At 37.6% G+C, this 121,896-nt stretch overlaps 1 protein-coding gene across 1 annotated transcript; it reads right to left on the minus strand.

The window, feature by feature from the left end:
- Positions 1–30,337: 30,337 nt before the first annotated feature.
- Positions 30,338–120,875, minus strand: LOC150083143 (uncharacterized). The gene is made up of 6 exons (XM_090377070.1): positions 120,579–120,875; positions 97,943–98,014; positions 84,394–84,463; positions 74,538–74,670; positions 53,000–53,108; positions 30,338–30,451 (listed from the first exon to the last, which is right to left on the minus strand). Exons 1-6 carry the CDS (start codon positions 120,855–120,857, stop codon positions 30,344–30,346), a joined length of 771 nt encoding a protein of 256 aa, XP_090233196.1. The 5' UTR covers positions 120,858–120,875; the 3' UTR covers positions 30,338–30,343.
- Between the last annotated feature and the right edge of the window lie 1,021 nt (positions 120,876–121,896).

The following is a 121,896-nucleotide window of genomic DNA, read 5'->3' on the forward strand; positions in this document are numbered from 1 at the left end:
ATGTCTGTACAAGTGTAGGTGTGTTCACGGGTCGATTTGTGTGTTAAGCGCGCTTAAAAACCAGGAATAACTCTTAATATTAGGAAATTCGTACGGTATGAGAAAGCAAACCCTTTCTGCATAAGTCAAAAATAAATAATGAAACAGTAATAATTAAAACAAAGATGAATATTCCTACTGTTCCCATTCCCACAAGGCGATCATCCAATTGTGCTTTAATGACCACATTTAATGACCATTGGCTGACCACAGCCAAGACTGGAGAGGCCTTTCGAAATTCCTCCAGCTGATGGGATTAGAACTCTTCAAACAAGTGACAAGTGGTGAAACCGCTATACTGTCTTAAAGGATGACCAGCAGAGATCCCAATAATTCACAGAGCGGCTGGTTGTCTTAATGGGAGTATAGCTGTATAATCCTACAGTACCCATTTTCCCAAAAACCAAGCAAGCATTTTTAAATACAAAAAAAAAAAAAAATAACATCAATGGGCACAGTTCACATATGTTTTGAAGTTGTATCATTGTCAGGTAAAACTGGCTACAGCCAGTTTTACCTGACAATGATACAACTTCAAAATTTTCAAACAAAAATTACGGTGAGAATCATATGCTGTTGCTAAAATTTCGCTAAACGGTTCATTATACTTTACTAATTTTGGAATACTTTCCGTATGCAGACACGTGACTGACCCACGTGGTCCATCCGTATGCTGGATATCCATTTCACCATGAACTTACGCAACAAAAGAAATTATAATAGACTCCGGCATAATCTAATCCTCTCATTACTGCTTAAAACAATCACAAACTGCTCGCCTGAAAATGCATATCGAATGTATGTGTTATCAGGCTACCAAGAGCAAACTTCCTGGAGGGTCACGTTTCACGAATTTTCAGATTACCTGACAGCATATTACATAATTATGCAGAACACGTACCTCCATTTCATAAATATATATGGTTTAAGTTACAATCGCACTGTCCATTTCCACCCACAGGCTGAAAGCTCCTTCCTTTTTCTGACAGAACGAAAATTACTGGATGCGTCCACCACAACACTTCTAACGTTCCTTAATTATTCCCACTGATTCCTTTTGCTTCAAAGGCAGTACTGTATTAGTACAGATGTTCGCTCTAATATTATTTGTCAAATGCTTCATTTTAAAACAAATCTTAGCATTAGCAAAGGCACATGATGCAAGAAAGCAAGCTTATATAGCATCAGCCAAAAAAAAAAAAAAAAAAAAAAACAGAACACCCTTATTTCACCCATCCACTCGCTCCAAATGTTTGTCAAGTTCTGCCTCGAATCTATTTAAGCTATCAACGTCTACAGCGACAGATGTAAGTTTGTTCCAGCAATCAACCACCCGCTGACTAAAGGCAAACTTCCGCACATCTATCCTACAACCGTGTTTCCTCAATTTGAATTTATGCCCTCTCAGGTGATTATTCTGAGCAAGAGGAAGAATCCCATCAGCATTGAGCATGCTCAAACCATTCAAGGCTTTATACACCTCAGTCAGATCACCTCGCAAGTGCCTAGTCTCCAGACACTGTAATTTGCAAAACTTAAAGCTTTCTTTGTAAGAGCAACCCTTTGTTCCATTCAGTAATCTTGTTGCCCTTCTCTGTACTCGTTCCAACAGCTCTACATCTTTCTTAAAATGAGGCCTTCAGACCTGTATACAGTACTCAAGGTGTGGCCTGACCATTGCCTTATACAAGGGGATAATCACCTCCTTATCCCTACTAGAAAAGTTCCTGTATATCATTGACAAGACACCATGAGCTGCTCTTGCAGACCGTCTGTACTGCTCAGAAAACAAGATTGGTGCACAATTACCCCAGGTCCTTTTCATTCTCTACCACTGTCAGTGTGGTACCACAGAGTTGATACGTTACTCGGGGATTACTGCTTCCCATATGTAGTACTTTACATTTGTCAATGTTTAACTTAATTTGCCACCTCTCAGCACATCTGCTCAACTTTTCTAGATCCTGTTGCAGCAGTGTACTGTCATTAGTGTCATTAACAACCCTGCCAACCTTCGTATCGTCTGCAAACTTTGACATTAAGCAAACTTGGATATCTTCATTCTGAACTCTTCGACGTCCTTTCTTTGAAACCAGACATTCTCCAACCACCATTAGAAAAGGGTGAGATAATTTTCCTTAATTTTAATATCACAACTCCAGCTGGCTTCACTTTTCTAATTTCACGGACACAGCGCTTCGAGATGCTGAGGCTTTTGAAATTATTAATGACCACACCTGTTTGTTTATTTACCTACCAGAATACCTGACAAATCTAAGCATACACCCAACACTCTTGATCTTTTTTTCACAAACCCTGCAAAGCACACTGTCGATATTAGTGGTCCTCTAGAACCACAGATTACAACTTTGTGATGGTCTCTTCTCTAACAGAGTCACTCTCCCGTAATGGCAAACATGAGGCCGGCAAAACTCGGCCTCCTATTGTTTGCCATTACAAGAAAGCAAAATAGGATGATCGATATGATTTATGTTATTATTTTCCTTGAATTACTGTTTTAAATCTTCTGATCCCAATGTTTGCTCACATTGTTTCAGTGATGTTCTAGTAGGGCTGAAATCCTTTATTTTACATTCCACCTTAAAATTTCACCCTTTATCTAAATCTTCCCCTTTCTTTTCCTTTAAATGTGCAAAAGATGTTCAAGATAAGAATTTTGCATATCGCAATTAGCATCAAAATCTCTAGGTTCATTTTTTGTTTACATTGAAGCTCGCAACAATTTCAAAACCATTATTAATCAGACCAAACTATATTTCTAACAAGCTGAGTGCAAAACATATTTATTTTCCAAATGGTACTTGAGCATGTTAGTCTCTTGCCAAAGCTCTTCCACCTAGTGTGGGGGAAGTCGGTGATTATACCAATTGTTACTCATCGGAGCTCTCTCAGACCAGCTGCTAGGACAGCTCACAGGTAACGAGGCAATGCTTAGACCACATCTGCATACCAGTCAGGAAACTTTATTTGACAATGTTATTCTGTTGGATTGGGTGCAGAGAACAGAAACAATATTAGTGATGGGTACAAAAGGATGCTCTCTTACCAGAAAAGCCTTCAGTTCTGCAAATTCCAGGCTGGAGACTAGACACTTGCAAGATCTGATTAATGGGTGTTTAATGCTCTGAATTAGTTAAGCTAAATGCTCATGGAATCTTTCCTCCTTTCCCGACTACTCTTATGAAGAGGCATAAAATCAAATTGAGAATGACTAGTTGCAGGATAGATATGTGAAAATTTGTCTTCTGACAGTGTATTCGGTCGTCGGAACAACACTCCATCTGGTGTTGAACTGGACAGTTTGAATAAATTCAAGGAAGAACTAGACAAACTGTTATAGATGGGTGGGTGATGTTTGTTTTTTGTTTAAATTTTAAGGCCTTATGCTATATAAATTTCTTTCTTGGGTCAAATTATTTATACTATTAGTAACGAGATACACAACATGTAACAATTAATAGTAACTGAGAGGAAAACAATGAACAGAGTTGACACACAGAAAACATTGAAGTTTAACATTGACAAATGAAGAGTACTGCATATGTGTAGCAGAAACCCAAGAGAAACGTACTGTGTCGTACACTCAGGGAGTTGGAGAATGAAAAAGACCCCGGGATAATTGTGCAGTCAGATATGAAGTTCTCTGAGCAGTGCAGACGGACGGCCAGAGCAGGTCATGGAGTTTTGTCAATGATACACAGGAATTTTGCTAGCAGAGACAAGGTGATTATCCTTTTGTATAAGGCAACGGTCAGGCCACACCTTTGAGTACTGCGTACAGATCTGGAGGCCTCATTTTAGGAAGGATGTAGAGTTGCTAGAACGAGTAGAGAGAAGGGCAACAAGATTGGTGAGAGGAACAAAGAGGTACTCTTACCAAGAAAGACTTAAGTACTGCAAATTGCAGCGCCTGGAGAGTAGGCACCTGCAAGGTGATCTGATTGAGGTGTATAAGGCCTTGAATGGTTTGAGCAGGCTCAATGCTGATGGGATACTTCCACTTGCTTAGATTAAGAACCTGAGGGGGAACAAATTCCAATTGAGGAAAGATAGTTGTAGAATAGATGTAGGAAGTTTGCCTTTAGCCAGGTAGTTTTGAACAGATGGAACAGATTTCTATCTGTTGTTTTGGAAGCTGATAGTTGAAATAAATTTAAGGCTGAACTAGACAAAATTTGGAATGACCGGATGAGTGAAAGGTTCGTTTTTTTTAGGCTGAAGCTATATAAGCTTGCTTTTTTTGCATTATATGCCTTAACTAATGCTAATGCTAAAACATGGTGTAACTCGTGCAGCTTGCGATGAAGCGGGACAAAATTTGGTATGGTGGTGAACAATAGAATAACGATGAAGAGAAAAGACAAGAAGAAACTTTCGGCATGTGTAAGGGACATTTATAATGGTCATATTACAGAAGTCGGTACTAGATGCGTAAATATGGTAACATCAGTATGGTGTAATTTCCTCCAATGGTTAAACAGGCCTGACAGCAGAGAACCATGTCCCTCATAAGGGTCCTATAATATTCTGTGGCAACAAATCCCATTCTTCCACTAGGCAGACCTTAGTTCGCCAAGTGACCAAAGATTTGGCTTTCGGCATGCAATGTGACAGGCACCCAAGGGCATTCCACACATGTTCGATTGGATTTGTGTGTTCATGCTAGCCATAGCAGTCATTTTTCAGGGCTCCAAGTTCCAAGTTCATAGCACCAAATTAGACGAGCTCTGTGTTGGTTTGGAATTAATGGGATACAAACTACTGGCTTCCTTACATAGAGAGAATGCTGTGATGTGGTCAAAACCCATATTTTTATAGGCATGAATAATTTGCAAAATGTGCTGCTCTGTAAAGTTGTAGATCGATTTCTATTGGATACTCTGAATTTGCATGCCAGGATGCCTATTTTATGAAATATTTGCCTTCGGCGCCACTGTTCGCAATATTCATGAAAAAACAATTTGTTCTGTTAATATTGTCGAGTAGTCTATAATAATTGAAATGCAACAGTAAAATAAACCGCGTATGTGCGGGTAGCATATTACTATCAGCACAGTCCTCTCCACACTTGGAGGAAAAGGCCCGGGTTCGAATCCTGTCAATGATACGAGGAACTTTTATGGGCTTTTTTCACTCCGTGGTTGAGCTAGTAGTTCTCAGTCGTAGATAGCAAGACTTTTTCTGGAAAAACTGGAGGAAAAAACGTCTTTCTTCCAGCAAGGAAGGCAAAATGACCAGAGAACACACAACGTACACATAGGCAGTTGAAGGTAACTTTCTAGATTACCCTAATATAACAGTTTAGTAAAATATACCATTAAAATCATATGAACAAAAAAGAAGCGTACAGCAAGTTTAGTTACCGGTAGAAGAACTAATAGATTAAATAATTAAAAATAAACCACACCACAAAGGTTAAATGAGAATCAATTAAAGGTTAAATAGTTGAGAATTGTCAAAAAAGTCAATGAGACAGCATTTGCTGATCTAGTAATGCTGTTCAATGGACTGTTCAATATAGTCTGTATTGGCAGAGTCAAGGTGAAATAGCATAAGATTCCTGACGTGTCTAGGAGGAGCATGGAAGTTGATTTTGCTTCGGATATCAGTTGCTTTGTAGGTTCCAATGATTACTTTGGGAAGAAGGGTGATGTCATCAATAATTCTTCTGGTGCTTAAAGGTGGCAGATGAAAGTAATACTGCATTGATTTGTAGTATACTGAATGATATATATATATTTTTTTTCTTCTATTTAAAGAATTATAAACTCTAAGTATGTATAATGATTCCAGATGGGTGATCTAAATTCAAAGATTGAAACCACAACGGTTTCATCTAAGTTCACATCATATCTATAGTTTTTAGAACTTTTAGGTTTTTTATAGGCGAATGTGGGGGGCTAAAAAAATTAAACAATCCATCATAGAAATACCTGCAAACTGAAATTTATGCAACTTTTACCTCTATACACCCATCAGGTTACGGATTAAGAGTGCTTTACACTAGTCTGTACAGATTTTGACAATTCCAAAATTCATAATGTTTCTGGTGTAATTCTAAAATTCAAAACGGTTTTTATGTTCCAGGAGTATGCAATATGCGTTCTTCCTTTGTGAATGGCTCATTTTATGGAGATACCGCCCATAAAATAGGCTAAAAAAACGCGTGGAGAGCTTGCGATTGTGGTAAAAAGAAAGCCCTGACATTTGCAATCTGTGGAGGAAACCTCCATCATATTAATGACTGCTACTTGCTTCTGTAAATGTAACAGGTTATAATGCAAAGAATGGGCTGAGCACTAAGCCCCAATGTTACTTTAGCTGCAAGGTCAGCATTCGCACGCAGCTGAAATACCGATCAAATGTCGTTTCTCGTGAACAATAAGTCATCAGATACCGAATCTGACATTCATTATCTAAAGGATGATAGAAATTACTGTGAATGAAGAACTCTGGACTACAACTCTTTACACAAATCCAACAACGTTTTGAGAGATTTGAATCTACCCACAGGACCTGCAGAGCTTTTAGGACCAATATCAAAATTCAAGAATCTGCAGACCCCAGAAATCCACGGTACAGACACTACAAAAAAGAATTGGGTCCTCATTTTTCCGAAGTCTCACTGATATATTATTTTGCAACACTGCTCCAGAGCAGAGGTGATTTATTGAAACATTGTAGCAAACAGTGAGGTAATGTTCCTTGGTGATTTTAATGTTCACAACTCCAGCTGGCTTCCGTTTTCTAGTCACACCGACCCAGCTGCTCAAGAAGCTTTTGCAATTACTAATGACCTTGCACAGATTGTTCATTTACCTACAAGAATACCGGACAATCCTAATCATACAGCCAATATTCTTGATCTTTTTCTCACAAACAACCCTTATAAGTACAGGGTCGAAGTGAGAGGTCCTTTAGGCACTTCAGATCACAACTTGGTGATTGTCTCTTCTCCAATGGAACCTTTATCTCATGGCTATTCCCAACCTCGTGTTGTTTGACATTACAAGAATGCAAAATGGGATGACCTGCGAGATTTCTTTTCTTCTTTTTCTTTGTTGGATTACTGTTTCGAAACTTCTAATGTCAATGTTTGCTCAGATCGTGTCAGTGAAATTATTTTTGCAGGAATGGGAACCTTCATTCCACACTCCACTTTAAAATCTCGTCCTTTATCTAAACCTTGGTTTTCCAATAAACGTGCTAAGGCTGTTCAAGAGAAGAATGTTGCATATCGTAATTGGCGTGTTTCTAATTCTTCAGTTTCATTTTCTGCCTACACCAAAGCTCACAATTGTAAAGCAGTTATTAACCAGTCCAAACTAGAGTTTGAACAGGCTAAGAGTAGAAAAGTTGCTTCTTGCCCCTAATGGTTAGTTTGTTAGATTTTATTGGCACATTAGCAACTAAGGCTATAATGCGCACCCTAATGGTAGCCGGGCAGTCTGGTCTCTTGCCAAAGCTATTGGCTGCAACTTTTGCCCATCTCCGCTCCCACCTCTGTCGAAACCAGATGGTTCCGTTGTCACTTCAGCCAAGGATAAAGCTGACCTGCTAGCATTCCATTTTTCTTCCAACTCATGTATTAATGATCTTAGTAAAACACCTCCCACAATTCCCAACACGCTCCATTTAATGCCTCCTGTGGTCTTCCGTCAAAAGGACGTCAGAAAGATTTTAACGAATCTTGATGCTAAGAAAGCTCCAGGTCCCGATGGTATTTCTCCACTTGTTCTCAAAACCTGTGCTCCTGAACTTACTCCTATTCTTTGCCACCTTTTTCCACTTTCTTATTCCAAAGGTGTTTTTCCTTCTGCTTGGAAATTTGCTCATATTCAGCCAGTTCCTAAAAAGGGTGACAAATCCCTCCCGTCCAGTTATCGTCCCATTGCAATTACTTCTACTCTTTCTAAAGTAATGGAGAAATCAATTAACCGCCAACTCTTAAACTACCTAGAAACCTTCAGTCTGATCAACGATCGCTAGTATGGATTCCGTCAGTGTCGATTCACTGGTGATATTCTGGCTTATGTTACCCATTTATAGACTAATTGAATGGAAAGGTTCGGTGAAACACAAGTAGTTGCTCTTGATATTTCAAAGGCTTTCGATCGTATTTGGCATAAACGTCTTCTAAACAAGCTTCCATCTTATGGTTTACCAACTGTTCTTTGTAATTGGTTATTCAGTTTTCTCTTTGATCACTCACTGAGGGTGATGGTAGATGGCTCTGTCTTCTAACTTCTCCATTAATGCCGGTGTACCCCAAGGTCCAGTTCTTTCGCCCACTTTTCCTCTTGTATATTAATGACGTTCTTCCGTTGAGTGGAAATCCTATCCATAGTTTTACCGATGATAGGACATTGCATTCCACTTTCCATTTTGGGAAACTTTCTCCTGCTCAATCAGCTTCAACTTCTCGAAAATCTGCTTCCAATTCCTTAAATGCCGATCTTAATGTAATAATTCCAGTGGGGCAAAGACAACTTAAGTTGATTTCAACCCTTCTAAAACTCAGTCTTGTCTTATATCTCGCAAAAAGGATTCTTCTGCTCCTATGCTTATGATATGATATCCAAAATGATATATCTTTTGGGGATTACCCAGACTTCTAATCTCTCTTGGCACAAGCAGATTACAAATGTTTTCTCTGCATCTAAAAAACTTGGTTTTCTCTTTCACTCTCGGCGTTACTTTTCCTCCAAAGAGCTGTTCACTCTGTATAAATCGCAAATCTGCCCTGCCATGGAATATTGTTCCCATATCTGGGGTGGTGCCCCCAAAACATCTCTCAGGCTTCTTGATTCCATTCAGTTAGTTAGTTATTTCGTTTTTAGGAGCATTAGCAACTAAGGCCATATTGCTCCAGGATAAGCGTTGGTCATTCCCTGACCTTTCCGCATTCTCTGTATTTGCTGGTGACGGACTCAAACCCCGGTCTAATCAAGAAGCGTGTGCCGAGCACTGCTGATGCTCCTTCCCACCTGGCTACGGAGGCACCTGCCATTCAAAAGAGGGCAGTTAAGTTAATTAATGATTCACCTCTAACAGAGTCTCTCCACTCGCTTTCTGATAGACATACTGTTTCTGCTGCATGCCTCTTCTACAGATACTTCCATGGGCACTTGTTCTTCTGAATTGGCTTGTATAATTCCCGCTCTTTCAAAACAGTCCAAACACGTGCCGCCACCAGCCAACATCCATTTACTGCCCAACTTCAAACTCACAGAACCAACTTTTCATCTTCCTCGTTTATTCATTCAACTGCCGTTTTCTGGAACAACCTTGCTTCATACATATTTCCTGAAAATTACAATCTACAGAAGTTCAAGTCCAATGTCAACAAATATCTTCTTTCGTCTTCTCAACCTCCAACCCAAGCATGGTAGTAAGTACTATAGGTTCTAATACCTCTCGTGTTCGGGGTTTACATAAAAAAAAAAAAAAAAAAACTTGGATATACACCAATGCTTGGAGTTTGGTAAATAAATTAGATGAATTTGAGGTAATGTTCAAAACATCAAAGGCAGATATTGTTGAGAAATCAGAGACGTGGTGTCACACGTCTCTGATAAGGAATGCAGAACTGGAATTTGAGGAGTACAATGTGCCGACCAGGCTAGCCGGGTGGGTAAAGTACCTGCCTGGCAATCCAATGGTCGCGGGTTCGAATCCTGCCTCGGGCTTGGATCAAAGTACTGCAAAAACCTTGGGGGGTGCCTTATGGCCACAGAAGCCAATGCACCAACAAATACCAAAAAAAAAAAAAGTAGAATGTGTACAGACAGGATAGGAAGGGAGGAGGTGGTATGCTATTAGTTAATATATAATATCAGTGTTTAGATACACCATAGACATTCTGAAAAAAACTACAAAGTAGTTGTTGTGGGTATCATGTGCTCTTTCTCATATTGTGCTCTGCCTTCACGACGAATTGCCATGATACTGCACTACCTCAAATAAGTAACGCGTCACTAATAGAGAAGACTATTGTTACTTATTCTCAGTGAGTACCACCACCCAGACATGTTTCAAGGCTACTGGCCTATCATCAGTGGGTGGGCAGGTACCCTAGTATTGCAGACATGATGACCCAGTTGTGAAGTTAATTGCACAATATGAGAGATGCCAAAAGGTGTATAAAATAATATTTAAAATAATTAAATGCACATGGCATAATACTTTAAGAGTTTAGTATCTATATAATATCGGTGTTTAGATACACCATAGACACTCTTAAAAAAAAACTACAAAGTAGTTGTTGTGGGCATCATTTGCTCTTTCTCATATTGTGCTCTGCCTTCACGAGTTGCCATGATACTGCACTACCTCAAATAAGTAACGCTTCACTAATAGAGAAGACTATTGTTACTTATTCTCAGTGAGTACCACCACCCAGACATGTTTCAAGGCTATTTGTATATGTGTGGGATAATAGCTATACTATCCACTTGTCCCTATTAGACTTAGAAAGCAAAAAAGGTAGAGGGAAAGTAATAGTTCGAGTGGAAGAGGAAAAAGAAACATGTGGAAGAATGAAAGGGACTAACTCCTTCAACTCACACCACTCAAAAACTCAAACTCCTCGAATAGGTAACGCTTCCCCAGTAGAGAAGACTGTTGTTACCCATTCACGGAAACTCCGTGAATATCAGGCTCCCCAGACATGTTTCAAGGCTATTGGCCAATCATCAGTGGGTGGGCAGGTACCCTAGTATTGCAGACATGACGACCCAGTTGTGAAGTTAATCGCACAATATGAGAGATGCCAAAAGGTGTATATTGTGCGATTATCTCTCATATTGTGCGATTAACTTCACAACTGGGTCGTCATGTCTGCAATACTAGGGTACCTGCCCACCCACTGATGATAGGCCAATAGCCTTGAAACATGTCTGGGTGGTGGTACTCACTGAGAATAAGTAACAATAGTCTTCTCTATTAGTGAAGCGTTACTTATTTGAGGTAGTGCAGTATCTCATCGTGAAGGCAGAGCACAATATGAGAAAGAGCAAATGATGCCCACAACAACTACTTTTTAGTTTTTTTTAAGAGTGTCTATGGTGTATCTAAACATATTATATTATATTGATACTAAATAGATATTATATAGATACTAAACTCTTAAAGTATTATGCCATGTGCATTTAATTATTTTAAAAAAAGCTATTAGTTAAGAAACACATAAAATCCAAGGAAGTGAAGCCAGTCAACATCGCTGAACAGTGCAGTGTCGAGTCAGTTTGGTGTGAGATATGCATTGGGATATGAAAATTGAGTCGGAGTGTGTTATAGACCTAACGAATCTGATGAATATAATAAGAAACTGTACGGGGAAATAGAGTGGGCCAGTAAATCAGAGTCTCATAATGGGGAATTTCAATTTCACAGATATTGACTGGAAAATGTGTTTGGTCATTCACACACTAGCAAGCCTTTGTAGATTTATTGGATGATTGTTTTCTACATCAACATGTTCAGGAGGCAACTAGAGGGAATAATTCTCCTGATTTGATTATCAGTAGTGATCCTTCATGCATTAAGAATCTGAAGATAAAGGAACCACTAGGGAGCAGTGCTCACATTGTGCGGAAGTGGGATTTTCTCAGAGGTAACTACCATCAGGGGTAAAGGGAAGGGTTTTTGCTTTCGTAAAGGCGACCACAGTGGTCTGAGACAGTATTTAAATTCTATACGGTGGGACCAACTGATAATGTTATCAACAGCAAATTCAAAATGGGAAGCATTCAAAGAATTTATCTTGAACGTTACTAGGCTTTACATACCAACTAAGAAATACTGTTCAAGGTTTAGGCCAAATGGATGTCAGATGAACTAATAAGACATGTGGCAGAGAAGGAAAATGCATGGGATACATATAAATTAATTGGTGACATGGAAGCCTATGACAGATATAAGCTGGTCTGTAACCAAGTCACAAAGCAGATTAGGCAGGAAAAGGCATTTTATGAGAAATCTTTGGCAAAGGATGCAAAGAAAAACAGCAAAGTTCTTTGCCTATGTAAACACTAGAAGGAAAGGGATAAATCAGATTGGTCCACTGGATATTTATGGTTCAACTGTTGATGATCCTGCTCAGGTGGCTAACAAACTAAATGAGTATTTTGCTTCTACATTCACACAAGGAGTTATTCCGAGAGGGGAATTAAACTCTGGCAGCGAGTTAGATGATTTTGTAATAACTTAGAGGAAAGTGGAGGAGAAATTGTTGAAGACAAACATTTGTTATTTGGTTTTTTTTAGGAGCATTAGCAACTAAGGCCACATTGCTCCGGGGATATGCAGTGGTCATTCACTGACCTTTCCGCATCCTCCGTATTTGGTGGGCACGGGTTCGAACCCCGGTCTAATGAAGAAGCGTGTGCTACGCACTGCTGCTCCTGCCCACCTGGCTACAGATAAACATAAAAAAGGCACCCAAGGTGCATGGAATCTATACAGTTATATTAAAGGAGGCAGCAAAGGAAGTAAGCAAACCTTTAGCCATAATTATGAGAGCTTCTTTGGACTCAGGGGAGGTACCTATGGACTGGAGATGTGCAAATGTGACCCCAATTCACAAAGGAGGATCAAAGAACGACACAAGTAATTATAGACCTGTTAGTTTAACTTCTGTTCCAGGAAAATTAATGGAGGCGCTGGTTAAAGAAGCACTGGAGGATCATCTAGACAAGACTTCAGTTACAACTGGGACACAGCATGGTTTTGTTAAGAGAAAGTCTTGTCTGACCAATTTGATTGGATACTATGATGTGGTCACAAAGGAACTGGATTCAGGGAACAACTTTGATATCATATATTTGGATCTTAGAAAGGCTTTTGATACTGTTGCACATGGAAGACTGCTGAACAAATTGGAACAGTGTGGCACTGGAGGCAAATTGCTGCTATGGATAAAGGGATGATTGAATGGGAGAAGACAGAGTGGTAATCAACGGACACTGCTCATCGTGGACTAATGTTATTAGTGGAGTTCCTCAGGGTTCAGTGTTGGGTCCATTGTTGTTTTCTGTATTTATAAATGATATTGATGTGGTATATCAAGCTTAATGTCCAAGTTCGCAGACGATAAAGGTTGTTAATGATGCTAATGACAGTATGCTGCTGCAACAGGATCTAGAAAAGCTGAGCAGATGGGCTGAGATGTGGCAAATGAAGTTTAACATTGACAAATGTAAAGGACTACATATGGGAAGCAGTAACCCGAGTGACGTATCAACTGTGGTACTACCACTGACAGTGGTAGAGAATGAAAAGGACCTGGGGGTAATTGTACAGGCAGATATGAAGTTTCCTGAGAGTGCAGATGGTCTGCAAGAGTAGCTCATAGTGTCTTGTCAATGATATACAGGAATTTTTCTAGCAGAGATAAAGAAGTGATTATCCCCTTGTATAAGGCAATGGTCAGGCCACACCTTGAGTACAGTATACAGATCTGGAGACTTCATTTTAAGAAGGATGTACAGCTGTTGGAACAAGTACAGTGAAGGGCGCAACAAGATTAGTGAATGGAACAAAGGGTTGTACTTATGAAGAAAGGCTTATGTTTTGCAAAGTACAGTGTCTGGAGACTAGGCACCTGCAAGGTGATCTGATTGAGGTGTATAAAGCCTTGAATGATTTGAGCATGCTCAAGGCTGATGGGATTCTTCCTCTTACTCAGAATAATCACATGAGATGGCATTAATTCAAATTGAGGAAAGACGGTTGTAGGATAGATGTGCGGAAGTTTGCCTTTAGTCAGCAGGTAGTTGGTTGGTGGAACAGACTTCCATCCTTTGTTGTGGAAGTTGATAGCCTAAATAAATTTAAAGCTGAGCTGGACAGGTAATTGGAACGAATGCAGGGGTGAAGTGGGAGCGTTTTTTTTTTGGCTGATGCTGCATAAGCTTGCTTTCTTGCATCATATGCCTCTACTAATGCTAACTAAAGTTTATTGACAAGTGGCTATGAAGCCCCGTTGTGTCTTGTCTATGGTATATAGGTCTCTGCTAGGAGGGAGAACATCATTAATAATAAATCTGTCAACTACTCAATTGAAGAGTCCGTAGTCACAAATAGTCGTTAGTGTAATATCTCGTATAGAGAGCTTTATGGTAACTGAAAAAAGTTTCTAGTACCCTGGCTTGGCCTAAAACTGAGGAATTAATGAAAACGTTGTTCTCTGTTTGAGTCTCTCCAGTGGCTGTGTATGACAAGGGTGGGAGAAGCAACTGGCAGGTGAGGGCCATGCAAGACTCCGCCATCCCAACACTGGTTCTCTGAGTACCCCCTTTCCGGGACAACTCCAGCTTTGAAAACTGTTAAAAAATACTTCTTGTCACAAAATTTATAAATGACCTTTATAGAATTATTAACTAACTATTTAGCAACCTTTTTTTTGTCACCAAAAGAAGAGTTACTAGTAAAAAGAAGTGCGTTATCAAAGTGCAATAAAATTTTTTTTTTAATTTTAACACAAAGAAGTAGTAGTGGCATGTGATGCAAGAAAGCAAGTGTATGAGCTTATGCAGCATCAGCCAATAAAATAAAATAAAATAATAATAAAATAATAGTAAAAAATAAAAATTTACACAATTCCCTCTAAATATTTGTCCAGTTCCTCCTTAAATTTATTTAATCTATCAACTTCCAGAACGACAGATGGAACTTTGTTCTAGCAATTAACCACCCGCTGGTGAAAGAATTCCTTCAGAATTCAGCGTGCTCAACCCATTCAAGGATTTATAAACCTCAATCAGATCACCGCACAGGTGCCTAGTCTCCAGCCACTACAATTTGCAGAACTTAAGCCTCTCTTGGTAAGAGGATCCCTTCATTCCCCTCACCAACTTGTTGCCCTTCTCTGTACACTCAAGCAAATCTACATCCTTCCTAAAATGGGGACTCCAGACCTGTATGCAGTATTCAAGATGTGGCCTGACCATTGCCTTATACAGAGGGATATTAATCTCCTTTTCCCTGCTAGCAAAATTCCTATATATGATAGATTTCAATCGGAATAGTTTTCTCTTGATAAGCATTGAATAATCCATAGGTAATGTGATTTTTAAATTTTTAGCTCCATTAGCAGCGGAAATAGAGGGGGGAGACAAAAATCACATTTTCTTGTCTGGAACCACCATTTTAAATTTTCAAAATATTTTAAAATTATATTTTAAACATACTCGTTGAGCTCATTCCAACGGTGTTTAATAAGCTATAGGTTGTCGACATTTTTGTCTCCTCTCCACATTCCACCCTCATTTCTCATACAAATTTTTGTCAACAATGATCAATATGCCGTTGTTCGCCCACATGATGTACCATGCAAAATTTCATGATTAAGTGGTTCCAGAGATACATTACTGTGACGGACAGACATACAACCATGTGACATTATAAGGGTCCTCCGTTAGACAATGGACCCTAAAAATTATAACATCTCTAACACATTAGAAATACTTGTTTTGTGTAAAAAAAGAATATACTTGTCGTAATGAAATTTATTTGAAAATCACACTGCTTCACCAAAATATGCAGTGACTTTTGGGACACCTTGTATTTAGCAGTAACACGATGCAAGAAAAGTAGCTTATAAGGCATCAGAAAAAAAAACAAAAAAAAAACTTCCCACATTACCTGTCCATTCTATCCAATAATTTGAATTTATTCAAACTACCCAACTCTACAACAACAGATAGAAGTTTGTTCCAACAATCCACTTGCTGGCTGAAGGCAAACTTCCACACATCTATTCTGCAATCATCCTTCCTCAAATTGATTTATGATCTACATATGTAGTCAGAGAAAGAGAGGGAATGCCATCAGCACTGAGCTTGCTCAATCCAATCAAAGTCTTAAACTGCTCAATCAGATAACATTGCAGGTGCCTAGTCTCCAGATGCTGCAATTTTCAGAATCCTTCTTGTTAAGATCACCCTTTTGCTCCCTTCACCAATCTTATTGCCCTTCTCTGCACCCATTCCAGCAGTTCTACATCCTTCCTAAAATGAGGCTTCCAGACATGTATGAAGTACTCAAGATGTAGCCTAATCACTGCCCTGTACATCACTTCCTTACCACTGTTGGCAAAGTTCTTGTATATCATTGATAAAACCCCATGTTCTGTCATGGCAACCTGTGTGGCCTGCTCAGAGACCTTCATAATGACTGTACAATCTTTTCCACTTTCCATTACCCTGAGTAACGTACCAGATTAATCTGAGATTAATGGGCGACTCCGTAGCCAGGTGGGAAGAAGCAGCAGTGCATAGCACACGCTTCTTGAGTAGACCGGGGTTCGAGCCCGTCACCACCAAATACGGAGGATGCGGAAAGGTCAGGGAATGACCACCGCATATCCCGGAGCAATATGGCCTTAGTTGCTAATGCTCCTAAAAACCAAACAACACACACTGAGATTAATGTGCCACAGTTGGTACATTAATCTTGGATTATGGCTACTTATATGTGGGGCGCCTCCGTAGCCAGGTGGGCAGTGTGTAGCAGACGCTTCTTGATTAGACCGGATTCGAGCCCGTGACCACCAAATACGGAAAGGTCAGGGAATAACCACCGCATATCCCTGGAGCAATATGGCCTTAGTTGCTAATGCTCCTAAAAACCAAATAACAATAACTTATATGTGGTACCCTGCATTTGTCAGTGCTAAACTTTAAATGTCCTTTCTCAGCCCATTTGCCGAATTTTTCTAGACCTTGTTGCAGTAGCTTACTGTGATTACTGTCATTAACCACCTGCCAATCTTTGTATCAGCTGCAAACTTAGACATTATGCGTAAAATACCTTCATCAATATTATTAATAAATATAGAAAACAACAATGGACCCAGTACTGAACCTGGGGGACCCCACTGATAACATTAGTCTGCAAAGAGCAGTGTCCACCTAACAACTAGTATTCATAATTAATGTCAAGTATTATAAAGCAATCTTGAAAACCAAAGTAATATTTAACAAAACAATTAAATAACAAAAGCTTTTAAGCACTGTCATATGACATGTATTTGAGTTAGTTTCCATTATATGTCTACAAAAAAATAGCAAATGTTATCTGATACTAGAAATTGCCCTTTATATAAATTAAAAGAAACAACTGAATCATTTCTCACAACAGTACAGTCGAAACTTAGCTGACTATTTGAGAGTAAGCCTCTCTGCCAATGCCGATTATTCATTAAATTCAAAATAAAAATGCACATGATCAACAAGGTTATTAGAATGTTATGAAAAGCTTGTACATACTATGAAATAAAAAAATATATTTCACTGCACTTGCCAATTGTGAAGACAAGCTTAAAATTTTACTGTATTATATAATGACAATTCTGACTAAAACTTATTCAGAGATTTTTTTATATATATTTTTTTAACATTGCTCAATGGCTAAGAAACAAAGGTGTAAATTATCACCAGCCTTGTTCTGCTATGTTCGTGGAAATTATTGGTCTAAAGCAGGTGAAACAATGCTATTTGCTAACAAGTTTTGCAGAGGGAGTTTATTTTACAGGTGAACATTAGAGGGATGGTTTTGTGGCAGTCATAAGTGCACACCTTCTGCTATTCCTCAAATGTGGAGAGCCCAGAAACCATCATGACAACTACTTTTGTATGATGAATACATCAAAGTTTAAAAGTCTGTGGATCAAAATGTTGTAGCATATCTCAACATAATGTGCTTTATTGATCAAGTGCCAACAATGAAGACCTGCCAATTCCCAATCCACCTTCCAGAGAAGAATGTCTCTTTCTTCAGGATTTTATGAAGCATCAAGTGAGTGCATTTTTTAGGATCACACTTCAGACATCTGTACAAGTAAATCGCCATATTTTGCTCCATCTGATGTTGTGAAACTGGGCAGCGTGAATAAATTTAAGGAAGGATTAAAGAAATTACACTGGCTTAAAAAAAAAAAAACAAAAAAAAAAAAAAAAAAAACTACTTCTACAGCAAAAGATGCAGATTCTAAAGCAAATTGATCTGCTGATTCGAAATATACTGAAATTATGTCTCTATCATGTATATTGAGAGATATACTGAAACTTTAGCAATTTAATAATACTATGTGCATTCTATTTCTTTACAAACGTTTCCCACTTGGAGTTTTTCTTATACTCCAATTTGCTTTTCAGAAACCAGCAGTAATCTTACATCATGGCAATATCTCAGTGACACTGGTACTGCTTTTCTATCATGGATATGTCCTGATAAAAGTGTTCCCCTTGCTCATCACTTACATTTCTAGTATTTTGAGAGAAAAATAAGGCAGACAGATTACAAATAACAACCAGTTTCATTAGCTGCATTAACATTCTGTGTCACGATTTTGCAACAGAGCAACAAACAAATATCAAATCCTCAACTGTATTGTCACTGGAGATGGACGGGTATTTCAATATGACTGAGAGTGTCAGAGCATGCAACGGACTTAAAAATCATCACCAAGGTACAAAAAGTTTCATTTACAGAAGTCCGGTATCAAGACTATGTTGATCATATTTTTCAACAAACTGACAAACAAGTTGTGATTCATAAGGAATTTTTACCTGAAGGAGAAAGAGTCAATGTTGCATTCTAAGTACAGATGCCTCAAAGACTATTGAAGCAAGTTTCTTGGTTGAGGCTGCAATTTTGAGGGAAGGGTAGCTGGTTTCTGGTTGCACAACTATGACCCACCCACTCTGCACTTGTGAAGGCAATTCTGACAAAACATGGCAATGTACAGATCAACCATCCACCCTACTCTCCTAATCTAGCACCAGACTTCCTCTATCACAAGGTGAAAACTGCCCTCAGAAGTAAAAGGTTTCAGAGTGTTGTGGATATGTGGTATATGACTTTCATCAACCTGTGAAATACCACCACTTTGCTTATTGGAGGCTTGAAGTGGCGAAACCCATGTTTAGTCTCTAGAGCAAAGTTTCCGGCATCCCCCCCCCTCTCCCCATACTCCTCCTTCAACCCATGCACGGTACTAAGTACTATAGGTTTTGATACCTTTCGTGTTTGGGGTTCTCATAAAAAAAAAAAAAACTGAACATCTCTTTGGATGCCTTCACTGACTCTTTCCAGAAACTTAGAATGGCATAACAAGTGCATTTAATCAGGTGATGATTACTTTGAATAAAAATTACATTACTGTTTTTGAACTCCTTCACTTTGTGTTCTTTTTATTGCACCAGTCTAGGAATTTTGTTCCCACACCTCATATATGCCATTCATCAGGATGGTGTTCATTCCAGAGAATACTAATAACGTTACAGAAACATATACCACCATCCATAATGAAATATTTTGAAAACATCCCATAACATTTTAAATATATACTGTAATTTTAGTTCCTGCTTCAAGTAACTTCCATCTTTATAAAGAAATTCTCTTGCTCTTTGGATAAGTATAATTCTTAAACTAAGTTTTTCAATTCTTCTCGCTTAATTAAGAGCCCTCAAGGGCTCTTAATTAAGCCAGAAGAATTGAAAGCTTGAGGGCTTAATTAAGGGTCCTTGAGGTTGTCACAGACATTCTCTCAGATATGCCAGACAAGCTGTACTTGCTACCTGGGAGTCTAAAACGCTGATGGAACTGATATTCGGGTGACACTCAAGTCAAGTGGACCCAATTTCGGCGAAGTCCGGATGGTCTGTGACAGCCAAATCCTCTGCTTGCACCTTCACAATGGTGGGACTGTTAGTAATCCTGGGTATAACCCCCATGCACAAGTACATGGTGGGTGACCACCCAGGTGTGAACCAACGTAAGCAGGGGTCGAGGTGTGGCGCCCACACCACATGGAGGACCGCCGCCCCTCTATGTTACCAGGCAGTACTAGGTGGAAGATGACTCTCATCAACCGGTGAAATACCACCACTTTGCTTATTGGAGGCTTGAAGTGGTGGAACCCATGTTTAGTCTCTAGAGCTAAGTTCCGGTCAACCCTTCCCTATCTCTTCCATCATGCAGTATGAGTGATGACTTTTGAGGTTATGATGAACGTCGTGGCGAGATCCAATATTCCTTACATTTCGAGGGTACAGCTCTAAAACGGTTTTCGCAGGCCGGCCGCTAGTTAGTACACCGGACCGGACCTATTGGTAACTCTCTAGGAGGCTTCTGGATCAGCTAGTGTATAATCTTGCTACCTCTACTCTGCCAGATAGTGACTGGAGGGAGTCCGAGTAGTGTGTATGCGGGGAGCATTGTCGAGGCCACGTTATGTCAAGGATCTGGGTATATTCTTACCACATGTATGCCATATCCAAAAATTTCATTACTTCATATAGCATGTCCACCCACTTTCTTACTATTGAATACACCATGAATTGTCAAACTAATAGAGCAAGCTTATCTGCGAAAAGATCTAAACCTCCCAAGGACTTCCTAATTCATTTCACAAATATACGTGGTCTCAATTCTAATCTCAACGATGTCCATTTCCACTTGCAGTCTGCCAAACCTCATGTACTTTTTCTGACAGAATCTCAGTTATCGGTTGATTCAACTACTGCTCATCTCAGATGCCCAAATTATTCGCTGTGTGATTCCTCTCGCCTCAAAGGTGTACTTGTGTATATGTCCGTTCTGATATTCCCTGTCAGAGAGTTGGCAATTTGGAATCTCCTCTCTTTGATCTTCTCTGGCTTAAAATCTCTCTACCTCATTGTGTCAAATTCATCTGTTGTCTCTACCGTTCTCCCAACTCGACTAATCACTTGGAGCTCTTTGACTTTCTCTCTTTGCAACTTGACTTTCTCCAGTCCAACTCTCCTCACAGTGAGGTAATTTTCCTTGGTGATTTTAATGTTCACAACCCCAGTTGGCTTCCGTTTTCTAGTCACACCGACCCAGCAGGTCGAGATGCTGAGGCTTTTGCAATTACTAATGACCTAGCACAGATTGTTCATTTACCTACAAGAATACCGGACAATCCTAATCATACAGCCAATACGCTCGATCTTTTTCTCACAAACAACCCTTCTAAGTACACAGTCGAAGTGAGAGCTCCTTTAGGCACTTCAGATCACAACTTGGTGATTGTCTCTTCTCCAATGGAACCTTTATCTCATGGCTATTCCCAACCTTGTGTTGTTTGGCATTACAAGAATGCAAAATGGGATGACCTGCGAGACTTCTTTTCTTCTTTTCCTTGGTCGGATTACTGTTTCAAAAGTTCTGATGTCAACGTTTGCTCAGATCGTGTCAATGAAATTATTCTTGCAGGAATGGAATCCTTTATCCCACACTCCACTTTAAAATCTCGTCCTTTATCTAAACCTTGGTTTTCCAATAAATGTGCTAAGTCTGTCCAAGAGAAGAATGTTGCATATCGTAATTGGCTTGTTTCTAATTCTTCAGTTTCATTTTCTGCCTACACCAAAGCTCGCAACAATTGTAAAGCAGTTATTAATCAGTCCAAACTAGAGTTTGAACAGGCTAAGGGTAGAAAACTTGCTTCTTGCCCTAATGGTAGCCGAGCATTCTGGTCTCTTGCCAAAGCTATTGGCCGCAACTTTTGCCCATCTCTGCTCCTACCTCTGTCCAAACCAGATGGTTCTGTTGCCACATCAGCCAAGGATAAAGCTGACCTGCTAGCATCCCATTTTTCTTCCAGCTCATGTATTAATGATCTTGGTAAAACACCTCCCACCATTCCCAACACACTCCATTCAATGCCTCCTGTGGTCTTCCGTCAAAAGGATATCAGAAGGATTTTGATGAATCTCGATGCTAAGAAAGCTCCAGGTCCTGATGGTATTTCTCCACTTGTTCTCAAAACCTGTGCTCCTGAACTTACTCCTATTCTTCGCCGCCTTTTTTCACTTTCTTATTCTAAAGGTGTTTTTCCTTCTGCTTGGAAATTTTCTCATATCCAGCCAGTTCCTAAAAAGGGTGACAAATCCCTCCCATCCAATTATCGTCCCATTGCAATTACTTCTACTCTTTCTAAAGTAATGGAGAAATCAATTAACCGCCAACACTTAAACTACCTAGAAACCTTCAGTCTGATCAACGATCACCAGTATAGATTCCGTCAGTGTCGATCCACTGGTGATATTCTGACTTATGTTACACATTTATGGACTAATTCAATGGAAAGGTTCGGTGAATCACAAGTAGTTGCTCTTGACATCTCAAAGGCTTTTGATCGTGTTTGGCATAAAGATCTTCTAAACAAGCTTCCATCTTATGGTTTGCCAACTGTTTTTAGTAATTGGTTATCCAGTTTTCTCTCTGATCGCTCACTGAGGGTGATGGTAGATGGCTCTCTGTCTTCTAACTTCTCCACTAATGCCGGTGTCCCCCAAGGTTCAGTTCTTTCCCCCACTCTTTTCCTCTTGTATATCAATGACCTTCTTCCATTGACTGGAAATCCTATCCATAATTTTGCCGATGATAGCACATTGCATTCAACTTTCCATTTTGAGAAACCTTGTCCTGCTCAATCAGCTTCAACTTCTCGAAAATCTGCTACCAATTCCTTAAATGCCGATCTTCAGGTAATTCTCCAGTGGGGCAAAGACAACTTAGTTGATTTCAACCCTTCTAAAACTCAGTCTTGTCTTATATCTCGCAAAAAGGATTCTTCTGCTCCTATGCTTATCTTTAGTGACACTCCAATTTCTAGGCAAAAAGGATATATCTCTTTTGGGGATTACCCTGACTTCTAATCTCTCTTGGCACAAGCACATTACAAATATTGCTTCCTCTGCATCTAAAAAACTTGGTTTTCTCTTTCGCTCTCGGCGTTACTTTTCTTCCAAACAGCTGCTCACTCTGTATAAATCGCAAATCCACCCTGCCATCGAATATTGTTCCCACATCTGGGGTGGTGCCCCCAAAACCTCTCTCAGGCTTCTTGATTCCATTCAGAAGAGGGCAGTTAGGTTAATTAATGATTCATCTCTAACAGAGTCTCTCCACTCGCTGTCTCATAGACGCACTGTTTCTGCTGCATGCCTCTTCTACAGATACTTCCATGGGCACTGTTCTTCTGAATTGGCTTCTATAATTCCCACTCTCTCTTTCAAAACAGTCCGAACACGTGCCACCACCAGCCAACATCCGTTTACTGTCCAACTTCAAACCCACAGAACCAACTTTTCATCTTCCTCATTTATTCATTCAACTGCCGTTTTCTGGAACAACCTTCCTTCATACGTATTTCCTGAAAATTACAATCTACAGAAGTTCAAGTCCAATGTCAACAAATATCTTCTTTCGTCTTCTCAATCTCCAACCCAAGCACGGTACTAAGTACTATAGGTTCTAATACCTCTCGTGTTTGGGGTTCACATAAAAAAAAAAAAAAAAAAAAAAAGCAAGCAGTAAATTGTAATTTTCTAGTTGATAGTAAGCAAATCTGTTGAGGCGAATGATCCAACAAGTCTGTAACATAAGAATCCTTACTATGTTCATCACTGCTTTTCAATCCCATGATTTTGGGTATTGGCAGTTCTGAAATAAAGCCTGTTCATTATGAGCCTTATTTCAGAAGAAATGTTAGGCTTTCGTGTTTGCTTTCTTTTTCTGGACATCACTGATATTTCTATCATGCAGAAATAGCAATTATCAAGGTATCTGCATAGTTCTTGGCACGTGAGAGGGTGTGTTAAGGCATACTTTTGATATTCTCACTTTCAGATTTGTGGTGCAGGTAATACAGCACATATGTGGAGCCTAGGTTTTGTCTGGACCTTGCAACCAAAATACAAAGAGCATGCACATTAAGTAATACTGTAGGTTTTCTTCCTCTCAGATTTGTTGTAAATCATCCACACGTATAGCAAAAATTGTCAGGGTGAATCAGACACTTCATTTGCTTCTGCTTAAATATTTTAATATGATGCTAAGGAAAACACAGCAAAAATAAACAATATGTAACAGATATGCAAATAACCTACATAAGTAGAAATCGTGACGTGATGTGCAATTTTAAGAATTACTTTTGAAATCGACACATAAAAATTGATTGCAAACAGCAATATAACTTTACCTCTTTATAGAGGTAAAACTATGTTATTATTGAAGATGGAGAGGCAATGTAAGAAGTTTTCATTTTAAAAATGATGCTGTATATGCTTACTTCCTTTCATCATCTGTCACTAATGATAACAAATGGATGACCTAGTGAGGGACCTTGATCTGCCCAAATCTAATGCACAGTTTCTGACATCATGTTTAAAAGTGTAGAATCTACACTTTTAAACACGGGTCCCAGCTGTGAGACTTCCACTTGCATTTAAGTAGGTTTTTAAATCATTGAAGAACCTTTGTACTAAAAAGTTTGAATGCTGTGTTGCTTCACAATGGGAACACATGTTCATTGTTTCCTGTTGCACACTCTTTCCATATTAGAGAAGACTACACAAATATGCTAAAATATGTTAGAGAAAGGATCAGCAGAATCCACAGAAGAGATCTGTCTACCAGAAATAGGTTGTAGCCTTGTGCATACAGTGCAGTAAACAAACCTTCAGTTTCAAGAAACAGTGTTCCTCCATTTGCTCTGTATTAAGTTGAGACTGGTCAAACAAAAGATTTGTTAAAGCACTGGATTCTCATGGTGACAACTTGAAGTTATCATCATGAAAATGAACAGTATAATTCTAAAGCTGTCTGATGAAAAAGTGAAAGGTGGCATAATTATTGGTCCACAAGTTAAGTGGACATTTGCTTCGCAAAACCCAGAACAGAAAACAACTGATACTGAGTGATATGCCTGGTAGAATAAATAGAAGAAATAAAAAAAAAAAAAAAGCTGAAAAGATGACTGAAAATTTATGGTAAAATAGAATGCAGGAATGTCAGATTAAATGTGAGTATGTTAGTGAAAAGCACAGAGAATGATTCCACTAGGGCATACAGTCAATGGAGAAGTACAAAAGAAGGTGGAATGGAGTTATGATGGGTGCCTATATCTGCTTCTTCGTTTGGGATGATCACATTTCTCAGGGTATGTCTTCTGGGAGCAACAATTAATGATTGTCAGATTTTAAGGGGGGTAAAGGGAATATTATTATTCATGTAGTGACTACTGATATTAAGCACACACACAATCTGACAATTTGTTAGACATATAAATAGGACCATACTGAAGAAATGCCACAAGTTAGGTTACAATGTCTACATGTCTGCAATTCTGCCCAGACACGATAGGAGGGATTATATGCTGAAAGCCTTGTGGATTAACTCAAGACTCAAAGGGCTTTGCAAAGCTTTTGGGGAAAAATTTTTATCAGCTAAGCCCACGCTTGTAGATAGAAGAAATCTGCTTTGTAAAGACGGGATACATTTAAACAAAGGTGGTACAAGTGTTTTTGCCAGTATTATTGAGGATATCTTAAAGGTTCAGGGAAATTGCTAGTTTGGGGGGGGGACAAGAGTAATACAAATATGTGTTTATCTGATAATATTGGTCAAAGCAGTGCATGCACATATCTCAATTATTTGTTATTTGGTTTTTTTTTAGAAGCATTAGCAACTAAGGCCATACTGCTCCGGGATATGCGGTGGTCATTCCCTGACCTTTCCACATCCTCCGTATTTGGTGGTGACGGGCTCAAACTCCGGTCTAATCAAGAAGTGTGTGCTACGCACTGCTGCTCCTTCCCACCTGGCTACGGAGGTGCCCGCACATACCTCAAGAGTTCTTGTTTGTTACCACAACAGAACATATCAGCAAGATGTTCTGAGGGCAGATTTCAAATAAGCAGGTAGCTAATGCCAGGGAAGCAAGCTTAAATAACCTTAAAGGGTGTGTCAGGGCAGTTAACTATACAAGAAGACCAACTCTTAATTGTTTATACAGTAATGTCAGAAGTGTCAATAAAATGAGTGAATTCGAACTGCTCATTAGGACAAGTAATGCTGACATAATAGGGCTTACAGAAACTTGTTGTTATTGTGGGGGTTTCATGGTGCATAAGCTACTTTGGCTATAATGCACTTACAGAAACATGGTGCCACCCAGAAATAGGGGATGATGAGTTTCAGTATGGTATGTATGTTGTATTTAGGAAAGATAGGGCGGATAGAATGAGTGGTGGGACAATGCTTCTTATCAAAAGCAGCCTGAGCATGATGAAAGCTGTCCTGGATTCAGATGTTTCGCATGCTAGCATAGAATCTGTATGGTGTGAGATAGTTGGAAGCAAAAGTATGAGAGTGGGAGTAATCTACAGACCAGGTGATTTCAAAGATTATGATGACAGCATCTACATGCAAATGGCATGGGCAAGTAGGCATAAATGTGTTATTATGGGTGATTTTAATTTGCCTCTAACTGATTGGAGCAAATGAGAAGGAAACTCCACATGGGGACAAAATTTTTAAATCAACTAGTTAATTTTTATTTGTACCAACATGTCATAACATGACTGACAGCACAGGAACCAGTAGCAGGAAGTGATCACGGAGTTCTACAGTGGACAATGAAGAGAGAGAGAGAGAGAGAGAGAGAGAGAGAGAGAGGTGGCAGTAGTTGAAAGCAAAGAAAGGGTTATAATTTCAGAAAAGGAAATTACGATGCCTAAAGATGCTACATGACCTATATTAACTGAATAGATATTGCACAGAAGAACGAATGCAATTGAATTATGGTATACCTTTAAAACATTAATCACAGAAGCCTTGAATGCATATATACCTTTAAAAAATACACCACGAGGAGGATTGGAAGTTGGATGAATAATGAAGTTGCCAGATTACTTGAGCAGAAAAAGACAGCAGGGAAAAGTTAGAGCAATAAAAAGTACTGAAGCCTATAACAGCTACAAAGTAATTGGTAATAGTGCCACAGGAAAGGTTAGGCTGGCAAAGAGAAGTGATAAAGAATTCTCACATATACAGGGTGTCTCAAAAATACTGGTACAAGCATTTAGGGGAGGTAGGTAACATCTGAAGGAATGTGAATTGCATAGGAACCCATAACCGGAAACGTTACCATAAGTCGATACACGGTACTGTTCATCAGTTCGCAAGAGGGAAAATTTCTGGTTTACTCATTCAAGCAGTAGTCGCCACATGAAGAGCATGCATAGATATACGAACTGTGAGCTGGCAGACATGCACCTAGTGTATTGATTAGCAGAGGGGCCACACAGAGTGCGCCCCCATGCGGCACAACATCGCTTCTCAATAAATGTGTGGGCAGGTATGGTCGGTGACTGCTTAGTCGGCCCATACCTGTTACCATCCCGCATGAACTCCGCTAAATATCGGATCTTTCTTGAACAAGTTCTACCAGGGTTACTTGACGATGTTCCAGCAAATGTGAGATGCAACATTTGGTTTCAACATGACGGGGCACCTGCCCATTATGGAAGGTGTGTTCGTGACCATTTCAACAGGGGTTTTTGCCATCGATGGATTGGCCATGGTGGACCCGTTGCCTGGCTCCCATGCTCACCTGATTTATCGAGCCTTGATTTCTTTCTGTGGGGGCCCTCAAATCTATCGTGTACGAATCGCCTGTGGAGACTGAAATGGATCTCGTGGCGAGACTCGTCTGCGCTGCTGCTACTGTCAAAGAAACTCCAGGTGTGTTCGACCGTATCCGCAAATCCATGCTGCATCAGTGTCACGCATGCATCGCGTCTCATGGTGGAACCTTTGAGCATCTGTTGTAACATCATGAAATGCATCCATCTTGTACTCCATTGTTAATATTATGTCGAATAAATGTTTGACACTAATTACTGTCTTGTGTAATTTCTGCTTCTTGTGCCTCTGCTACTACTTTCCCGTGGCGTTTCCGGTTATGGGTTCCTATGCGATTCACATTCCTTTAGATGTTACCTACCTTGCCTAAACGTTTGTACCAATATTTTTGAGACACCCTGTATAATTGCAAAGAAGAGAAGGATAAACCCGATTGGGCCCTGATGTAATGGATGTGGGATATATTTAGATATGCCAGCTGATGTTGCAGATGAACGCAACAGTTACTTTGCATCTATATTTATGGAAGAAAAACCCTTTATGTCAAAGAGAAATTATGAGAGTGAAGTTGAAAACTTTCGAGCCTACAGGCCAGTAAAGCTCCTCCAGTTAATGGCATATACCCTATAATCTTAAGGGAGGTGGAAAGTGAGTGCATTGAAACATTGAGGCTAACTATTAGAGCATCACTGGACTCAGGAGTGATTCCGTTCGATTGGAAAAAGTGCCAATGTATCTCAAATACATAAGGGCATTTCTAAGAGAGAAGTGGGAAATTACCGACCTGTCAGCCTAACTTTAGTAGTAAGGAAAATCATGGAGGCAATGATCAAGGGTGGAATTCAGGTTCATTTAGATAGAAATGAAATTCTGAAGGATACTCAGCATGGTTTTGTAAAGGGAAATTCATATTTAACAAATATGGTTAGCTATTTTGACAGGGTCACTCATGAGCTGGATTTAGGGAATAATTTCAACATTGTTTATTTGGATTTCAGCAAAGCATTTCACCCAGTCCCACATAAGTGGTTACTTTATAAGCTGGAACTGGTTGAAATCACATGGAAAATCTTCAGATGGATAGCAGGATGGCTTCAGGGCAGGAGGCAGAGGGTTGTGATAAATGGTTATTCCTAAAATTGGGTTGATGTATGAAGTGAGGTTCCCCAAGGATCAGTACTGGTACCACTGTTGTTTCTGATTTTCTTAAATGATATCGATGAAGAGATAGAGGGTGTGATGTCTAAATTTGCAGATGATGTAAAGATTGGTAGAGTAGTTAATGATCACCGCCAAGCAGAGCTTCTTCAGAGTGACTTTGATAGACTTCAGGATGGTCAGAAAAATGGCAGCTATGCTTTAATCCAGCAGGGTGTAAGGTGTTACACCTAGGGAACAGTAATCCATCCCAAAATAACTTATACACTCGGTGGAGTTGAAATAAAGCCAGTAGTGGAGGAAAGGGATTTGGGTGTTACAATAAGGTCAGACACGAAGTTCTCCACGGGTGTAGACAGGTTGCAAGGAAGGTCTGTGGTGTCCCATCAATGATTTATCAAACATTTGCTAGTAGATATAAGGACTTCATAATCTCATTATATAAGACTATTGTTAGACCACACTTCAAATACAGTGTTCAAGTATGGAGACTGCACCTAAAGAAAGACATTGAGCTACTTGAAAGGATTCAAATTACGGGGGGGAGACGTTTAGATTAGATTGCAAAAAGTTCTATTTTAGCCAGTAAGTTATAAATTACTGGAATAAGTTACCTACATGGGTGGTAGAGGCTGACGGTTTGGGGAAATTCAAAGGTCAGCTGGATAGTTATCTATGGGAGGAGGGAAACACATAAGTTGTCTATTTCCTCTTCTTTTATTAATTATTTATTTTTTTAAATTTTCTTCTTATTATTATTTTTTTGGCTGGTGCAGCATAAGCTACAGGCTTCCTTGAACTATGTAGCCATTGCTAATACTAACCCAGGTTGTTCATTTTAATAGAGAATCCTTGAAAATGCAAATAATTTCCAGTAAGAGTATTACTGGGCAAGTAATATCACTATAACTATAACTGAGCAAGATAAAGCGCTTCTGAAAACACTGCCTGTAGTGCATAATTCAACATGCACACATGGACAAATATTTTCATATGCTTCCATAATGCAGAGTCTGATGGTGCCTTATGACATTGAAATTGCCTACAAAAATCGCATTGCAATAGTTTTAAATGTTTGTTTTGAGGTAAGGTTCCACACATGCACGTTCATAGTTTTACAGATTGTCAAGAGAGAGAAAACAAGAGAGGGATAACATGCACAGAATAATGTTACTTGTATATTTCACATCTCTAACACTCATCTATTCAAAGTTGTTTCCATTTTCACGGGTCCTCATTTAAAACTGTCATCCCATATTTTAAATGAATCGCAAACAGCATCAGACTGAGTCAGTCCATCACATATATGAAAAGCCAGGTTCAATGAATGTTATGTGTTGTTTCTGAAGCCAGTTAAAAAAAAAATGGAAAATTGAGATGTTAAAGTGTACAATTCTACTGTATTCTTTTCTAAAAGTACACAATTTCACACATTATCAGTAAAATGTCAGAAATAAGTGGCTTGGCCAAATCATAAATAAAACAAAGTCACATCCCTTTTTTTGTTTCTGGGGAAAAAAAGATTTCAAAGCGTAAAAATTAAATATTGATTAAGAATTTTGTTTAGCCAAACAAAATATTTAAAAATGTATCTGAATAAATTAAATGAGTTTAATATTATTGTATTATTCATTAATTTTTTTAAGATAAATGACTCCTTATTTTATTCAGATGAGGAAAGACTTTTCAAAACTGAGTGGAACGTCAACAGAAGATGAGTTCTATTCTTGAGTTCAGCAAGCTCTGCTTTTACATTATGAAGCACAGATTCCTATAAGTGCAGAAATTCAGAACATTTAATAATTTATAAACATATTTAAATAAAATTAGCCAAAAGTAAATTTCAAATGGGTTAGGTGGTTTTATCAAAAACTTAATGTTGTGAACTTACTTTTAAATGCCTTATACCATCAATATACTGAAGCCAAACTGGATTCTCAAAAATAGTGGCATACCCAGGTATTTTTTATGCTGGGGAAAATCCCAGGACATGTATGGGCTGTGCCTCTGAAAATCTACAGGAAACAGAATGTCTCTCTCCTCTCAGACTGTGGCTGGAGCAACTGCCCTACTATATCTACCACTGTTCAACACAATTATAAAACTGGCAAAATTATCATACAGTATAACCACTGGCATTCAAAATTTTCTTCTTCTTTTAATCTGTTAAAAAGATTTCATTTGTATCCCACAATGTTTTTTAAACTATAATTATAGTTAAAAACAATATTTTTTTCAAAATAGCTTAGCAAAGTTTCCGGCATTCCCCTCATACTTCTCTTTCAACCCATGCATGGTACTAAGTACTATAGGGTTTGATACCTTTCGTGTTTGGGGTTTCCATAAAAAAAAAAAAAAAAACAAAAAAAAAAAAAAAAAACAAAACCTAGCATGAAGCTTTCATCGTGCTATCATCATATTAAGCAATTGAATACATTTTCAATGAGTTACATGCCAAATCTGCTTATATGGGACTGCCCAGTAAAGCTCTTCTCATGTTGAGAAGAGCTTTACACATATTGATATCACCACAATAAGTTGCCTAGCATGGAAGTTGAATAAACAGCATCTCTTGAAAGAGAAACTTCCTGATGTTCAATAAAGGAGTAATATCATTACTCAGAACAATTAAAACACAGTTGTACAATGTCTATAGCAGCAAGTGTGTGTGGGAGTGGATATATCATTATCATCAGCAAATCTGATTACATCTGAAAGAAAAGTGATAATTTCCTTCATGATAAAACCACCTACCAGAAGGGCAGTAACAACTCATTGCCTAAAGAATATAAAATTACTGTATAAAATTACTTACAATAAAAAATAAAAAAAATCAATAAAACAAATCAATAAAATAAAAATAAACAAAATTAACAAGTTTAGCATTCTCATGAAATAATACTTTGCATCTATCCGTAACACTACATTCCTTTATAAAAATTAACTGCAAAACTTTTGTAACTGTACAAATGACATATTTTTACACTGTTATACATAACAATACGACACAAGCAATACTGTATCGTACTGAAGTTTTACACAATTAAAGTTTAATACAATACAATCAAAAGCCAATTTTTAAACATGGACAAACTGATACAGTCAATGTTGCTATAACACACATTTTCGCAAAGCAAATTTGCCCCAACACAACTGATCTATTATCGAGTATAATGTGATTTTTGCATTGGTTCACATGTGATTTCATTTGCGAGTAACACCAGGTCAGCGGTTCTCAAAATGTGGTAGGCGGACCCCTGAGAGTCACCAAGACACTTTCAGGGGTCCGCAAGGTCAAAATTATTTTCATAATAATACTAAGGTGTTATACTAAGACTAAGAATTTGAAGCCTTCAATAATTTTTAAGAGTGTAATAGGATCCTGAGACCAAAAAAGTTTGAGAACCGCTGAACCAGGTGAATGCAGAACCCGGCACCAAGCTGAACGTAGCAACCTGTGCAGTAATATATACAAGTTTACAAAGCTTAAAAAATGACAAACGTCAAATTTGTGACACTATATTTCCGATTTACTGTAGTTGTATTGGTCGGAGACACTGTTGTAATCCTTTGTATTCACAAGATAACAGGTGATATTGTAGGCCAACTCATGTTTTCAGGAGCTCACATTTTTCTGTTTGAAAAGAAATTTCGTGAGGCATGATAGCATGAGCAGATTTCTGAAGGTGACAACCACAAAACAAAACAATTTGCAGTTCCCGGTTTATTGGGTTTTTCTGTTAGTGCAATATAATTATAAATGGGTAGTAAACTCGATCTCATTGTATTTGTGATAATGCCAATAGCTGGAATTCTGAGGTTTTTTATGTTATTATGGTGAAATGTGTTTCCCCTTCCAAGAAATTTTCAATCATGTAAAAAACAAATTTTCAGAATCTTCTCTTCATTCCTATTTTTTTTAAGCTTCGTAAATTTGTCTCACTTGTGCAATTTATGCTTCCCATGTTCGTCGTTATTGATTGCTTATCTTTTTTACTGTGTTAAATTTTACAATCAAAAAGAAAGAAAATTAGCATTAGTAGAGGCATTTGATGCAAGAAAGCAAGCTTATGCAGCATCAGCCAAAAAAAAAAAAAAAACCACTTCCACTTCACCCCTCTGTTCGTTCAAAATACCTGTCCAGCTGAGCCTTAAACTTATTTAAGCTATCAACCTCCACTACAAGGGATCGAAGGCTGTTCCACCAACCAACCACCCGCTGGCTAAAGGCAAATTTCCGCACATCTATCCTACATCTGTCTTTCCTCAATTTGAATTTATGCCCTCTCAGGTGATTATTCTGAGCTAGAGGAAGAATCCCATCAGCATTGAGCATGCTCAAACCATTCAAGGCTTCATACACCTCTATCAGATCACCTCGCTGGTGACTAGTCTCCAGACACTGTAATTTGCAAAACTTAAGCCTTTCTTCGTAAGAGCACCCCTTTGTTCCATTCACTAATCTTGTTGCCCTTCTCTGTACTCGTTCCAGCAGCTCTACATCCTTCTTGAAATGAGGCCTCCAGACCTGTATACAGTACTCTAGGTGTGGCCTGACCATTGCCTTATACAAGGGAATAATCACCTCCTTATCCCTGCTGGAAAAATTCCTGTATATCATTGACAATACTCCATGAGCTACTCTTGCAGCCCGTCTGCACTGTCAGAGAACTTCATATCTGCCTGCACAACCACCCCCAAGTCCCTTTCATTCTCTACCACTGTCAGTGTAGTACCACAGAGTTGATACGTTGCTCTGGGGTTGCTGTTTACCATGTGTAGTACTTTACATTTGTCAATGTTAAACTTCATTTGCCACCTCTCAGCCCATCTGCTCAACCTTTCCAGATCCTGTTGCAGCAGCATAGTGTCAGTAGTGTCCTTGACAACCCTGCCAACCTTTGTATCGTTTGCAAACTTGGACATTAAGCTTGATATACCATCATCAATATCATTTATAAATACAGAAAACAATAATGGACCCAACACTGAGCCCTGAGGGACTCCACTAATAACGTTAGTCCACGATGAGCGGTGTCCATTGATTACCACTCTCTGTCTTCTCCCCCTCAACCACCCCTTTATCCATAGCAGCAATTTGCCTCCAATGTCACACTGCTCCAATTTGTGTAGCAGTCTTCCATGTGCAACAGTATCAAAAGCCTTTCTAAGATCCAAGTATATAATATCAAAGCTATTCCCTGCATCCAGTTCTTTTGTGACTGCATCATAATATCCAATCAAATTGGTCAGGCAAGACTTCCCCTTAACAAAACCATGCTGTGTCCGAGCTATAACTGAAGTCTTGTCTAAATGATCCTGCAGTGCTTCTTTAACCAGTGCCTCCATTAATTTTCCTGGAACAGAAGTTAAGCTCACAGGTCTATAATTACTTGTGTCAGCCTTTGATCCTCCTTTGTGAATTGGGGTCACATTTGCACATTTCCAGTCTATGGGTACCTCCCCCGAGTCCAAGGAAGCCCTCATAATTATGGCTAAGGGTTTGCTTACTTCCTTTGCTGCCTCCTTTAATATAACTGAATAGATCCCATCCACCCCAGGTGCCTTTCTTGTGTTTATCTTCAACAGTTTCTCCTCCACTTTACTCCCAGTTATTTCAAGATTCTGTAGCTTACTGCTAGAGTTGAATACACTTCTGGCATTCCCCTCGCTGAATAACTCCTCATGTGTGAATGTCAATGCAAAATATTCATTTAGTTTGTTAGCTACCTGAGCAGGGTCATCAACAGTTGACTCATCAATATCAAGTGGACCAATCTGATTCATCCCCTTCCTTCTAGAGTTTACATAAGTAAAGAACTCTTTGCTGTTTTTCTTTGCATCCCTTGCCAAGGATTTCTCGTAATCTGCCTTCGCCTGCCTAACCTCCTTTTTAACTTGGTTGCATATCAACTTGTATCTATTATAGGCTTCTGTGTCATGTGTTAATTTGTAAGTATCCCATGCATTTTTCTTCTCTGCCATATGCCTCATTAGTTCATCTGACATCCATTTTGGCCTAAACCTTGAACAATATTTCTTAGTTGGTATGTAAAGCCTAGTAGCTTCCAAGATTAATTCTTTGAATGCTTCCCATTTTGAATTTGCTGTTGGTAACATCATCAGTTGGTCCCACTGTATAGAATTTAAATACTGTCTCAGTCCATCGTAGTCGCCTTTACGGAAGCAATAACCCTTCCCTTTACCCCTAATGGTAGTTACCTCTTTGAGTAAATCCCACTTCAGCACACTGTGATCACTGCCACCTAGTGGTTCATTTATCTGCAGATTCTTAATGCATGAAGAATCACTGCTGATAATCAAATCAAGAGTATTACTCCCTCTAGTTGCCTCCCGAACATGCTGATGTAGAAAACAATCATCCAATAAATCCACAAAAGCCCTGCTAGTGTGTGAGTGACCAGCCCCCAAATTCCAGTCAATATCTGGGAAATTAAAATCTCCCATTATAAGACTCTCTGATTTACTGGCCCACTCTATTTCCCTGTACAGTTTCTTATTATACTCATCAGTCATTAGGCCTATAGCACACTCCTACTCTCAATTTTGATCTCCCAATGCTTATGTCACACCAAACTGACTCAACACTGCACTGTCCAGCGATGTCGACTGGCTTCACTTCCTTGGTTTTTATGTGTTTCTTAACTAATAGCATAACCCCTCCACCCCTTCCTATCCTGTCTATCCTTTCTGTAGACGTTGTACTCCCCAAATTCCAGTTCTGCATCCCTTATATCTGTGTGACACCATGTCTCTGATATCCCAACAATGTCTGCCTTTGATGTTTTGAGCAATACCTCAAATTCATCAAATTTATTTACTAAACTCCTAGCATTGGTGTACACGCAAGTATACCTGCACCTGTTTCTATTCTTAGCTGCCCTAACACAACCCATGTGTTTACTTGTACCGCAATGGCTCCCAGCAGTCTCTGAAATATCATGCATCTTGTTTTTCAGGCTTCTGCTCATTCCAAGTGAAGCAGTGTAAGAATCACTTTCACCTCTGCCAGTGGCTACTGTTAATCTATTAGTCCTTGTATTCCCCCAAGCTAGCAGTTTTCCAACCCACCTAATAGATGACTTGTGTGTCCATTATGTCTCACTTCCTGTTTCAAAACTTTAATTGGATAGAGGTCAGGTGAATTTGGAGGCAAATCAAGGTGGGTGATATCGTTACTGCGTTCTTTGAACCACTCATGCACAGTGTGGATCTGATGACATGGTGCATTATTGTCTTGGAAGGTCTAAGTTTCTGCCTTAGAATAAATGCAACATGGCAAGGTGCACTTGGACTCCTAAGAACTGCTGGTAGCTCACCAGTGAAATGTTGGTCCATATGCACCAGGGTTCCTAGTTCTTGCCAGTAAAACTTGCCTCATAATAAGCAACCACTGCCATTTTCCTGGATAGTGGGCACCATGCATTTGTGCTACACAAAAAGGTTTCAGCATGTTGTACCAGATATTTGGACTCATATTTCCAGCACACTTGTTCCCAGTACTCCAGTGTCCAGCCAGTGTTTCTGACATCGCAGCATTCACAGTTGACGATGATTAACAGTGAGGAGAGGGTGTCTCTCAGGTCGTCTGCTATGGACCCCATACATCTTAGTGTGCAGTGCATCGTCACTTGGGATATTGTTCAAGTATTATCCAAATTGTATCACAATGTCTTGTCACACAGTGACCTGCCATACAACACACTTCCCTCTTCGTTCAGCCTGTAGAATGCACTGAACCCTTGTGCACCTTAACCACAGTGGGCATTGAGCAATCAATAAGACGTGCCATTTCCAATAAGAAATACCCAATGAATGAGCTTCTACAATCATGCCCTTTTGAAACTCCTTGATAGTTTTACTCTATCTCATAACTGTGCTGCTTTATCACTTTGACTTGCAAGACAAAATGCAAATTACTACTGCTCTAGTGTAGGAAGTTGTTTAGCTTTCTATACTCCAAGCTATGTGACATAGTCCATTATGGATGGGGACGGTCATAATTCAGTGATCACTTAGTATATATATATCAAGGCCAAACTGTAGACCAGGGAATTTGTTTCACACTTCAAAGTAATCTGTCTAACTGTGCTGCTGTTTCAATGGCAGAACATAGAAATAGTCAGTGCTTTTTTTGGGACGGTACGCAACGGCACGGCGTACCGGCACCTTTATTAACAGCGACGTGTGACATTTGGATGCAATGCACTTCGAAATTTGTAGTATTCCGCAAATTTTTTTCACATATTTACCTACTATTCAAATAAGCTTAAAGTTATTTAACTAAATTTGCATTTAACTAAATTTGCTATATAAAACTATATAACCATTTTTATAATTCTAAATTACTCAGTCGGACCTCTGTTTAACGAAGTCCTCTTATAGCGAATTATTTTGAAATCCCCTTGGAAGTTAAAATTTAAAATGGTTTCCGTTGAGCGAAGAAAATTTTCATATAGCGAACGGATTAGGAGAGAATTAACTCATTATGCACTGTTCACATTTTTGGTCTTCAGGCAATTAGTGCTGCTGCACGAATTAAGAGCTAAAGGAATTACCATTCTACAACTTGGTGGTACCTTGTAAAACCTATCCAACCACCTGTCTCACAAACGGAGAAGTCGCACTGGTCAAGAGTGAGCAGTTCAAGGTGTATTCCCAATGGGCTCTGGCCCTCCTTCTACTGCAGTGGTGTCCAACCTTTTCTCGTACAGTGGCCATATTCAAAAAAATTCAAAATTAGATTTCTTTAGTGTGTTATATTTTCCATATCTTGTTGCATGTAAAAGTAAAATTGAAAATATTCTAAAACTTTTATTATTAAGTACAATACACAATTACATTTACTGAACAAAATATTTAATGAGAAATTTTTTTTGATAATTAACAAAATTTAAAATGCTGTTTCAGTTCACTTTTCTTGCGGACAGTAGGTTCAACACCTCTGTGAATCAACTGTAAGCACTCCGTTCAAGAATTAGAAAAGTGATTTTCTTTTACCCCGACAAATAATCATCTGTTGTTTCACGGAAGTGCATTATCCACATTTTTCAATAAAATTTTCCTATCTTTCTTTACACCGTCACAGTACCTGAATATCCGAATGACACCATCATTTTGGACAGTTTCAAATAAAAAAAAAAAAAAAAAGAAAAAAACTGAAATTTAAGAACTAGTGACAATTCGATGACGAGAGAAGGAAAACGAGGACAAGGAAGGTATTAATTCTTCTAAACATGAATTGTTGGCTTTTGGTAAAAATGAAGTTAGAAAATTGTCAAGTTAGGTATCCCTGAATTGCATTACAGTTAAATGCAATTCAGGGATACCTAATTGATAAGAAGGTTTCAGAAGAATTGAAGCATTTGATGAATGCTCTGAGTACGATACAAATTTCATCGAGTGAATGTGAATGAGGATTTTCACAAATGAATCGGATCATCAGATCAACCAGCACTTCGTTGATGACAAAAACAGTTTCTTAAAACTGTAGGCCCACTGCTAACCTGCTTCGATCCAGCAAAATATGTCAATTCATGGCTGCTTCGGAAACGTCATTCAGCAACACACACAAAGAGGAAGAAAAGAAGTAGGCACAGGGTGTCCGATGAGAACTTAATGAAACTCAGAATATTCTACAAAAACTTTATGAAATTATTTTTGCATATGTTATTATTTTTTACTTATTTTACTCACATTTTACTTATTTTTTTATATTAGTATTAGTAGAGGCATTTGATGCAAGAAAGCAAGCTTATGCAGCATCAGCCAAAAAAAAAAAAAAAAAAAACCACTTCCACTTCACCCCTCTGTTCGTTCAAAATACCTGTCCAGCTGAGCCTTAAACTTATTTAGGCTATCAACCTCCACCACAAGGGATGGAAGTCTGTTCCACCAACCAACCACCCGCTGGCTAAAGGCAAATTTCCGCACGTCTATCCTACATCTGTCTTTCCTCAATTTGAATTTATGCCCTCTCAGGTGATTATTCTGAGCTAGAGGAAGAATCCCATCAGCATTGAGCATGCTTAAACCATTCAAGGCTTTATACACCTCTATCAGATCACCTCGCTGGTGCCTAGTCTCCAGACACTGTAATTTGCAAAACTTAAGCCTTTCTTCGTAAGAGCACCCCTTTGTTCCATTCACTAATCTTGTTGCCCTTCTCTGTACTCGTTCCAGCAGCTCTACATCCTTCTTGAAATGAGGCCTCCAGACCTGTATACAGTACTCTAGGTGTGGCCTGACCATCGCCTTATACAATGGAATAATCACCTCCTTATCCCTGCTGGAAAAATTCCTGTATATCATTGACAATACTCCATGAGCTACTCTTGCAGCCCGTCTGCACTGCTCAGAGAACTTCATATCTGCCTGCACAACCACCCCCAAGTCCCTTTCATTCTCTACCACTGTCAGTGTTGTACCATAGAGTTGATACGTTGCTCTGGGGTTGCTGTTTCCCATGTGTAGTACTTTACATTTGTCAATGTTAAACTTCATTTGCCACCTCTCAGCCCATCTGCTCAACCTTTCCAGATCCTGTTGCAGAAGCATAGTGTCAGTAGTGTCCTTGACAACCCTGCCGACCTTTGTATCGTCTGCAAACTTGGACATTAATCCCGATATACCATCATCAATATCATTTATAAATACAGAAAACAATAATGGACCCAACACTGAGCCCTGAGGGACTCCACTAATAACATCAGTCCACGATGAGCAGTGTCCATTGATTACCACTCTGTCTTCTCCCCCTCAACCACCCCTTTATTAAATATATAAATTTTATTTTCACTTTACCGAGGCTCGAACCCATGTCGTTGCTACTGGTGGTCCGGTGCTTATCCCCACGGCTACCCTTTCAGTTATATACTTGAATAATAAATTTATGCTTAAATTTAGAGTACTTTTCATATCCTTTTAATTTTCAATTTTTCCTGAAAGCAAAAAATCAGTACCGGGCACATTTGTTTTTAAAAAAAAAGCACTGATAATAGTAATGGTGTCATGTGATGCAAGAAAGAAAGGGTATGAGCTTATGTAGCATCAGCCAAAAAAAAAAAAAAAAAAATTTTCACACATCCATTCCCTCTAAAAGTTTGTCCAGTACCACCTTGAATTGATTTTAAGCTATCAACTTCCACGACAGATGGAAGTTTGTTCCAGCAATTAACCACCCACTGGATAAAGGGAAATTTCTGCACATCTATTCTACAACTGTCTTTCCTCAATTTGAATTCATACCCCCTCAGGTTCATAATCTGAGCAAGTGAAAGAATCCCATCAGAATTCAGGGTGCTCAATTTATTCAAGGCCTTATACACCTCAATCAGATCACCTAGCAGGTGCCTAGTCTCCAGCTGCTGCAAGTTGCAGAATTTAAGCCATTCTTGGTAAGAGGACTCCTTCATTTTCCTTCTCTGTACACGTTCAAGCAACACTACATCCTTTCTAAAATGGGGCCTCCAGACCTGTACACAGTACTGAAGGCGTGACCTGACCATTGCCTTATACAAAGGCATGATCACCTCCTTTTCCCTACGAGTGAAATTCCTGTATATTATTGACAATTCCTCATGACCTGCTCTGGTAGCCTGTTTGCACTGCTCAGAAAACTTCATATCTGACTGCACAATTACTCCCAGGTCTTTTTCCTTTCTAACCATGTTGTAAAAGAAAAAGATGGTAATTAATTCAGTTATCAGAAAAAAAAAAAAAAACCGTGCAAGCTCTAATCCTTCAATAAAACTTCTTGCTTAACAACAGTAAGTTTGTCTTCATCACTATAAATTTCAGGTTCTTTTATATCTGCAACGAGCTCCTTGACTGCCGTGCATATCCTGAAATATGCAATATCTGCATTCACTTTGGCACAGTGTTCAAAACATGTTTCCCTCTAAGTTCAGTCGATGATGCACATCCTCCAAAATATTTCTTCACTAGTAACGAATGGGCCTGGTGTACTGGGGTCCATGGTTGAGAGAAAAATATAGATACGTATAATTATAACCCAGTTTAATGTAATAATAAAATATATAACAATAAGTAACACGCAGTAGTTTTCAAGACTAACGAGTCTCTTTTTCAACTCAATTCAAATGCAATGGATAAGTGCAATGAGCTGAGTGAGGCACGTTATTCATTTGCTATTGTTGTTGCACGGACGTGTGCTGTTTTACTCCACTAATCATCTAGCATTAAAACGGTTGTCTCTAGGATGGGGTGTAGATGTATGACTTTGTGGCGGTTTATCGCCTTTGGATTGTGTAATATGTTAAGTGACTCTAGCCATAGGCGGTGGCGAAAGTCTCGTGAGTGGTCTACTATTTCAAAGTCGCGTTTGGGATCAAGATCGTGGTTGGTGGCCCAAAAATGTTCAGCGACTGCGGACTGGTCAGTTTTAGCAAGCCGGATTGCTCTGTCATGTTCCGTAAGGCAATCTTGAAGACGCCTTGATGTTTCTCCTATGTAGCAGCTGTCACAGTCTCTACAGGTGATGCGATATACTACATTGCTGTGTAAGTGAGTTGCGACAGGGGTCTTCACACTGGAGAGAAGTGAACGTAGGTTCCTGCAGGGTAACTGCATGCATTTGATGTTGTAATTTCTAATAATCTTCGAGATCCATCCTGACACGCCTGGATAATAGGGAATGTAGACCACCGAACCAAGACGGTATACCATCTTGGATCGGTGGGATGTGAGTTCTTGTGCCTGTAATAGGCACCTGCTTAGCACATGGGATGGATAACCACATTTGGTTAGGTCCGCCTTCACACGGGAGAACTCGTTACGCCTAATTGCATCAGTGCTGGAATGGCTCCAAGCCCTGGAGAATAGGTGCGGGCAGTGCTATTGAGATGACTTGGTGCGTGGCCAGATCTGTAGTTAGTGAATTGTCTGCAACCACATAGGTTTGCGGTATACTGAAGTCTCTAGATGTGGGCCTACGCGATGCACTAAGACATCCAGGAACGGGAGCGCATCGTTGACCTCCAACTCTATAGTAAACTGGATGAAATTAGATAGGGAGTTGAGGTATTCCAGTAGTGCTGTTTCAGAGCCACGTGGTATTACAGTAAAAATATCGTCAACATATCTCCACCATGTTGTAATAGGTGCAGGTGGGTTCAGGTGTATCTGCTCCTCCAGATCTTCCATGGCGATGTTGGCTACTACGGAACTAACAGGGGCACCCATAGCAGTGCCATGTACGTGCTGGTAGACTGAATCCTCAAAAGTGAAGATGCTGCTTGAAAAGCATAGGTTGAGGGCGGTACAGATGCATCAGAGGATAGTGATGTCCTGGATTGGAGGCTTAAGTCGTTCTCGAGGAGTCTTCTGGTGCAGTGCACGGCTTGTTGGACGGGAATTGAGGTGAATAAAGAAATCACATCAAATGATGCAATGACGGTGTTGTCAGGGATTGAAAGGTCCTTAATGAGATGGATGAATTCACTGCTATTTTTAACGGTGTGTGAGGTATTTCCTACAAGAGGTGAGGAGAAGGCACGCGATATGCTTGGACAGTTCATATGTTGGGGCACTGCAGCACGACACTATTGGTCTGAGGGGAATACCCGGTTTGTGGATCTTTGGCAATCCATAGAATTGCAGTATTTGGCAGCCAGTAGCATGTAGAAGACGCTAAGTTGTAGTCGAGATCTTATCTTTAAATCATGTGTGGACAAGTTTATTGACATGTGTCTCTAGACGTTTCAAGACCTTAATGGGTGGATCAGATAGAGGTTCATATACGTTTGGGTCTAGTAGTAGGGCCAGGGCTTTCTCTCGGTAGGTTGATAGGTCTAATACAACAGTCTGGCGCCCTTTATCAGCAGGAAGTATGACGATGGAGTTGTCTTTTCTTATAGATAATAGGGCGGCATGTTGACGATGGTTAAGGTTTGAGTAAGTTTGCCGAGTGCTGCGGAGGATTGCGGCAGTCCTGAAACGGATCTCATTGGCAGTTTCTTCGGGAAGGTTGGTAATACTGGCTTCTATACCCATAGTGAGCTGTGTCAATGGAGGTTTTAATGGTATGACAGCGAATTTCATGCCGCTGGATAAGACATTCAGCTGTTAAATGGATAGTTGTTTGCTGCTTAGGTTCAAGACGAAGGAAGTTGCATCTCCAAATCAAGAGCGCTGACTACAAGTCCAGACTGTTACAACATCTGCAAGATAAGGTCTAGCCTATCATATTTACAAACCTTATACATACCATCTGTCATCGGGCTAATCACATCTCTGATACCTACCGTTTCCGCCAACAGCGCAAATTCATAAACTTAAGCATAGAAGCTAACTCCTTAAAGGCGAGCACACGTTCAAGTGATGCAACTTCCTTCGTCTTGAACCTAAGCAGCAAACTTATTCAAACCTTAACCATCGTCAACATGCCGCCCTATCATCTATAAGAAAAGACAACTCCATCGTTGTACTTCCTGCTGATAAAGGGCGCCAGACCGTTTCATTAGACCGATCAACCTACCGAGAGAAAGCCCTGGCCCTACTACTAGACCCAAATGTATATGAACCTCTATCTGATCCACCCATTAAGGTCTTGAAACATCTAGAGACACATATCAATAAACTCGTCCACACATGGTTTAAAGATAAGAAGATCTCGACTACAACTCAGCGTCTTCTACATGCTACTGGCTGCCAACTACTGCAATTCTATGGATTGCCAAAGATCCACAAACCGGGTATTCCCCTCAGACCAATAGTGTCGTGCTGCAGTGCCCCCAACGTATGAACTGTCCAAGCATATCGCGCACCTTCTCTCACCTCTTGTAGGAAATACCTCACACACCGTTAAAAATAGCAGTGAATTCATCCACCTCATTAAGGACCTTTCAATCCCTGACAACACCGTCATGGCATCATTTGATGTGATTTCTTTATTCACTTCAATTCCCGTCCAACAAGCCATGCACTGCACCAGAAGGCTCCTCGAGAACGACTTAAGCCTCCAATCCAGGACATCACTATCCTCTGATGACATCTGTACTGCCCTCAAGCAGCATCTTCACTTTTGATGATTCAGTCTACCAGCACGTACATGGCACTGCTATGGGTGCCCCTGTTAGTTCCGTAGTAGCCAACATCGCCACGGAAGATCTGGAGGAGCAGATACACCTGAACCCACCTGCACCTATTACAACATGGTGCAGATATGTTGATGATATTTTTACTGTAATACCACGTGGCTCTGAAACAGCACTACTGGAATACCTCAACTCCCTATCTAATTTCATCCAGTTTACTATAGAGTTGGAGGTCAACGATGCGTTCCCGTTCCTGGATGTCTTAGTGCATCGTGTAGGCCCACATCTAGAGACTTCGGTATACCGCAAACCTATGTGGTGCGGACAATTCACTAACTACAGATCCGGCCACGCACCAAGTCATCTCAATAGCACTGCCCGCACCCTATTCTCCAGGGCTTGGAGCCATTCCAGCACTGATGCAATTAAGCGTAACAAGATCTCCCGTGTGAAGGTGGACTTAACCAAATGTGGTTATCCATCCCATGTGTTAAGCAGGCGCCTATTACAGGCACAAGAACTCACATCCCACCCAAGACCACCGAACCAAGATGGTATACTGTCCACCTACATTCCCTATTATCCAGGCGTGTCAGGACGGATCTCGAAGATTCTTAGAAATTACAACATCAATTGCATGCAGTTACCCTGCAGGAACCTACGTTCACTTCTCTCCAGTGTGAAGACCCATGTCACACCTCTCTTACGCAGCAATGTAGTATATCGTATCACCTGTAGAGACTGTGACAACTGCTACATAGGAGAAACATCAAGGCATCTCCAAGATCGCCTTACGGAACATGACAGAGCAATCCGGCTTGCCGAAACCGACCAGTCCACAGTCGCTGAACATTTTTGGGCCACCAACCACGATCTTGATCCCAAACGTGACTTTGAAATAGTAGACCACTCATGAGACTTTCGCCACCGCCTATGTCTAGAGTCACTTAACATATTAAACAATCCAAAGTCAATAAACCACCACAAAAGCATACGTCTACACCCCATCCTAGAGACAACCGTTTTAATGCTAGATGATTAGTGGAGTAAAACAGCGCACGTCCGTGCAACAATAGCAAATGAATAACGTGCCTCACTCAGCTCATTGCATTTATCCGTTGCAGGGCTCCCACTCCTGGGTTTTTCCACCCAGATCTGGGTTTTTTGATTGTCATCTGGGTTGATAGGTTTTTTTCACAAAAATATCTCATTATCTGGGTTTTTTCGGTAATTTTTAATTTTAAGTCAAAAATTTATTTTTATTTCTTGTAAATCAATAAAATTTAATACATTTAATAACAGTTTACAATTTTCTTAATTTTATATTCTAACAATACCGATCATAATTTGTAATATCTCAAGTGCTTGTACAAAATACTACAAATGTAAAAGGATTTCAAAGTTTTCGCAGGGTTCTACACTATGAAATTACGCTTACATGTTCATACATGATCGTGTTACTAACATGTATGCGCAGCCTATTGAGCAGGCGGAAGGCGGTCTTTACTGCACAGTCTTTCTTGATCGTTCGTGGTATTATTGCATTATTTGGTGTGATTTTTACATTTATGCGTGTACTACATACAGTGATATAATAAATTTAAATTGTAGTGACTATTTCTATTTTATGTTAATGGATTAGTGATTTATTTTTTATTTTATAGAACATTTTAAATAAGATAACTGCTATTTAGCCATACCCACAAATTGCCCACAATGTCTGAAACTTGTTCCCCACAGAGAAAGATGAGTAAACGGTGGTATACTCAAAATTTTAGAAATGAATGGCTAGAAGATCCGGAATTAAAGGATTGGTTGAAAGAAGACAGTAATGAAAAAGGTGCGTCTTACTGTATTTGTTGTGAAATGAAATTAAAGAATGCCAATAAATCGATGTTACTAGCGCATAAAAATACAGTTAAACACAAAAAAAGTGCAAATATTGCTAAGACAAGTTCAACATTAGACACGTTCTTCACAAAACGTAAACTACGGAGAATGAAGAAGTAGCAAAGGCAGAGTTAACAATTGCTGCACTAATTTCTGAGCATAATATTCCATTTGCGCAATGTGATCACCTTATAGAAGCATGTAAGAAAGCATTTCATGATAGCAATATTGCAAAACAACTTCAGATGAAGGCGACTAAAGTCTTTTATCTTATACAAGATGGCATAGCCTATCATGAAAAATATACATTTCTAACATATGCAGAAACAACAAGTTTTCAATGATAATAGATGAAAGTACAGATTTATCTTTATCGCAAGTTCTAGCTGTTGTTGTTAGATATTTTGATATTCAAAAACTTGATGTTGTAGATGTGTTACTTGACACTGTGTGTCGAAAATGGCACTTCAGAAGGGCTTTATCAAGCTGTAAAAGATCTTTTCATAGAAAAAAAACATTCAAATAAGTAATCTCGTTGGCTTTGGAAGTGATAATTGTGCCACTATGATGGGTACTAAGAGTGGGTTCCAGTCATTGCTAAAAAAGGATGTACCATCAGTATTTATAATGGGATGTGTTTGCCATTCTTTTGCATTATGTGCTAGTCATTCAGTCAAGGTACTTCCATCATATCTAGAAACATTTATAAAAGATATCTCTTGTTATTTTTCCCGTAGTAGTAAAAGATTAAACAAGTTCAAAATGATTCAAGATGTTGTAGATACTGCTAAGCATAAAATCCCCAAATTAGCACAAACACGTTGGTTATCCCGTGGCAATGTAATAAAAATTATTATTGAGCAGTGGGATGCGTTAGTTCTTTATTTTCAGTCTCAATCAAAAATTGACAAAATCGATGGTGCAGTGAATATTTACAATACTATGATCACCAAAGGAACTAAGCATATGTTGTTGTTTTTAGGATATGTACTGGAGAAAATAAACTGCCTGAATATTGAATTTCAATCTGAGCATTTCAGATTGCACTTCCTTCATTCAATGGTTTCAATTGAGTATAAAAATATTCTTAGTTTTTTCATAAAAGAAGAAGTCATTACTTCGTGCAAGCTGGTTGAAATTGATCTAAGCAATGCAATAAATCATAAGCCTCTAAATAAAATATATTTGGGAGGCCGTTGTATGGCCTTATTTAAATTCAACACCACTTGGTGACAGTGAAAGCAGGTTTAAAAATGATTGTTTAAAATTTCTTGTTGAACTTTGTATGGAAATCAGAAAAAGATTTCCTCTAAATGATGATGGAATTATCGCTAGTCTCAATGTTCTTGACCCAGCAGTGATACATGATCATACCAATTCGCCATCCTCAATTTTCCATTTAGCAATGCAGTTCCCTCACCTCGTTTCTGAAGACAAACTAGATCTTCTAGATGATGAATGGAGATCATTTCGTTTAAATCAAGATTTAAATTTCTCTTACAAAACCATCCCTGAGTTTTGGTATCTGTTACGTAATGTAAAAGATGGCTTTAATAATTCTAAATATGAGATTTTATCTAACTTTATGACCAGTCTAACTATTTTACCTCACTCTTCGGCAAGCGTAGAAAGAATCTTCTCCCAAGTAAACCATATAAAAACAAAAGCCACAAACTCCCTTAAACCAGAAACTGTGAAAAATCGACTAATGGCAAAACAGGCGATAAATAGATCTAATCAAAATTGCTATACATGGAAACCTAAATCAGAATTGGTAAAAGAAGTCATACAAGGAACTTGTCATAAAAGATACGAAGAACGTTTGAAAAAAATGAAAGAACTTCAAAAAATAAATGTGGAGGGAACTGAATGGGATGAAAATTCTGATTACAATTAAATAAAAGATATTTTTGCATGGTAAGTTTTGTCTTATTTGTGTTGCTATACTATATGATGAAAACTAGGTTTTTTTTGGGTTTATTTAAGTTGCAATCTAAGTTTTTTTAAAATTTGTGAGTGGGAGCCCTGATCCGTTGTATTTGTATTTGAATTCAGTTGAAAAAGAGACTTGTTAGTCTTGAAAGCTACTGCCTGTTACTTATTGTTATATATTTTATTATTACATTAAACTGGGTTATAATTATACATATCTATATTTTTCTATTTCTTCACTATTATCAGAATGTTCTCTTTATGCTTAATAGAAGAAGCATGTAAAGATTCATTTGTTGCATCATTCAAGGCAACAAATGCAACTTCAAATTATTGAAGCAGTTGGCAATCACTGTATTGCCAACTTCATCCTATGATGAAACGTGATAGACTGCTTACATCACATCAATTTTGCACTGTTTTGCTTTTGAGAAAATTTTGTTTAATAGTGTTTCTTAAAGCAATGGAAACACCATTTTAAAGTGGCTGAAGAACTTATGTTAAGTGGCAGGTAATCAACAGTGATTGCATATAGGCATTCACTAAGCAATGAGGAATGCAGTTTTTCAATCAAGCCATTTCACCAACAAATGATGCCAAATGATGTGATCAAGACTTTTGATCACATCATGTTGGTTTGCTTGATACATAGTCAGCACTGTCGTCACACCTTTAAAGCATCAGGGTTTCTAGGCTTTTCCAAATGATTAAGAGAGGAATCTTGTCTGTGCCGGACATATTTGCCACTAGGAGAAGGCAATTTATTGTTTTGCTTTTTCTGCCACAACATTTCTCACTTTTACATGTAAGCATTTCATTTGGTAGTAACTTAAAAGAAAAAGTCCAGTTTCATCAGCTTTGAAGATGTCATTCTGGTTATATGTCAACTGAATAATCCTTAAATGATTCTCTTTCCATTCCTTCATAGTTTGCGTTGATGGCTGAACTTCTGCTACACTCCTTTTTGAAATGCTCATGATATATCTCAAACTTCTGGAACTATCCATTGAAACTATCCAAACTTGAAATCTTAAATATTTATCCAATGTGTAAATGATTCAGCCTTAATTTTTAAGAGATATCCATCATCATTAGACATCTTAAGAGTACCTTTTCAAGATCAAGATACTTCACCTTTCATGCTCTGATCCTACCCAGTGCAGCACATTTTTCTAAGCTTTCAACCTTTCAGAATGGTGACAAGTGTATTTATTCTAGGAATGTTGAGATGTTTAGTGATGTTGATCTTAGAATGCATGCCATTATCTACAACTTGTAAAATCTTAATTTTATCTGCAATTGACAAAGCCACCTGCATCCAGGAGCCCTATCAAAAAATCAGTCTATATATACCATATAACAAAATGAACTTCTAGTCAAAGTCAGCCTGCAATCTTGTTACTGGCCACAATAAATTAGCATTCTTTCATTCTGTTATGTGAATATTGTAATAGAAGAAGTAAAAAAGAAAACAGTGGTGGAAATTTTTGTGTTATACAGAATTTTTGTCTTTCAAGGTCATTATAACGAATGCAAATTAGCATTAAGTTTATGGGAAATCAGCCAGGATTCAATATAGTCATTATAAGATCACTGTAAAGAGCTTCAAACGTGTGTGTGTGTGTGTGTGTGTGTGTGTGTGTGTGTGTGTGTGTGTGTGTGTGTGTGTGTGTTGTGTGTGTGTGTGTGTGTGTGTGTGTGTGTGTGTTGTGTGTGTGTGTGTGTGTGTGTGTTGTGTGTGTGTGTGTGTGCCTCTATACTGGGGTCTCATTGTGGCATGAAACTAATTCTTAGTTTGGCATGTATCACATAACGAATATACCAAATACTGCAATTAGAGATTTAATTTTGTTTATATATTACATCACAAAATTACATTAAACAGAGCAAAGTGGAGGAGAAATTGTTGAAGTTAAACATAAGAGAGAGGCACCTGGGGTGGTTGGGATCTATCAAGTGATATTAAAGGAGGCAGCAAAGGAAGTAAGCAAACCCTTAGCCATAATTATGAGAGTATCACTGGACTCAGGGGAGGTCCCCACAGACTGGAGATGTGCAAATATATCTCCACTTCACGAAGTGTTAGTTTAACTTCTGTTCCAGGGAAAATAATGGAGTCACTGGTTAAAGAAGCATTAAAAATTATTCCTAATATAAAAAAGATATTATTGAGATCAGCAAGGATATCACTAAAATAAGGGACAATAATATTATTATAATATTTTTTTGTTAGGAGCATAATTGTGTATTGTGAATAAACAAAATATTATATGAGTAAAAATTCTATTATAAATAAAGATTGTAGTTAATAAACCCCCTTTTTCATTATTAATATTCCATATATTATAAACAAATAATACATGTTATAAATAAAAACAGAGTGATGTACTTGATAAAGTACATATTTATTATAAATATTATATTTATTATAATTAAACAATATGAGGGGTGGCCACAGAAATGAATGAAACTCAGAAAGAGGGCCACAAGCAAAAAAAGGATTCAGAACCACTGATCTATACAACACTGCAGTAATAATTCAGACACAGTATGGATTTTTAAGGGGGAAGTCTTGTCTCACCAATTTGATTGGATACTATCATGTGGTCACAAAGGAAGTGGATGCAAAAAATAATTTTGATATCATATACTTGAATCTTAGGAAGGCTTTTGATACTGTTGCACATGGAAGATTGCTGTACAAACTGGAGCAGTGTGGCATTGGTGGGCAAATTACTGCTATGGATAAAGGAATGGTTGAGTGGGAGAAGACAGCAAATGTTAATCAATGGACACTGCTCTTCATGGACTAATGTTGTTAGTGGAGTCCCCCAGGGTTCAGTGTTGGGTCCATTGTTGTTTTCTGTATTTATTAATGATATTGATGAAGGTATATCAGGCTTAATGTCTAAGCTTGCAGATGATACGATGGTTGGCAGGGTTGTTAATGACACTAACGACAGTATGCCATTGCAACAGGATCTAGAAAAGTTGAATAGATGGGCAAATGAAGTTTAACATTGACAAATATAAAGTACCGCATATGGGTAGCAGTAACCCCACAGTAACGTATCAACTGTGAGGTACTATACTCAGTGTGGTAGAGAATGAAAAGGACCTCGGGGTAATTGTACAGTTAGATATGAAGTTTTCTAAGCAGTGCAAATGATCTGCAAGAGTAGCTCATGGATATACAGGAATTTTTCGAGGAGGGACAAGGTGGTGATTATTCTCTTGTATAAGGCAATGGTCAGGTCACACCTTGAGTACTGTATGTGGTAGAGAATGAAAAGGACCTCGGGGTAATTGTACAGTTAGATATGAAGTTTTCTAAGCAGTGCAGATGATCTGCAAGAGCAGCTCATGGTGTCCTGTCAATGATATACAGGAATTTTTCGAGGAGGGACAAGGTGGTTATTATTCTCTTGTATAAGGCAATGATCAGGTCACACCTTGAGTACTGCATGCAGGTCTGGAAGACTCATTTTGGGAAGGATGTAGAGCTGAAGGAATGAGTACAGAGAAAGGCAACAAGATTCGTGAGTGGAACAAATGGTTGCTTTTATGAAGAAAGGCTTAAGTTTTGCAAATTACAGTGTCTGGAGAGTTGGACCTGTGGGGGTGATCTGATTGAGGTGTATAAGGCCTTGAATGGTTTGAGCAACTCAATGCTGATAGGATTCTTCCTTTTTGCCCAGATTACTCACCTGAGGAGACATAAATTCAAATTGAGAAAGACAGTTATAGAATAGATGTGCGGAAGTTTCCCTTTAACCAGCGGGTGGTTGATATCTGGAACAAACTTCCAGCTGTCATTGTAGAAGTGGACAGTTTAAATAAATTCAAGGCAGAACTAGATAAACATTTGGAGTAAATGGATGGGTGAAATGGGAATTTTTTTTTTTTTTTTTGCTGATGCTGTATAAGCTTGGCTTGCTTTCTTGAATAATATGCCTCTACTAATGCCAGTGCTAACATGGATGGAAGACTACCCTACAAATTGGAGCAATATGGTATTAAGGGCAAGTTGCTACAATGGATAAAAGGATGGTTGAATGGAAGAAGACAGAGAGTGGTAATCATTGGACACTGCTCTTCATGGACTAATATTATTAGTGATGTTCCCAAGGTTTGGTGTTGAGCCCATTGTTTGTTTGTATATTTATCACTGATATTGTTGAAGTTATATCAAGCCTAATGTTGAAGTTTGCAGTGATACAAAGGTTGTCAGGGTTCGTAATGACAGTATGTTACTGCAACAGGATCCAGAAAAGTTGGGCAGATGGGCTGAGAAGCAGAAATTAAATTTTAACATTAAGTAACCCCAGAGAAATGTACCATGCAGTGTTACACTCAGGGTGGTGCAGAATGAAAGAGACCTGGGGGATAATTGTGCAGTCAGATATGAAGTTTTCTGAGCAGTGCAGACAGACTGCCAGGGCAGGTCATGGGGTCTAGTTAATGATATACAGGAATTTTGCTAGCAGAGATAAGAAGATGATTATCCCCTTATATAAGGAAATGGTCAAGCCACACCTTGAGTACTGCGCACAAGTCTGGAAGCCTTATTGTAGGAAGGATGTAGAGTTGCTAGAATGAGTACAGAGAAGTGAATGAAACTGGTTAGGGGAAAAAAAGGGGTGCTCTTACAAAGAAAGAGCTTACGTTAAATTGCAGCTTCTGGAGACTAGGCACCTGCGAGGTGATCTGATTGAGGTGTAAAAGGCCTTGAATTGATTGAGCAGGCTCAATGCTGATGGGATTCTTCCTCTTGCTCAGATTACAAACCTGAGGGGGCATAAACTAAAATTGAGGAAAGGTTGTTGTTGAATAGATGTGCGGAAAGTTTCCTTTAGCCAGCGGGTAGTTGATTGCTGGAACAAACTTCCATCTGTCGCTGTGGAAGTCAATAGTTTAAATAAATTCAAGGAAGAAGTGGACAAACTTTTGGAATTAATGGGTGGGTGAAATGGGATTTTTTTTTTTTTTTTTGGCTGATACTGTATACGCTTGCTTTCTTGCATCATATGCATCTACTAATGCTAATCACTCAAAATACTATTTATGGTAGTAGTGTTTATACATTAAAAATTTACTATATAATAATGTTGTATTTATACCATAATTTACCCATTTACCCAAAAATTTGAACTACGTATGTAGAGTAAAGGCATCATTTTAATTGTATCCTATATCGTGGCTGCCTTCACAACGAGATAGCCGGCAGCCACAATATGAGATAACATTAAAACGATGCCTTTACATTACATAGGTAGTTCAAATTTATGGGTAAATTATGATGTATCTACACCAATATTATATAGTTAATTACCTAAACCCATATGAAATTATGCCTTGTGTATTTCATTTTCTAACATATTACAAATTTAAACATAACTTTTTGAAATAAAAAAACTCACCAGATTTAAATCAGATAAGTCCATATTACCATTACACAGCATGTTCTCTAAATTTTGATGAACTGAATTGAGCAGGGGAATAATCAATTGAAAAAACTGAAAAACGTATCTGAAAAAAAAATAATAATAAAAATTGTTTAAACTAGGAATTAACTAGTATAAATCAGAGCTGTACTACTCAATATGTTCTACATTGATAATTATATTAGTAAAATAATAAGAGGAGTTTACCTCAAAATCGCTTTGAATATTTTCGTTAGATTCTTTTAATTACGTTAATTTGATTTTTAATTGTTTTAAATTGATTTGAATTGTGTTAAATTGATTATTTAATTATTTATATTTTACTCTGATGTACCGGTAAGTTGTCGATTTTTTTCGTTTTTTCCGTTTTAATTTCTGGAGGGTATCATACGGAAGTGTTCTACGCCCTATACTGAGGTAAACTCCTCTTATTATTTTACTAGTAATTAACATATACTGAATGATTCAGGATTGCATATCAAATTCTACAGTAGGCTCCTAGCAATAAAAGGAACTGAAAATGTTCTTGGGAGTATTTTCAAAAATGGCATAGTTTAAAAAACAATGTTAAAGTTACATGGCATCACTTCCAGTATAAGAGAAATGGTACCAAATGACATAATTATGGTGGAATACAATAAGTAACATAAAATGCACTTGTGACAATCAACACGAATTCAAAAAATAAAATTTATATATATATATAAAAAAAAAAAAAAGATATGTCTGTTGCTAAACAAATGTTAAAACAATGAAAGCATACAGAGTCCCCCCTTCCCCCAAAAAAGGCAAAGGTGCAACCAACTGCTGGAAAGGTGATGCTGTCAACTTTTTGGGATTAGCACAATGTAATACAAACAGATTACCTTTAAAAGGGCCTTATAAAATTACGCGCTGTTATAAAAGAAAAAAGATGGGGAAAGCTCAAAAGGTGTGCTCCTATTCCATGATAATGCCCTGCATTCCTCACATGCTGTAGCTAGGTGTGCCTATGACCATGGGTTTGAAATACTGCTGCACTCTGTTTATTCCCTTGACCTTGCACCCTCGGATTTCTTCCTCTTTCCTGCTCTGAAGTCCTTTTTTTGTGGAAAACATTTTGCTACTGATAAGGTGATTTCTGTTGCCGAGTTGTGGTTTGAAGGACAGTCAGAGGACTTCTACAAAACTGGCCTGTGGACATGTACTGAGAGCTGGCAAAAATGTGTCATCTGGTGACTGTGTTGAAAAAGTGGTGTTTGTTTCAACTTTCTATCACAACTACAGTCAGTCCTCATATAGCACACGATAGTTGTGTTCCTAGAAACCCTCGTGCAATATATGAGGGAGTTTTGATAGGCTTCCAGCCTCAGAAAGAAAACATGGCACCAGTGGCAAATGAATGTCATTTTATTCAACGTAGTTCCCTTCCAGGTTGATACACTTGCCACAACGTTCCTGCAGCAAATGTATTCCATGGTAATAGAAGTCTCTGTCTGCAAACCACCCCTCTACTGCTGATATAATGTCTCTTGTGTCCCTAAATATAGTACCTTTGAGGTGCATTTTGAGGTTGGGAAACAGATAATAGTCCTAGGGGGCAAGGTCTGAGAATAAGGAGGATGTTCAATGATTTCATACCGCAAGTCATGAATTTTCTCCATTGCAATTCTGGCCTTGTGGCAGGGAGCATTGTCTTGGAGGAAAAGGTTGCATTTTGACAACTTTCCCCGCCTCTTTTCCTTCAAAGTGGCATGTAATTTGTCCAACATACCACTAACATTCAGCATTCAAGGTGGTGCCTTTTCCAGGTATTCGCTGAGTATTATCCCCTCAATCCCAAAATATCACACCCATCACTTTCCCTGCAGATTTCTGTCTGCGGAATTTTTTGGGTCGTGGTGATCCATCAAGACACCATTGCATGGATTAATTTTTGGTTTCAGGATCATACATGTACAATGGTGTTTCATCAACTGTCACTATTCATTGAATAACATTGCTTGCACTACTTGAAAAATGGTCCAAAAGTACCTTCGGACAGTCCCTTCTTTTCCTCCTGTCATCAGCTGTCAAGAGTTTGGGAACCCACTTGACAGACAGTTTTCTCATACACAATTCTTCATGCACAATGTAATGCACCCGCTCCAAACTGATGCCTAGGGTGTCTGCTACACATTGCAGACCCGTCCTCCTGTCTGCAAGAATAAGGTCGTGGACACTATCGACAATTTCCACAGTCACTACGGTCCTGGGTCTTCCTGGTCTTTCCTCATCTTCTGTGCTTGTTCTCCCCCATCTGAAATCTGCCACCTACGATTTCACTGTGCTGTATGAAGGGCACTCCTTGGCCATTGTTTGTTTCAATTTGTCATAAATTTCTTTGGCTCCCATTTTTTTGGAGAAGAGGTACTTGATGACAGCTCTCTTCTCAACTTTGGAAAAACTCACACTGCATTGCCATGGTCAGTTCAGACCTGTAAAAAAAAATTACTCCTATCAGGAAATTAATGAAATTTTGCACAACATATTATGAGACACTGGGTAACAACATACTAAAAGGATTTTCATCTATTCAAATTTTTTCCTTGTCAGGCTGGAAACTTATCAAAACCACCTCATAAATAACAGGCCCTATGGGAAAAATAGAGTTAGGTGCCGACCACTCAAGATTGAACACACATTTGTAACCAAAACATTACCAAACACAATAAATAATCTTAATAAAATACTTAGGTATTTTATTACGACTATTACATAATAAAATATTGCTAATGCTTTTGCTTCTATTGTAAGCAAACTTGTTCTTTGTTTGATCTTCTATCCAAACAGATGTTCCATCTCTTCCAATTCTTTGTGTCTTTTCATATTTTTCTCTATCTACAGAGGCGGACTGGCCATAAGCCTTACCGGGGAAACCCCGGTGGGCCAGAGGCCAGTGTGATTTTGGCTATAAACGCTAGTATGAGGCCGCTACAAATTTTATCGGGTAAGAATTTTTGACCCAGTCCGCCTCTGTCTATCGATATTGCTTTTCCTTTTCTCTCTGAATCTGTAGTGTCTTCACTAGGACACACCTTTTAAATATTTTACTCATTTTTAGGGAATAAAGCAAAATAACAAAATGAGGAGGCAGACTTGATACACATAAACTAAGCTGCGCGTGTGTAGCAAACACCGTAAAGCACACGTGTAAACAACACCGTAAAGGCAGAGAGACACTATTAACACCTCACTAGCTAACATTTTACTAAAGCACATTTCTGGGGGTTACTACCATAAAACAATAAAAACAATTTCCAGTTGCATTCCTGCTAGTGGAATCTGTTATAAACAGGTAGTAAACTCGATCTAATTGCATTTGCGATAATACCGATAGCTGTAATTGTGTGGGTTTTTACATTATTATGGTGAAATGTGTTTCCCCTTCACTGATATAAAAAAACAAATATATTTTCAGAATCTTCTCTTCATTCCTATAGTATTGCGTTCAGTTGGGATAATTCCGCGTTTGACTGCCATTTCTTGTAAACACACAGGCGAATCATGCATAAGCGAATTCGGTTTGTGTTATATACGATATCATTCCCCTATTTATAAATCATGTATGATTGAATTTGTGTAATGTAAACACGTGTTATATGAGAGCTGACTGTACTTCTGTGCATACAGAAATCTTTTTTGAACCTCCTTCAATAGTATAATTTTTTTTTTCTAATTTGCAAATGCTTCCTCTGCTGCATTCCAATATGAATAATAATTGCATTATCACAGAGCACAAGTTTTTGCTGACCTGCAAAATCACACTACAGTAAATGAATTTTGGAAAATATTTTCCAAATTATGGCTGCCATGCATTATGCATGAAAATATCTAAACTGTTGCTAACCTGAGAGGTAGACAATTCTTTCAGTTTACTGGAGATTACATAAAATTGGTAGAGTGAAGCCCTATTGTGTAGGTACCAGTGCATAACAAGATCTACAGAATTTGGACTTGACAGAAAAAATAATGGACACCACCGACTATGACTCAAGCATAAGGGCAGTACTAGCATGTGGAAACACCACTTTTTTCATGTGGAAGACCACGAGATGCATTCCAATCATATTCAAATCATATTCTATGGTCTTTCTGCCATGAAGAGCCCTACTATAGATGACTATTATAGAAGTCTCCAGAGGATCCTATGTTCCTTACCAAGAAACAGTGGAATGATAAGAATGACTGGGGAATTTTACAAGAAATGAATTCCACAACCTTAACATACATTGGAGAAGTAAAACCCAGATTATCACGCTTATCAGATACCACCAAAAGCATTGAATTACACTATGTAAAAAAATATTATTAAAATGCATGGCCATAACTGAATACAGTACCTAATTCTGTTTTTACACGATAGATACGTTCCTGAAAAATACGTGTAAAAAAAATTCGTGTAAAAAAAGACATTGTATTTATGGAAGAAAAGAAGATTGGTTCCGGATCTAAAAAAATCAGTAAAAATAATTAAAAAAAAAAACACATAAAAATATTCGTTTTAAGCTTATTATTTTATTTAAACAAAATACACATGTAATAATATGTAATTAAAATGTATTAAAATAAATTTGTATGCATATGAAATGAAAAAAAATTCTTCATGAACAAAAAAAATCTGTTTTACACATAACAAGATTTTATTCATTTTCACTTTCTGATAATAAACGGCGCATATGTTTGCGTACGACTGGAATATCACTGCCATCACTAGAAATGTTGTGGACATCGTCTTCTTCCTCTATTAATGAAATTCTGTCTGTGATCTCTTGAGCAAAATCAGCACGAGTCTCCTCTGGTGCTGATGTTTCACCGGTTTTACGAACGAATTCAGTTATTAATCGTTGTGTTCGTGTTTTGGTTAGGCCGTTATATAATTCTCTGTAAGAGGCTGTCAACAACTTCAGTTCACGTTGAAACTTCCCAGCGCGTTCCTCATTAGGGTCATTTTTGACAAAATGATTACCTAATTTTCTGGCCAGTTCCAGACCTTCTTTTATTAAATCTGCATTTAGAACAGGATCATTTTCTTCATTATCACTACGTTCTGTGGGATAAGGAGTCCCAAGGACAACCTCTAATATTTCATCTTCGCTTAGGGCTTTGTCGGTTAACAATTCATCAATATCTTCAAACGATAGATCATCGAATCCTTCTCCACCAATTTTGTGTGCCATTGTAATGATGTTGGGAAATTCGGTCGTATTAGGGATGATGGGATCTTTGCTTTTTACACATTGTGGCCAAACCGCTTTCCAACACGCATTTAAAGTTGCTGGTTTTAATTCAGTTAACGCTAATCCAACTTGATTGATACAATCCACAATTGAGAATTTCTTCCACACATCAATGATTGTTAGTGTTTCATCATTCAGTTTGTCCAAAACGTGTTGGAATGTTCGTTTTACGTAGTATGTTTTAATTGTCGCAATTATACCTTGGTCTAGCGGTTGTATCAAAGATGTAGTATTAGGTGGCAGAAATAAAATTTGACCGTTTGGGTGTTCCAAGACAGGATGGCCGGGTGCATTGTCAAGAATCAGAAGAACTTTAAATTCGAGACCTTTCAAATTCATATAACGTCTGACTTCTGGGACGAAACATTTGTTGAACCATTCTGTAAAAATAGTAGTGGTCACCCAGGCCTTCTTGTTTGCCATCCAGTGAACAGGCAGTTTATTGATATCTACACCTTTCATTGAACGTGGGTTTAGGGCTCGATTTACCAGCAGTGGTTTCAACATACGATCTCCTGAAGCGTTGGAGGAAAATAATAAGGTCACGCGATCCTTAGCTACCTTAAAACCACCAGCAGTTTTCTGCGATTTGGCTACATACGTTCTGTTGCATTCGTTTCCAGAAGAAACCAGTTTCATCTGCATTCCACACTTGATCAGGAGTGTATCCTCCATCTTCAATAATTTTTGCAAGTTCCTGCTGGAATACTTTAGCAGCCGATTCATCTGCAGATGCAGTTTCACCTTTAATTTTTATATTATGAAGAGCATTCCTTTTAAGAAACCCTGTCATCCAACCTGTACTCGCAGAAAATTCATACTTTCTGTTTAACTGAGATGAAATGCTTGGCTCCTTTTCTTTAATCTGTCTGTAAATTCTTAGTGCTGTTTGCTTGATGGCATTTCCATCTACTGGTACTCTTTTTTGTGACTGATCTTCTATCCATATTACCAGAGCCTTTTCCATTTTTTCCTTGACAATATCTCTTGTATATGATGATGAATTAACACTTACTTTTGTTCCAGAACATACCGACTTCCTAATTGCAGCTTCATTTTTCTTAATAGTTCTTACGATAGCTTCATGTACACCAAAATGCTTTCCTAGAGACGTAGCCACTTGTCCAGTTGCAAGACGATCTAAAATTTGAATTTTAAGTTCCAAAGAAATCGTTTTCCTTTTCATTTTGGTAATAGGCGAATTATTCGACATTATATAAGGGCTACCGAAAAATATCTCAGTTATAATTAATAAAAAAAAGGTATGAAAAATTTGTAAACTTACAATTTATTGACTATTGGCAAAATTAATAAATTTATATGTGCACAAATTTCACTAAAGATTCTTTCACTTTGAAATAGAGCTTACTACTACATGTCTTCCGAAGGTACAATGCACGAATACCGTAAATGTGCACCAAATTCAATAAAAACGTTGATGATTCATAGATACCTAGACGTACACATTGGTAAGCAAAAGCACGCGTTTCAAAACGCACACACTAGCTGTTATCCAATCTATTGGTGCGTGTAATATAGAAATGATACTAATATGCCACAAATAAAAAAAAAATTCTTACAATTTAGGCAAAAAAAAATTCATAGAAATCGTGTTAAATCAAAATGACTCGTGTAAAAAGAGAATGAAATATTTATTTTGAATTCGTGTTAAATCAAATTCGTGTAAAAAAAAGTTTGTGCAAAAACAGAATTAGGTGTATTCTGAAAGTGGATACATTGTTGTTGCCTATGCTACAATACATTGTAAATTCCAAATCTAAAACTGTTATGAAATTCTAATTATTACTTAATTGAACTTTCCTGATAATTTCCAGAATTTACAATACATCAAAAATTATATTAAAATACACTTTAAAACTGCCTTTTTCTTTTTTTCTTCTTCTCTTTTTTTTTTTTTTTTTTTTTTTTTTTTACTAGAAAGGTCCTCTGTATTTACACTGTGAAGTACATTCAAGCCAAGAAATAAAATCATACACATGATCATGACACAGTTCCAAAAGTTTCGTACAACTTAAAAAGCATTCAGGAAGAAAATTAGAGAAAGAATAGAGAGTTCCTTGGGTGAGAAAGGAACCGAAACTTTATCAGAGATTAAGTTAAAGCATAACATTTGTTTGTGAATAATGTTAGAAAGTGTTTCTAAAAGTTGGTTAAGATTTTTTTTTTTTTAAAACAGTCATGAAGTTTCCTGTGGCGTTTGGTGGGTATTTTGGAAGAGGGAACTCACTAAATACTGTCAAGGCAAACAGCAACATGACTGAAGTTTAAATTTGTCATAAATTAAGATAAGGAAAATATGTAATGAGCCAGATAACTTCATTCAATTTTGCAGAATAGATCCCTTCTAGTTACAAGAAAGGATAAAGATCAACACAACAATTTTTCATGGAGAATAAAGTACACAAACAAAGGCCAGAATGAACAATGTGGTAAGCCTATTTTAACACCCCCCCATAAATTAAATGCAAATGGCAGAAGCAAAGTGGCAAATAAAGGATGAGTAACTGCATGTCTAAAAGTTAGAAAATTGGCCAAGAAGAGTCAGTTTAATTTTATGGTCTCAAACAAGCACACGTTCAATAGCAGAGAATCTAACCCAGGGATCTCCCAACAAAATACATCGGATCCCGCTTTAAATGATATGTGAAAATCGGAAGAATATTTCCAGTTAGCAAAATAAAAATAAATTTATGTTGCTTACATACACAGCTTAATATGTACTGTAATATGTACATATTAATTGATATTTCTGTTCACTGACTTTTTTTTTGGTTGTAAAATTTAAAAAAGTAAAAATAAGTAATTAATAACAAAGAATCCGGCACACACAAGTGAGATACAGAGTAATGAGTTTCTGAAAATTTATTTTTGTTTTTTATATGATTGAATATTTCATGGAAGGGGAAACACATTTCACCATAATAATGTGAAAACCCATAGAATTCCAGTTATCGGAATATGCAATCTTCTTGCAAATGCAAGAAGATTGCATATTCTACCCATTTATAATTGATTACGCTAACAGAAAAGATCAATAAACCGGAAACTGCAAATGGTTTTTATTGTTTTGTGGTAGTGACCTCCAGAAATGTGCTTTAGTAAAATATCATGAAGGCAATAAACAACTAGCGAGTCAACAGCAGGGTTTCACAAAAAGGGATGGAAACATTGAAAATTACATCTAACATAATAGCAGGGCTTTCCCAGCACAATAGCTCAAAAATACCATGTTATGTGAGATTTCCCGCAATTCTCAAACTGTGTTAGAATGAAACTTGTTATATATGTACCGTGTTGTGCGAGGATTGCTGCAATTTATCAGTCATGTTAGAGCAAAACAGTGTTGCAGAAGTACTGTGTTATATGGGGGGGTTGCCCATAGTGGGAATTGCCTATGGAATGAGCTGCATGTAACTAATGGATATGGCAAGTATAGTGAATGTTTATATGTTTGAAGCAGTTGTCTCAGCATGGGACAATGACTGTGAACCATGGTGGATAAAGTTATTCTGCTTCTTGGTAGATATTGTTAAGATGGACATTCCAGTTATTCATTGGATCTTGTAGTCTGATTCCAGTGGGTTTATTTTCATTAGGTTTGGTCTTGTAAAACTGCATCAGCAGTGGGTCAAACAGGAATTTCAGAACTGGGTGTTAGAGCAGACTCTAGATTGTTGCCACAAAATTTAGCAGTAGCCTTTTCCTCTTGAGATAGAATAGAGGTTCATTTGCTTCTATATATAGACTGGAACTGGAAGAAAAGGGTTCTGAGCTGGAAGGCTCCCAAGGAAATTCTTAAAGTGCTGTGTTGGATGATATTCAATTTTTTTGAGAATGCTTTTATTAGCAGAATCATAAATAGGAGCTCCATAGTCTAAAACAGAATTTACTTTAAATAGTTTAAATGATGTTAAATTTTTTTGGACATTGAGTACTCATATGTGCACAAAGATTGTAATTAGAATTCGGTGAGATTTCAAACATAGTTCAGGTTCTGGGTGCATACGACACTTTTTGGAGAAATGAATAACCATAGATTTCTGCTCAGTGAGGCAATAGCCATTTTGTTCCATCCAAAAACTTACTTTGTTTATTGTGGTTTGAAGTTGATCCTTGCAGAACACCTTTCTCTTCAACATAAGAACAAGGTAGTACATTTCTGTAGTATACTTAGAAACTTACACAAAGTAAAAAGCTTTGTATAAGGAGAGGTAGTTGTCCTAATGAACGAAAGTCGCTAAAGAGTCCATATCTCCAATGGTGTTGAAAGTTTTTACTACATCGAGACTTACCATAACTAAATGCTCGTCTGATACAGATGTTTGCCTCATATCCAGGACACATCTGTTTTTTGGCAGAAGCTGTGATAATTGTCATTGATAAGGTGTTTCATTTCCAGTAACCATGTAAGTCGCTTATGAACCATCTTTTCTAATAATTTGCTTAAGCATCTGGTAGGTGATATTAGTCAGTAGTTATGTAGAACTGACTAGTTGTTTCCAAGTTTAGGGAAAGCTAAGGCAAAAGAATGGCTCCAGGATTATGGATATGAATTTTCCTGTACAATTCTATTATAAAAGATCAATAGTCTTCTAAATGCTCTAACATAATGTTCTATATATTCCATCTGGTCCTGAAGCACTGTTATCCAACAGTGTTTCAGGACCAGTTTTAAAGATTTGAGTTCAATTATTGTGCAGGTTTGATTATAATCATGTGAGAAGTTGATGTTAAAATTTATTTTATATCTTTTGGCTGATATTTTGATACTCTGGAAAGACTGATCATAAGCTGCTACTGCTATTACATTACAAACAGTTTTTGAAAAGGCAAAAATTTCTTGAAGTGATGATATGTCCCTCATATTCCTATTGAAGATGGGGAAGGATGTTGGTGGGTATCTGCCATTCATTTGTTTGATATCAGTGTCTGTAGTAATTGTTGAGGAAAAGTGCATCCGAGTCCTTTTTCCTGTTCCTTTTTTTTCTTGCTTTAATCTTTAGTATTTTTGTAATTAATAAGATTTACTGCTGGGGGGCACCTGAAAAATAAGCTCCATGCTTTATCCCTTTCTTCTTTAGCTCTACTGCATGCTGTTGTTTGTTTGTTATCTGGTTTTTAGGAGCATTAGCAACTAAGGCCATATTGCTCCGTGAATATGTGGTGGTCATTCCCTGACCTTTCCGCATGATCTGTATTTGGTGGTGAAGGGCTCGAACCCCGGTCTAATCAAGAAGCGTGTGCTACGCACAGCTGCTCCTTCCCACCTGGCTACGGAGGCACCTACTGCATGCATCGTTCCACCAACGGTTAACACAGTTGCATTTTCCATTATGTATTGATTTGGTTGCTGCTGCTAGTATTTGCTTTGTTATGTGTTCTAATAACAATATTTATGGATTGAGTTTGGATAATTAGCATTAGCATTTGGCACTAGTAGAGGCATTTGATGCAAGAAACCAAGCTTATGCAGCATCAGCCATAAAAAAAAAAAAAAAAAAAAAAAAAAAACACTTCCACTTCACCCCTCTGTTCGTTCGAAATGCATGTCCAGCTGAGCCTTAAATTTATTTAGGCTATCGACTTCCACGACAAGGGATGGAGTCTGTTCCACCAACCAACTACCCGCTGGCTAAAGGGAAATTTCCGCACGTCTATCCTATGTCTGTTTTTCTCAATTTGAATTTATGCCCTCTCAGGTAATTATTCTGAGCAAGAGGAAGAATCCCATCACCATTGAGCATGCTCAAACCATTCAAGGCTTTATATACCTCTATCAGATCACCTCACTGGTGCTTAGTCTCCAGACACTGTAATTCGCAAAACTTAAGCCTTTCTTCGTAAGAGGACCACTTTGTTCCATTCACTAATCTTGTTGCCCTTCTCTGTACTCGTTCCAGCAGCTCTACATCCTTCTTGAAATGAGGCCTCCAGACCTGTATACAGTACTCTAGGTGTGGCCTGACCATTGCCTTATACAAGGGAATAATCACCTCCTTATCCATGCTAGAAAAATTCCTATATATCATTGACAATACACCATGAGCTACTCTTGTAGCCCGTCTGCACTGTCAGAGAACTTCATATCTGCCTGCACAATTACCCCCAGGTCCTTTTCATTCTCTACCACTGTCAGTGTAGTACCACAGAGCTGATATGTTGCTCTGGGGTTGCTGTTTCCCATTGGTAGTACTTTACATTTGTCAATGTTAAACTTCATTTGTCACCTCTCAGCCCATCTGCTCAACCTTTCCAGATCCTGTTGCAGCCGCATAGTGCCAGTAGTGTCCTTGACAACCCTGCCAACCTTTGTATCATCTGCAAACTTGGACATTAAGCTTGATATACCATCATCAATATCATTTATAAATACAGAAAACAATAATGGACCCAACACTGAACCCTGAAGGACTCCACTAATAACATTAGTCCACGATGAGCAGTGTCCATTGATTACCACTCTCTGTCTTCTCCCCCTCAACCACCCCTTTATCCATAGCAGCAATTTGCCTCCAATGCCACACTGCTCTGATTTGTGCAGCAGTATCAAAAGCCTTTCTATGATCCAAGTATATAATATCAAAGTTATTCCCTGCATCCAGTTCTTTTGTGACTGCATCATAGTATCCAATCAAATTGGTCAAGCAAGACTTCTCCCCCTTAACAAAACCATGCTGTGTTCGAGCTGTAACTGAAGTCTTGTCTAGATGATCCTGCAGTGCTTCTTTAACCAGTGCCTCCATTAATTTTCCTGGAACAGAAGTTAAACTCACAGGTCTATAATTACTTGTGTCAGCCTTTGATCCTCCTTTGTGAATTGGGTTCACATTTGCACATCTCCAGTCTGTGGGTACTTCCCCTGAGTCCAAGGAAGCTCTCATAATTATGGCTAAGGGTTTGCTTACTTCCTTTGCTACCTCCTTTAATATAACTGGATAGATCCATCCATCCCAGGTGCTTTTCTTGTGTTTATCTTCAACAATTTCTCCTCCTCTTTACTCTCAGTTATTACAAGATTCTCTAGCTTACTGCCAGAGCTGAATACACCTCTGGCATTCCCCTCGCTGAATAACTCCTCATGTGTGAATGTTGATGCAAAATATTCATTTAGTTTGTTAGCTACCTGAGCAGGATCATCTACAGTTGACCCATCGATATCAGGTGGACCAATCTGATTCATCCCCTTACTTCTAGAGTTTACATAAGTAAAGAATTCTTTGCTGTTTTTCTTTGCATCCTTGCCAAAGAATTCTCGTAATTTGCCTTCACCTGCCTAACCTCCTTTGTAACTTGGTTACAGATCAACTTGTATCTATCATAGGCCTTCTGTGTCACGTGTTAATTTGTATGTATTCCATGCATTTTTCTTCTCTACTATATGTCTCATTAGTTCATCTGACATCCATTTAGGCCTAATCCTTGAACAATATTTCTTAGTTGGTATGTAAAGCCTAGTAGCTTCTAAGATAAGTTCTTTGAATGCTTCCCATTTTGAATTTTCAGTTGGTAAAATCTTCAGCTGGTCCCACTGTATAGAATTTAAGTACTGTCTCAGACCATCGTAGTTGCCTTTACGAAAGCAATAACCCTTCCCTTTACCTCTAATGGTAGTTACCTCTTTGAGTAAGTCCCACTTCAGCACACTGTGATTACTGCCACCTAGTGGTTCATTTATCTGCAGATTCTTGATGCATGAAGAATCACCACTGATAATCAGATCAAGAGTATTACTCCCTCTAGTTGCCTCCCGAACATGCTGATGTAGAAAACAATCATCCAATAAATCCATAAAAGCCTTGCTAGTGTGTGAGTGACCAGCCCACAAATTCCAGTCAATATCTGGGAAATTAAAATCCCCCATTATAAGACTCTCTGATGTACTGGCCCACTCTATTTCCCTGTACAGTTTCTTATTATACTCATTACAGTCATTAGGCCTATAGCACACTCCTACTCTCAATTTTGATCTCCCAATGCTCATGTCACACCAAACTGACTCGACACTGCACTGTCCAGCGATATCAACTGGCTTCACTTCCTTGGATTTTATGTGTTTCTTAACTAATAGCATAACCCCTCCTCCCTTCCTATCCTGTCTATCCTTTCTGTAGTCATTGTACTCCCCAAATTCCAGTTCTGCATTCCTTATGTCTGTGTGACCCCCACGTCTCTGATATCCCTACAATATCTGCCTTTGATGTTTTGAGCAATACCTCAAATTCATCAAATTTATTTACTAAACTCCTAGTATTGGTGTACACGCAAGTATACATGCACCTGTTTCTATTCTTAGCTACCCTAACACAACCCATGTGTTTACTTGTACTGCAATGACTCCCAGCAGTCTCTGAAATATCCTGCATCTTGTTTTTCAGGCTTCTGCTCATTCCAATAGAAGCAGTGCAAGAATCACTTTCACCTCTGCCAATGGCTACTGTTAATCTATTAGTCTTTGTATCCCCCCACGCTAGCAGTTTTCCGTCCCACTTAACACTGCCTCGATAGCATCAGCAAATATTCTTGCACCCTTTCTAATCTGACTGTTAAGAGAAAGTATTCAGGTCAGCTTTGGAGAATTTCCAGTGTTATTCAGTTTTTACTGTGCAATGATATCAATGTTTGCCTCTCAGTAAATCACCTGACTGGAGACTTTTGACCATTTTTGATAACCTGCTGCATTCTCTAGACATCTCTGTATGATGAAAGGAGAAAGTTTTCTCACTGGCTGAGTTGACAAAGAATGTATTATCGGGAATGCTGGTGGCACTCTTGTTTCTTCAAGTCAGTTTTAAGTCTCTTTTGGAAAGAGAATTCATAGTCAATTTCATGGATGTATCCAAATTGGGAGCTCTTCCACTCCAATTTACAAGTGAATAGTGGATATTCACTTGTATCTTGTGTTTGCCCCTTTAGCCCTGGGGGGGGGGGTCTTACCACCAAAGTTCCTGGTCTCACCACAGGGAGGCAGGAGTGATGCCAACCAGTGACCAAGCAGCTGGGAAATGTTACTTTGGTTAGTTTTTAATAAAAAAAAAGGAAAAAGAACAGAAAGGGTAATTTCCCCCTCTGGCTCTACTGCTTGTAGATCTAAAAGCCATTAAAGAAATGAGTATTAAACAAAAAAAAAGTAAATATATATATATATATATATATATATATATATATATTTGATGGCATGAACCAGAGCTATACTGCTCAATATGTTCTACATTGATATCAATATCTGTAAAAGAATAAGAGAAGTTTACCTCAATATGATATGTAGAACACTTCCATATGATACTCTCCAGAAATTAAAACAAAAACAATTAAAAAAATGCAAAAATTAAATTTTTACTCAATTTTTAATTGTGTTCATTTGATTTTTAATATTGTTAATTATTTCTTACTGTAATGTAAGATACGATTTTTTTAATTTCTGGAGAGTATCATATGGAAGTTTTTTTTTTTTTTTTTTTTTGTTAGTTGTTGGTGCATCAGCTTCTGTGGCCATAATGCACCTCCCAAGTTTTTTGTACTACTCTGATCCAAGCCTGAGGTGGGATTCGAACCGACGACTTTTGTCATATGGAAGTGTTCTACATATCACATTGAAGTAAACTTCTCTTATTCTTTTACAAATATATATATATATATACACATACAGTAGGCCCTCGTTATAAATCGATTCGCTCTATGCTGGCTGATATACTATACTGTTTTTCTGATATGATATACTGTTTTTATACTATAACCCATATCTCACTCTAATGCTGTCACAACTCACTATAATGTTCTTTTATCAGCATACAGATTGAATTTTTGACATGTTTAACGAAAAAGTTTCATCTGATGTAGTCGATAGCTTGCAAATGAATAGCAAAGTTTCCCATGCTCAGTGAAATTTTCTACCATGCTAATTTAATTGCACTATGGTGACTTGTTATGATCAACATTTTAAAAAATGATCAAGTATATTGATCATTTCTTAAAAGCTTGTAATATTTGCGTTATATGCATTTATCCGAAGTCTAGTCATCACTTGGTACAGTGTTAGACATCGTTCGTAACAGACAGTTTACTTAAACGTTGTATCATAATTAATGCAACGCAGTTACATTTTCGAAGATTAATAATGGCAGATAAGAATTAAAAAGGAACAATGTCTGGATGCAGTACGAAGCCTACTAAGGTAAGAAAAATACTGAATTTGAAAATTAGATTATACGTTTTGAAGCGAATCGATTCTGTTCAAAGGCAAGTGGATGTGTGCAATAATCTAGGACTGGCAGGTTCAAATGTAAGAACAATTATAAAAAATAAATTAAGAATTAATTTTAGCAGTGGGAAAGACATCTGTTCCACTGCTAGCAACTAGGCCAGCTATTATAATTGAAATGGAGAGACTTCTAAATAATTTTATTGAAGATAATATCCAATGCACGATTCCATTAAGTTAAATATTATTAAAGAAACAGTGATTAGCCTATATGATGATCTGAAGAAAGCTCACCTTTAAAAAAAAAAAAAAATATGGAACCATTTAAAGCTAGCAAGGGCTGGTAAAATAGATTTAAAATCCAGGGAGAAGCTGCAAGTGCAGATCAAGAAGGAGCCGAAACTTTCAAATAGAACTCCTAAAAATTATTGAAGAGTGGTGTTAAACTTCTCAAGATGTTTTTAACATAGATGAAATAGGATTTTTTTGGAAACAAATGCCTAAAAGAAGTTTCATATCGAAAGAAGAAAAAAAAAAAAACACGCCAGGCTTCAAAGTGGCAAAGGATCGGTTGACTTTATTGCTGGGTGGTAATGCTGTGGGGATTTTAAAGTAAAACCCCTTTTAGTTTACTAGGAAGATGGCCAAAGTACAACCCAAAATCGACCAAAGTTACGAAAACTCAACAGCCCAGGACCATCGGATTAATAAATTCATGATTTTAAGTTTAATTTTGATTACGTAATAGTAGTAGTAGCAGTGGCATTTGATGCAAGAAAGCAAGTATATGAGCTTATGCAGCATCAGCCAAAAAAAAAAAAAAATCACACCATTCCCTCCAAATGCCTGTCCAGTTCCTTCTTAAATTTATTCAACCTATCAACTTCCACAATGACAGATGGAAGTTTGTTCCAGCAATTAACCACCTGCTGGCTAAAGGCAAATTTCCGCACATCTAATCTACATCTGTCTTTTCTTAATTTGAATTTATGCCCCCTTAGGTTCGTAATCTGAACAAGTGGAAGGATCCCATCAGAATTCAGCATGCTCAACCCATTCAAGGCTAATGTAGCTACTTACCACATAATTATATACATATGTAATGGAGAATATTTTATATGTACAAATTTTTAATATTAAATATTTTCACCGACATTTGTGCGTCTTTACTCTACCGTTTATTATTGATTAGGAAATATCCTATGGCATAGACCGCAACTCACAAATACATATGTTACATTACAAGAATAAGGCATTCGCTTAGCACTGATTCACTTAGCGCTCTGTTTTTTGGAAACGAATTATCAGCGTTAAGCGGCGGTCACCTGTGTGTGTGTGTGTATATGTGTATATATATATCTTTTAAATAGAAAGATACTATACAGATCGATTGAAATCACTTGTTCAGTGAGTTGCCCAGTACACGGGGCCTGTTCACAATAGACTTACTCTCAAACCAGAGCACTTCCTAAAGGCAGAAGTGCTCTGGTTTAAGCTTATAGGTGTTCTCAGTTCATGAGTCGTATAATGAATTCACAAGTCACAGCTGAGCTCTAATCTGTGCTGAGAAACCTGTGCTGAGTTAGAATGTTTCTTCTGAGATAATATGGATTTCTTGAAGATATGGGTTTCTTTCTTGCAATGAGTGTCCTATCCATCAGGATGTTTAGAAGACCCACAATGTATTTCAGCAATTATTCTGGTCAAGTAAAGGCAAGCTGATGAACTATTTATTGTTCCAAAAGAAAAGATGTTCAGGATAAGTTTAACTACATATCTTGGATTAGCATCTCATCATCAACAGAAACATCAATAACAGTACAAAAATGGAACAGCTATCTTTCTAAGCAGATAAGATCCAATACTCGCATTTCCATTCTTTTTTATCTAGGATCGCTGAAATGGCACATATAATCAGACAACAAAGGGCTTCTATTTATTATGCCAATTCAAAGACCTTAAAAGCAAATTTTAAGAAACCTCATAGAAGAGTCTATTCCTGAAGCCCTACTTACTGTATTAGTTGTAGATGTATATACATTGGAGTAATCTTATAGAAGGCTTTATATGGGCATCCAGGAATATTTCAAGGGTGTTCAGTTTGGGACAGTGAATAAATTTAATATGGTTTTCCACTCTATCCAGTATGGATGTATGCGGGATTTTAAAACTACAAAAAGTCTTAAAAACAGATCACTCTTACTATCGACATGTGTTCAAGGAGTCCTCCTTCATAAGATGTGGTACGAATTTCAATCTGTAAAACCTGAGCTTGTTCAAAGAATAGACTGACTTTCTTAAAATTTGTGTCATCTAGATCGTTTGCCTTTGCACAGCTAGAATAGCCACCGACAAAGAGGACTGCAGATCTTTGATACACCCAAAAGAATAGGCCACTAATTACAGACGCTTCAAGAAACAATCTAATTTGGCCCAGATTAAAGATCAAGTGTGATAATTTATCTGATTCATGAGTTGATTGTCACCATTGGTTTAATTTCATTCCCAGATGTGCTTTGGTTCGAGAGTAGACCTACTACAACCAGCAAAGAAAATGCTCTCCAATTAACGAGGTAAGATTTTGCTTTAACTCCAAAATTTAAGTAAAGACAAATTAAGTAAATTAAGTAACGTACTTTTAATTTAAAAGTATGTTTACCTCCTATACATCTTAAAATCATCAAAAATTGTATTAGTTGTTGCAGAACTATTTTAAGATCAACTTAAGTAATTTTAGCTTTCAATTAAAGTTAATGTAAGGAACTCTTTCCTGAACCAGTCAGAATTCCATAGATAAATTCAAAAATATCAGCATACTAGTTTATTCAGGTAATGCACAGGATTTCAAAATGTGTTAAAAAAAAAAGGAAAGCTTAACTGTTCCAATCACCCATAATTTTGTCACATGGATAGATAGATGTCCAAGTCCACATAACACTGACAATCTTGATCTGGGAAACCACTAACTACTCTCCTTACAGTCTGAATTTAGTCCCTGGTGATTATGCTTGTTTGGACCAATGAAGAAGCATCAGGATGAACAAGACAGACAGAAGAACTCACTGTGATGCCCTGCATTGACTATTCAGTCAGTCTATTTCTATGCTTTCAGCAAGCTGAATGAAATCCTACTGATAAGTTTTTGCTATACAGTTACCATGTCTACTCCTTTCTTCCTCTTTATATAGGTATCTATCTATGGTAAGAGCATCAAGTCAATAATAGCTTGAGATTTCATTTTAGTGTATTCAAAATGGAGTTTTGGTACCCTATGAAGTATTAAAAATACCAAACATTAACATATTATTACCCCCTGGGCTTTTATGCTTGTTGCAATTGGAAACAGAACCAGACAAGCATCATTACTAATTTTCCCAGGACATTATCACTGATAAAAGTATGCTTTTCTGCTAGAAAGGTGGACCACAATAATTGAGTTCTCAGCAGCAGCAGCATACATTATTTTTGCATTTGCTCAGTTAAATCAGGTACACATGCCCAGACTCAACTGGCCAATCATTACTAATTACATCACACTAGAACAGGCCCGGGCAAACCATGGCCCACGGGCCGCATGTGGCCCGCCGCACATTTTTGTGCGGCCCGCGAGCTTTAATTGTATTTTCGAAAAAAATTTACTTATTTTATGCCTTTTCCGACACCTTTTTGAAAAATAAATTTGTATATGTAATACATTATAGAATTTTTCGACTTGTAAATTGTTTTATCGTCTCTGTATTGTTCAAATTGAGATAGAATTTGAAATTGTGCGTGAACCGGAGAGAGCCAACGGGCACTTTTATAACGGTACAATTTGCGATTATAAACTAACCGCATGAAACTACGGTAACAGACAACCGGTGATGATGACAACAGCTTTGCTGCAGTGGCGGAGTAATAGGATAGGACTGCTGACTGGCCACAGTTCCAATCTCTTTTCTCTGATGGTTATCCCGCAGTTAGTTATCTTTGGTTATTATCTTTGTGCCGGTAGCGATAAAAATAATATTTACGCCCTTTTAAAAATGAATAAAAAATGAAAAATTCAACAAGAGCATCGCGTCTTCAATGAAGAGTGGAACACAAAATATTTTTTTGCTAACATAAATAACGAGACTATTTGTCTCATCTGCCGGGAGAGTGTCTCAGTGTTGAAAGAGTACAATATTAAAAGACATTTCACTACTAAACATTCCGAATATGGTGCCAATTTAACTCCGGAAGCGAGAAAGAAAACTGCTGATGGATTGATTCAAAATTTATCTAGACAACAAAATATGTTTACGCAGCTAACTGAGGAACAAGAAGCTACTGTAGAGGCAAGTTTTGTTATTTCTCATATAACTGCAAAAAGCAACGAGCCTTTTTCTGATGGAGACTATATTAAAGAACGTATGACTGAAGCTTGTGGAATTATATGTCCTGACATTAAACACAAATTTGAGTTTATCTCGGCGAACCATTGTAAGAAGAATTAAATGTATCGATACAAATTTGAATGAGCAATTATCATCAGTATTAGAATCCATAACATGGTACTCAATAGCTCTCGACGAAAGTAACAACCAAAAGAATACTGCGCAGTTATTAATTTTCATACGTGGATGTACCTCTAATTTTGAAATTATTGAAGAGCTTCTTTCAATGGAATCTCTTAAAGAGACCAAACAATGGGAGCTGATATATTCGAAAAAGTTGAAAAATGCTTAACAAGATATAATTTACAATGGAACAAAATGGTAAGCGTAACAACTGACGGAGCACCAAGTTTGACAGGTAAAAATGTTGGAGTGTTAAAGAAAATTCAGGATAAAATTTGTGAAAATTATCCTGATTATAATTTAATTACAATTCATTGTATTATACATCAACAAGTATTATGTAAACATGTGTTAAAAGTTGAACATGTCACATCTTGTATTATTAAACTAGTAAATTTAATATGATCGCGGGGCCTGAAATACAGACAATTCGTTAATTTTCTTCAAGATATTGAATCCGAGCACACAGATATTCCTTATCATAGCCAAATTCGATGGCTTAGCTTAGGAAAAGTTCTTCAGCGAGTATGGGATCTTAAAGATGACATCATTCCATTTTTAAAACTGAAAAATATTATGGACTTTCCCGAATTAACTGATAATAACTTGATTTGTGATTTTGCGTTTACCCTGGATATCGTGACACGCTTACTTTCAACACCGTGTTACAAGGGAAAAATTTATACGCCCATGATATGGTAAAAAGTTTGAATGGATTTCAATTAAAACTCCAGTTGTTCCTTCGACATTTGATTAACAAGGTTTTCATTCCAGAAAATAAATTTGAAAAATATTGTGAAATTATCAACGCACTGAATGACGACTTTTCACGAAGATTTGGAGACTTCCGAAAAATTGAGACAAGTTCGACAATAGTGCGCGACCCATTTTCAATAGAAATTGATAGTGCACCGAGTGAACTACAACTTCAGATTATGAATCTGCAGTGTGATACCGATTTAAGGGAATTGCACCATCGTGAGGAAATCTGTAAATTTTACAGTACTCTTAATTCGGACAAATTCAACAAACTTAAAGATTTTGCCCGAAAAATGTTGGTTATTTTTTGATCAACCTACATATGTGAACAAACATTTTCCATCATGAATCTAAATAAAAATTCTTTACGATCAAGCATCACCGATGAACATTTACAAGCAGTTTTAAGAATCTCAACTACAAAATTAACACCCGACATTAAAAAAATGTTAAAAGATGTAAAACAGTTCCATTCATCTCATTAAATTCTTGGTTGTTAGAGAATAATTTTTGTTATATTTCTTCATGATAACAAATAATATATATCTAAAAATAGTATTTTACGTGCGGCCCGCCTTCTTTCTGAATTCCTAATGTGGCTCTTCAGCCAAAAAGTTTGCCCAGGTCTGCACTAGAAGGTCTATCTATATAAAGGCTGTGAGCAGGTCTATATTATATTGCTTTATAAAGAGCTATTTAAATTACTGATAGTACAAGAGCCAGAATGCAAACTGTACCTGTGATGTGAATAGTGGACATTCAAAGCATTATTTAAAAGTGGCCGCTGTAACTCATTTGAGAGATGATCTGATGAAGAAATAAGTGTGGAAAGATGGCTGTTCAGCTCCCTCAGCTTTACTGTCCTCCTTTCTGGAATTTAATTTGAGTATAAATATGTAATCAAATATTTTTCTGTAAATATTATAGAATAAGAATCTTACATAAAAACAGATGAAATTCCTACTTATCACTTAAAAGATCTAATAAATTAAAATTAGTTCAAATATTCAAATAAACTAATATAACTACTGTATTATAAAGATATCTAATTATTACAATGGAAAGCAGTCTGCACTTTGTATTTTATGTATCAAAGATAATTTGGTACTTGCAATTGCAATAATGCAAAGTGAATTACTTTTCTTAATTTTCTATAGAGCTTGGAAGGTGGGTAGGAAATAATTATTATTTATTTATTTTTTTTTTTTGAAGCAATACACTGTTTCAAATTAATGGAGGAACCTAAGGTGACACTCTCATCAACTGTTTGATCTTCAGTTACATATCAGCATTATTTCATCTGATAAAGGCTGCTGTTACTTTATTTCATCTGATAGAGAATGAGATAAAGAATAAAATTTAAGTGCATCATTTTATATTATAATTGTTTTGCCTTTTATTCCGCCCCCACCAAAAAAGCTAAATGGTATATAAAGTAAACCATACACATATGCAATCCCCCACCCCCAATTTTGCATTAATCTAGATAAAAGGCACTGCTCTAATGGAGAAGTATATTGCTGCTTTTTTTTTTTTTTTTTTTTATGAAAACCCCAAACATGAAAGGTATCAAAATCTATAGCACTTAGTACTGTGCATGGGTTGAAGGAGAAGTATGGTGGGGGGGATGAAACTTTGCTCTAGAGGCTAAACATGGGTTTCACCACTTCAAGCCTCCAAATAAGCAAAGTGGTGGTATTGCACTGGTTGATGAGTCATCTATAAAGTATATGCTACTATCCAGACACAGGTTTCAATCCTTCTTGGAATCTCACATTGCAGACAGGCCAGCAATGCAAAGACCCAAAAAACTCGGTGACAAGATATACCCAAAATATAGCTCATCACTAATAAATTATGGACAGTGCAAATAGAGCAGAAGCCCCGTAATCCAGCATCCACAGAATCACGGCAGTGCTGGATTACCAGATATTTATATAAAGTCCTCAAATAATTCAAAATTTTTGATGCAACTATCTATTTTACATTTTATCTAGCTATTACTGCACGAAATTAATACTTAGGGGGGGGAAAAAAAAAAAAAACACGGCACGTGTGCTGTGCCGAGCACATGAGGTAGATTGTTTTATGTGAAACATCATTGGCTTGGAAGAGGTTAGCAAAATACAAGTTACAATAATATGTCTCTGGTGAAAGCGACAGACGACATCACTTCCACATCGCATTTTGTGACTGATCAGATTTACTTGGTTGAGATGCCCCCAAGGATGTTTCACATAAATAATGTTGACAAGAAAAATAGCCTTAATAACACTGATCTTCTATATTATGCACAATATACTGGTCTCATTGGAAAATTTTGCTGGAGATTTCTAAACGAACATAGTTGCTGATGTCCAGTACTCATGTTATGATGGTACTGGACATTACTATTAATAATTAACTAAAAAAAAATTAAAAGCTTTTAAATTTCTTTCCTTAATTAACTTTCATCCTATATATTAAATTAATTATAAATGATTAATTCATTATCACCACTGGTAATTATTATAGTTAATGATCTGGTGATTCACCAGAATATCATAACAACAGAAATCAAAAAATCCAAGTAATGATAAACTACAGATTCATTTTACAAGTTATGAACATCCTAAATACACATATACAAAGTGCTGTAAGATATACAGTAAAATGCTGTAGTCAATGAAAATTTCTTTCACATGGTCAAATATAATTAGATAGTTGCTATATCAATGATGTGTGCAAACACAACAATGCACTATTTCAAATTAATGGAGGAACCTAAGGTGATGCTTTGATCAACTGTTTGATCTTCAGTTTGTAAATAAAAAGGTGGGTGTGTCATGCTGCTATTTTGGAACATTTCATATTGTTGATTTTGAGGTTTAATTTCAATTTATTCAGAGCTGTTCACGTCAGATAAGTTGTGATTAATGTGATACAGAATGATTTGTTTAAAGAGTGTAGATATTATTAATGCTTTTATTTGGGAGTAACAGGAAATTTTTTTTAGTAGATTTCAGTTACAGAGTTGGAATATTAACTTAATTAAAAAAAAAAAAAAAAACATCTTCCACCTAGAGAAACTAATTATTTGTGGATGCTAAAAGAAAAAAAGTGACTATCTGAGTGACTATTGCTTACAGCATTGTAAGCAATAAACCTGTCTTAAATGCAGTGGAATTAAGTCAATATCACGAAATATTCACCAGTACTCCTTCAAATGTAGTCTGCATTAAGCTTAAACATGGTTAGAGAATTACCAAATAAAATATTGCCAGGACCATCAATAAGATGAATCCTTCATGAGAATCCATTAATTCTACTGATACTGGAACTTTAGAAAAAACACTGTGGCATAATTTGATGGTAGGGTCTCAGCATCAGATACCAACCTTACTGAAGACTATTTTCATTATCTTAGATAATATCATAAGAATTGAAAGATTTCAGATCCACCCAATTTGAGAAGAATCTGAAGGATTTTGAAGTACATAAGAAATTTTATTTGCTACCTGCAAAGTCTGAAGAAGCGAGTTCTTGTCAATCAGGTCAAATGACTTATTATAGTAATATCTATATAAATGATAACTATGATACTTACTAAAACAACACTCAATATTAATCTAAATTTGATGGATTCACTATCAATATTAAATAAAATGGATCTAATAATAGTGGTGATTTGATAAAAAAAAAAAAAAAAAAAAAAAAAAAACATAAGGAATTAACATCATAGACAGAATTGAATGAAACACCTTTGAAAGACAATCCCCTTTTCACGTAAACTAATAAGTCATTCTCTAAATTCAATGCCAAATTATTTGGAGAAGGAATTCTAATTGGGAGAATAAATACAGCTTGGCTTATTACTAAAATTTTTTAATGATGGAAAAGAAAAGTAAATTCTTTGGAAATCAAAATCTAAACAACTGAAAACTTTGAAACTAAAAAAAAAAAAAAATATATCTTATTAATGTACACACACATAAACCAAAATTCTCACATGATAAAAATTACAAACCAGAACCTAAGATAATAAATTCCTAGGAAAGTAATCAGGTACTTGCCCTGGATAAAATTTGTTTGCAATCATGATGAAGATTTAACTATCTCCAGCACTGATTGTTTTAGTGTCAGAAAAAAATATGAAGCCAAAAATAAGCTTACTGAAAACTCATTTACTAAATCCTATAACTTAAGATATACAGGAATTTTGCTAGCAGGGATAAGGAGGTGATTATCCATTTGTATAAGGCATATAGGTCTGGAGGCCTCATTTTAGTAACGATGTAGAGCTGCTGGAACGAGTACAGAGAATAGCAATGAGATTGGTGAATGGAACAAAGGGTTGATCTTACCAATAAAGGCTTAAGTTCTGCAACCTGAAGCATCTGGAGACTAGGCACCTACCAGGTGATCTGATTGAGATGTATAAGGCTTTGAATGGCTTGAACAAGCTCAATGCTCATGGGATTCTTCCTCTAACTCAGATTATGCACCAGAGGGGGCATAAATTCAAATCGAGGAAAGACAGTTGTCGAATAGATGTGCAGAAATTTGCCTTTAACCAGCGGGTGGTTGGTTGCTGGAACAAACTTCCATCTGTCATTGCGGAAGTTAATAGCTTAAATAAATTCATGGAAGAACTGGACAAACTTTTCGAGCAAATGGATGGGTGAAATGGGAAAAGTTTTTTTTTTTTGGCTGATGCTGTATAAGCTTGCTTTCTTGCATCATATGCCTCTACTAATGCTAATACATTCTTAACTTTAAACAGTATTTCACAAAAAGTTTAAATGGAGAGAACATAAAAAAATAAGGAGCAAAATTGACTATATCAAATATAGAAAAGGAAAGGATCTTAAATACTTATGTGTAACATAAAAGATTGGAACTGAAAGAGACCACTTTGTACTGAGCAAAGTAAAAATGATTACTGGCAAAAAAAAAAAAAAAAAAAAGGTATAAGAGTGTTAAATTGCAACAAAAACTGAAAATTTCTTAGCTTTGCCAACAACCTTTAAATATAGAAACTTTCTTGCCCAAATGTTAAATAACATTTCTGATGCTAACACAATTCTAGAGGAATGGAAGAAAAAAAAAAAAAAGGCATGTGTGGAAGAGTTCTGTAAAACGACAAAAAATTCAGAATGTCAATGGTGAGCCTAAGTCGGAAGCAGTTTGAGAAAAGATAAAAAAAAAATAAAATAAATAAATAAAATAAGAAATTGAGCAAACAAAGTAATCCTTACAGGAATATAAAAAAAAGTGCAAGATTACTTAATATATGTGTGTAAGGGATAAAAAGAAAAATCTTGGGAAAGATATCGAAAACAAATATCAAGAAGTTGACAAAATTGTTTTTACATTAAGTTAAAGAATGTTTTAAAATAATTGATAATTTGCTAAACAAAAGAACCAAAGGCACCACTTAAAAAGATAAAAAGATTGAAATGGGGAAAATTTTAGATATTGAGATAAAAACAATAAGGAAAAGAAAAAAAAAAATATTCAAGAAAAGTAGCAGATGCAAGGAAAAAAAAAAAGAAAAGACAGCTGGAAAGTGCCAAAAGTTAGATGGAAAACACTATTAAACATTATTTACATCACACTATAATTTTTCAAGGAACAGGTTTGAACCTGAGCACCTTCAAGTAAAAAATTATATTTCTAGTAGTAATAATACCATCTCATGAGAGAGAGTATAAGAAAATTGTTATATTTAGCAGTCACTCAAACTATGGCCAAATCAAATGTGCACACAGATTTACTCTCATATTTGACCACTCATCTATAGATGCAATAGGCATGATGAGAATGTTGACAGAACATCTGGAAGTGAACAAAGATATATGTTTTACAATTTGGAGAAAGCTTTTGATTGGATAGACTGGGTTAAATTATTGAATATACTGGAAAGGATAGGATGATGACACAAAGTATAGAGGTGTGAGACAGGGGGTGTTGTTCGTCTCTGACTTTATCTAATATACACTGGTGTTCAAAGAAAGTGCATCACCCCTTAAAATTGTAATCGTTGTCCAAATAATGTAAGTATATGGCAATATTTTTATAGATTGCATTAGATAAGATTGACATGCGTAGGTGATCACGTAATATTGCATCAGCTGTTACTTTCAGCTATATAAGAACTCTCTGCAAGAGTTGCAGTCATTCCTTGCTTGTGTCAGGATGGCGAGTTACATGCAGTTGATGCCACGAAGAAAGAGTGCTATTGTTACTTTATATGAGGAAGGATGTTCTTCCTGTCATATTGCTTATATGAGTGTCTTGTAATCAGTCGACAGTGAGTAGATTTCTTTCCAAACTCAAGAATACTGGTTTCGCTGATAGCAAAAAAGGAACTGGACACAAACGAGCCTCTACACCAAAACAGGACTGCGTTTTGAAGCGCTTATGCCTTAGAAACCATAAAGCTTCTTTGTCTGAGCTGAAAAGAGAATGAGAAGAACATACAGAGTGGTAGTAAGTGCAGTAACAGTCAGAAGACGCCTCTTCAAAAATGGACTTGTAGCCCGTCATCCTAAGAAGCCCCTCCTCACATAAAAAATGAAAAAGGCCGATTAATTTGGTGTAAGGAGCATGTCAAAAATGACCCCCGAGCAGTGGAAGTCAGTCATTTTCTCGGATGAGAAGAAATTCAACCTGCATGGCTCTGATGGGAGACAAATGACGTGGTCAAGAATACCATCCAGACTGTATGGTGTTTACAGTGAAATCCCTACCATCCAAATGATATGGTGGTGCATTTCATATCTCGGAGTAAATCATCTGCAGTTTGTAAAAGGTTTCTTAAATGCCAATGCATTTAAGGAAGAATTTATCAGGCTATATTGGAAGGTAAATTGCTGCCAACCATTAGAGACCATTTCAACCTGACAAGGAACTGCATCTTTCAGGACTCTGCTCCTTGTCATTGGGCAAAAAGTGTAAGTAGGCACTTCTGTAGCTATTTTAGTTTCATTTCTGCATTAGAGGTTCGACAGTAATGTTTTTACATTTGTTAAGAGATGAAAAAATGGTTGGAAGAAATGTCCATTACAACTGTTGGCATCGTGTGGAATCTGCAGTTGCCAGAAGGAAACCAAAGACTCTTCGTGAACTTCAGGAAGCCATAATCTGTGTTTGGAACCATGAACTATCAGTTGATTATCTTCAGAAATTGACCTTGTCAATACCTCTACAGTGTGCTGCTGTCATCAGGGCCAGAGGCAGTTGAACTAAATATTAGTTTGCACCTGGTGAACTTTTCATTTTGTTTTCCATTTAAAATGATAAATTGAAGCAAATTGAGGGCTTCTGATAACATTTCAGCCATAATTGTCGTGTTTATCAAAACTGTTGTATAAAGATTACAAATGCTCATTTTGGAATATTTTGAGAACACCTGTCAAATATTACTTTACTTTGCCTTAACTATTAATAAATATCTTTTGTTTATATTTATAATGTTAGTCATTAATGTAGCATACTATTGCGAAAAAGGGTAATTGAGCAAATATAGCTATATGAGAAGCCTCAATGGAGGAAGAAGCAAATAGCAATGGGTAAAAAAAGCTTTTGTTGTTGTTGAGGTTGGTGGCTCATAGCAGCTGAGCCTACCTTGCGTATGAGAAGCAAAGAACGTTATGCAAAAGATTAGGAATTGGTTTAAAGAAAAGATTGGCATGATGTGTGGTAATTTATAGAACTGAAACATGGACACTGAGAATAGAAAATATTAGAGAGAAAATTTTGATATGTGGCTATGGAGAAGGATGTAAAAGATAAGATGAATTGATAAAGTGAAAACTAAGGTTTTGAGAGGGGTGGGTAACAGATGTTTGAAATAATCAAGTGGAAGAGAAACTGGATTGGACACAACTTGCAAAGTTAGGAACTGATGAAGGATGTGATGGAGGGAAACGTTAAAGGGAAGAGGAAGAGAGGAGATTGAGGAAGTCTATGACAAATATATATGAAATGACAGGGGATGGTGGATACAAGAAGATGAAGATCTTATTTAGAGACCTGAATTTATATTTCCATATATTTATTATACTATTTACATGCTAATTTACTGTTTAACTCTTTCATTGCTGAACATGTGGAGGCTCAAAGCTAGCTTTCTGCCGGAAACCTTGCAACCTCAGAATTTTCGAAATATTATAAAAATGTCAAACTTGTATCTAAATGCTTTAAATATTAATCTGTTCTTATTTTGACCTGAATGCCCAGATTACAGTGAAATTACTGCCAAAAATCCAATATCATTATATATTGGATTTTTGCATTATAATTTTTTTTTTAATTCTGAAAAACATTGAAAATATCTAATTAAAAAAAAAAAAAAAAAAAAGCAACCATAATTTTTTAATGCAGTAATATCCTCTACATCTATTTATTTATTCTTCAATTCAATTTCTAGAGTTGAATTATGGAGACTTTTGGCAATTTTAAATCCAAACTAGACACTATACACAATAGGCGTGATCCTTTGATTCCTCATGTCAGGTATAACTATTCAGAGCTATTTTTATGCTGGCATCTATTAAAACTGTCTACTATTTAGTTTTAGTCTATTTAGTATCTGAAAAATAAATAGGAGACAGCAGCATATTCTATAAGATTAAAACAACCTGAACATTAATATTAAAACAACCTGAACATTAATATTAAAACAACCTGAACATTAATATTAAAACAACCTGAACATTAATAAAAAAATAATTTTGATATCATATATTTGGATTTCAGGAAAGCTTTTGACACTGTTGTGCATGGAAGACTATTGTACAAATTGGAGCAGAATGGTATTAAGGGTAAGTTGCTACAATGGATAAAAGGATGGTTGAGTGGGAGAAGACAGAGGGTGGTAATTAATGGGTACTGCTCTTCATGGACTAATGTTATTAGTGGAGTCCCACAGGGTTCAGTTTTGGGTCCACTGTTGTTTTGTATATTTATAAATGATATTGATGAAGGTATATCAGGCTTAGTGTCGAAGTTTGAAGATGTTACAAAGGTTGGCAGGGTTGTTAATGACAGTAATGGCAGTTTGCTACTGCAACAGGATCTAGATAATTTGGGCAGATGGGCTAAGAAATGGCAACTGAAGTTTAACCTTCATAAATGCAAAGTACTGCATATGGGTAGAAGTAACGTACCAACTGTTTGGTACTACACTTAAGGTGGTAGAAAATGAAAAAGACCTGGGGGTAATTGTGCAGTCAGATATGAAGTTTTCTGAACAATGCAGACAGGCTGCCAGGGCAGGTCATGGGGTTTTGTCAATGATATATAGGAATTTTGCTAGCAGGGAGAAGGAGGTGATTGTCCCTCTGTATAAGGCAATGGTCAGGCCGTGCCTTGAGTACTGTGTACAGGTCTGGAGGCCTCATTTTAGGAAGGATGTAGATTTGCTTGAGTGTATACAGAGAAGGGCAACAAGATTGGTGAGGGGAATGAAGGGATCCTCTTACCAAGAGAGACTTAAGTTCTGCAAATTGCAGTGGCTGGAGACTAGACACCTGCACATGATCTGATTGAGATGTATAAGGCCTTGAATGGGTTGAGCACGCTGAATTCTGATGGGATCCTTCTACTTGTTCAGATTACGAACCTAAGGGGGCATAAATTCAAATTAAGAAAAGACAGATGTAGAATAGATGTGCGGAAATTTGCCTTTAGCCAGAAGGTGGTTAATTGCTGGAACAAACTTCCATCTGTCGTTGTGGAAGGTGACAGGTTAAATAAATTTAAGGAAGAACTGGACAGGCATTTGGAGGGAATGGTGTGATCTTTTTTTTTTTTTGGTTGATGCTGCATAAGCTCATACAGTTGCTTTCTTACATCACATGCTGTTACTACTACTAGATGCATTATTTGAATTGTATATGAAATGATCTTGGAAAACTTAAATATGTGTACTTCCCAGAGCCCACATGCATAAAACTAAAATTTATATACATACTCTGCAAAGGGTTAACTCCATATTTTTTTATGAAAAAATTGTGAACTGTCAAAACAGGGTTGTACACATAATTGGAGCACGTCTGTCATGCCAGGTTATTAATATTGTATATAAATATTGTGTTAAAAATACTTTAATCAAGCTGGTTTTCAATGTGTGCCCCAACTTCTCATCAGTTGAAAGACAATGATCAACTCATTACTGATCTAGAATGAAAGTCCTGCTCAATACCAGGATAATAAAACTGCCACAGTATTATAAAATTATAATGTATTATAAAATTGATACCATATGTATTATAAAACTGACCATAATGTATTATAAAATTGATATCCTGCATTAGATCATAATTATGTGATAAATTATTTCATTCTAATTAGAGATTCCTTTATAGAGGATGGGGTACATGTCAATCTACTACAAATAGGAGCAACTTACCAAGAATAAATCGCTACAATCAGTTTGAGCAATTCATCTAAATGTCAAAAATAGCTTCATATAAATACAATATTAATAAAGTAAATGGGCATGAAGTTAGGATTTATATTGTACAAACCATTTAAAGGTAAACTGACATATGGCCCACCCTATATACTAACAAATATGAATAAAAGGAATTTCAATAACATACTTACTCAATGCTTCAATTCCAGTAGCATCAGAAGACTGTTCCAAAAGTTGGTTCCAGAGAATCTTCTTTTCCACCTTCAACAGAAATTTTAATACAAAGGGAATTTACAGACATAAGTACAAAGGGAATTAACTGAACCTATGTTATAAAATAAAAATGTGATTCATAAATTGTGTACCATGAGTTATCCCCCCCACCCCAAATATTGAGAAATCAATCTTTAATATATATCTGACCACTATATGACATCAGATTTATACTAAGGTTTAATATAGATTTATATATAAGATGAATTGTTGGTTTGGTTACTATGGCCAAAAATCTTTCTATCAAAACCACCTATAAAAGAGCATGAGTTTTATATATTACACTAAACTTTTTAACTATATAGTTAAAACATATGATCCACAACTATAACTTTGCTGGCTGCTTATTCATGGCCATCCTACTTCAAGCCATTGAGGAGCACTACCACCCTTGATGTGCCACCTTGAATGTGGGAACTACAATTCAATAGATGTTTAAAGGAAAAGTAATACAGGGAGGGAAAAATAAACCTAAGTTTTCTGAATGCTGTTGTTGTTTTAGTTTAAGGAGCATTGGCCTTGAATGGGTTGAGCACGCATGTTGCTCAGTGTATATTGTCCATAAATTGTATGTGTTCTGAGGTTGATTTTCTGTTTGCTGGATATAAAACCTGAGTTTCCAGGAGGGAAAAACCATGCTACCCTTGCCTGAGACTGACTAACTCAGCCACATTGTGAAAAAGACCTGTAAAAATTCCTCCTGTCATCAACGGTATTCAAACTCGGGCCTTTTCCACTCTGTGTGGGGAGGATAGCGATCCTACAACTGTGCTACCCACAAGGGCTTTACTGGATGCAAGAGAAGCAGTCTGTAAGGTGTTTATGACAAGACATAAGAAGAGGGACGATATTCAAAAGAGATGTGTGATTTCGTCTAGAACTCTAAACAACCATTGCATATTAATACCAGTTGTAGCAAATGATTCAAGAAAAACAGCTTATAAAGCATCAGAAATAAAAAAAAAAAAAACACCCTCCCTCCATCACCTGTCCAGCCCCTCCAATAGTGTGTCCAGTTTTTGACAATAGTGTGTCTAGTTCCTGATTGAATTTATTCATACTCACTTCCATAGTAACAGAGAGAAGTTTGTTCCAACTTCACCACTGAGCTTACTCAATCCATTCAAGGCCTTAAAAACACCTTCCAAGTGCCTAGTCTCCAGATGATGCAATTTGCAGGAATGAAGTCTTTCTTGGTAAGACCACTCTTTTGTTTCCTTCAACAAACTCACTGACCTTCTCTGCACCCATTCCAGGAGCCTGTACATCCTTCCTAAAGTGAGGCCTCCAAACCTAAATGCAGTACTCAAAATATGGCCTAATTTAAGGGGAAGTCTTGTCTGACCAATTTTATTGGATACTAAGATGTGGTCACAAAGGAACTGGAAGCAAAAAATAATTTTGATATCATATACAGGAACTCCCCAACTTACGGAAATTCGACTTTACGCAAGTTTTTGCCGGCCAGTGCAAACGTAAAAAAAAATCGTGGATATGTATTTTGCATCCCATAGGAATACAGTATATGGAGGTATCGTGAAAATATCATAATGTGAACTCAATAACACATTTCTTTCTTTCTTTTGTTTTTGTAATTTGTTCCAAGTCCTTCGAAGTTGAAAATTTCGCTATTTATCTCTCTAAAAGGTCATATTTATAATGTAAATTAAACCCCTTTCATCGTTATCATATGTTCCGTTCTAAGAATCAGTTTTGAACTGCCTTTGTAATATTTTTCTAAAGCACGTTTCTGGAGGTCACGGCTATAAAACAATTTGCACTTTCCAGTTTATTGGGCTTTTCTGTTAGCGCAATCTATTATAAACGGGTAGCAAACTCGATCTTATTGCATTTGCGATAATACCAATAACTGCAATTGTGTGGGTTTTTATGTTATTAGGGTGAAATGCATTCCCCTTCACTGAAATCTTCACTCATACAAGAAACAAATTATTACAATTGTGAAGGGAAAGAGACCAACTGAAAGTGCAAGTGCTGGCAGTGCAAGGAAACAAAACAAAATTAATTTAGAAATGAAGATGAAAATGATTAAGAAGCATGAAGCAGGACAAAGTTTGTCATCTATTGCAAGGGAATTAGGTCTCGCTATTTCAACAGTGAATATTATTTTAAAGGACAGTGCGCGTATAAAAGAACATGTCAAAGGATCAATGCACTTAAGATCAACAGTGATCACAAAACAGCGTTCAGATGCTATACTGAAGATGGAACAGCTGGTAATATGGATGGAAAATCAGATTCAGAAGCGAGTGCCCCTGAGTCTAATGACCATTCAAGCAAAAGCAACAAGTATTTATAAATATATTAAGGATAAGTACAGCGAACCCCAACCCAAGTTTATGGCAAGCAACGGGTGGTTTAATAGGTTCAAGCATCGTGCTGGTTTCCACGTTAAAGTATGCAGTGAAGTTGCTAGTGCCAATTCTGCAGCTGCAGAGAAATTTTGTGATGTGCTAGGAAAAAATTATTGATGAAGGCGGCTATTCAGAGCAGTGAATTTTTAATGTTGACGAGACTGCTCTGTACTGGGAAAAAATGCTGGATCAAACATACATTGCCAAAGAGGAAAATACAATGTCAGATTTTAAGGCATCAAAAGATAGGGCCATGTTCTTGCTTGGGGCCAATGCAGCCGGAGATTACAGATTAAAACCACTGCTTGTGTACCATTCTGGAAATCCTTGTGCATTTAAGGGCATCAATAAAGCCACCCTACCCTTGCATTTCTAATCGACCCAGAGAGCACGGATAACAATATCTCTCTCTCTCTTTGAGGATTGGTTTAAATTCTGCTTCATTCCCAAGTTGAAAAATATTGTAAAGACAACAAAGTTCCTTTTAAGATTTTGCTTCTATTAGATAATGCTCCTGGACATCCTAAGCATCATCATGATTTCATTTTGAATGAGAGAGTCATATTTCTACCACCAAACAAAACTTCACTCATCCAACCTATGAATCAGGTTGTTATTTCAAATATAAAAGCATACTATTTATGCACATTTGCTCAGGCATTGTCTGCATATAGATGATGAGAAAAATTTTATGTTAAGAGATTTTTGGAAATCTTACAATATTTACCATGCCATCTTAAACATTAATAAGGTCTGGGCAGAAATTACTAAAAGTTATTTCATTGGCGCGTGGAGGAAAATATGCCCATGGCACGTAAAAGTCTTCGAACGATTTGAAAAAGATGAATCGTATGACAAGGTTAGCGATAAGACTGTAAAGGTTGCAGAGCTACTTCAGTTGGAAGTTTATGCCAAAGACGTGGAGGAGTTAACAGAGGAAGAAGAGAAGAAATTATCTAACAAAGAATTATTGGCTTGCGAGCAGCGATAGTGAAAGAAGAAAATGCTGACGAAGCTCAAGAGGAACCAAATGAGGAGTCAAGACACTACATCACCAGAGAGATGGCAATGGTATTTCGTGAAATTGCATCGGCAATGGCGAGGTTTGAGAAGATGGAACCTGGAAACGAACGATTCTTAAAAGTTAACAGAGGGATAAATAATACGCTTGCTTGCTTGTTACAAAGAAATCTACGATGAAAAGAAAAAAGCCACCATCCAGTCATCCATTAATGTTTTTTCCTAACGTTGAATGGCCGACCCCTTCTAAATCTCTACAGCCCTCAACCTCCATAGTGGCGTACTTATCAGCTGCAGATGTCCATTCTGGCAAAGATGCTCGAGACGTAAAACTTACTAACGTTATGCCTGTCTCCTCTTTTTTTTTTGTAATTTTATAATTTTTTTTAAATTGCACGCTTTTGTAATTTTTCCTGCGCATGAGATAAAAAATTGAATAAATACAATAAAAAATTCTATTTACATGTTCATCGAACAATTTCTTTTTTGATTCAATCAATTCAGCGACCACAGTTATGAGTGCTGCACAAGCATGGGGGAAATTCCGACATGTAAAATCCAACTTGTGTAGCATTTGTAAGTCGGGGAGTTCCTGTATTTGGATTTCGGAAAAGCTTTTGATACTGTTGCACACGGAAGACTACTGTATAAATTGGAGCAGTATGGCATTAAGGGCAAGTTGCTACAATGGATACTGCTTTACGTGGACTAATGTTATTAGCGTTGTCCCTCAGTGTTCGATGTTGGGCCCATTGTTGTTTTGTATATTTATCAATGATATCGATGACGGTATATCAAGCTTAATGTCAAAGTTTGCAGATGACACAAAGGTTGGCAAGGTTGTTAATAACAGTAATGACAGTATGCTGTTGCAACAGCATACTGTCATACCTAGGCACCAGCGAGGTGATCTGATAGAGGTGTATAAAGCCTTGAATGGTTTGAGCATGCTCCATGCTGATGGGATTCTTCCTCTAGCTCAGAATAATCACCTGAGAGGGCATAAATCAAATTGAGGACAGACAGATGTAGGATAGACGTGCGGAAATTTGCCTTCAGCCAGCGGATGGTTGGTAGGTGGAACAGACTTCCATCCCTTGTAGTGGAGGTTGATAGCCTAAATAAGTTTAAGGCTCAGCTGGACAGGTATTTTGAACGAACAGAGGGGTGAAGTGGAAGTGGTTTTTTTTTTTTTTTTGGCTGATGCTGCATAAGCTTGCTTTCTTGCATCAAATGCCTCTACTAATGCTAATGCTAACAGGATCTGGAAAAGTTGGGCAGTGGGCTGAGAAGTAGAAATTAAATTTTAACATTAACAAACGCATATTATTCCATATGGGTAGCAGTAACCCCAAAGAAATGTACAATCAGTTACACTCAGGGTAGTGGAGAATGAAAGAGACTTGGGGGTAACTGTGGAGTCAGATATGAAGTTTTCTGAGCAGTGCAGACAGGCTGCTAGAGTAGGTCATGGGGTCTTGTCAATGATATACAGGAATTTTGCGAGCGAGCAGGGATAAGGTATTTATCCCCTTGTATAAGGCAATGGTCAGGCCACACCTTGAGTACTGCATACAGGTCTGGAAGCCTCATTTTAGGAAGGATGTAGAGTTGCTAGAACGAGTACAGAGAAGGGCAACAAAACTGGTGAGTATTCAAGTAAATTCTTACTTGAATTTTCTTGTTTCATCTCAAAGGGGCACTCTTACGAAGAAAGGCTTAAGTTCTGCAAATTGCTGCTTCTGGAGACTAGGCACATGCAAGGTGATCTGATTGAGGTGTGTAAGGCCTTGAATAGATTGAGCAGGCTCAATGCTGATGGGATTCTTCCTCTTGCTCAGATTACAAACCTGAGGGGGCATAGATTCAAACTGAAAAAAGGCAGTTGTAGAACAGATGTGCAGAAATTTTCCTTTAGCTGGTTGGGTTTTATTAGTGCATTAACAACTAAGGCTATAATGTGCCAAAACCTGGTCATAAAAAAGTAAAACTTCCAGTGGCCTAATGAATTAGGTTACTAAGTCAAAATATAAAAACAAGTAAAAAAGTGTAAAAGATAAATATCAATAACAAGGAAGATATTTTAAATGCAAGTAAAAAGGTTTACTGATTTTAGGAAGCTAAAAACAGCAGACACATGGTCATTCTCAGACAATATCTGGCTGAGTGTATACGGCTCGGCCAGATGACTAAAATATACATCATGTTCGTGTCTAAAACGTGGTCACTCAGTTAAAATATGACGAATAGTTAAAAAGGGGTCATAATTCTCACACATAGGAGAGTCATCTGCAGAAATGCATGCGTAACATGACTATGTCGTATGCGGGGGCGAGATAAAATAACTTCCTCTCTGCACAGACTAGACTGCCAGTGTTGGATTACAGGCTTTATCTGATACAGCTTATTTGTGGCCTGCACATGCCAAGATTGTTGCCATTGGGAGAGTAATTTTGCGTGTATTAGATGCCTGTAGTCTGTATAGGGGACTAATTGCCTTTAGCCAGCGGGTAGTTGATTGCTAGAACAAACTTCCATCTGTTGTTGTGGAAGATGATAGCTTAAATAAATTCAAGGCAGAAGTCGACAAACATTTGGAACAAATGTATCATTGAAATGGGAAGGTTTTTTTGGCTGATGTTGTATAAGTTTGCTTTCTTGCATCATATGCCAATACTAATGCTAACCATTGCCTAACCAATGTCCTAGTAGCCTGTCTACACTGATCAGAGAACGCCATACCTGACTGCACAATTACCCCAAGGTCTTTTTCACTTTCTCTTACCCTGAGTGTAGTACTACACAATTAGTACTTCAATCTGGGATCACTGCTAGCCATATGCAATACCTTGATTTAGTCAATGTTATACAGCAGGCCCCCGTTATAACGCAGTTCACTTTACATTGATTCCTTATAACGCTGTTCCTATATTATAACCAGTAACCCGTAACGCTGTCACAGATCACTATAACGCTCTTTTATAGATTGCATTTTTGGCATATTTAACGAAATAGTTTCATTTGATGAAGTCGATAGCTTGAAAATGAATAGCAAAAACAGCATTAAAACGTTTCCCACGCCAACTTGAGAAATTTTCCCACGCTCAGTGAAATTTTCTCGCACGCTAATTTAATTGCAGTACAGTGACTTGTTACATAGTTCAGAGATCAATATTTAAAAAAATTATCAAGTATACTGCTTGCATTATATGCATTTATCTGAAGTCTAGTCATCACTCAGTACAGTATTAAACATCGTGCGTAACAGACAGTTTACTTGAACATTGTATCATAATTAATGAAACTAACGCAGTTACATTTTCGAAGAGTTAATAATGGCCGATAAGAATGAAAAAGCAACAACATCTGGGCACAGTACAAAGACTATAAATGTAAGAAAAAGACTGAATTTGAAAATTAAATTAGACGTTTTGAACCGAATCGATTCCGGTCAAAGATAAGAAGATGTATGCCATAATTTAGGACTTGCAAGTTTAACTTTAAGAACAATTATAAAAAAATAAAGAATTAATTTTAGCAGCGGAAAAGATAGCTGTTTCACTGCAAGCAACTAGGGCTAGGCCGGCTATTAGGATTGAAATGGAAAGACTTTTAACTAATTTTATTGAAAATAATATCCAATGCAGAATTCAGTTAAGTTAAATATTATAAAAAAAAAAAAAAAAAAAAGAGAGAGACAGAGATTAGCCAATATGATGATCTGAAGAAAACTCACCTAAAAATAAAAAAGATGTGGAACCATTTAAAACTAGTAAGGGCTGGTTGAATAGATTTAAAATTCAGGGAGAAGCTGCAAGTGCAGATCAAGGAGCCGAAACTTTCAAAAAAGAACTTGTTAAAATTATTGAAGAGGGGTATTATGTGTTATACTTCTCAATAAGTTTTTAATATAGATGAAGCAGGACATTTTTGGAAATGAATGCCTAAAAGAAGTTTCATATTGAAAGAAGAAAAAAACATGCCAGGTTTCAAAGCAGCGAAGGTTCAGTTGACTTTATTGTTGGGTGGTAACGCTGCGGGGGATTTAAAATTAATACTCCTTTTAGCTTATTTGGAAGAGGGCCAAAGTTCAACCCAAAATCGACACATTTTTCATGATTAAATTCATCAATTAAATTAAATCAATTTAGATCAATTAAATACATGATTTTAATTGGAATTTTAAGTTTAATTTTGATACATAAGTAGTTACCACATAATTATATACGTATGTAATGAAGAATATTTTATATGTAAAAATATTTGAATATTAAATATTTTGACCGACATTTGTGCATCTTTTCACTACCGTTTATTATTGATTAGGAAATATCCTATGGCACCGACTGCAACTCACAAATACATATATTACCTTATGGGAATGCATCGCTCGCTTAGAGCGGATTCACTTAGCGCTGTTTTTCCGGAACGAATTATCAGTGTTAAGATGGGGGTCACCTGTACTTCAACTACCATTTCTCAGCCAACCTGCCTAATTTTTCAAGAACTTGTTGCAGTAGCATACCTTGATCACTAACCACCCTGCCAACCTATCACTGCAAACTTAGACATCAACCTGAGGTCTACCATGAAAATGAAAAAAATTAATACCAAATATGAGATCTTCAAACATTTATTTTTGAGTTTACATATAAGTTATTATAATAAAAGTGATTGATAAAACATTAAAAAAATATTTCAGACATTTAAAATACTAATTATTTATATGATTTTAATTTGTGGTATTTCTTGAAACATTCACAAGGATGCAATCCTTGGTTTTTTGGGGCATATCTCATAATACTTAACACTACATAATCTTTCTTCTTACTTGAATTTTCTTGTTTCATCTCAAAATGAGGGGTGTCCTTCATTCTCTCCATGGCATCTGAAAGTGATGGCCTTTTTCTAGAGAAGATTTTATTATTTCGGACATCTCCTACTAGCTGAACAAGCAACTGCTTTCAAAACTGATTATAATAAAGGTTTTTTTGGGATGGATCCACCACCAACCACTTTCATCAAGAGCCATTCATAACTGAGACTTCTAATAGCCAGAAAACTTTCTCCTCAATTTCATCTATTTCCAAATGAATGAGTAAATTGCACAGTAATGGTCAGCTCTGTCTACCACCCCCATATTTTTTGTATATTCACGAATAGCAATTGGCTATTCAATCTGTAAGATTTCCCCTTCCTTTACCTTTCCTGTTATGACCACAGTTTGGGTATCATAGGAAGTAGAAAGCAAAAGTACAGTTCTTATTTGCCTTTCCATGCCTGCACTTGAACTGTAGCCTCCTTTCTGAAACCAATGACTGTTTTTCAATTTTATTTGTCATCTTGTTCTCTACTGGTAAACCTTTCCTGTTTCCCATAACAGTGCCTGTAAGATTTATATTCAGTTTATGTAGTTCTTCTGCTAGTTAAATAGTAGTGTAAAATCAGTGAGTGAACAAATGAAATCCACTACCCTCAACACTGAAGAAGTTTTGGATGAGATGAAGCCACACTTGCTTTGACTGATAGGTCATCAGCAATTGCTTCATCACTGCTACCAGATATATCGTTGGGATCAAAAATAATATCATCCTCACTATTCTTTATCAAAATTTTTCAGATGTTGATGCCATGAGCAGTGTTTCTGGCAGCAAGTAAATGCACAGTGAACACTAAAAACAAAGAAGAAAAACTAGGGCCATCGGCTGTTAACAATCAAATATAAACATTCAATTAGTTTGTCAAAGTGTTCATATGTAGTAGAAGTCAGTATAGGTAGAAGTCAGTCTGATAATTACACAGGAAGACTAGTAAAACAAGCTAAAAATTTGCAAAACAGAAAAGTGTGTCTGACAGGACAATGGACCAGAAGAGAAATTTTACAATGGTGCGTGAGGGGAGACATTGGACCAAAGCCTGACCAAAGATTTAAGCCTGATATAACTTCATCAATATCATTAATAAATATAGAAAACAAGGACCAGCATGACAGTAATAAAGGTATTCTACTGCAACAAAACCTATAAAATTATGCAGTTGGGCCAAAAAATGGCAACTGAGGTTTAACATTCACAAAATGTTAAACACAAACATTTTGTGAATGTTAATGTCACAAAATGTTTAACATTCACAAAATGTTAAACCTCAATTGCCATACTGCATATTTTATTATTTTTTTTATGAAAACCCCAAACACGAGAGGTATTAGAACCTATAGTACGTAGTACCGTGCTTGGGTTGGAGGGTGAGAAGATGAAAGAAGATATTTTTGACATTAGACTTGAAATTCTGTAGACTGTAATTTTCAGGAAATTACGTATGAAGGAAGGTTGTTCCATAAAATAGCAGTTGAATGAATAAACGAGGAAGATGAAAAGTTGGTTCTGTGAGTTTGAAGTTGGACAGAAAATGGATGTTGGCTGGTGGCGGCACATGTTCAGACTGTTTTGAAAGAAAGAGCAGGAATTATAGAAGCCAATTCAGAAGAACAGTGCCCATGGAAGTCTCTGTAGAAAAGGCATGCAGCAGAAACAGTATGTTTATAAGACAGAGATTGAAGAGACTTTGTTAGAGAGAAGTCATTAATTAACCTAACTGCCCTCTTCTGAATGGAATCTAGAAGCCTGAGAGAGGTTTTGGGGGCACCACCCCAGATGTGGGAACAATATTCCATGGTAGGGCAGATTTGTGATTTGTACAGAGTGAACAGCTGTTTGGAAGAAAAGTAAGGCCAAGAGCGAAAGAGAAAACCAAGTTTTTTAGATGTAGAGGAAGCAATATTTGTAATGTGCTTGTGCCAAGAGAGATTAGAAGTCAGGGTAATCCCCAAAAGAGATAAGCATAGGAGCAGAAAAATCCTTTTTGCGAGATATAAGACAAGACTGAGTTTTAGAAGGATTGAAATCAACTAAGTTGTCTTTGCCTCACTGGAGAATTACCCGCAGATCAGCATTTAAGGAATTGGTAGCGGATATTCAAGAAGTTGAAGCTGATTGAGCAGGGCAAGGTTTTCAAAATGGAAAGTGGAATGCAATGTGCTATCATCGGCAAAACTATGGATAGCATTTCCAGTCAATGGAAGAAGGTCATTAATAAACAAGAGGGAAAAAACTGAACCTTGGGAAACACCAGCATTAGTGGAGAAGTTAGAAGACAGAGAGCCATCTACCATCACCCTCAGTAAGCAAGCAGAGAGAAAACTGAATAACCAATTACAAAAAACAGTTGGCAAACCATAAGATGGAAGCTTGTTTAGAAGACCTTTATGCCAAACACGATTGAAAGCCTTTGAGATGTCAAGAGCAACTGCTTGTGTTTCGCCAAACTTTTCCATATGGGTGGCAGTAATCCCAGATTACATACCAACTGTGTAGTACTACACTCAAGGCAGTGGAAAATGTCAATATGGACTTAGTTGCTAATGCTCCTAAAAACCAAAAAACACACAGCGGAAAATGTAAGAGACCTGGGGGTAATTGTGCAGTCATATCAAATTCTCTGAGCAGTGCAGATTTTCTGCACTGCTCAGAAAACAGCACACATGGGATTTTTTCAATGATATACAGGAATTCTGCTAGCAGGGATAAGAAATTTTGCTAGCAGAGATAATTCCATTGTACAAGGCAATACAGTAATACCCCGAAGTTACGCGATAGGTGGGTCCGACGAAAATCGCGTAAGTCGAATTCGCGTAAGTCGGGGTACAACTTTGCATATAAATACATATAAATTTTGCTTAATTGGGACCAAGGACTAACAAAAACACTAGTTTAGAAGAAAAATATTAATAAAATTGCAGTTCTTTATACATATTAATACAAAATATGTATTAAAAAAAAAAAAAATGACTTACGTAAAAAAGTTATTTCGATGTCGATGGCTTCATAAAATCTAAAAAATTCGTCTGACGACACAGCGCGTTCTTTTTTTCACGCAGAATTTCTTCGTAGCAAGCTAATAATTTTTTTATTCCTTGCTTTGTAGCTATAACGCGTTCTTCGTTGGAGTCTATGTTTTCTAAAATTTTTAAGCCCTTTACAATTGAGATCTTTTCAATTTTCAACCTGTCAAGTTTGCAATTGTCATGTGCTTTTCGCCGTTGCTTCATTTAGGCCTGTAGCACGTGCAATATCACATGGTCTTTCATTTCGCTCAAAGCGTTTCACAATTTCATATTTTTTCTCTATCGACAGAGGTGGACTGGCCATAAGCCTTACCGGGGAAACCCCGGTGGGCCAGTGTGATTTTGGCCATAAACCATAGTATGAGGCCACTATAAATTTTCCCGGGTAAGAATTTTTGACCCAGTCCGCCTCTGTTTATCGATAATTGCTTTTCTTTTTCTCTCTGAATCTGCAGTGTCTTCACCAGGACGCTTCCTTTTCACACCTTTTAATTAAGTATTTTACTATTTTTAGGGAATAAAGCACAATTACAAAATGAGGAGGCACGCTTGATACGCATAAACAAAGCTGCGCACATGTAGCAACTGAATAAACAACACCATAAAGGCAGAGATACGCTATTAACACCTCACATTTCTAGGGGTTACTACCATAAAATAATAAAAATCCAGTTGCGTTTCTGCTAGTGAAATCTGTTATAAACTGGTAGTAAACTCGATCTAATTGCATTTGCAATTATACCGATAGCTGGAATTGTGTTGGTTTTTACGTTATTATGGTGAAATGTGTTTCCCCTTCACTGATATAAAAAATATAAAAGCAACAAAGTTAAATTTTGTTCATCTTTCGCTCTCATTCTCCGCCGTCGCACCGTATATCGATAACATATGAAAAACGACCTTGAAGATAGTGGGCGGCAGCGTTGCCAAACGAAAAAAAATCAAGAACCGCGTAACTCCGAGTTCGCGTAAGTCGGGGTATTACTGTAGTTGGCCCAGATCTTGAGTACTGCATGCAGGTCTGGAGACTTCATTTTAGGAAGGATGTAGAGCTGGTGGAGTGGATACAGAGAAGGGCAATGAGATTGGTGAATGGTACAAAGAGGTGCTCTTAACTAGAAAGGCTTCAATTCTGCAAATTTCAACATCTGGAGAGACTAGACACCTGTGAGGTGATCTGACTAAGGTGTTTAAGGCTTTGAATGGTTTGAGAAAGCTAAATGCTGATGGAATTCTTTCTCGTGCTCAGACTACACACAAAACGGCGCATAAATTCAAGATGAGGAAGGATGATTCTAGAATAGATGTGTGGAGGTTTGCCTTCAGTCAATGGGTGATTGATTGCTGAAAAAAACTTCTGTCTGATGTTGTGGAACTGGACAGCTTGAATAAATTCAAGGAAGAACCAGATAAACTAGTGGAGGAGATGGATAGGTGAAATGGAATTTTTTTTTTTTTTTTTTGCTGATGCTGTATAAGCTTGCTTTCTTACATCATTTGTCACCATTAATACTCAATACTGAACCCTGGGGAGGACTCCACGAACAACATCAGTCGACAAAAACCTGTCCATTAATAACCACTCTGTCTTGTACTGGAATTTATTATTGGAATTCAATACATTTATTGGAAACCAATGTTTTAGATAAAGGCAGAGATTTTGGGATGGAATACAGAATAAAGGATTTCATCCTTTCAAGAATAATTTCACTGACATGATCAGATGATCTTTGCAAACACTAGAATTGTAAGGTTTAAAATAATAATCCACCCAAGGAAAAGAAGGAAGAAAAATAGCAAAAATCATCTAATTTTGAATTATTGCAACATGAGGTTAAGAATAGCCATACAAGATAAGACTCCACAGAAGAAGAGACCACCATTAAGACCATATGAGGTACCCCAAGGACCACTAACACTGACTGTATACTAGCAAGGGTTGTTAGGAAAAGATCAAAAAAGGTTGAATGGATATGAGGTTAGGACTGTCTGGCATTCTTGTAGGAAAATGTGCAAGGTCATTATTAATTACAAAAGCCTTAACCAATGCATGTGGTTAAGGCTTTAGAACTAGGGACTAGGGTCCCTAGTTCCAAATTTCTACAATTGACAAGCAATATCCATATAATGAACAGAAATAATCTTAAGTTACCACTAATATTTCAATACCTTATTAAGTTCACTGTTCTTCCTTTCTACAGATATCAGCATATTAATAATCCTCAATGTCTCATATGCAATCTGCAAGAAATAACAGTAATTATTAATTTTTAGAATGAGATACACACACACACAGACACATAAGATAACATAATATAAAAACTTATCACTGTATACCTATAATTTGGATGACTTCTTCCAGGGTCAACTGCCCAAATTGAAAAGAAAAAACAACGAAAGGGGGGGGGGAGTCTCTGCTTCTGTAATGATCAATATTCACTACTGCAAAATCAATTTTATTTAAAATTGTATAACAAATTTAGGATTATATAAAATATAATAGAAATTAAGAAATTTAAAATTTGTCATAAACAGAAATTTGTCTGTCTATGACACTTAACTGTTCACATCACCTTATAGTAATTGTTCAAAATGTCCACCTTCTGCCTTAATACAGGCCTCACATCGACGTCTAATGGACTCGAGAAGACAATGACAAATTCCTGGCATGTTTCATATTGTCTGAACACCTGTCACAATTCAATTGCGGAGAGTTTCCACATCAGCTACCGGAGTCGAATACACCAATGACTTTAAATGGCCCCACAAGAAGAAATCTAGTGGGTTTAAATCAGTGAGCGTGGACACCAGGCAGTTGGTCCGCCTCTGAAATCTGAAGTCCGCCTCTGATAATCTGAATTACCTGAATCGAAGGTTTCATTACCTGAAACCTTCGATTCAGGTAATTGCGGGCTAGGTGGCTGAAATGTGAGGGAGTGCCATCGTGCATGAAGTGTGCTTGTTGACGAATGATCAGTGGCATGTCATCCAAGAAATCAGGTATGTTGTTTTCCAGAAAGTTTCTATACGCCTGCCCTGTGAGTTTGTTTGGAAGTACATGGGGCCCAAATAACTTATCACCAAAAACACCTGCCCAGATGTTGAGGCTGAACTGCTGTTGGTGATGTGATGGAAGAATTGCATGTGATTTTCCTCAGCCCATACATGCTGATTGTGAATGTTTTGGATTCCGTCTCGTGTGAACTGTGCTTCATCTGTGAATATCACTAAGGCAGGAAAGTGAGGAGTTGTACCACACTGCTGCAAGAACCACTGGCAGAACATTACTCACGCAGGGTAATCTGCTGGCGACAAGGCCTGTACCTGTTGCAGATGGTAAGGATACAGTTAGTGTTCTCGCAACACTCTCCAAATAGTCGAACATTGAACAGCCAGTTGCATTGCTATTCTGCATGTGCTGATTCCAGGAGTAGCATGCACAACATCCAAAATCTCCTCTACTTCAGGAGTCATAGATCTTGGTCATACTAGCAAAGATTCTTTAAATCGTGGACACAATGAAATGTGCATTTCTATACACCCATTTACACTGCATGGAAAATTACGTCTGACGAAATCATAACCCCCTAAGTTTTTTTTTGTTCTGAACTACTTTTAGCTTCCCCATCCAAAAACCTGCTTGGTCCATGAGGATTTCATAGACATTTTCTCAGGTATACCAAGCTGGGCTTGCTATAGAGGAGTCTAAAATGCTGATGGAACTGACATTCAGGTGGCACTCAAGTCAAGTCAAGTGGCTTAATTTCAGCAAAGTCCAGTTGGTCTGTGACAGCTAAATCCTTTACTTGAAATATCATGATGATGGGACTATTAGTAACCCTGGGTATAACTCCCACATACCAGTCCTAGCATACTGGAGGTGACCACTCAGGTGCAAAACAACGTAAGCAGGGGTTGAGGTATGGCACCCACCCGCATGGAGGAATACGCCACTCATTACCAGGCAATACTAGGTTGTAGATGACTCTCATCAACCAGTGCAACACTTGGCTTATTAGAAGCTTATGGTGGAACCCATGTTTAGACTCCAGAGCAAAGCTCCAACAATCCCTCCACCTCTTCCATCGTGCAGTATGTCTTTTGAGGTTATGATGGACATCATGGCAAGATCCAATCTTCCTTACATTTCGAGGGAACAGCTATAAAATGGTGTTCGCAGGCCAGTCGCTAGATAGTCCACTGGACTGAACCTATTGGTAACTCTTTAAGGAGGCTTCTTCCAGATCAGCTAGTGTAGTGCATATGTGGGAGGGCAATGTCAAGGCCATGTTATGTCAAGGAGTTGAGTATGTTCTTACTATGTGTACGCCATAAATAAAACAAACTTATCTACGAAAAGATGTAAACCTCCCAAACACTTCCTTGTTCATTTCACAAATATATGTAGTCTTACGTGGTCTCAGTTCTAATCTCAATGATATCTATTTCCACTTGTAGTCTACAAAACCCCTGTACTTTTTCTGACAGAATCCCAATTATTGGTTACTTCAACCACAGCTCATTCAGTTGTCGGAATTATATGCTATGATTCCTTTTGCTTCAAAGGTGGTACTTGTGCTGAGTTGTTAGAACAACTACAGAGAAGGGCAACAAGATTGGTGAGGGGAAAATGAAGGGGGTCCTCTTACCAAGAAAGGCTTAAGTTCTGCAACTTGCACCGTCTGGAGACTAGGCACCTGCGAGGTGATCTGATTGGGGTGTATAGGGCCTTGAATGGTTTGAGCAGGCTCAATGCTGATGGGATTCTTCCTCTTGTTCAGATTACGAACCTGAGGGGACATAAATTCAAATTGAGGACAGCTGTTGAATAGAATTACAGAAATTTGCCTTTAGCTAACGGGTAGTTGATTGCTGGAACAAACTTCCATTTGTCATTGTGGAAGTTGTTAGCGAAAATAAATTCAAGGAACAACTGGAAAAAACTTTAGAGCAAATGGATGGGCAAAATGGGATTTTTTTTTTGGGTGATGCTGTGTAAGGTTGCTTTCTTGCATCATATGCCTCTGCTAATGCTAATACGTCCATTCTGATATTCTGCATCAGAGATTTGGTAATTTGGAATTGCCTCAATAGTTCTCCCAACTTCACTAGCCACTTGGAGCTCCTTAACTCCCACTCTTTGAATCTTACTTTCTCCATCCAACTTTCGTAACAGAAAGGTAATCTTCCTTGGTAATTTTAATATTTGCAACTCCAGCTGGCTTGCATTTTCTAGTCACACAGACCGAGCTGGTCGAGATGCTGAGGCTTTTGCAATTACTAATGACCTCGCAGAGATTTTTCATTTAACTACTAGAATACTAGACAATCCTAACCATGCACCCAATACGTTTGACCTTTTAAGTACATGGTCGAGGTGAGTGGTCCTCTAGGCACCTCAGATCAAAACTTGGCGAGTCTCTTCTCCAATGGAGTCGTTCTCTCATGGCTATTCTCAACCTCATTCTCATGTTGTTTGGCATTACAAGAATGCAAAATGGGATGATCTGTTGGATTTCTTTTCTTCTTTTCCTTGGTCGAATTACTGTTTCAAATCTTCTGATATCAATATTTGCTCAGATTGTGTCAATGAAATTATCCTTGTAGGGATGAAATACTTTATTCCACATTCCACCTCAAAATCATGTTCTTAATCTAAAACTTGGTTTTTCCAATAAATGTGCTAAGGCTGTTCAAGAATAAGAATGTTCATATCGCAACTGGCTTGCATCCATATCTCCAGGTTCATTTTCTGCCTATATCAAAGCTTGTCACAATTGTAAAACAGTTATGAATCAGTCGAAACTAGGTTTAAAACGGTTAAGAGTAGAAAACTTGCTTCTTGTCCAAATAGTAGTCGAGCATTCTGGTCTCTTGCTAAAGCTACTGGCTGCAACTTTTGCTTATCTCTGTCAAAACTAGATGGTTCTATTGCCACATAGTTAGAGATAAAGCTGACCTGTTAGCATCCTGTTTTTCTGACAAGTCTTGTATTGATGATCTTGGTAAATCACCTCCTGCCATTCCTAATACACTCCATTCAACGCCCTCCTGTGGTCTTCTGTCAAAAGGATCTCAGAAGGATTTTGAACAAACTTGATGATAAGAAACTCCAGAATTCCTGGTACACTCCATTCAATGCCCTCCTGTGGTCTTCCGCCAAAAGGATCTCAGAAGGATTTTGAACAATCTTGATGATAAGAAACTCCAGGTCTTGATGGTATTTCTTCACTTGTTCTTAAAACCTGTGCTCCTGAACTTACTCCTGTTCTGTGCCACCTTTTTTCACCTTATTCCAAAAGTGTTTTCCATCCTGCTTGGAAATTTGTTCATATCCAGCCAGTTCCTAAAAAGGGTGACAAATCGGTCCCATTGCACTTACTTTCTAAAGTTTCAATTAACTCCCAACCCTTAAACTATCTAGAAACCTTACATCTGATCAACAATTGCCAGTATGAATTCTGTCAGTGTCAATACATTGGTGATATGGATGTCGATCCATTGGCTTGTTACCCATCTATGGACAAATTCATTGGAAAAATTTGTGAAACTCAAGCAGTTGTTCCTGACATTCAAAGGCTTTTGTTCATGTTTTGCATAAAGGTCTTCTAAATAAGCTTCCATCATATGCTTTTTCAACTGTTTTTTGTAACTGGGTATCCAGTTTTCTCTCTGACCACTCACTGTGTGTGTGATTGTAGGTGGTTCTTTGTTCTTTTCCTCTTGTATATTAATGACCTTCTTCAATGACCAGAGCATGCTCTGGTCATTGGAAAACCTATCCATAGTTTTGCTGATGGTTTGCAAACCTATGGAAACCAACGCAATGCATAGGTTTGCATTGCGTTCCACTTTCCACTTTGAGAAACCTTGCCCTACACAAACATCTCCAACTTCTCGAATATCCACTAACAATTCCCTAAATGCTGATTTCGAGGTAATTCTCCAGTGGGGAAAAAGATAACTTAGTTGATTTCAATTCTTCTAAAACTCAGTCCTATCTTATATCTTGCAAAAAAGGATTCTTCTGCTCCTATGCTTATCTTTGATAACACTCAGATTTCTAGGCAAGATCATTAGCATAAGTAGAGGCACATGATACAAGAAAGCAAGCTTATGCAGCATATGCCAAAAAAAAAAAAAAAAAAACACGCTCCGATTTCACCCCTCCGTTCGTTCCAAATACCTATCCAGCTCAGCCTTAAATTTATTTAGGCAATCAACTTCCACAACAAAAGATGGAAGTCTGTTCCACCAATCAACTACACGCTGGCTAAAGGCAAACTTGGCATATCTATCCTACAACTGTCTTTCCTCAATTTGAATTTATGCCCTCTCAGGTGATTATTTTGAGCAAGAGGAAGAATCCCATCAGCACTGAGTATGCTCAAACCATTCAAGGCTTTATACACCTCAATCAGATCACCTTGCAGGTGGCTAGTCTCCAAACACTGTAATCTGCAAAATTTAAGCCTTTCTTCCTAAGAGCAACCCTTTGTTCCATTCACTAACCTTGTTGCCCTTCTCTGTACTCATTCCAGTAGCTCTACATCCTTCTTAAAATGAGGCCTCCACACCTGTATACATTACTCAAGGTGTGGCCTGACCATTGCCTTATACAAGGGGATAATCACCTTCTTATCCCTGCTAGAAAAATTCCTGTATATCACTGACAAGACACCATGAGCTACTCTTGCAGACCATCTGTACTGCTCAAAAAACTTCATATCTGCCTGCACAATTACCCCAGGTCCTTTTCATTCTCAACCACTGCCAGTATTGTATTTTGTATTTTTGTATGGGCCGCTCCTAGAACAGAAGTTCATCTCCGCCTCGTTGCTCTGTTCAGTTTTTACAGAACCCGTAAAAATAAGGCCATATGTATGTACTGTAATAAAAAAAAATAATAATAAAAAAAAACATCCCACACAGGATGGAGGGTTCCATGCCTGTTGAACTAGGATAGGAGAAAAGGAAACAGAAAGAAAGAAGAAAAAAAAAAAAAAGATTTTCATCCTGCACGGGCGAAAGTGATAGGACAGAAAATTTTGTCTGTGAGCTTGTGTATGTGTTCTGTAGCGCAATGTTTTGTATTGGGGAACGAGTTTCCCAGGGAGGAAAAGAAAACTAAAATAAGGTGGGCCTCCCCCAGTCCAGGATAAATTTTTAGGGGAAAAAAAAAAAAAAAAAGAAAGAAAAACAAGAGTGGGTGAGAGGTTGCTAGCCTGATGTGGGTAGCCATAGGCCAGGGCAGAACACGAGAATGAAAAATAAAAGAAATCTTTAAATCCTGCATCCTAATCGCCGAAACGAAAGGAGCATTGATCAGGTGCCAGCAACAGGTAGAATAGATAGGAAGAAAAATAAATAAATAATAATAATAAAAGTTTTTTTATCTCACACGGGACAGAGAGAGAAAGAGTAGCATGAGTGTTCTTTTGCTACTCCAGATCCAGTCCCAGACACAGAAGAGAGAGAGAGAGAGAGAGAGCAAAAAATATATATATATAAATACTACTAATAATAATAAAATAATAAATAAATAATAATAATAATAAAATAATAAATAAATAATAATAATAATAATAAAATAATAAATAAATAATAATAATAATAATAAAATAATAAATAAATAATAATAATAATAAAAAAAGTTATGATAAGACATTTATCCTTTTTGCAGTCAGCTCATGTCCTAGGTTGGTAGTCATTAATTCTAGTCAGATTTAGGTGTCAGCTGGCGCCTCCATAGCCAGGTGGGCAGGAGCAGCAGTGTGTGCACACGCTTCTTGATTAGACCGGGGTTCGAGCCCGTAGCCACAAAATACAGAGGACGCGGAAAGGTCAGTGGAATAACCACGCATATCCCCAGAGCAATATGGCCTTAGTTGCTAATGCTCCTAAAAACCAAATAACAAAAAAAAAAAAAATGTTTGGAAAGTGCTCAGGTTGTCAGTCGTCGTAATAAGCTGGTCAATATGGCTAGTATCAAGGTTCGTCACAATAGTTTTCAGTTGTGCTCGCTGCTCTTCATATTGAGTACAGTCAAAGATTGTATGGAATCTGTTCTTTTCCCACATCTGCATCAATCTGTGTTTGAGGGTCCCAGCTGAAATAGCTTTTCATTAAGAGAGCTGTGTCCCGTTACCAGGAAAGAGGTTTCAAGGCTCAGTGAGAACCACCTTCCCACTACTTTATTCGTTGTAAATGTTACATCTGGGAGGAATCTTTAAGTCACAGTCCCAAGGATCAAGGCGTCCCATCTGGTCTGCCACACCTTGATGAAACACTGAGTTTTTTCTTTATTTATATCTTCCTCAAGGAAAGATATAAATAAAGAAAAAATTTATTTATATCTTCCTCATATCCAGAATAGAAGTGGGGATTCTTTTCTTGAGTCTAAAACAGTCTTCAGTAGATAATGAAAAGATCTAGGGGACATGTCCTGCAACTACCTGGATGGCAGCCGTGGATACAGTGCGACAGGTCCTGTGGATGGCAAAAATCATGTTTCTCTGGATGGTATGGAGTTTATTTCTCATTCGTACCAAGACCGCTCGGTGAAACCATGCTCCTGCAGCGTATGATACAAAAGGTAAAAAAACCACTTTATAGTATATCAGGAGTGTCCTTTTAGAGAGGCCACAATCACTTCTGAATACTCTAACAATGGCTGTGGTGAACCTCTTAACCTTAGTGGCCATTTGCTATAGATGTGGCAGGAAAAAAAACTTGTGGTCTATTACCACTCCTAAGACTTTGGTTTGTAGTACTAGGGGAAGTTGGACTCCGTTCATCATGACCTGAGGGGGCTGCCTGATATCTAGTTTAGTTTTGAATATGGTCATGTTTGATTTTAGTTTGCTGGTTCTAGCCCAGGTCATGAGATGGTTAATTACCCGTTGGGCATTTGTTTCTATTGCAGATCAAGACATGATATTGCCAAGGCGAATGTCTTTGTGTGTGTGCGTTATAAGGTGTGTGAGGAAATCAGGTGACAACTCAATGTTGTTATGGGCCTATATGAGAGCTTGAAGGACAGGGTGGTTGCCCTCGAAGGATCTAAATTGAGGGACCCATCAAGCTCTCAGCTGCCCACATCAACTCCAAAGCTTGCACTTGATCATCAGGCAACACAGTAGCAATCCCCAAGGCAGAATGCGCGGGTCCCACAGGAACTAGTAGTAATTGGTGTCTCTACTGTCAGGGAGACGGGGAATATATTGTGTAAAATAGATAGATGGAACAGGACCAGGGTATGTCTACCAGGGGCAAAAGTTGAAGACGTAGAGCGGATATCATCTTTTAAGGGCACAAAAGGTGATATTATTGTACACGTTGACACAAATGATATTAACAGTAGGAGACTGGTGGAATTACTTAACAAGTACAGTTCACTATTGAAAAAAAAGCCTTGAATTAAGGTTGAATTTGAAAGAGTCTGCAATTCCGCACAGACACGATAGGAGGGAGCATATGATGAGAGCCTTGTCAATCAATTCGGCCCTGGAAAGATTGTGCAAGGCTCAAGGGGTAGAATTTTTTTCAGCCGGGTCTGTACTTGTTAACTGGAGAGACTGCTTCTACAGGGATGGGATACACTTCAATAAAAATCAGTGGTGTAGCTACCATCTAGGCAGACAAGGCAATTGCTTCCTGGCCGTTTAGGGGCCCAACGTCTTTGGCTGTCTCCTCTTTTTGCAATTTTCATTAATTAAGTAGGGACCCGAACGTGTTCTTTGCCTCTGGGCCCAAAAAATGGTAGCTACGCTACTGATAGAAAGGGAGCAAGAATATTTTCTATTGCTAGCAAGGCAGTGTTAGGTGGGTCAGAAAACTGCTAGCTTGGGGGGATACAAGGACTAATACATTAACAGTAGCCACTGGCAGAGGTGAAAGTGATTCTTGCACTGCTTCTATTGGAATGAGCAGCAGCCTGAAAAACAAGATGCAGGGTATTTCAGAGAATGCTGGGAGTCACTGCGGTACAAGTAAACACATGGGTTGTGTTAGGGTAGCTAAGAATAGGAACAGGTGCATGTATACTTGCATATACACCAATGCTAGGAGTTTGGTAAATAAATTTGATGAATCTGAGGTGTTGCTCAAAACATCAAAGGCAAATACTGTTGGCATATCAGAGACGTGGTGTCACACAGATATAAGGAACGCAGAACTGGAATTTGAGGACTACAATGTGTACAGGAAGGATAAACAGGATAGGAAGGGAGGAGGAGTTATGCTATTAGTTAACAAGCACATAAAATCCAAGGAAGTGACACCAGTCAAGATCGCTGGACAGTGCAGTGTCGAGTCAGTTTGGTGTGACATAAGCATTGGAAGATCAAAATTGAGAGTAGGAATGTGTTATAGGATTAATGACTCTGATGAGTATAATAAGAAACTGTAAAGGGGAATAGAGTGGGCCAATAAATCAGAGAGTCTTATAATTGGGAACTTTAATTTTTCACATATTGACTGGGATTTGTGGGTTGGTCACATTAACAAGGGTTTTGTAGATTTATTGGATGATTGTTTTCTACATCAGGATGTTTGGGAGACAACTAGAGGGAGTAATACTCTTGATCTGATTATCAGTAATGATTCTTCATACATTAAGAATCTGCAGATAAAGGAACCACTAGGTGGCAATGATCACAGTGTGCTGAAGGGGGATTTACTCAAAGAGGTAACTACCATTAGGGGGAAAGGGAAGAGTTTTTGCTTTTGTAAAGGTGGTCTGAGACTATTTAAATTCTATAAGGTGGGACCAACTGATGATGTTACCAACAGCAAATACAAAATGGGAAGCATTCAAAGAATTTATCTTCGAAGCTACTAGGCTTTACATACCAACTAAGAAATACTGTTCAACGTTTAGGCCTAAACGGACGTCAGACGAACTAATGAGACATGGCAGAGAAGAAAAATAAATGGGATAAATATAAATTAATGGGTAACATGGAAGTCTATGATAGATACAAGCTGTTCTGTAACCAAGTGACAAAGGAGATTAGGAAGATTATGAGAAATCTTTGGCAAAGAATGCAAAGAAAAACAGCAAAGAGTTCTTTACCTATGTAAACTCTAGAAGTAAAGGGATGAATCAGATTGGTCCATTGGATATTGATGGTTCAACTGTTGATGATCCTACTCAGGTACCTAACAAACCAAATGAGTATTTTGCATCTACATTCACATATGAGTAGTTATTCAGGGAGGGGAATCCCAGAGGTGAAGTAAACCCCCCCCCTGGCAGTGAGCTAAATGATTTTGTAATAACTGAGAGGGAAGTGGAGGAGAAATTGTTGGAGATAAACATAAGAAAGGCACCTAGGGTGGATGGGATCTATACAGTTATATTACAGAAGGCAGCAAAGGAAGTGAGCAAACTCTTAGCCATAATTATGCGAGATTCCTTGGACTCATGGGAGGTACCCATGGACTGGAGATGTGCAAATTCAACCACAATTCACAAAGGAGGATCAAAGGCAACACAAGCAAATATAGACCTGTTAGTTTAACTTCTGTTCCAGGGAAATTAATGGAGACACTGGTTAAAGAAGCACTGCAGGATCATCTAGACGAGACTTCAGTTATAGCTCGGACACAACATTTGTTTGTTAAGGGGAAGTCTTGTCTGACCAATTTGATTGGATACTTTGATGTGGTCGAAGGAACTGGACACAGGGAATATCTTTGATATCATATATTTGGATCTTAGAAAGCCTTTTGATACCAATGCACATGGAAGACTGCTGCACAAATTGGAGCAATGTGGCATTGGAGGCAAATTGCTGCTATGGATAAAGGGATGGTTGAATGGGAGAAGACAGAGAGTAGTAATCAATGGACACTGCTCTTCATGGACTAATGTTATTAGTAGAGTCCCTCGGAGTTCAGTGTTGGGTCCATTGTTTTCTGTATTTATAAATGATATTGATGATGGTATAGCAAGCTTATTGTCCAAGTTTGCAGACAACCTCTCAAGCCCATCTGCTGCATCAGGATCTAGAAAAGTTGAGCAGATGGGCTAACAGGTGGCAAATGAAGTTTAACATTAACAAATGTAAAGTACTACATATGGGAACAGTAATCCCAGAGTAATGTATCAACTCAGTGGTACTACACTGACAGTGGTAGAGAATGAAAAGGACCTGGGGGTAATTGTGCATGCAGATATGAAGTTTCCTGAGCAGTGCACACGGTCTGCAACAATAGCTCAAGGTGTCTTGTCAATGATATACAAGACTTTTTCTAGCAGGGATAAGGAGGTGATTACCCATTGTATAAGGCGATGGTCAGGCCACACCTTGAGTATTGTATACTGGTCTGGAGTCCTCATTTTAAGAAGGATGTAGAGCTGTTGGAATGAGAACAGAGAAGGGCAACACGATTAGAGAATGGAGCAAAGGGTTGCTCTTAAGAAGAAAGGCTTAAGTTTTGCAGATTACAGTGTTTGGAGACTAGGCACCTGCGAGGTGATCTAATTGAGGTGTATAAAGCCTTGAATGGTTTGAGGATGCTCAATGCTGATGGGATTCTTGCTCTAGCTCAGAATAATCAAATGAGAGAGCATTAATTCAAATTGAGAAAAGACAGTTGTATTAGCATTAGCATTAGTAGAGGCATATGATGCAAGAAAGCAAGCTTATTCAGCATCAGCCAAAAAAAAAAAAAAAAAACCCACTCCCATTTTACCCCTCCGTTCGTTCGAAATACCTGTCCAGTTGAGCTTTAAATTTGTTTAGGCTATCAACTTCAACAACGAGTGAGGGAAGTCGGTTCCACCAACCAACCACCCGCTGGCCAAAGGCAAATTTCCGCACATCTATCCGACATCCGTCCTTCCTCAATTTGAATTTATGCCCTCTGAGGTGATTATTCTGAGCAAGATGAAGAATCCCATTGGCATTGAGCATGCTCAAACCATTCAAAGCTTTATACACCTCTATCAGATCACCTCTCCGGTGCCTAGTCTCCAGACTGTAATTTGCAAAACTTAAGCCTTTCTTCGTAAGAGCAACCCTTTGTTCCATTCACTAATCTTGTTGCCCTTCTCTGTACCCGTTCCAGCAGCTCTACATCCTTCTTGAAATGAGGCCTCCAGACCTGTATACAGTACTCAAGATGTGGCCTAACCAATGCCTTATACAAGGGAATAATCACCTCCTTATCCCTGCTAGAAAAATTCCCGTATATCATTGACAAGACACCATGAGCTACTCTTGCAGCTTGTCTGCACTGCTCAGAGAACCTCATATCTGCCTGCACAATTACCCCCAGGTCCTTTTCGTTCTCCACCACTGTCAGTGTAGTACCGCAGAGTTGATACGTTGCTCTGGGGTTACTGTTTCCCATATGTAGTACTTTACATTTGTCAATGTTAAACTTCATTTGCCACCTCTCAGCCAATCTGTTCAACCTTTCCAGATCCTGTTGCAGCAGCATAGCGTCAGTAGTGTCCTTAACAACCCTGCCAACCTTTGTATCATCTGCAAACTTGGACATTAAACTTGATATCCCATCATCAATATCATTCATAAACACCGAAAACAACAACGGACCCAACACTGAACCCTGAGGAACTCCACTAATAACATTAGTCCACGTTGAGCAGTGTCCATTGATTACCACTCTGTCTTCTGCCACTGAACCATCCCCTTATCCATAGCAGCAATTTGCCTCCAATGCCACACTGCTCCAATTTGTGCAGCAGTCTTCCATGTGCAACAGTATCAAAAGCCTTTCTAAGATCCAAATATATAATATCAAAGTTATTCCCTGCATCCAGTTCTTTTGTGACTACATCATAGTATCCAATCAAACTGGTCAGGCAAGACCTGCCCTCAACAAAACCATGCTGAGTCTGAGCTTTAACTGAATTCTTGTCTAGATGATCCTGCAGTGCTTCTTTAACCAGTGCCTCCATTAATTTACCTGGAACAGAAGTTAAACTAACAAGTCTATAATTACTTGTGTCAGCCTTTGATCCTCCTTTGTGAATTGGGGTTACATTTGCACATCTCCAGTCTATGGGTACCTCCCCTGAGTCCAAAGAAGCTCTCATAATTATGGCTAGGGGTTTGCTTACTTCCTTTGCTGCCTCCTTTAATATAACTGGATAGATCCCATCCACCCGAGGTGCTTTTTTATGTTTATCCTCAACAATCTCTCCTCCACTTTCCTCTCAGTTATTACAAAATCATCCAGCTCACTGCCAATGTTTACTTTACCTACATTATTCTCCTTCCTGAATAACTCCTCATGCGTGAATGTAGATGCAAAATACTCATTTAGATTGTTAGCCACCTGAGCAGGATCCTCAACTGTTGTACCATCAATATCCAGTGGACCAATCTGATTCATCCCTTTCCTTCTCAAGTTTAAATATGTAAAGAACTCTTTTCTATTTTTCTTTGCATCCTTTGCCAAGGATTTTTCGTAGTCTGCCTTTGCCTGCCTAATCTCCTTTGTGACTTGGTTACAGACCAACTTATATCTATCATAGGCTTCCATGTCACCCATTAATTTGTATGTATCCCATGCATTTTTCTTCTCTGCCACATGTCTCATTAGTTCATCTGACAACCATTTAGGCCTAAACCTTGAACAATATTTCTTAGTTGGTATGTAAAGCCTGGTAGCCTCCAAGATTAGTTCCTTGAATGCTTCCCATTTTGAGTTTGCTGTTGGTAACATCATCAGTTGGTCTCACCGTATAGAATTTAAATACTGTCTCAGACCATCATAGTCGCCTTTACGAAAACAAAAACCCTTCCCTTTACCTCTGATGGTAGTTACCTCCTTGAGTAAATCCCACTTCAACACACTGTGATCACTGCCACCTAGTGGTTCATTTATCTGCAGATTCTTAATGCATGAAGAATCACTACTGATAATCAGATCAAGAGTATTGCTCCCTCTTGTTGCCTCACGAACATGCTGATGTAGAAAACAATCGTCCAATAAATCCACAAAAGCCTTGCTAGTGTGCGAGTGACTAACCCACAAATTCCAGTCAATATCTGGGAAATTAAAATCCCCCATTATAAGACTCTCTGATTTACTGGCCCACTCTATTTCCCTGTACAATATCTTATTATACTCATCAGAGTCATTAGGCCTATAGCACACTCCTACTCTCAATTTTGATTTCCCTATGCTTATGTCACACCAAACTGACTCGACACTGCCCTGTCCATCGATGTCGACTGGCTTCACTTCCTTGGACTTTGTGTGTTTCTTAATTAATAGCATAACCCCTCCTCCTCTCCTGTCTTGTCTATCCTTTCTATACACATTGTATTCCCCAAATTCCAGTTCCGCATTACTTATATCTGTGTGACACCACGTCTCTGATATCCCAACAATATCTGCCTTTGATGTTTTGAGCAATACCTCAAATTCATCAAATTTATTTACCAAACTCCTAGCATTGGTGTACACGCAGGTATACATGCACCTGTTTCTATTCTTAGCTACCCTAACACAACCCATGTGTTTACTTGTACCGCAATGACTCCCAGCAGTCTCTGAAATATCCTGCATCTTGTTTTTCAGGCTTCTGCTCATTTCAATAGAAGCAGTGCAAGAATCACTTCCACCTCTGCCAGTGGCCACTGTTAATCTATTAGTCATTGAATCCCCCCAACTAGCAGTTTTCCGACCCACCTAACACTGCCTTGACAGCATCAGCAAAAATTCTTGCACCCTTTCTATTTAAGTGTATCCCATCCCTGTAGAAGCAATCTCTCCTGTTAACAAGTACAGTCCAGGCTGAAAAAAATTCTACCCCTTGAGCCTTGCACAATCCCTCCAGGGCCGAATTGATCGACAAGGCTCTCATCATATACTCCCTCCTATCGTGTCTGGGCAGAATTGCAGACACTTTCAAATTCAACCCTAATTCACGGCTTTTTTTCAACAGTGACCTGTACTTGCTAAGTAATTCCGCCGGTCTCCTACTCTTAATATCATTAGTGCCAACGTGTACAACTATATCACCTTTTGTGCCCTTAAAAGATGATATCCGCTCTACAACGTCATCAACCTTTGCCCCTGGTAGACATACCCTGGTCCTATTCCACCTATCCTTTTTACAAAGCATGTTCCCCGTTTCCCTGATAATAGAGTCACCAACAACTACTAGTTCCTGTGGGACCAGCGCATTCTGCCTAGGGGGCTGCCTCTGTGTTGCCTGATGACCAAGTGCAAGCTCTGGCGGTGATGTGGGCAGCTGAGAGCTTGATGGGCCCCTCAATTTATTTCCTTCGAGGGCATCCACCCTGTCCTTCAAGCTCTCATAAAGGCCCATAACAACGCTGAGTTGTCGCCTGATTTCCTTGCACTCCTTACATCGTGCACACACAAAGACATCCCCCATGGCAGTATCATGTACCGTACCCGACTGCTCTGCAAACATTAAGCAAACAGTGCATTTTAAAAGACTGTGATTCAGAGGGCAACTGCCCCCCTCAGTTCTCCCCTGAGCCACAGCACTCCCATTAGTTTGAGCCTTTTGCTTTGCTGCTCTGGTCAGAGTCATGATTCCGATTTAATTCAATAAAATTTCAAAACAAAAATTAAATCCTTAAGTTATATCCCAAAACAGTTATGTTATATATATTTTTTTCGGTATCTAGTGTTTTCTACGAGTTCCCTTTATACAACTTCCGTATCACGTGTACCACTATAGTTATGTATTAATTATTTGTTATGATTAAGTCGTTATATATATATATATATAGAGTTAAAAATACAATTTAATTGACAATAAAGTTTATCAAGATTAATAGATTTACTGATTACTTGACAATATTATATTATGCACTATCCTACACTAAGCTTATGCTATCGTGTAAAAATGGCAGGAATTCACGAACGGTACTTCTACGGACTCGTAAGTATTGATTAGCTTCCAAATCTCGCTATCTCAATTTAGAATAAACTAAGGATCCAGACTAGGTCTATAATCTACTTATAGAAGATAATTTGATATAACAATTGGTTAATAAATCGACTAAATTTGGTTAAAAAAAAGACCTCTCGTTCAATTTGTGACACGTGGATTTGATACCGTTACCAATACTAAGTAATATCTACAAAATCTCTGTCTAAGTTAAACTTTAAACTAAGTATTGTAACTAGGAATATAAAGCTACTCTATAAAATAAGTTAATATGACAATTTAAACTAATAAATCAGAAAATAAATGAGGAAAAACTTCTCTGTTTCAAGAGCTTCAAGGAGCTACGTCCGCACAAGCTAACCTCGCACCCAGACTGATGGGATTCTTGCTCTAGCTCAGAATAATCACCTGAGAGAGCATTAATTCAAATTGAGGAAAGACAGTTGTATTAGCATTAGTAGAGGGATATGATGCAAGAAAGCAAGCTTATTCAGCATCAGCCAAAAAAAAAAAAAACCCACTCCCATTTTACCCCTCCGTTCGTTCGAAATACCTGTCCAGTTGAGCTTTAAATTTGTTTAGGCTATCAACTTCAACAAGTGATGGAAGTCGGTTCCACCAACCAACCACCCGCTGGCCAAAGGCAAATTTCCGCACATTTATCCGACATCCGTCCTTCCTTTGAAGTTTGCCTTTAGCCAGTGGGTAGTTGAGTGGTGGAACAGACGTTCATGTTTTGTTGTGGAAGTTGATAGCCTAAACAAATTTAAGGCTGAGCTGGACAAGTATTTGCAACGAATGGAGGAGTGAAATTGGAGTGTTTTTTTTTTTTTTTTTTTGCATATGCTGCATAAGCTTGCTTTCTTGCATCGTTATCAACCATTTTCAATCCACTGCAGGATGAAGACCTCTCCAGCAACTTTCCAATTCATTTGTTTTGTGCAATGAGCATCCATTTGCCACCCACAAACTCATGAATTTCATCTATCCATCTCCGCCTTTGTCTTCCAGGTTTTTTTTCTAGCTCCTCTTGGGTACCATTCTGTTATTTTCTTAGTCCATCTGTCATCATACCTTCGACCTTTGTCCTGCCCATGAATATTTTAGTTCTTTAGTTTTGATAAGAATATCCTTTACTTGAATTTGCTGCCTAATCACGTGTTCCTCTTCTTATCTAAGAGTCTGATTCCCAATATAATTCATTCCATTCTTCGCTGTGTAGTTCTCAGCTTCTCTTCCATTCTTTTGTTGACTGCCCAAGTTTCACTTCCATAAGTCATGGTGGGGAGTATACATTGGTTCATTATTTTACATTTCAGACAAATTGGGATATTGCTCCTCAGTATGTGACTATATTTCCTGAATGCGATCCATCCAAAATTTATTCTTCTCTTGACTTCCAGCCATTTATCATAATTACAGCTGACTTGTCCCAGATAAGTATATGACTCCACCTTTTCAATTACTGCTCCTTCAATCATTATATCCCTTTCTGTGGCATACTTGTTCATCATTACTTTTATTTTAGCCATATTCATTTTAGTAAGGATTTAGTCTAAAATCCTTACTAACTCTGCATAACTGATTAAGATTTCCCTCTAATTCTTTGGGATCATGGCTTATGACAACAATGTCATCTGCAAATCTTAAATGGTTCATGTACTCTCCATTCATACTGACTCCTTTCTACAACCAGTCTAATCTGAAAGCTTCCTCAAGGGCAGCAGTAAACAACTTCGGAGATATTGTCTCCCTGTCGAACTCATCTCTCAATTTTAAATTTGCTACTGTCTTTGTCTAGTCTAATAAAAGAGGTAACATTCTCATATATTTTCTTCAAAATCATAATATATGATGTATCTACGCTTTGTCTTTCCAGTGCCCGAAACATTGCTTTATGCTGTATGGAGTCAAATGCCTTTTCATAATCCACAAATGCCAGGCATAATGGTGTTTTATATTCATTTTCTTTCTCCATTAGCTGTGACATTATGTGAAGGTGATCCATAGTTGAGAATCCTGTCCTAAAGCCAGCTTGCTCTTTCGGTTGATTCTCGTCAAGTATTCTTTCTAATCTGTTATGTAATGACCCTTGTGAACCACTTGTAGATGTGGGATAACAAGCTAATTGGTCTATAATTTCCAATTTCTGATTTATATCCTTTCTTATGCAGCAAAACTATGATTGCATTATTCCACTCCTTAGGCATCACACCTTTTCTAATGCATTTTGTGAAGAGTCTTGCCAGTTTTTGTGTCATGTCTCTTCCTCCCAATTTTAACACCTCTACAGTAACTTCATCTTCCCCCGGGTCTTTCTGTTTCTTCAATTTCTTCAACGCATGTTCTACCTTATCGGGAAGGATATTGGGTATGTCGTATGTGTTACTAATTTGCAATCCATCTTCCACACTGCTGGCATCATTCCCTTGCTCCTTGTATAATTCTCAATAGTAGTCTTCTGCTATTTGAATTATGCCTTCTCTGCTATTTATAAGTACACCATCGCTATTCTTCAGTTTCAGTATCATTTGTCTTTCTGTATTACTGCTCATGGCTGCTGATTTAAGTCCTTTGTTTTCCCTTAATGCTTGTTCTGCTTTTCTTGTGTTAAATCTTCTTATGTGCTCTCTGAGTCTCTTTCTAATGGCTTTGTATAACTCAGTATACTCAATTTTCTCCTTGTCAGTGTTTATCTTGCTCTTCATTTGTTGCCTTCCGTTCATCATGAAAAGTGTTTCTTGACTAATTTTTTCTTCTTTGGATTTCTTTTTACCTATAGGTTTCTTGGGTTTTATCACTTTCAGAAAATTGTAATATTCCTCGTCGATATCTTGGTCCAGAGCAGTCTGCAGAAGCTCAAACTTCTTAAGTTCCAGTACATACTGCTTTTTCTCCTCTTCTGTTATCTCAAAGACATTTGTATTATTTACTCGAGTCAGATTTTTCTTTCCTTTCCTACATCTATATCAAGTGTACATCTTAACAATTCTGTGATCACTTCCAACATTTACCTTATTCAGGACGGTAACATAATTCACGATATATCTTCTGTTAGCGAGGACCTAATATCTAAGTGTTATTCGATGCTTATCAAGGGAAAACTATTCCGATTGAAATCCATCATTTTACTTTTTTGTGTTAAAATTCAAAAAACAATTTTTTCTTGAACTTCGATAGCATGCTTCTTTGTAATAAGAAACACTCCTTTTGGTGACAAAAAGGTTGCTAAATAGTTAGTTAATAATTCTATAAAGGTCATTTATAAATTTTGCGACAAGAAGTATTTTTTAACAATTTTCAAAGTTGGAGTTATCCCAGCAAGGAGGTACTCAGAGATTCAGTGTTGAGGCAGCAGTGTTGGGGAGGCACCTGCAGGGAGTCTTGCACGGCCCTCACCTGACAGTTACTTCTACCCCAAGATTTTAATCGCTTCTCCAGGAAGGAGTCGGAGTCATTTCTCCCACCCTTGTCATTTCCAACAACTGGAAAGACTCAAATAGACAATGTTTTCGTTAGTTCCTCAGTTTTAGGCCAAGCCAGGGTACTAGAAACTTTTTTCAGTTACCATAAAGCTCTCTATTTGAGATACCACATTAACGACCATTTGTGACCACGAACCCTTCATCCTGAGCGCCTGGAACTCTGTAGTTGATCGATTTATTTAGGTTTGGACCGGCCAGCAAAACCTTACATAAAGTCAAATTTCCGTAAGTCGAGTATTATGTAAGCTGGGGAGTGGCTGTACTGGTAACTTTGTTGACAATGGTCAGCAAGCTCAACTGCATCGATGGACTTTTTTAAAGAAATATACATAATAAAGGTGCAATGTATGTTTGTACGTATTATACATGCAATGATAATGCTGTTCAAATATGCTCTTTAAAATTTTGCTTCCTTTGTTTATTGGCTGATACAATTTACTGTAATATATTGACTTTGTAAAAATAAATGTTTTTTTGATATTTTAGATTAAGCAAAAAAAAACAAAAACACAGCAACACTCTTTATAAGGAACATTCTGAAAATCTCTTAATGGTGTTCCTTATAGGGAGAGTTTACTGTATTCTTTAAAACGTGTTCTGCAGAAGCTCTTGTGTATATATATGAGTGGCATTTGAAAAGTTTGTAGCCTGAATATGAAGAATTTATTTGAGGAGTCCGGTAACATTACTTTTCAATATAGTCACTTTTGCCACTGATGCTGCAATGTATTCAGTCCAGCTGCAAAGAATGGTTTCACTTGGTCCTCCAGGAATGCAAGCACTGACATCATCAGTGTTCTCCCAAGGACCTATCAAATGAGTGCACCACCCGGTGAATTTAACTGACCGCCCGGCTAAAATTTAAGTGATTCTCGCTGTACCATATGGTACTGCTCACTGATCTCAATCAATATTAATTCGAACATATTATGCAAAGTATGGCACTTCCCCACCCGACTGGAAAAACTTTCTGGGGAGAAAACTGATCACTGTTGGTGGAAAAATGAATGCCAGCCGGGTATTTTTTTTTCAAATAAGGTTGTTTCCACTGACTGGTTGTTTGGGGATTTAATAGGTGCATCGGCATCTATGGCCATAGTGCGTCATATGTATGGTAGTTCAAATAAAGAAACAGGTGAAAGTCCAATGTTGTAAGCTTTTGTGAATGGAGTTGGTCCAAGATTTCAAAGCCACACTCATGCAGTGCGGCCATAGCAATGACACTTATTAGTAGGTATATTGTCCTGATGAAACAAAACTTCATTGCTGAGTTTCTCAGTGTTTGTTCTTAATGTTTTCATGCAAATGCCTCACAAGGTCTGCTTAATATTCCCCTGTGACTGTTTAACCATTCTGAAGGTAATCCACTAGCAAACACTCCATCAGCTTCCTAAAAACCAACAGCATCACCTTGCTAGCAAAAGGAATTAACTTGCCTTTCTTGAGAGGGGGGGTGGGTGGGAAGAAGAGCTGTGTTTCCACTGACTGGACCGCTCCTTCCTTTGCCTCTAGCTAAAAGTGATGGACCCATGTCCATTTACGGTCACAAACCTTGCAAGGATATGTGGTGGTGGATCTGTTTGAAAACAATGCATATGTTCAAAACATGCATTTTGATCTGCTGTCAAAAACTTGGAACCCATTGGGCTGACACCTTTTATCATAGTGAGAACCTGTTATTATGAGGTACACATGTTCAGATGAGATGTCAAAAATACTGGCAATGTATCAATTTGTCACTTGTTCACTCATCACCAACTTCTGGAGTAATGGACATTGCAGGTCTCTCATAGCATGGGTCATCTTCCAGGCTCTCCCTCCCTCATTTAAATTCTGCTCTACTTCTGAACCATGAAATAAGAAGGGGCATCCTACTCCATGCTGTAACACTATCTTCATGAAATGCATTTGGCATTAGTCCCTTTTTAACGAAATATTGATGACTGATTTTGTCCATCTTTCCTTCTTCACTCAACTTTATTGACTTCAGGAGTCCTAATCGAAAAAGACATTGAAACTGCATGAAACTTGGTTACCGTTTGAAGCGTTATACATTAAGTACAGGAATCTTTAACACTGTGCCACTACCCTGTCATGCTCAGGTCACAAACTTTTCAAATAGACCTTTGTGTGCGTGTGTGTGTGAGTTTCTACAAACTTTTCTGTACACAAAAAAGTTTTTAGAATCACTCATACACACTTCTCTACAATGGTAAAGATTTAGTACTCGGTGCACCTTTCAAAATGGCGGCAGTGGTTAAAATCGGCAACTCGTTTTCCTATTTTAAAACAGCTGGAATAGGGGGAATAAACACCCCAAGACCGCCGTTTTAAAATCGGCAACTCGTTTTCCTATTTTAAAACAGCTGGAAGAGGGGGAATAAACACCCCAAGACCATTGCCTCGTCGGCGAGCATAGAGGGTGCACCGAGTACTAAATCTTAGCCGAAGCTCATTTTATATCCTCAAGAAATATTGTCATTTAAGATTTGAAGGTTTATTAAAACTTTTAATCTTTCCAACCATATAAACTTATATTCTCAAAGAACTGTTACTATTTTTCTTGCTAATCTGGGAATGAAATCAGTTTAGTCCTTAAGACTTTAAACGTAATCTATGATCATCAATTCCTACACTTTTAACCTCTGTACTCTTTTTTTTCTATTACTTTATACGTACTACTTAAACACAGCACCTCTCATAGTCAATGTGGCAAGTTGTAATTCACATATTTCATGTGCCCACTATTGTAATTAAACTGAAACAATGTTCCTGAGACTATTAAACTGTGCAAATTTTCTCTACAATAAATTGTAATAAAGCCTGAATAAAGGTACTTCAGACAAAAAAAAAAAAAAAAAAAAAAACGTATCAATATGAAAACTGGATGCGCAGTAACTGCATTTCAAAAGCAAGCATAAACTCCACATTATTTGTATGTGCACAATTTCGTTGAATGAGAGTTTGAATTCATTTCATGGATGAAGGCCTCTAATTCAGGTTTATATTAAAATAAGTTTTCATGTAGGAATGTTACCATATTTTACACTGCTACAGATAAGTGAAAATACACCTGCGGACCCGCACAATTATCTATAGACAACAGCAGACTGTTCTTTGATCAACACTCATTCAATAGTTACTTGTCGATCACTGTTCACGCCACGGCTCGCCAACGATTGGTCGGAAGGGATATCGTATTCTAACTTTAGCCCCCGAGTTTCCGAAGCAAAAAAAAAAAAAAAAAAAAAAACCCTTTTCTATATCCTCGCCTGGGATCAATTAAATCTCAGGCACTGTGTGAAAAAGCCCATAATACTGACTTGATTAATCATTTCTCATGTGAATAATCACGTTGCGCCCATTTCCTTCAGTTAATTCAAAGATCTTTCTGAAAACTCACTATTACCTTGCTAATTCTGCTTTCATTTCGCTGAATTTCATGATCTTCTACAGGCAACCTGGAAGCGCCTACGCTGGCCACACAATTTACTTCTTTACCATCAGATTCGTCTTCCAATTCACCGAAACATTCGTTATCGGATTTACTGAATAAATCGGAATTACCAAATGCGTGTTGCGAACTAACTCCAACTTCCTTTTCGCTTAAAGCCAGTACCTGCAGTGCTGCTCTGCAAAAACTATCATTTTTCCAGCTATCCTCACCAAAATTAATACATTCATCCATATTTCAAACCGAAAGACACCAAATACACGCACAACATGAATTAACAGTGTTAAAAATTGAAAATGGCGCGCCAAGCAGTGTTGCCAACTCTTAATAATATTTCCCGCTAGCCGCATGATCAAAATCCGCTATTTTTAACACTTAACCCGCCAAAATTTTTAAATTTTCATTTGTTTGTACTTTGTGGGGATTAAAAACAAACAAACAAATAGTATATATAAATAGTTATTTATTTTATGTTTTTAATATAAAATCAGAATCTAAAAATCTAAATTAATTTCGAAATTCAATATCTCCTCATGATATGCTTCTTGTGTACCTATTTTGCGAAGCATTTCTTCAGGTAAAACATAATTTTTACAACACTTTTCAACTCTTTTGAGCCCGTATCGTACTGATAAGATTACATTAACCATGCCAACACTCACTCTGTTGTGTTTTGTTTTTTGCTAGATTTAATTTGCCGAATATTCTTTCCACATCTGCATTGGATAATGGCAAAATTAAAATACCCAATGCAAATTGGCTAATTTCTTTAAATGGATTTTCACTGCTTGCATCTCGATATTTTGAAACTTCTGACCAAAACTTCATCGTATTGTTGATGTTTTCCCATTTACAAGAGTAATGTTTATATACTGTTGCTCAATTTTTTCAATTTCTACTTCAGACAATTTTAAATTTTGTAATAAATTTATCAGTGGTATAATGCTTTAATATATTGCTGGGATTAATGATATTTTTTCTAATTCTTTTATGTTGTCCGGAAGGCGTTGTTTTACTTGTTGATACAAATGAATCAAGAAATTACGGCATCTCTCTCCTATTGCCATTTCATCTGTTTTTGTGATAAGTTTATTCATTATCAATTCATTTATTTTTCTTTCAAATTGTTAACCTAAAAGCTTAGGGTCTAAATAATTATTAATGTAATTAATAATTATAAATATATAATTATAAAATTAATATAGTATATAAAATTAATAAATAATATTATATAAAATTATAAAATAAATATATATAAATAATTATTAATGTA

This window comes from Mastigoproctus giganteus, chromosome 7 (genome assembly GCF_048544385.1).
Source record: "Mastigoproctus giganteus isolate SK-2022 chromosome 7, ASM4854438v1, whole genome shotgun sequence".
Classification (NCBI taxonomy): domain Eukaryota; kingdom Metazoa; phylum Arthropoda; class Arachnida; order Uropygi; family Thelyphonidae; genus Mastigoproctus; species Mastigoproctus giganteus.

Bases quoted from the DNA above. Each gene is read 5' to 3' on its own strand.
- LOC150083143 (XM_090377070.1), bottom strand. From the start codon at position 120,857: ATGGATGAATGTATTAATTTTGGTGAGGATAGCTGGAAAAATGATAGT. The intron at 98,015-120,578 runs GTAATAGTGAGT...TATTTCTTGCAG, and splicing joins ATGAAAGCAGAATTAGCAAG to ATTGCATATGAGACATTGAG. The intron at 53,109-74,537 runs GTACAGTTTGCA...TTTTTTTTTCAG, and splicing joins GTCCACTATTCACATCACAG to ATACGTTTTTCAGTTTTTTC.